Below are 142,074 nucleotides of genomic sequence, written 5' to 3' on the forward strand. Positions count from 1 at the left end.
GATTGGTTGATTGATATTATCACGTGGTGTTTTCAAAGTATTTAATAAACGTTAAAATATATATCGGTTATTGTTTGAGTGCCCGTGGCCGAGTGGTGGAGGCTTCTGTTTTAGAATATTTTTCTTGACTGTGTCGGCGTAGGCTCGGTCCCTAATATATCCAGAATATATTTTTATACTTTACATGTAATTGTATTTTTTTGCAGTTTCGGTATCAAAAAGTAAAAAAGTTCACATTTTTAGATGCATTCCGGTAAAAGTACGTTTTGGTCCCAAAACATGGGCGAATCCCTTTAAAGCCGTTAACTTAAATTAATGCCAAAAGTCAAGTATTCATTTTTTACCAAAATTTATATATTTGTATGATATTCGATCGCAAAAGCTATCAATTTTGCATAACTTTGTCTATTAAAATATACAGAATAGAACAAAACAGAACATTTCTTATTGACTTGAACATGTAAATTTCGTCGTTATTATAATGAAATAGAGACATGAAAGGGCAATATTAATCAAATTGCATGACAATATCAGTTATATGTGAGCGTTCAATAAATATGTCAAACACATGGCATGGCAATAACTGGTATATGTGATAGAGCAATAAATATGTTATACTTACACAAGTTTTTCATTAAAAAACAGTTTAAAGCTTAACTTTATTTATTTTAAGAAATGAGGTAATGACAATGATAAGGCAATGCTTATTGCATAGTTGGATTACGTACAGTTCCACCATTATATCTTTCATGTTGTTACATGTAATGAATTGTCATATAACTGCTTTTGCCATGCCATGTGTTTGATATGATAAGATAAGATAAGATAAATTTTATTCCAATCATGGTTCATGTTATATGACATATAAATCACAGATTACATAATGTAGAAAATAAATTGAAACAGTAAGGCAACATATTTAGTAAATGCAAATAAGGCTTCATTTTGATTTTTTTAAACACAAATAACATAAGCTTATTTGGAAAATTAATAAGCATGTTTCCCATTTCCTTTTTATGCCTTAAAATCATGTAAATGCATTATTTAAATCCAGAGTTGATGTTTATATGTGATTATAACTTACAAATGGGAATCATGTTTACAATCAACGTGTATTGCCCTCTCGCATATAACTGCTTTTGCCATGCCATATGTTTGATATGTGTATTGCCCTCTCGCATATAACTGCTTTAACCATGCCATGTGTGTATTGCCCTCTCGCATACAACTGCTTTAACCATGCCATGTGTGTATTGCCCTCTCGCATTTAACTGCTTTTGCCATGCCATGTGTGTATTGCCCTCTCGCATATAACTGCTTTAACCATGCCATGTGTGTATTGCCCTCTCGCATATAACTGCTTTAACCATGCCATGTGTGTATTGCCCTCTCGCATATAACTGCTTTAACCATGCCATGTGTGTATTGCCCTCCCGCATATAACTGCTTTTGCCATGCCATGTGTGTATTGCCCTCTCGCATATAACTGCTTTTGCCATGCCATATGTTTGATATGTGTATTGCCCTCCCGCATATAACTGCTTTAACCATGCCATGTGTGTATTGCCCTCTCGCATATAACTGCTTTAACCATGCCATGTGTGTATTGCCCTCTCGCATTTAACTGCTTTTGCCATGCCATGTGTGTATTGCCCTCTCGCATATAACTGCTTTAACCATGCCATGTGTGTATTGCCCTCTCACATATAACTGCTTTTGCCATGGCATGTATGTATTGCCCTCTCGCATATAACTGCTTTTGCCATGCCATGTTTTTGATATGTGTATTGCCCTCCCGCATATAACTGCTTTAACCATGCCATGTGTGTATTGCCCTCTCGCATATAACTGCTTTAACCATGTCATGTGTGTATTGCCCCCTCACATATAACTGCTTTTGCCATGGCATGTGTGTATTGCCCTCTCGCATATAACTGCTTTTGCCATGCCATGTTTTTGATATGTGTATTGCCCTCCCGCATATAACTGCTTTAACCATGCCATGTGTGTATTGCCCTCTCGCATATAACTGCTTTTGCCATGCCATGTGTGTATTGCCCTCTCGCATATAACTGCTTTTGCCATGCAATGTTTTTGATATGTGTATTGCCCTCCCGCATATAACTGCTTTTGCCATGCCATGTGATTGATATGTGTATTGCCCTCCCGCATATAACTGCTTTAACCATGCCATGTGTGTATTGCCCTCTCGCATATAACTGCTTTTGCCATGCCATGTGTGTATTGCCCTCTCGCATATTACTGCTTTTGCCATGCCATGTTTTTGATATGTGTATTGCCCTCCCGCATATAACTGCTTTAACCATGCCATGTGTGTATTGCCCTCTCGCATATAACTACTTTTGCCATGCCATGTGTGTATTGCCCTCCCGCATATAACTGCTTTTGCCATGCCATGTTTTTGATATGTGTATTGCCCTCTCGCATATAACTGTTTTTGCCATGCCATGTGTTTGCCATGTCATGTGTTTGATATATTTATTGCCCTCCCGCATATAACTGTTTTTGCCATGCCATGTGTTTGCCATGCCATGTGTTTGATATCTTTATTGCCCTCCCGCATATAACTGCTTTTGCCATGCCATGTGTTTGCCATGCCATGTGTTTGATATATTTATTGCCCTCCCGCATATAACTGCTTTTGCCATGCCATGTGTTTGCCATGCCATGTGTTTGATATATTTATTGCCCTCCCGCATATAACTGCTTCTGCCATGCAATGTGTTTGATATGTGTATTGCCCTCCCGCATATAACTGCTTTTGCCATGCCATGTGATTGATATGTGTATTGCCATATCGCATATAACTGCTTTTGCCTAGCCATGTGATTGATTTGTGCATTTCCCTCGCATATAACTGCTTTTGCCATGCCATGTGTTTGCCATGCCATGTGTTTGATATATTTATTGCCCTCCCGCATATAACTGCTTTTGCCATGCAATGTGTTTGATATGTGTATTGCCCTCCCTCATATAACTGCTTTTGCCATGCCATGTTTTTGATATGTGTATTGCCCTCCCGCATATAACTGCTTTTGCCATGCCATGTGATTGATATGTGTATTGCCCTCTCGCATATAACTGCTTTTGCCATGCCATGTGATTGATATGTGTATTGCCATCTCGCATATAACTGCTTTTGCCATGCCATGTGATTGATATGTGTATTGCCCTCTCGCATATAACTGCTTTTACCATGCCATGTGTTTACCATGTCATGTGTTTGATATATTTATTGCCCTCCCGCATATAACTGCTTCTGCCATGCCATGTGTTTGATATTTGTATTTCCCTCTCACATATAACTGCTTCTGCCATGCCATGTGTTTGATATGTGTGTTACCCTCTCGCATATTATTGCTATTGCCATGCTATGTGTTTGATATGTGTATTGCCCTCTCTCATATTACTACTTCAACCATGCCATGTGTTTGATATGTGTATTGCCCTCTCGCACATGTCTGCGATTGCCATGTTATGTGATTGCCATGTAATGTGATTTACATGGTATGGTACTATGTAAAGGCTATAAGGACCACAAACTTTGTAAGCAAGTTGGTCATGATCAGCAGATGAAGCCTGTTCTTTTTTACGTCAGTGGGCAAAAAGTCAGGGTCATTTGACCTTATGCTGAAATTACGCAGTTTTCTACCAATGATTGAAAAACGCTCAGCCCTTGGGACTTCGAACTTGGACGGGGTTCTTCAAACATGAATAGCTCCCTAACTATTTTCAAGTCATTTGGTCAAAAGTCAAGGTCGTGGTGACAATGAGCTGAAAATCCGATGTAGTCGAATAACTGAATAATATCAATTATTAACATCAACTGTTTTTAGTTCCCTCTTCCCGAAGTATTCAGCTTCAGTGGTAACTGAACAACATTACAGAGCCATGAGCAAATAATAAATAAATAAATAATGAAATGGAAAGTTGGTCTAGCGCCACATCGCTGCATCAATATTATTACTTAATTACAAGTCTGTATGATTAACAAGCATAATAAAACAAGATCGATGACATCTGTTCCCTTTGTAGTAAACCTTCAATATCAATGAAAGAACTCAGTCAATGAACAAAATGTTTTACACACAAATTTCACTTTTGACTAATCGTTTTAATTACGTTACACAAGCATCCATTTAATCCAGACTTCATAAACCATTCTATATATAGAATCGGAAGAATTAAGTCGGTCAACGTAACAACAATATAGCTAGTTTTCATCTAGCCCGTCAAGAAAATACTTTTTCTTAAATATTGCATCCATATAGTATGTTTCTGTTGAAGAATATTCGTACAATACTGTTCATAGAATGAGACAAGCTTTTATATTTTAAAGGAATAAAGTTAACCCTATTTTAAGAATTCAAACATGCATTATGATAATCTTATTTGAAAAAAATATTTGATGCCATCTAAAAATTATTTTTCTGACAGAATAATACATGTTCAGTTACTTCAATTACCTATTGTTACTTTTGATTTAGGCCGAATTGGGCGTCCATGAGTATGTATTATATTATGATAACGATAATATGATGAAGGTATGAGATTGAAAGAAATATAAAACCATCAATAAATAACAGCAAGTTTAAAAGAAACAGTAAGGAAACAGACAGAATGATAGATAAAACTATATATATATATTACCTCATATTGAGAGATAATATATACATATATACATAACTATCGCATTGGGTGCCGAGGATGATATGTAATTAACATACTTTGATAAAACACTTAATTAACAATGTTTTTAAAGATCGGTAATACTTTCACTTGCCAACAAGTACTATACATCATAATGTCCCCTAGATGTATCCAATATGTGAAATCCTTTCTTGGAAGTATTCATATAAATATCATCAACAGAAAAGGGCTTCATTTGTCCCTACTAATTTGACTGCTTTTCTTGTTTTGTGTGTTGTTAGTGGTGTGCCGGGTTCTTCAAAGGTAGAATTTTCTCAGACCCTGAAGCAAAAGTCTCAATAAAACCTTGAATTAATTCATTTTTCTACATTAACTGTCTGACTTTGTTCATTTTTTAATGCACCAAAACAGTTTTCAATATCATCGATCTTTGGTGTCCTGCAAAACATTTTACAAAATTATTCTGGCTTTTGAATTCTCATGTTATTTTTTTCTGTGACCGATGATACCATTGTTTGCCTAATTTTTAGATGCTTTTTATAATCTTTTTTTTTGGCGTGTATTTTTTCTACTTCTATATTTCCCTTTTATATGCATTCACGCATTGAGATGTATTATTTTTGTGACAACACATGTGCCAATAAACCATTTTCCCATAGTATTATAGTTTTGTGTAAAACATGCATTTTCGCTACCTTAATGAGTTTCAAAAATAAATATTTCTGTTCGAACTTAAATCCCTAAAAATGTTTGTATCATTGCATCATGGTTACAATATATGTCTTTCATTGTTACCAATGTGGCTTCAAATATGTTGTTTACTTCCTTTGTTTATAGGCCGTTCGATTAGTCACCTGATAAAACTTGTTTTTAATGCTTTCAGATAATAGGAGGGTGATGAGAGAATGCCAAGTATGTCTGTGAATAGGATTTTTTTTAAAATATCTTCCAAGTCCAATTAGTTAATAAATAATTCACCATAGTATCTCCTTTGTGTATTTGGAACATGTTGATATTCCAACGTCGGTGTCATTACCAGACCGTAGCAGATGCGTGTATCCTAGAATTTACGCATATCCAATAACAGTTCACGAAACGATTCGACGTTTCATATGTAGATTTTCTAGCTGAATACATATCAAGGCCAAGTTGCGATCATTTCTGACAAAATCTAATTCTTGTCCAAATCTGAAGTTTAGCTCCCCAAACAACGCATAAACTGAACCCTATGAGTGAAAATGGTTTACTTTCTCTTCTATCTTTTGTAATATATCAGCATATACGTCATACCTATCATCCTTCCCTTTCTCCCTCTTTTGTATCTCTATCGCTCCACCCCCTTTCATTCCCCATATCCGTTTTACCCCAACCTTGTTCTTGTAATTACAAGCAACGCAACATTTAATATATGTATATATTGTATACTAGATAATACTCTATGACTAGCACTTCCTGTATTATTTACCACAGGAAACTAATCTTCATTTCACATAATGCAGTGATTAGTAAACATTCATGTTGACAATCGACATATTCTATTATAATTTCCCCCCAAAAATAATTTATGTCTATATAAACTCGCTACAACTGTACGGTAAGCGCAATAAAATTGTAGTATATATGCTATCAAAACTCCGTAAAAAGTAATAAAATAATGTTTTACTCATGGACACTTTGTATTTAAACTTGGTTTGTGCTTTAGTTCGACCACTAAAGGTGTGTCTATATGGCTTTTAACGGCAATGCCGTAGTTCTGTTCTCCATACTGTGTTCCTTGATTGGGTCTATACACAGTAGGATTTCTTTCGTTGTCTATATGCGGATATATGCGCTGTATTTTCTTGTACAGGCATTCTCTGTTGATCTCGTCGTGCGACTTTTCTGGTTTATTGATTGGGTTATTATCTTCGTTAAGTTCCCCTGTAAGTTTCCACAGCGTTGTAGACATTCCAGATGAAATGTGCAGCATTGCAAGCTTATTCTCCATGTCTCTTCCTTTTTTAAGCTTGTCTTCGGCTTCATGAAGTTTTATGTAAGTTTCTACGAGTTCTCTGTCAAGAGCAGCAGATTCAGCCTTACTTTTGTTAAGCTCTTGTTTGAGATCGTTTATTCGTTTTGAGACAATTTGTTTGACACTGTTTCCCGCATCCATATTTTTGGTGCAAATGTCAACACATTCTGAAACAAATCAATAACATGTGTAGATCGCAGAGCTATTTTCTACAAATAAAACATGGCAAAATAAATCTAAAATACAAATAAAGTCTGGAGAGTAAAATCTAATGAATTTAAAGTTATAATAGTGTTATTTAAGTAATTGAACATTAAATCAGCTTTTTTCTTTACACTTGTTTTTAAATTTGTAACAACTTCGAGCATCATATACTATTAAAAAGAATTGTTTGATATCTACATTGTAAAAAAGCAACAACTACCGTACCATAACCATTTTCCCCCTTTATTTCCACTCTGCAGATTCCAAGGGATGACATGCCCGATAAACAACTTTTGTCCGAAAACGCCTTTATTATGCAATCCTGGTACAGTTCTGGCAGTAAATAAACGACGCTTAAAGGTCTCAAACGGATTGGTCCGACAAGAATAGCACTGCACGGGACCAGAACTATGTTGGAAAGTCTTGACCGTACGTCCTCCACTGTTTGTCTGTCTATTGAATTCGGATCAAAAACGGCCTTCAAACTGAACAATCCTGAAACACACCGTATCGAAAACAGTTTACGTACCTCTCATATTAGTGTCAGTGGAGAACGTGTTGTGTTTCATATCACTTATTAAATGGTATTGCTACACCAGGGAAAACGGTGCAATGAAGAAAAGGAAACAAAAACAAAAGAAGACATTGTTCTGAAATAGCTTTACGTTTTCATACCAATTTCTATTCACGTAAGTACCTTCAAAATTGTCGTTGGTACAGTAAAGAAATTTGTTGCTTTCGCAAACGTTTATTTTTGGAAAATCATCCGAGAAGAATTTGACAGCTTCTGTCAATAAATCTGTAAAAAAGGAAATATCAATAATGATTCAAACACTTATATCGATGAAGAAATGGTGAGAAAGAAATTAGAAATGACTTCGTTTAACTTACGTATTAAAGTACGCTTGTTTTATCATTCACACGAAACACATAATTTTCCAAATAAACACAAAATGATGAAATATGAAATTAACAGACAAGGAAACGTTACTTGCAAAGGAACGGTCTTATATTTTTTTTATAAAACTTTATTTAAACGCTTACTTACATATTTGTATTCAATGTAATACACTGACCTTTTCTGTTAAGTTCCTGTAAGATAACTTTTAGAATGTCGATATTGTCCCTCGACAGTACACCACGGTCTCTCAAAGTCTTAAGAAACATTAGTGCACTGTCGCATTCTTCTTGTTTCGGAAATAGATCTGTAATTTAGAAATAGAAAACATTAAATATTAAGATAAAATGAACAGCAAGAACCACGAATCATTTATAAAGACAAACTGATGATAGAAAAGCAACAGTTACCACACTAGCTGTTACATGTATACCTAAATACTTAGTCATAGAATATAGTCATTTAAGCAACGAATATAATGGTCACATCTATTTACAATGCACGGAATTATTTCCTATACATTCCTATAATATAGGACTCAATCTTAAAAGTTACAACTATTTGTTTCTTATAGATTTAGATTTTTATAGGTTACAATTAAAATATCTCCTCTATGAAAGCCCTTGAAGTTAAACAATTGCGATAAAGTTCGTACTTCAAACAATCTGAAGATACGAACTAGTTGACATGATTTGACTTTATAAAGAGCATCAGCCAAATGCTTTCGAATTGTATGTATGTTAGTTTTATATAATTGCTTTCAATTCAACGAAATTACCTTGATCCATCTTACTTTTCATTAGAAAAACATACGATCTTAAAAATAACTACATGATAAGAGCCATGTTTTATAATAGCCAGTTAAAAATATAAATCTCCACTATAATTCCATATTTAGTTATTTAAACATAAAAATATTTTAACTTTAACAATAACATACACGCTCTTCGCTCTTTCAACATCCTCAGTTCATCCTCCGATATCTCAGCAGCGATCCGCAGTAGCAACTTGTTGAAGGCAAAGTCAACGGGCGGAGATGCGAGTGATAAGGCCATAACATGTGAGTTGTCCCGTGTATATCGATTTACTTTCTGCTGAAATAATTTATTTGTTTGAGTCCTGGCCGCATTCATACATGACAATTCGAAAATGATTGTTTGTTTCAGTGTAAGATCGTTATATATTTCATCGAGTGAGCAACAAAAGGAAAACTTTACGAGTGGCGTGAAATAAATACTTTTGGTGTTCACGAGGTGAAATATATTGTTATCTTACACTTAAAAGATTTGTTTTCTTCTTTTTATCAGATGCCTAAAAAGGATATTAAATAACAGTTTACTGTTGATTTTCAGAAAAGCGCGCCGAATTATGCGCGAACGTAACTTAATTTCAGAAATGATGTCGATGAATTTGTGTCCCAGCCCCATGCGCGTTGAAGTTAGATTTGAAAGTAGAGCATGCTATAATTTCGAAACAGTGAACATATAAAAATGTTATTTTACTATTTAAACTATTGAAATACCATTTTAATTTCACTGATCAGTCTCTTTGAATCGCCGGAAAGCATATGATAGATAAGCATACATACACAGAATCAAACATAATATCTATAGGGTGGTATTCAATATGCTAATGGTCATAAATAATTGACTTCATTCAATGTATATGTCCGTTATTGATACCACGCAGTTCGATCAGCCTTACCGACCGTAGATCCAATAAAGGCCAATATTGAGTTTAACCCCTGTATGAACACCGTCCAAGTGTCAAACATGAGCGCTCTGTTAAAATTTGTATACAAAGGACATCATTTGTATTATTTATCAACGCGTTGGTAAATATACTCATATATATGATATTACATAAGCATAACGTTACACCATTATAGCCATTAATTGACTTAACACATACTAATTTATGCAGCAATTTATACGTACTTTTATTTGAACTCTAATAAGTGTATGTTTCCATTCATTATAGCACGCTTTTCGATTACTAGCACCGTTCATAGATATGTTGAAACTTTATATACAAATCATTTGAGCTGTATTATTCATCAAACATGTATTACATAAGCATAGGACCATTACAAACAGTATTTCACTTGTGACACATGAATAATTTACGCAGCAAATTACACTCTTCAATTAGAACTACATACTATGTTTAACTTAATTATTAACGCTTTTACAAAGAACACATTCAGAAATTAATACAGAGAAGAGAACAACCTTAATAGCGTATTGGTACCGAAAAGAAAGAAAATACATACGTACATTTGATTTCTTTGCTTTCCTATCGTTTCTGCGCTTAAAGCGAAAGTAGATGTTTATGGTGATTTCCCATTGAATGAGATAACATGAGTGATATCTTGTGACTAAATTATGTTATGTACAAATATAGCCATGTGCGTGACTTGTCAAGCTCAACTGCTTATTTAATACGGTTACAAGTAAACTCGCATATATATTTTTGTATTGCAATTAAACTGCCATGTACATCGCTATTTAAAGTATAAAAGTACCCTGATAAACTGTATATGTGTTAAAATTTGAAATATCAAAGGATGACTAATGATGATGTTTGAAATATGTATCGAGTACATGAATAATTCTTCGTGTTCTTCTTCGTGTTCTTCTTCTTCTTCTTCTTCTTCTTCTTCTTCTTCTTCTTCTTCTTGTTATAATAATTATTATTATTATTATTATTATTATTATTATTATTATTATTATTATTATTATTATTATTATTACCATAATTATTATTTTTATTATTATAATTATTATTCTTATTTATTTTTTGTATCAGTATTATTTTCATCATTATTATTATTACTATTATTATTATTATTATTATTAAAATTATCAATACCTTATAATTATCATTATTTATTATTATTATTATTATTATTATTATTATTATTATTATTATTATTATTATTATTATTATTATTATTATTATACGTTTTGATGATGCTTCATCTTATTATTTTTATACATTCGTTTATGCCCATGATTAAATTCAGGCAATACTTTAATTGATTCTGTTTTGTACTTTAGGTATTGGATGTTTTTCGTCGCGTTTTAGTAAGAATACTGGAATGTAAAATAAATGATGGCAAACAAGAATTTTTGTAATATTATTTTCGGTATGATATGTAATTAATTTTTCATTACCTACATGTCGCATCTTTTCACATAATACCAAACCAGTCTAAAGTTTTCAGGCATTAACAGTGTTGGAATGAAGTACAGCGTACAGGTAGTGTTTGGTGACCTCTTGGTAATGGCGATACACGTACTTGGTAGTGCATTTATGAACACAAAAATATACGGGGACGTTTCATGGAAACATAATTAGTTGGCAAGCAGATTGACCATTGTTATCCAATATCTTATCAGAACAGATTGCAATGCTCGATGAGTTCGGAAATTAGCTCGATTTATATAGAAATTCATGGCAAATGGCTCTTTCAACTTGACCAAATTAACTTTACCTGTTGTCTGACCATTATCTTTTTTATAAAACCTTTACGTTATCAAACGTGATTGCTACTATCTTATGCAAGTTTTAAAACAAGTCTGATAGCTCCAATAACACCTAAATGGTGGCTTTGAATGAATTGCGAATTGACCATTCCGCTTTATTACCCGATAATTTCTCATCCAATGTTTACGCAGTTAACCCAACATTTTCCAATTACGACTTTGGCATACAATTATCGTACATGTTGTTGTCTTGTAGGTTATGTCTCTTGATTTGTGTTTCTTTCCGCCTTTGCATAGACTTACATGGTAAGCTACTTGGCATGTGCCTATACTAACTTCTGTTTTAACGTGAGAAGGACCGGCATACTGTACCGATGACCAGCCTGAACGCGCACGTGTTCCCTCGGTATTGGCCCTTATCTTGTAAAATCATGGACTTAGATTTAGCTTGTGACTCTTGTTTGGTGTTTCGTTTGTGTCCTTTGCACAGGCTAACATTCAAAGGTACTTGGCATGCCCCTATAGTTTTATTTTTATTGCTAGAAGAATATATACAATGTCGGTTCAGTTCAACGCAAATGACTGGACAGCCTTGACTTGAAATTGATTATAATGTGGATAGACATGATATCTCACATTCCACTGATATCAAATTGGAAACTGTGGAGCCAAATCAGCACTCAAAGCCTGTTTAAAAGACACTTAACGTATTATATAGAAGAAGAAGATAATTTTATTAAATATAAGCTTAACGCCCATGAGTTACATATAATATAAACATGAACATTATATAAACATTTCCGATATAACAACTTTCAAAATCAATCATTATGTATAAACAAAATAAAGTTATAACATATTTGTTTATAATGCGGAAGAGAAGAGTTAGTGGAGAAAAGTGTCTTGTATCTATACTGATGCATTTCAAAGCCCTTATAGACACACACAACATAGTTTTCTAATACTAGTTTCATTTACTTTAAAATCTTAATTGCCTGATTGATTTCCACTGCCTTCTTTTGTATATCAGTTAACATCGAGTTATATGTAAGTTTGATACATTTTCTTTCATCCGTCATTGTTATTTTTAACCAAAAGCGGATGATTGATGTCAAGCTATGGACAAATAATGGAATTCTACCTAATTCAACATATATAAAGTTGTTTTACGTTGAAAGTTTAACGCCTAGTAGTGTTTTCAAAAAATGAAGGTGAATTTGTTCAAGTCCATCTACTTTCGATAACCCCCATACTTCTGAACCATAATCTAGTATTGGAGTAATCAATCCATCGAATAATTAAAGGTCGTGGCTTACTTTCAAATTTGTAAATTTTGATAAACATTTTTTAAGTTTAAGTATAGCTTTAGCTTTAAGCGCTTTACCTCCAGGGGCTTCAAAATCTTTTAAATCTAATCTAAAACTAATTTCCAATTCTGACAATAATGTTATAAACTACTCAAGCCATTTGTAGGTCTTTCTCTGAATTAAAAAAAATATTACAATATCATCGGCATACAATAATAGCAATAATTTGAGTGTGATAATATTAATTCCCTGGAACCTTTAATAAGAATTCTTCTTCTAATGTATTTATATACATATAACAAATAAATGAAGACAAACAGTCCCCCTGACGTGTCCCTATTGAGCACCTCAATTTATCACTGAACTCATTTTGAAATTTTATGCTTGATTTAACATTGCAATATACAGACTGTATAGTATTCTCAATGTTGCATGCCGTATTGAATTAGTTTGTAAAATATACTACTTAATAAATCAAATGCTTTGGTAAAGTAAACAATTTGTTGTTTTGTTTTAGAATGCTTTCAACAATATTGCTAACTTTATTATATATATATATAAATAACAAACTTAAACAACTTTGAAATAACAAACACATGTAAGACTTGATGTCAAATAAGCAAATACAGTAACTACAAAACCAGAGGGGGCGTTACGTTTTGACAAACGCACCGTCCTCAGGGCCGAAACTGATATGTTTTAAAATGTTGGTAGGGGTGTTTGGGGATACTCTTGAAAGAAATGCTTAACAATTCCGAAATGGTGCATTAAGTGCGTATTTTATAACGTGTTTTCTTCGGTATTGACATAAAAAATTAACTCGCACAATTTTAGGTGGGGGAGGGGGGTCGCCGGGTGTATAGTTTTCCATTTGTTTAGGAGACTTTACTTTTGCTAGAATATTCAGAATCAAGTACAAATTGTCCTTCGTTTCCAAGAAAACATAGTATAAAATAAAACTTCGGTAATCAATACTGTTTGTATCAGTTATGTGTTGTGAACATTTTGCTGGCGTTTCCTGATGATGTTGAGAAATGTTAAATCTAAATAAATAACTCAAAAAACCAAAAGGCACATCGAGCGTAAAATTGTTTGAATAGAAATCTCTCTCTTTATACAAACGTATGGTGAATGAACACTTAATTCAAACTATAAATATGGAATAGTAGTATATGAATATAAGTTATATGATCAAACAAGGTTATCAACACACTGATCATTGACTGCCTTAAACACAAATATTCTGTTACAAAAAATGTATTTTTTTTATAATTTCTTGTCTAATTGATTTTATTTCACCAACTATTTTAACGTCTGAGGTTTTCACTGTTCCGCGCTTACACCGGGAAATGCTCAAGCTTCCCAACAGTTTAAAGATGAATAACAATATTGGTCTACATATTACTTGAGAACTGAACATGTAATTATCGTATATGTATGAATATCTTAAATGAAGACCATTTGAACTAATTTCAGTATCCCACACAAATACACTATTCACAAAATGTCTATTTTGCAAACTTGCGCTCACCTGTTCGAACATTCATTTGCAAGTAACTTCTCAAAAACAATATTTTATTTCAATAAGTAGAGCAAATACAACGTATTATAATGAAATGAATCTCAAAAATAATAAGTTCCAGTTTCAAATTAGATTACTGAACGGTGTTAATGGTTTATTGACATGCAATTAAAACATACAACTATGATCCCCAAATAAAACTGAGTTATACGTATCGAACTTTTGTTAACATTCAGCTGCTTCTTCGAAAGTTCGCATCAATCTTCAATTGCTTAAGGTGTCCAAACAACTTTTTTTTATGCCATTAACAATGGAAGACACTTTTAATAAAGGATTCATGCGGAGTTATTTCTTTTTTTATCCCTGTTTGATAATGCTTAGAGATTGTAGTGTCTTCTTTATAATATGTTTACAGCTTTTAAATTATGAAACAAAACTAGGTGGTGACACCAACGCAGTTCGTCTGCAATGTTTAGTATTGTAACAATTTATATATGCATATTAATATCGTTAGCGGAATTTGAATTTTGGAAGTGCACCAAATAAAGCACCCCCTACGAAGGATGCCACAGAAGCTGCATTAGCGGTAACCCATGCAGTTGCGCCTGCCGCGGCCCCTGCTACAGCGCCTGTTGCAATCAAATACCCAGCAGCTCCGCTGGCGGCAACTAAACAGACCGATTTCCAGCCAGGTACCCACCTTCCGATGCTTTTGTTGAGTGCCTCAAGCTGAGATGCGATGTCAAGAGACCCTTTATAATTGGAGAGGTGATCTCTCAACTCTTTTTCGTGACAATTTTTGTATGCATAAGAATAACGGTGAGAACCATTCTTACATAATAATTCAATAGTTTTGAATATTTTCTCCGGCGCAGGTTTTGTATGAGTTGCATCATTTTCAATTCTAACAAGTCTGTTTCCGCACTTCTCGACAATTTCAGAAAGGGCTGTGTGTTCACGTACTAGTGTCAGTAATTCTTCATCTGAATCGAAATTGTCCCCATGCGTTATCACAACTATACTATGCTCCCATATCTTGTCGCCAAAAATGACTCGCAACATATCCACAGTATGGTTGTCTTCGAGGGTAAATCGGTCGTCTGTGAAAACGAGAAGAAAGGCATGCGGGTTTGGGCAATATGTCGTAGTTGAAGACTGAATCGTTAGCGCCGTCTCAGCAAGCTGCGTTTCTGTGTCAAACAGCCCCGGTGTGTCAACAACAGTGTATTCATAATTTAAATGTCCGAATTCCACATTCCCTGTCTCAACAAAACATTGGTTTGTTCCAGCTTTGAAACCTCTTTTTGCTGAAAAATTCTTCGTCCTCAAAAGTGTATTTCCGGTAGAACTTTTACCACTTCCGGTTTTCCCAATTAAAATAACTCGCCTTTCAAGAACTGTATCACTCATGTTTAAATTTCAAAATCAGATTGACTTTACTGTGCCGTCAACATCAAATACATATAACGATGACGAAATGGTTATACAATCCACAGAAACTTGAAAGTTTGATGCAGATTCCAATAGATCTCTGGCTTACTTTAATTAGTTGAATGTGGCCTCAGTTGGATAAAATCATTCTTTACCCTGAAAATACAAACCAAAGCACTGAGAGTGCTGAATGCGACAATGCCTTGATTCGATGAAACTTTTTTTCTTCAAACTAAGAAACTCGAAACACCTCAGATGGCAACATCAGAATTTCTAATTTGCAATAACATGTAAACATTGACTATGTAAGACACTAACATGGATTAACTAGCCAACCTGGTTGGTAATCATATTTTTATAAATTATTTCAGCAGGCACAACACCTTTGGCTAGCCATTCTTCAACGTTGAAACGTCTGTGAATAATGATTGGTCTTAAAATGTTGCAGACGTTGAGCTTTTAACGTTAAAAATCTGTGAAGAGTGTTGTTACTTAAATTTTAGTCTTAGGCTTACATTTGAGGATGAATATACACGTATCTTACTCATTTTTGTCAAACAGAAATTCTTGCAACTAAAATTGATAATCTCTCTCGAATGTAGTTAAGTTCAACGATCAACAAAATTTCATACTAAACAAACTCTCATCTTCAAGTCCCCATTATGAACAGTGTTATGTATAGATTTATGTAAACGTTTTATAATAAAATGCTAAAAAAAACAACAACAAAATATTGCAAATTATTTCAAATGAAAATGTCAAAATATAAAATATATTTGTGAAGGAAATTTGTCATATATTAATCATGTATATAAAGCGACAGAATACAAAAAACAATACAACAAAATGATTTCAATGTTGAAACCATGTTGCCTTTAATACATTGACTGTATTTAAACTTCGTAGTTTTGACGTTTATACAACTTTCGATTTTGATGGTGAAAAGTTGTTTGTCGCGCCTGTTTAACTTTTATTTTACAAAAACAATAGGGACACAATAGCTCTATATCGCTCACTTGATTGAATGACCAACAAGTCAATGGTTATCAAGGATATTGCTGCTTAACTGGGAAGTAAGTTATTGCCGAGTAGTTTGATGGTTGATATTGCTATTTGTAGGGAATTCAATACATTGTCAGCTGGTTGTTCCAAGGGAGGCAATGGAATTCGACTAACATGGAAGTCAATGGTTACTAGGAGATCATTGGGTGATGTGAATATAATTAGCTACGAAGAAATAAATTAGTTGCTAAAGAAGGAAAGAAAGAAAGTCAGTAGTTGCTATGGATGAAGAAAGTTGATAAAGTATTCATTTGTTGCTATGAAGAGGGTAGTTGGTCAGAAGGGCATTGGTTCCTACGAAAAAGGCCATGGTTGCTCAGGAAGTAAATTTATGCTAAGGAAGTCATCGGTTTATAGATAGATCTTTTATTTCATCCATATATGGAGATCATAACATATATACAGCAGATTTAATTGGTACCGAAATACATTACAAATGTCAAATAATGCATGTTTCTATATAGACAACAATGGAAAGATATATACATACAAAGTTAATGACAGGGTGGTTTTAAAGTCGTGGGATAAAGACATATATACTCGCAAAGTAAGTGAAAATAACAACTCAATTATAAAATTGAAACCATTTCTATTATAATAGGTTTATGTGTATACAAAAGACTAGGAACCTGCACACTACATAAAAGAGCCGCCTCGCCTATTTCTTATTATTATTGCTCGTATATATTTTCAAGATTTTTGTATGTTGTATCAATAGTGTGGCAGACTAATACTGAATGTTAAGATAAGTAGTCAATAAAAATAGCAGTTATTGAGCATTAATTAAATAAATAACAACAACGAAATACGAACAAAAACAACCACAACAATGACACGATTTCAGAACTATATAACAAAATACAATATGATAATGAGGTCATATGTTGCTAAGGAATAAAATGGTTGCTATGGATTTAGGTTTTTGCTAAGAAGTTATAGGTAGCGAAGGAAGTCATTTATTCCTATGAATGTCATTTATTCATAGAATGTCGTTGATTGCTATGGAAGTCATTGGTTACTAAGGAAGTAAGTGGATGCTAGGGAATTACCTGTTTGCTTAAGAAATCTTAGGTAGCTATGGTTGTTTGTGGTTGCTAAGGATGCTAGATAAACAATCTGCTAAGGAAGTCATTGGTTGCTATGGATGAAGGTAATTGCTAAAGTTATTATTGGATTCTATGGACGTCATTGGCTCCTTAGAAAGTCATTGGCTGTTATATAGATGAAAAAAAAGTTGGTTCGGATGTCATCGGTTTGTAAAGAAAGTCCTTACGTGCAAAGAAAGTAACAGGTTGCTAAGGCAGTCATTGGATCATATTGATGTACGTAGTTACTAAGGAAAACATTGGCTGCTAAGACAGTCACTGATTTCTAAAGGGTGTCATTGTTTGCTATGAATGAAGGGTAGTCATTGATTGCTATGTAAGGCTAAGAAAGTCATTACTTTAAAAAAAGATCCTGATTACTAAGAAGATATGTGGATGTTCGGGAATTATCTGATGACTGAGGAAATCATTGGTTGCTAAAGAAGTATTTGTTGCTATAAATATAGGTAGTTGCGAATGCTATCATTTGTTACTAAAGCAGATTGCTTGCTATGCCTATAGAAAGCTGCTAATAGATTTAGTGGTCGCTAAGGAAGTCACTTGTTGGTAAGAAAGTAAGTTGTTGCTTAGTGAGTTTATGTGAGCCAAGGATGTCATTGGTTGCTAAAGAAGTAAGTGGTTGCTTAGAAAGTCATTGATTGCTAAGGTGGTAAATGGTTACTCAGGAAGAAAGTGGTTGCTATGGAAAGCATTTGTTGCTTATGAAATTATTGGTTGCTTAGTAAGTAGTTGGTTCACAAGGAAGTGATTGGTTGCCTAGGAAGTTATTGGTTGCTTGTTGCTGTAGAAGAAAGTGATTGCTAAGGAAGTAATTGGATGCTTACGTGGTTGCTAGTTGCTGAACAAGAAAGTGGTTGCTAAGAAAATCATCCGTTGCTAAGATAGTTATTGCTTGCTATGGATTAAGGTGGTAACTAAGCACTATTTAAGGCTAAATACGAAATATTTTGGGTCTTTGCCTTGTGGTTTTTAAAGAAGATTTTCAAAGATTTTACTATTCAAGTATATAGAAAACCTTGGAATCCCGGGGCTTGGCCGGCTTTATACCCAGGGTCATAATCTTAACAATCGGGGTTCTACATGAGGCTGCATATCTTATTTCAAGGGTCTGGGCCTTGCAGTTTCAGAAAAGAATATTTTCACATAATTAAAAACAGGGACCCCTGAAAAGGGGCAAGCATCGACCCTAGATATATAATTGAAGTTTGAACAAGATTGCTAAAAGGCCACTGCATGAGACTGCATACCAAATATCAAGGGTCTGGGTCTTGCAGATTTAGGAAGGAAAATTTACAAAGTTTTCACTGTATAAATTATAATAAACACATGGACCCAGTGCACTTTTGACTACAGGGCCATAATTTGATGGTAACTGACAGCTACATGAGACTGCATTATTTGGTGGTCACAAAGCTGGCCAATTGAATTTTCTACGGTTTCACCCCAAAACAAGACCATACTCCCGTGCAACATAGTGCCAATGCGAGAGATTAATTATTTATTTCAAAACATAACTAACATAACGCGCAGTCGTTGGAAAATATATATAATTTATTCTTGCATACCGGACGAGTGTTTCCGGTCATGTGACCAGTGCTGGAAAACCCCGTCTTACACCCCATGTAAGATGAGTCACGCGCAACAACGCGCCACTTCTTATTTCTTTTATTGTATGGTTTATGAAAAGTATATTATGCCATTTCAATAAAGCGCAATTAAATATATATTATGCAAGACTTATTATTAAAATTAAAAATAAATTTATGGTAAACACGCGATATTTAGAGGAACTATATGACGTCAATAGTGATTTTAAATTACTGCGCTTTATGACATCAGTAAACAACGTCGCACGCGCTTTTTGGTGAATTGTACAAAAGTGCGTATTCTACGTCAATTTCCCACAAATTGATAATTTTAGATATGCATTTTTTTTTTATTTTGTGTTTCCGGGCACGCTGCGTGGCCGGTAACTCGGCAAGCCTCGTTACAGGCTTACGCCCTTGCCCTCGGGTCGGATTTTTCTATCCGTACCGGAACACATGATAGATACTTAAAATCTCAACAAATCAGTGAACGAGTATCAAGGTTGTTATATAATATCTCTTGCATAAGTATTTCTTATCAACATTTTGGAGAAGCAGCATCAATATTTGGAGCCTTATATTGTGCTTTTGATTCGCATGATGACACTATTTCGGCGAAACTTTGACATACCGATTCAGAACACTACCGAACGACATTTACTAGTTGATTGATACTCGGGTCTTTGTTGAATGCAGACGCTATCTAGAACGGACAATCCATTGACTATTGAGTGTGGTTCGGTTGGGTGTTCATGTCAAGCCCTGCTTCTTATTTGGGAGTGATACAGATTTCTAGGTGCTAGTGCTGACAACACCTTACACGAGAGCGACACAGGTAGCTCAAGCTCTTTTGAGAGTTGTATAGTAAAAAGAGCCAATGTCACTTTCGAGCTAGAGACAAAGAGCGGAGGGAAAGTATTTATATGAAAAAACTACAGAAACATTATTATTTTACCTAATAGCATGATTATGACGGCTTATATGATTACTTTGGTATGATGCATTGCCATATAAATATGTTTAATCTTCACATATATTTCAGTTACTTTGTAAACATACTGTTCTTATGGATTAATAAGAACGATGAAACACATGCATGTTTGCAAGCGAAATTAGAAATTTTTCATTTAAGAATATTTCTTTTAACATTTACATTGTAGGGTGCCTTTTATTTTGTCAAGAATGAAGAAGCCCTATTTACCGAAATAAGCATGTTTATTCTTTTCTGGATTTAATAGGAGCCAAACGCCAGAGAGCTTGAACCAAAGCTTAGAGGCAGAGACAAAATGCTGTTTACCGGTAATAATGCACTCAACTTGTTATTTGAAATTTAAGTATTTAATTGCAATTCCGCTGATAATGGTCGCAGAAATAGCACAACTATCGATTGGGCTGAATAATCCTTTCACACTATCTATATTTGTATATGGTTACTGTTTCATGATAAGTTTCAATTAATAAATTGTAGTTGGACCAAAAAAGGTGTGTCATTTAAGAAAGATTGAACAGGTGAAAAACTGATGACCTATGTGCTGAATTCCATCCATTTGAAATCAACTGACCGCTAGTAGTCCGATCAGATTGATTATATGTACTGAAAATGTTATGTTTATGTACATTTGATTATTATTTGCTCCATATAATTTTTGTTGAGGAACACTAATTACCAACATTAAGCTTAAGCTTTACTTAGTTTTAGTTGAAACTGTTTTGTATTATTACACTCATTCATTGAATCCTGGGCTATTCTTACACTTATGCATTGATTCCTGGGCTATCAAGGAGCAAACTAGCATTTTCTTTCTTATTAGCGCTCTGATTGATACTTCAACGCAGGCGTACTACAGCAATAACGTTGTCAATAACAGTAACTTTACTCTCGTTTTTGCATAAAAGAATGGTTATAAAATATAACGAATAGTAATTAAAAGGTTAATTGAAAGGGATAGATATAGCCTCTCCATGGTTCGACAAACCTGAGGATGACTAATAATACGAGGTTGTTATCTTTTCTTCTTCTTTTTTTTGGGGGGGGGGGGGGGGGTGGGGGCAGGGGAGAACAACGTATGACTAAAAAAAGAAGATTTCTCTCGAAATATTGCTTGTTTGTCTTGATGTTGAGCTTCTTTTTATATAAAACAGTAGGACGAGCCCAACCAAGATAATCTAAATATGTTATAGTGTGAAATCGCAAAACCTGTTCAAACACGAGGCTTGAAATCAATTTGAAACATTCCGACAGGTAAACAATTGTCAATAGCATAAGATAAGATAACATTTTACTGTTTAACTGTGTCAATGTCCTGTGAGGAAAAAAACGTTTTTGCGTTGTCTGCATTAATCATAATTTATAGACGATATTTTAACATATATTATTAATTCACTAGGATTACACATAAAGAACTTACACAACAATCTTACCTGTTATTCCAAAAAGTAGCAGGAGTCCGATTAAATACCACACTATCGGCTAAATATCGCCGAGTTCGCCATTACGTTTGTTTTTCTTGTAACTTCTTCTGCGTCACTGTAAATATATCGATGAAAGTCAGACAAAACGGTGTCAGTGGAAACGGTACATTTAATTTCAATTTCGGTTTTAGTTCTTAATCAACAATTTGGTAAATACCAAGGAAGGAAAGCATGTCGTTGTGGCCAATCCAGACGACGTGTTCAAGTTAGGGATTGACGCAGACCTTGAATTTGCGGGCTATGCATAGAAAGTTGTTCCATTGACATCACAAAACAATAATACTTAAATATCTAGTCATGACCATGATTATTATTCTATTTGTGTGTTAAACTCAGTTGTTCTTTGTTAAAAACTTTAAATGTGTTTGGTTTAATTGATTTTTTTCCCAGTTTTTCATAACTTTATAAGAAGATATAATGTATTTGGTTTATCCGAGACCAAATTGGATGATTTTGATAAAGTAAATATTAAATATCGCTTTTTGGCTTTAAACGTACAAAACAAGCGTAATTCTTGCGGCGTTGGTCATTATATCAAAAGCAATTTATTTCCAAATGTCAAAATTCTGAACACCGATATGAAAATTGTTCATGGTTAACAGTTAATAAAGCTGTTTGAGTGCAAAAGGTTGTATTCAGTATAGTTAATATTCCTTCTAAAGCTTCACCTATATTTCTTTTGATTGTTTTGATTCTAGAGAACATGATATCTTATCTTATTATTCTGACAACTGTCATGTATGTTTAATGGTTGATTTGACGGCAAGAAGTAAAACTCTGTTGGACTTTATACAAATTGATAAAAAATATTGCACAAAATGATTTTGATTTTGTATTTGTGCAAACATGTGTTCAAGGTTTGCTGCTACTAGTGAGTTTATAATACTTAATCATGCAAATGTATGTTTATGCATTGTGTTGTTTGTTTGTCCCATATGCTTTATCCCCCATACACTAGACATTCACTCATCTTCTTCAACTCCAACAGCAGATGGTGTGGCGGGTTGGTAGTCTTCTGCTCTTGGAGCTAAAGTAGTGGTGGAGGGGAAACTGTTACTTATACACTAGAGATCCACTTATTGACAATCATATAACCCTAGTGGGTTTTTCCCTTTTATAATATGTTTGAATATCGTCGATAAATCATGATTGATAGATGTATTGCGTCCCATGGCGTGATAAGCAGCCCATAAAATGTTATATTCTTATTTTCAGGGTCAAAACTGACTAATGAAAAACAAATCAAGACTTATTTTACCCAATTGAGGCCACAGGCAAGTATTTAAAGTAAACCAAGGGCAGTTGTTGGGAATCCGCATAGAACTTTCAAGTGTCTGTGATACATTCAGGCTATAGATAAACCTTACGGCCAACTATTGACTACCTGTCAGTTAAGGTTATCTATTTGTTAAGTATTCTCACGCATCAATCATCATCAGCATCATCATCAGCAGCATCATCAGGTTCCGATTATGTCATGAATATTGCTTTGCTGGATATTTGCTTAGAACGGGTAAAAAGCTCAGGGTAATATGATGGAACACACTGGTAAAGTTAAACAAACACTTTTTAGACGATTTCATTTCATTTCGTATGATCTCGAGCGGCGGATCGTACTAAGTAACCTCTTGGTGTTTGTTTACAAGATAAAATACATATACACAAATCTAATTTTGACTCATATATTAAACAGTCGGACGTTTAAAAAAGAGCGACAAAAACATATTACGGTAATGGAAGTCCATTCCCCATAAGCAAGCAAAATATTCAACTAACACGAGGAAAACATATGCATATATATACACAAAGGCACTAGCATTTCAGATAAGTCAAATTTTACCAACTGTTGGGTGTTCTTCGGTTGGTGATTTTCGTTATGGAGTACGGAATCTACGTACAAATCAGTGGAAGTGAATTCACGATTTAAGTATTTTTGCTATTGAAAATGATCTCAAAATCGAAATGTACGCGTTTGGCAAAACAAATTACTATTATTCATAACCAATTCGTCGGTACATACGAACCAAAAGCTTACAATAACACTATGGAAAATATAGAGAAGAGCTAAGATGACTAAAGTTTAACTAAGATCCAATTTAATGGCCGGATAAACACAAAACAGAAGATACAAAGCTTCAACACAACAACTATTAAACGCATAAAAACATCGGCATAGGTTACATTGGAAGGTCACCGCCTTGCGACGGTCAGTGAAAACTATATTGGAACCTAAATGACCTACTCAAGTGAGTGGTTTAGACCAGTTGATGAGTTACCAACCTCACACTTGTCCCAACATTTGTCAAGAAAGTTTTAAGATCATGCAAGCACATGTATATCAAGACATTACAAAAACACAAAACAATGAAACACCATTGAAAACACTTGGTTTTAAACGTTCTTTGGGAACCGCTTTACAACACTCTATAAAAAAGCTTAAAGCGAATAACCTGTACGTTTTAAAATTAAGCATTCAAACTAATGCAGGCATTCATGTATTTACCGCAACATGGTATTAATCTTGTGGATGCTTGAGAGACGGTTTGGACGGGATACATGAACTTATTGCTAGTGTTGATGTTCCTACAAATTTTAGATTTACGACTAAGAATACTTAATGAAACAAAACCCAGCTACGAACGCACATCTGCACCTAGGTTCAATTTATTTAGAGAAAATAAAACAATTATAACGTTGAATAAGCAAGATATCGGAGCCATTCGATAAGTTTTGAGACATAACCATAAGTGGACAGCAGCTGTTATTGTTTACCCTACGTTGGTATGTAATGAATGATTTACAGTACAGTACTGTCTGCATACTGATTTGTTTTAAGAAAACTTTTTTTAAATGTTTTTTAACATATAACGATTGCTTAACAAATCAGTTCGTTATGACTATTAATCGCGAACAATATAATAATCATCTCAACTAAACTCAATTTTATTGTAAATAAAGCCCAGAACACAGCATTAAACAATGTTTACAATAATAATGTAATAGTGCCACCCTACTTTCTTGACTGTTTTAATACACTGCTAGAAAGCACTAGACAAGACAAGACGAGGACAAGACAAGACATTTATTTTGTGATTAAGGCCTTTAGCCCCTGACAAAGTTATGCACAATATTACAAATATAAACACAGTACAGTGTTTTAAGTGAACATTTACACAAACATATATATATATATACATGAATGTACATGAACATGCATGACACACCTTTTTATATCGTAGACAATTTGATTATACACAAATCAAATGGAATAAATCAACACAAGTAAAAACAAAAACTAAACAACACATGACTATCAGTCCGTGCGTGCGAAGTCGTCATTTCAATAGGTTCGACTCGTGACAGATTCCGGAATATATATTTTGGACAGAAATGTTTAAATTCGTTTGTTATGATAACGCACGGACGTGTTTCATTCGGGCAAATATTCCAAGTGGATGGGTTTGATTGACGATAATAAGAACATTTTGTAATCAGTACATGACTGTTCAGCACTAGCAGTTATTCAGCGTTAGACATATGCCGATATTTTGTTTTATTGAGATGTTTAATATACAATTTTTTGGTATCAAAAGTTTACTTGGCGAAACAATAATCCAATTAATTGACTTCTGCATTTAGATATCCGTACTTTGGAAAGGTCATGTCTTGTGATTAAAATCATTGTTGGGGCGCCATGGTTGTAGCTGTGTTCACTCCCCTTTTATCACTTATTGACACGTGGCTCTTTATCCCGTTCCATTGTGTAAAAAACAAACAATATGTACGATTTAGTTTTATTATAATTTAATAACCATATTTACAATAGGTATATTTAAACATGAGATTAATTAAATTTTATACGACTTGAGTATTCAAGTTTACATACTTTATTGTATATTGCTCTTTTGATGCATATGGACAGACCTAACAGATGCTAAGAGTTCTAACAAAACAACCCAGAAAATGCCAACTTAGATGATCACTAAAACATGGATACATGGATACCAACCACCTCAGCCTATCGCTGCTAATCTGTGCTGAATTATTTGTCCCGTAAATGACTTGTGTTCTACTTTTCAAATGTTGTTTGTAACATCAGTATAGCAATCTGAGTTGGATAAGACTTTTATTTTTGCTAAGCTTTTCAATATAGCTATATTTTCAAAATTGGACGATACGATGAATATAATTTAGGTTTGATAAGTACAATATGAAGAGTTATCTAAATGCCGAAATCATATGATATCAAAATAGTTTGGAGAAACCAGGCAGTAGCAGTATCGGAATTCAGTCAGCGTAAAAGTAGTGTTTCGAAACTACTTTAATAAAAGCAATACACGCTTGTGGTCTAGTAGTTATGGACGAATGATTGTATACGGGTACTTATCGTGGGAAGATACATGGTTTGCAGGCGGACGGATGATAAGTTTTATTTTTTCTCAATGAACCACCTTTCAACCGTTTTTTAAACTTGTTACAATGTGTATGGGATTTATATTAAATCTTAGAGTTTGATAACCAGTAAAATAACCAAGGCACATTCTCGATACTGTCCTTTCATTGCCAACATGCAACACTCTCTCACTTGTGCCAACCGTCTTAGTTGACAATCACTTTCTTTGTTTAATATCAGGTCTGATAGCTCTAATAACACATCGATTATGGCTTATAATCATTGAAATTGACCGAATTAATCACGCCCGCTTTTTTACCCGATAACTTCTCATCAATGAATCGGTACTCCAAATTCTTATGACAATCTTGTAATATTTGTTTAATTGTTGTTGTCTTGAAGGTCGTGTCTCCTGTGTGGTGTTTCGTTCCGCCTTTGCATAGACTTACATTGTAAACTACTTGTCATGTCCCTATACTTTCTATTGTTTTAATGAGAGAAGGACAGGCATAACGTACGGAGTCCTGCCAGAACACCCAAGTGTTTCCTCGGTTTTGTAAAATCATTGACTTAACAGACATTTTCTGCTCTCATGCTTGACAATCGGTTATCTATTCTTTATTTTACCTATCGTGTATTTTTACTGATAAGCTTGTTAGTTTAACGCAAGTGACGGGCCTGTCTTGACTAGAAGTTAGAAATTGATCATTAAGCGTATAACACGATATCTCTAATGTCTGTGTTGTTACAATAAAAACTGTCGAACCAATATCAGCAAACCCTGTTTAAAACACACTCGAAATATTATGATACATATTCCTTGAGTTGTCTGCAATCGATTCCCGTTAACTGTTTTAAGATTTATTTGCAAAACATCCAGCTGTCTCTATGACACATGGTTGCAAATAAATACACAATATAGTGTTTGCATGTATAACAATTATCAAAAAACATCAGACTTAATTTTGAATAAGCAAATACAGTAACTATATAACCACTTTCATTGGCAGCCCCAAGAATTGACGTTTAAGGGGTTGTAACTTTATTACATACGGGGCCCCCGTCTTCAGAACCGAAAATTATAAGGTTTAATTAAAATGTTGGTAAGGGTGTTCGTGGTTACTCCCGATGAAAATGTTTAACAATTAAAATCCTAAATGGTGCATTTTTGTGCGTAGTTTATGACATTTTTTCTCTTAGATATTGCCATAAAAGGGAAACTCGCACATTCTTTTTTGAGGGTGGGGGATGGGGGTGGGTGCGCTTAGTGTATGTTTTTGCATGTTTTAGAATACTTTTATTTTTGCTAAGATATTAACAATACATGCATACTAGTATAATTATGTTATCCATCGTTTTCAAGAAAACAAAGTATAAAATAAAACTTCGGTATTCAATCCTGTTTGTATCATGAATGTGTTGTGAACATATTTCTGGCGTTTCTTGATGATGTTGATAAATGTTATAATTAGAATAATAACTAAAAAAACAAAAGTCTTGTCGAGTGTGAAAGTGTTAGAATAATACTAATATATATATATATATATAAACAGACATGTAAATGAACGGTTATTCAAAATATGAAATAGCAGTGTACGATTATAACTTATATGATCAAACAAGGTAATCACCACACTGATCATTGATTGCCTTAAACACAAATATTCTGTAACAAAAAAGGGTATTTTTTATAATTTCTTGTCTAATTGATTTCATTTCACCAACTATAGTTTAACTTCTTAGAGTTTGAGTTTGCGCTTACAACGGGAAATGCTCAAGCTTCCCAACAGTTTAAAGATGAATAACAATATTGGTCTACTGATTACTTGAGAAGTGTACATGTAATTATCTTATTTGTATGAGTATCTTAAGTATCACACCAGGCTCATGGTGATAGCCTCACTTGTTATCTACATATTGATATAATTTGAACTAATTTTAGTACACCATCCAAATGCACTAATCTCAAAATGTCTATTTTGCAATTTTGCGCGCTTGTTGGAACGTTAATTTGTAAGAAAATTCTCAAAAACAACCCGTAAGTTGAATTAGAAGAGCAAATACAACGTATTATAATGAAATGAATATCAAAAATACTAAGTTACATTTTCAAATTAGATATATATACTGCACGATGTTAAAGGTTAAATGGCATGCAATAAAAACATATAACTATGAGTTATACGTATCAAACTGTTATTAACATCCAACTGTTTCTTCGAAAGTTCGCATCAATCTTCAATTGCTTAAGGTGTCCAAACAGCTTTTTTTCTGTCACCAACGATCGTTTTTAAAGGAAGACACTTTTAATAAATGATTCATGCGAGTTGTCAATTATTATATATCCCTGTTTTGATAACGCGTAGAGGTTGTAGAGTCTTCTTTACACTATAGTTAAAGCTTTTAAATTATGGAAACAAACTAGGTGGTGACACCAACGCAGTTCTTCTGTTATGTTTAGTATCATTACAGCAACTTAAATACGCATAATCATATCGTTAGCGGGATTTGAAATTTTTAAGTGCACCAGATAAAGCACCCCCTACGGAAGTGGCCACAGTCGCCGCGTTTGTGGTAACCCATGCTGTTGCGCCTGCCGCGGCCCCTGCTACAGCCCTTGTTGAAATCAAAAACCTAGCTCTGCCGGCGGCAACTCCTAAACAAACTGATTTCCAGCCAGGTATCCACCTTCCGATATTTTTCTTGAGTGCCTCAAGCTGAGATGCAATGTCCTTAGACCCTTTGTAATTAGAGATATGATCTCTTAACTCTTTTTCGTGACAATGCTTGTATGCATAAGAATAACGGTGAGTCCCATTTTTACATAACAATTCAATGGCTTTGAATATTTTCTCCGGCGCAGGTTTGGTTTGAGTTGCAAAATTCTCAATTCTAAAAAGTCTGTTTCCGCACTTCTTGACAATTTCAGAAAGGGTTGTGTGTTCACGTACTTGTGTCCTCAAATCTTCATCTGATATGAAATCGTCCCCATGCGTTACCACAACTATAATATGCTCCCATATCTTGTCGCCAAAAATGACTCGCAACATATCCACTGTATAGTTGTCTTCGTGGGTAAATCGTCCGGCTGTGAATACGAGAAGAAAGGCATGTGGGTTTGGGCAATATGTCGTAGCTGAAGACTGAATCATGAGCGCCGTCTTTGCAAGTGGCGTTTCGGTGTCAAAAAACCCCGGTGTGTCAACAACAGTGTATTCATAATTCAAATGTCCGAATTCCACATTCCCTATATCAACTAAACATTCGTTTGTTCTAGCTTTGAAACCCCTTTTTGATGAAAAATTCTTCGTCCTCAACAGTGTATTTCCGGTAGAACTTTTACCACATCCGGTTTTCCCAATCAGAATAACTCGCCTTTCAAGAATTGTATCACTCATGTTTAAATTTCAAAATTAAATTGACTTTACTGTGCCATCAACTTCAAACACATATAGCGATGAGTTTATGGTTATACAATCAGGCTTTTGATAAACCTAGAGGTCAAATGTAGACTACCTGCCAGGTACGGTTATCTTTAAGTAATCTATTTGTAAAGTCGAGTTTTCAGACGCATTTTCAGTTGATTGCTTTGCCCGATATTCACATTGAAAATGATCTCAAAATCGAAATGTACACGGTTGGCTATACATATTACTATTATACGTAACTCATTTGTCGGTACATTAGTACCAATAACTTACAAAAAACAATGGAAACGAAAGCGGAAATCTCAGATGACTAAAATTGTACCAAGATCTTGTTAAAAACCCGAACAAACACAAAAAGACCCAAAGCTTCAACACAGCAACTTTTAAACACATCGTCAGTTGCTAAATTGGAGGGTAACTGCCTTGTGAATGCAATATAAGAACTTATATGGTGCTTCAACAAGTTGATGGGTGGCAAAGCCCACACTTTTGTCAACATTTATCAACAAAGTGCTAAGATCATGCTGGCACAAATTATGGCGTCGCGAACAAACAAACCAAGGAAACACCACTGAAAAGCCCTGTATTAAACGTTAATTGGAAACCGCTTTGAAACGCTAAATTAAAGCACTTTGCAATGCATATGGAGCTAACGTGATGATTTTACTTTTTAGATAATTAATTCACAATAATCAGAGAATATTAAGTTTTTGCTGACTATATTAGTTTATTTTTTGTATATATATAGTTTCGCTAGAATAGATGTTTTATGGTGATATCTATATTAACAAATACCTAATTCCTTATATCAGAAAACCGATACAAAATTCAACTTAAGGGGACATTCAGAAAATTACCATTTTTAATGAAATTGACAGAAAAAAGGAATCGCAGAACATTGTTGTTTTCTTTTTTCCGATTAGAGCGCGTTTTTTATAGTCAAGATTAACGCTGATGGGAAACAACTAGAGTAAGATTTGTTGTGTATTTCTAAAGACCTATATTGGTTAACAATTACAAACGAAATAAAACGTAATTATGAGGAACATGACAAACCGAACCTCTGTGTAATAATAATCTGCCTTCGTGCTCGTATAGACTATGTCTCGGGCTGTTATGATACACATGTGCAATATTCGCCGACTATACATTTAAGTTTTCAACCTATAGGGAGTCAGATGCCCAGTTTGTAAAGTGAACGCGCAAGCGGTTCGAAAAGAAGATATGAAGTTTTATAACGCTTATAAATGCAAACTGGTAATTTTCCCCAGTATTCTCATTCCTGTCATACAAAATAAGAGCACAGGTGGAGTATTTATAATGTATGGTCGTTTTTGGTCAGAAGGCTAGGTGCGTGCGCGAAAGGGGAAATATATGTACAAATGTTTTTATGTCAATAGCTGTCAATTAAAAACCTCCAAATAATTGGTGAAACCGTCATAGCAGGTTTTAGTTTTTGTCAGCATACATACAAATGGTCATTCACTTGGGAACACCAGACAACTTAATCGAAGGTAGGAAGGAAAGCGTAGTTTCCATAGTTGCCAGTTTGTACCTGAGGTTACTCTGACCGCAAATATGTGATAAGTACTTGAAAAAGTTTTTTGTTGTGTGTCAGAATCTGGACGCTTTATAGATACCAAACAAAGGATATGAAGCAGTTTAAAGTCCAAAGACACTAAATGAGCGCAAATGAGGGGTAAATTACAGATTACGGATTGAACAAATGCCATGCAAGCAAATGAAAATCCTTTCCATACTTTGGTAACATTCCACAAACTGAATGATATTGCTATTTGATTGATTTTGTAAAAACTACATGCTTTTATTTTAACAAAAAGTAATAAATGTTTGAACACACGTCATTCTTATATTTTTTTAATGAATTAATGGATTACAACACAGCATTTTATCTGCCTTATCAAAATACTGCAGTATCCGCTCGTAGTTTAAAAACTAATAGTCATGTGTAACCTTAACCGGAGAAATGCATTTGGATATTCTCGGCTACATTCGTTGACAAAAACAATGGTGTTTTGTGAATTTAGATGGTGTTTGGGAATGCATGTTGTTTTATCAATTCGGAACGTGATTATTTTATGATTTATAGTGAAATTGATGTAAAAAAGGATTACTTTTAACACGTATAGTGTTCTTTTTGTGTTATAAATGCCTAAATTGGAATAACCTTAATAAATGTGCGTTCTGTTAGGCATTTTGAACGTGTTTACGAATTTTGTTAAGAATGTCCAGGCTAACCATCATTTAAAAAAGCTTGGACGACATTTTGGAATGAATAGTAGTTGGACAGATGAATGACTCAATGAATTGCTTGGATTTTATATAAATCGTGTATATAACGGAAATACTTTGAAGAGTACTTTCCCTGTAGTTTTTGAAGATGAATTCCTCAAACAAAATATAAGGGTAAATTAAGGCTCCTTACATAACTAAACTTTCAGTGTGTTTTTTGAAAATATTGCTGTTTCAAGTTATCTTTAAACCGTCTATATCTGGCGTGGTCATGCTCCGGCATGTGATGTATCTTTCTTCAAATAATTTACATAGTTGGTAATCACTTAGAAGCTAAGTTTAGCTTATATATGTCGTTTTCATATTTAATAATATTGTCTTTATTTGTTCCCAGTTTTAGTACAATAATGTTTTTTATTATGAAACGCTATAATCACAAAGTCTTAGACATTTTATTTGCTTAGGCTGATTGTGTGTGATGATCATTGTTTTAAGTAATAACTGCAACATATCTTTGGAAAGCTATTGCATTAGGTACTCTGAATTGCATTCAGATAGAGTTTTGATCCCTAATCATTGAAATACTTGGGGTTAACCTATTAGTTTATCATTATTTTTTTTTTTTTAGTTTCTTCAGTTAATGCATACTTTGATAAGATTTTCCTTTTACGTTTTTACTTAATTCATTATTGTTGAGATAAGACTGAGGATTGTGCACTTAAACTGCTTTAAACCCCCAGTAAATTTACATTTTACTGACCGTTCCAAGGTGACACCTAGATCAAGATAACTAGTTAGTTATATAGTATATATACCCTGTGTTGTTTGTGGAGTTTTTGTGTTGTTGTTCCATGTTTCTTGTTAGTGTCTTCTTTGTTTTTTGTGTTCTATGTCTTTGGCGTTTACCCTGTACCATTAAACGAAGTTAATGGTACAACCCTTGGCTACTGAGCTTGTTTCTGTGTTTTTTTTTACATAAGTATTAATTTGATTAACCTGTACTTTTCAAAGTTAAACATTCAAACAAATGTAGACATATTTAACGATACATGGTATTCATCTTGTGGATGCTTGAGAGTATTTTCGGAAGGGAAATATGAACGTATTGCAAGTGGTGATGTTCCTACAATTGAAGGATTTTACAGTTACGACTATGAATCTTTAATGACACAAAACCCAGGAACGGACGCACACGTGCACCTAGGTTCAATTTACTATAAATGCCTTAAAAGGTTCAACTTACTTTAGAGGAAAATAAAATAATTTATATATCTTATATAGTGTTGTATAAGTAAGATACTGGAGTCTTGATTATTATTGATACATAACCACAAATGGACAGTAGCTGTTATGGTTGAACTACGTTTTATTAGTAATAATTATAATTAGTCAAATATTTTTTCCATTAAAACCTTTTTCAAATATATGTTACAATAGAATTATTGCGTAACAAATCAATTCGTTATTATTATTAATCGCATTATATATAATACACTGCAGGAAAAAAAACAACTAGATGGTAGACAATCTGATCGTTACACAAATCAAATGGAATAAATCAACGTGATTACACAAAAAAACATATGATAACTTGTCTGTGTGCGAAAAGTCGTTATTTCGATGGGTTCGACTCAAGATTCCGGAATAGTGCTTCGACAAACATATTTACAGCCGATTGTTACGGTAATGTTCGGAAGTGTTTTTTCGCGCAAATATTCCAAGTGGATGGTATGTATGATCGACGATGGAAAAACAACATCTTGTAAAACCGGCATAGGACTGCTTCTGCGTTAAGCCCTAGAAAGTATCATCGTCTCACACGCGCCAATAAAATGTTATGTTTTATAAAGTTCAAAATACACATTTTAGGCATCGAAAAGATTTTATTTCATTTTCACTGCGGCGAAGGTGGGGTCTCCATGGCAGTAGCTGTGTTTATTCCCCTCTTTGCACACACTTGCACGTTGGCAGGTGGAACAGGCTATTTTATCTCCCGTTCAATTGTGTGAAAAAAACACAATATGTATGTTTAGAAATACCACAGCTTGAAACTTTGGTGAAGAGATAGATATATAGTATTGTAAATTTAATTGCATATCCTTTTTGTGTAAAATGCACGCTCATTCGCAAACATCGACACTTGTGAACACGCTAAATGTTCAGTTACCATTGTTGTCCTATTATATGTGATATTTTTATAATAGTAGTATCATTAAATGAGCATATCTTTAATTTTTTTCTCTCACTTAAATTTCTTATTATTTGTTCATTGGATTTGACTTTTTTGTTTACAAAGTTTATTGTAAAATCTGTTTTGAGGCATAGGAATAGACGTGACTGTAGTTGTTTCAAAACAATCCAGAAAATGAACAACGTAACAATAGATGATCGTTCAAAACATTGGAACAACGAATCCGCTCATACTAACACGACTGTTGTCTGCGGGCGTACTTGTCCCGTGAAAAACTTGTGGTTCTATCATGAAACCTCGAAATCTTTGTCGTCTGTCTTCTGTTTTTTTTTAATATCAGTTTAGCAGACTAGGAAGAAGTAAGATAATGGGATGGGCTTGCACTACGGACTATTTGTTACGCGGGCGCTTCAGGTTGTCTTTCTTGGTTGGAAAGGTGGATTGATCTTTGTACAATAATGTTTTGGTGGTCCAGCCTTGAAGCGCCCTTATTGAATCTAGATGACCAACAAAGAAGAACTAAGAATTAACTCTTTCAGGTCGCATAGAGGAATACTAATCACGAGTAAAACCTGTCCTCATTGTATTGTCGTAAATGCAGAAGTATTAACCTAAAGGTGATAGATTATCTGGTTGATAACAGTGCGTAAAGATAAAGAGCAACATGTAGGTGGCTTTATATAGTAAATTGACATCATATAATGTGTATTTTCAGTGGAGATATTATATCAATATCTGGTCAAGTAATCCAATATAACCTAGTTTGACTTTTTAATATTCTATTCATATTCATATGGTTTCCTAAACTTACCGATTTGTTGATCTTTTTTTATTTAATTATACAATTTTAATATTTTTTTTATATTTTAAAACGTGGCTTGAGATAACTGAAATACTGCGTTAAGATAAACTAATAAATGTTCAAGTAACTTTTATTTTTTGATGTCGCATAGGCAGCTACAGTTTATGTATGACTATATTTTCATGTTTTGGTTTGTTTGCCTTTTGAGTAAGGTTCGGGTATCGTGTCATTTATTTGATACTTCCAAAGGGGGTTTCAAAATTATGTCTTGGTACTGATGATAAGGAAAATTGGAATCCATGATTTTTTGACGACTTTGATGAAGGTGTTCATGCAAGAAATTTGTAACGGAACTATAGAAACGAATAACAGCCGCATAATCAGGGAAGGTAACGGGACACTATACTTTAGGATGTTATAACTGGGACCGGTTGTTTCACCAAACAACGGTATGATATAACCCACTTTAAATTCTTCTATATAGCTTTCCTGTATTTATTCACTGCAGGTTACTATCTTAAGTAACCAAATTGGTTCCATATGTTGACATATTTTGGCACTTTTTATTGAAATAGCCAAACGCCATAAACATATGATTAACTGAATATGACTATTACCAAAATGTTAAAGTCGAATTATCGGTTCAAACTTTAAAGATGATATATTTGTACAATGCATGTTGTTTGCCCATCATTTCCCTATTATTGTTCTCTTTCCATGAAAACAGATACATGAATACGCAAAATCCAGCAGATGTTTCCAGACACTCACACAGGGTTTTAGATGCTTGTTTCAATTATACAGGAACAAGCTGAACTAGTTTTAGAGTCCGGCTGTCGGAGCCACTGCTCGTAGTTGTTATCGTGCATACTGATCTTCATCTTTGCATTTGATCTCAATACCACCAACATGTTTTCGTGCATGGTACGAAATCTGTATCATTTTCATCATATCGTATCCATTTCACTTGTATCTACATATTTTAGCGCTTCTCTAATGCCATTTAACATAATAAATTGAATATGACTATTTTGAAAATTTTGATGATGTATGATTACAGGATAAAACTTGAAGGATAAAATAATATATCATCTCTATCTTTGTTCTTGGTCATCTTATTGTTGGAAATGATTGTTGTTTTTATTTGTTTATTTTTTATTTATTTTAAAGATATGGCAGTATCAATGTCTCAAATGATATACATGAATGTAAGACAAAAAGTATGGCGTGTCATTGGTGATTCACATGCGATTCTTTATCGAATTTATACCTCATATCCCGTATTTACATTCAGAAATATTTATACAGTTGCCTTTAATCAGTTAATATTCCTTATAACTACATTATGTACAAGACAGTACACCATACTTTCAAAACTTGACCACATTTAAGGACATGTATAAATAAATTACTTTTGAGGGATTTCAAAAAAAAAATATAATGAGGGATTAATTCAATGATAGTGAGTGTTTTATTCAACTCCTAATTTTTTATTGAAATAACTTACGGCTAAAACATCCCGTGGCACTGGACGACATTTATATATAAATTTTCATTCATGACTTTGCATATATATTAATGCAATAGTTTCTTGAGAATTTTGAATCTCAAATTAATAAAAACAAATTCTTAGACATAATTCATAAATACTAATTTCAATGCATGTTGCATTTATCTTCACTGTTGATCATTGATTAATTATATAAGACAATCCATCACAAAATCAAGTTCAATGTGTACAATATCTGTTTCAAGCAATCCACTGCTTTTATAGGAAACAATATGACGGCCATTGTGAAATATCCTTAAGAACAAGAGTTGTGAAAGTAGTAGAGTAGAATAATTTCGTAGTGAATGTAAATTTTAATTTCTGACAAATATTTGATACAGAATTGCATTTGATCCACATAGCACTTTTTATTCCTGAACAGATGGTTTTAGTAGAGTAAAACTTTGATTATTCCCAGTGCGAAGAATACGAAGGCGATTTCGTAAAATTAAAGAGAAAAAAGATGAAATGAGAACTAATTTATAAAAAAAATGACCAGCGAAGAAGCAGTGCCACATATTGGACAAATATAGCTCAAACATATATGCAATTTAGTTAATGTTCATTGAAACCTTGATTTGTCAGCGGAAGTTAGATTACTGGATTGCAAGCTGGATAACCTAATATAAAGAGAACATTAACATGTGAGTAAACACTTCGAGATCACACTTGATAGAATCGGAGAAGAGATGACTTTTGTAGCTTTGCTAACGGAGACGGTATATTATGTCTAAACTTGTTCAAGCAGAGCAGAAGCACGATGAATCTGCTGTAGGGCGATAAATGCGGTCGGTGAAGATTTCATTCCAGGTTTGTCAGGAGAAAAACTGACAGTACCGCTGCTGTTTGTCCACGTGTTGCTTATAAAAATGGCTCATCCACGAGTAATAGGATGCCGATCATATTTTTAATATATCGGCTAAACCAATTCTTACAAATCGAATGTGTTTAGATAACACCATAAGAACATTTTGAAATCGAAGGGATGCAGCTCAAAGACAAAGTAAATTTGACTCATTTAGATCCTGGGGAGAATGGTGAAACCGTTAAAGAAACGGCAGGAATTTTTCCAGGGATTCCCTGACATCGGTTATACTGATCTATTTAGATACGTAAATATGCTAAACAACGTTTAAAGGGCCAAACAAAAATTCCCACCGAAAGATCGGTTAAGTTCGGAAGCGCTTTCAAGAGATTCTCTTTATGCGCTCATTAGACTCCCTAACAGTCTATTCATCTCCAATGTCGTTATCAAAGGAACGGGACGGAATGGGACGATTCGCTTATGTATTGACCTCCGGAAGTTTAAATCTTGAACACACATAATTGTGTATCCATTCCCACGTACCGACGAACTATTCATTCTTTTCGGATTGACCAAATTTTCACCAAATTGAAATTCATGCAGGTTTTCGACAAGTGGAAATTACAGATGCTGACAATGAGAAAACAAGTTGGTCTGAGGCGAATCGGATGCCTTTCGGTCTTTGCAACGCCCAAGAAACCTCCCATATATTGACGGAGCGTTAAATTGTCATAATGATTAACATAACGCTATCTTTATATTCCCCTCTCTGATTTATTACCACCTCGAGTAATTTTAAGCATTCTTTCAACAGTAGAAGTCCAACAAAATCAAGCTGAATGCATCCAAGCTTGAAGTGTTTACAGGTTTGTGGCATTTGCAAACTGAAGGAGGCTGATACCCGCCGAACGGAAATACCATTCAAGAAAGCTTTAAACCTTGGCTTTTAAATATGCTGAATGCATATGACCTACATAAATGGGCCTTCACGTACAAGTTTCATAATTCCGTTTGAAGTGTTAACATATAACAATCCGTTCACCTATATCTAGAGTATGTTAGTGATGGGTAGCCAATCTCGCGAACCAAAAACCGCTCAGTGAAGTTGAACATTGAAGCTTATGTCCTTTCGAGACAACTGCTTGTAATGACGACTTATTCTGAGAGTGTATCCACAGTTTACCAAAATGAGGTGCAGGCCTTCTTGAACACGTTAACAGCTTTTTCTCTTGATGCGTTTTATTAATAAATTGGTGGTCGGATCCCCCGCCAAATTATTTTGAAAATTAAAAAAAGAATGAAGAAAAAGAATAAAAAATGTAAAATAGAAATCGAAAAAATATATTGAAATTGATGTATGCTCATATACAAACCTGCTGTTTGTTCCTTTGCTACAGTAGATTGCAGTTTTTGAAATAATTGATTTCTAAATGGCGGCCTCAAAGAAGCGGAGGTCGTTCTCATTTTCAACATATCATCTGCAGTAAAACGATTTTAATTGTGGAAACTAAGAACAGACAACTCAACTCTAAGCGATCTAATCACCTCTGCATCGGGTGAAGCAAAATAACACACTATTTTTGCGTCAACCGATAAAAAGGACTGGACGGAGACCAGAAATGACCTGCAAGGAGGTCTTCGATTTCACAAACTGGCTCATTAAGGCTGATGTCTGTATTATTGGTAAGAAAATGCATATCAACATGTGTTAATGTTAAAGAATTTTGGGTTGTATTATTTAAATATGCCATATATGCACAATTATGGTTTAAATACGTGTTTTCTTGTACCAAACATTATTCATAATTTAAATGTATAAAATTATATTTTAGAATTGACCTGATTAAGGGTATAGTATACATTTACCACACACTACTTCAAATGACATACCTGTAAAAAATGTGTTTTAGTCTGACAGCACCTGTAAATGACCTGAAATGTTTTTATCGTGTGTTTACCCCACTTAAACTTTTATGGCTGCACTCTCACAGATATATCATTTTTACAACTTTTTATTTTTTGTCTTGGAAAGGGCAAATATTTGCGTGAATATCTGCAAACCAATGATATAAGATTGCTGACAAAAATCATATCGTAGTTATTCATATTTCTGCTCGAAAAGTAATGTTTTATGGTGTAAACCGTTACTAACGGTTTAAGAAAAATGAATAAAATATCAATTTTTAAACTGCAATATAAAAATCTGCGATCTATTTTTTGTCAGCAGTCTTATATAACTGGTGTCCATGGATTTTCGCTTAAATTGGCTCGTTCCAATGCAAGAATTAAAAAAAAAATGTCAATACGTTCAAATTGTGAGAGTGCAGCTTTAAAGTCTTGTGGCTATTAAGTGGCATTTTATAGTTACTCTCTGTGTATAAATCATTTTTAGCCTAGGTTCAAAGCTTCACTCTCTGTTCTAAATATGGGAGAAGGCATGTTGTTTATTGTCAGGCTCACCTCCACATGAACCACTCAGGTTGGTGTTGAAGAAAAAATAAACTAATCCTGAGGAGCTATCCTATTCCCAGACGAAAGTCCATGCTATGACACCGTGTTTGTCCAAGAGGCCATTAATTGTTGAACATAATGGAGATCACCTACTATTCAAGACTATTCAAGTAAACAAAATCTTGGTTTAGATAAATTTTGCTAAAACGTCTGGAGAGAGCATGTTTATTACATTGAAGATCAACCAGATTCCATTATTCCTGTAGTTTATGTAAAACGGGAAGATGAGAAAGGTGAAATGAAAACACTTCAGATGCAACAACTTATTTCCGAAGCGACCTCCCTTTGCCTGTTTTGACGACATCTTAGAGCATTAAAGATGAATCTGAAAAATTGCAACATTTTCTGCATGTGAATTATACGATCCATTTCAGATACGGATATATCTTATTGAACGAGGTTAAACAGAGTTCCGCAAAGAAGAAAACCGGGAGAGCCATGTGTTCTACCCCGTGGCTTGGAACGACAGCGACTGGCACGTATGACAAATAAAATGTGATTTTGTGCTAGTTAAGTTTGTAGATCACATGTGTTGTACAACATTCTTAAGATGATAGTATGTGTTTGATATGAAATTTTAAAGATATGCACATACTTGTTTTTTTTTTGTTTTTTTTTATGGAACTTTTGTATTGTGTGTGATTTATTTTATGTTTTTGTTTAGCATTTAGCATGTTAGGCCTTTCGTTCTGTATTCGAAAGTTATTGATCTAAGAATTAGTTTTGATGGATAGTACTTTTCGGACAATATTTTCTTGCTGGTTGTGTAGTAGATTGTATTTATACGGAATATTTTGTAAGAGTTGATATTTTCTCAGTTGTCTAAGTAGACAATTATATTATCATGTTTAAGCATTGCCCAGGACGACAATTTTAGACGGAGGGATATATATTGCAGTACAATGTTATATGCCCTTTTTAAGATAACTTTATTTTAATAATGGAAATAAACGATTAATCGATTTCTAAAATATATATTATCGTTTCTCCCATTCAATCATTTATGCGTTAAATCATTACAGCCAGAGCGTAGTCTACTAGTTAAGATATATTATATATCTTACAATAAGTTTTCATTATTAAAATCGGCTGTAATGTTGTAGAATTAGAAAAAGAATTCGGTCCTGCATTGTCCACTTTATGTTTTTTGAAATAAACTTCAAAACGCGAATTTTATTGTTGAACGTTTTGTTCGTTAAAATGCAATGAAATGAAATACAAGAGCATCCTGTTTGGAATAGACACGGTAACAACTCAGTTACTTTAGTAAAATAAGCCTAAAATCATAAATTGTGCTATAGAAAATGCATGCCATCTTCGTTGATAGATGCGAGGTGACTTTCTGTAAATATCTAAATAGAGGGTGCAATGATTCAACACACATTTATTAAAAGAATTCCATCACATACGTGCTCGATATTCGATGATATAAATTGTTAAACAGTATAAACATTAACACAACGATACTATGCTAGATATGAAATTAAAAAGAAATATACTATAATCAAAACTAATTGTAAATCTAATGGAAACATGAGAATGGACTGAAAACAGAAAAACAAAATGAAGGATAATTATGCACAAAGTCAGGCTGACAGATACATATACAGTTGAACTTTATATTTCGTGTTATGCATAAGGTCAATCAATTTCATCACACTAAGTCTAACTACATTTTTCCTCTTTAACAATTTTACGTAGCTCGACATATTCATTACAGACACAATAAAGTTAAATTCATATTTTATTTCACCATAGGTACAAATGGTGCTTAACCGTTCATTATGGGTGTTTCTATTGTAACCATTATGCCTAGTTCATTTTCAACTCTCTATTTAGTTATAGGAATTCAATACGAAATTTTATCGACATACAAAGAGTTTTCGAAAGAGGATATATACGTACTTTAACATGGGCTTTTATACAATGAGTTATACAAAGATCGTATTACCAATCAATATGACGTTCCTTTAAATAGACAGACCGAGTAGACTGAATAGATCAAACAGATTTGAATTCAAAAACAGACTAATTCTTAATATGTAAGTGCAAAGCTAACTACCTTTACTGTATGAATTAATGTATTAAACTATAAGGCTCATGAGAGATACTACCATTGTAATCAACAAACATAAATACCAATTGCATTAATTGCAGTAACACACATAAATACCCAATACTTAAAATGTTATATTTTGGGCGCACAATTGGAAACATTCATTTTCACGAAACAAATAACAACTTAAAAGTGGGAGCAATAACGATAATAACACGTAGTCATCGTAGTATTTCACTATGAAATGAACTCCAAGAGTGGGAAGTGCTACTTTAAAGATAGAGATATATTATTTAAGGAATTAATTGTGGGATTGATGTCATTATCGGGGTATGAACGCAATTGGGCTATTTAAAGTGTGTGGAGTCATGACCCCACGCGTACTTTAACTTGCCCTATTGCGTTCAAATCCCCGATAATGACATCAATTACGCATTTCATTACTTACATTTACACAATAGTGTATAATTACATTACTAAATTGTTAAAAAATACTTCATTTCATTTAAAAAATAACTTATTGTAAGCATTTCCCACCCGTTATGTAAATAGTACGACCCAACCCAACGGAAAAAAGTTTTGAAATGACGTCACAATAACGCGCGAAAGATTCATCACTTCAAATCACTTTTAAATGTAAAATTGAAACATTTTTGACAACAATACATTTAGCATATCATACATATTCACGTTCTTACATGCTAATTGAAGTGACACAATACAAACAATAACAAAATAAATAATTTTCAATGTACATCTACATTTTTATGCGATGACCCACAATCCGAACATATCCAAGATGTTGCATTCATCGGATGATAATCACAATTGCCGGAAGGCAGTTCATTTAAGGAATGGAAGTTAATGAGTAAATATTCACAAACGGCACGCAATACAACAAACAACTATGTTCACAGTATAAAACGATAGTAGACACAAAGGCTGCTTATTGTTTATTGTTTGTGACATCGGATGTTGACCTCAATGGTGTTTAAGTCTAGCATACACAGCTGCCCCGCTGACGACCTATCCCAAACAGACTGGTATCCAAGCAGGTATACTCTTTGCAAGAGCTTTCACCAGTGCGTCAATCTGATCTGGGATTTCACTGGGCCAGTTGGCGAGATGATACCTCAACGCTTGTCCGTAACGGTGTATGTTCGCATAAGAATATGTTTGCGACCCATTCTTGCTTAACAATTCTTTTGCTTTAAATATTTTTTCCGGCGCACAATCTGTATCAGTTGCATTATTTTCAATACTTACAAGTCTGTTTCCACACTTTTCAACAATTTTAGAAAGGGCTGTGTGTTCACGTACTTGTTCCTTCAAATCTACATCTGACTCGAAACGGCTTCCATGGGTTACGACAACAATAATGTTGTTGTATATCTTTTTCAAAAATGACCCGCAGCAAATCTTTTATAAAGTTGTCTTCGTTGGTAATTCTTCTGGCTTCAAATACGAGATGAAAGGCATGCGGCTTTTGGCAATATGTCGTATATGAAGACTAAATCACTAACGCCGTCACTGAAAGAGAGGTTTCTGTATCAAAGAACCCCGGCGTATCAACAACTGTGTAATCATAGTGCGAATGTCCGAATTCCACAAGCCCCCTTTTTACAAAGCAATGGTTTGTTCCAGCTTTAAAACCCCCTTTTGCTGAAAAAGAATTCGTCCTCAAAAGTGTATTTCCGGTAGAACTTTTACCACTTCCAGTACTTCCAATCAAAATAACTCGCCTTACAAGAACTTTATCACTCATGTTGAAAATTCAAAATTTTACTTGTTCATTCAACATAAAATATCTATAAATTAAATGTTTTAGAATCTGGCTATTTATAAACTTCAAGGCAAACTTCTGATATTCTGCCAGGTACGTGTATGTATTCGCAGTTTATCTGATAGATTTTACCTATCAAAATTAACAGTAAGCTTTTAAGATCAATACTTCTATTTGCTATTTTGCACTGCCATAGAGCAAACAAAATCGCGTGATCATAAATGCGATAAAGGTAAAGTACCTATGACATTGTATACGCCACTTGATTCTGGCTTTTATGTGGCATATTACCTGTCATTCTTGATGTTGAATTATTGAGAACATTCAGAACGAACTTTGGAATCGGCCTTGTAGACGGCCACTCATTTTGTAGATTTTTCCGAATACAATTATAAAACGGATATTTGCAACTGGTTCTTTATGACAACATATCTAAAAGCTAGTATATATATATACTTTATATGATATATATATATATATATATATATATATATATATATATATATATATATATATATATATATATATACATATAAAGTATTTCTGCATGGCGAAATTATCAAAAATCTTTTTTTTATTCATCATCGTATGGCAAAACAGTTCTTTACGACAAAACATATAAACTATTATACCATTAAGTGTATGAGTCATGCATAAATAATAATAAAAAAGCTATATATTTCATCACTGCATCGCATTCGTACCTTGCATAGGTATTATAACACCATACTTGACATAAAACGATTACTTAGCATAAACAGCAGTGTAGACTGAAAGTCCGGGAATATCCCGGGAACAATGAGAACCCTTTTCAAAGCATACACGGGGCCGGGCGGACAGAACGTGCACCTTGAATTCAAGGACAGACGAATACTTCGCCGGAATTGACGTGGATCTCTAAAAATCCTTCACGGCGTCCCGTAATTCTGGTATGGTGAATAATAAGAGTGTTGTTATTAAAACGGTTTTGGGGGAACTATACAGTGTAGGATCAGTTTTGTATTGTCTGACTTATTGATCGTCATAGTTGAATTTCATTATCGCTTGGCGCTTTACATTAATATAATACATGAAAACTACAGGGACAAGCCCAGAAGTCAGATTTCATGTCACAATCATCCAATATTGGTCCACAAAGAGTGTCGGCTCAAAACGAAATTAACTTCGTTGTTATTTGTAGAGACAGTAAAGTTTGCACATTTATTCTAAACTCCCATAACATATTTTAGCATTAACGCTGAACACTTTCATCGTTGATTAGGCACAAGAAAACCGCAAGATGGTATTTATATTTTCGACCATTAATTTCGTACAGTCACTGTTTATAACGTCCAAGTGAAATCGATATTACCGCATCACTGAGGAAACCTCTTAATCCATATACTCATGATATATTCTGCAAAAATCATTGAAAATGACATGAATGTAGAGACACAAAGAAACTTGGTAATCGCTTGTCTGTGTAAAATCGCAAAGTTTAATCATGCGACTTTCGGTCACGATAATTTAAATGTAAATAAATATAAGTAGGTTAATAGTAGCGGCCCGCAGTTGAGTAGGTTCAAACTAACAATCATGCATACAGTGCTTCTACTTATACTTACTGTAAACATATAGTCCATGAACTCCATTTTTAACGATTTTTCTCAAACTTGTTACACTATGAAAGCGCATAACATCGTACATAAGACTTTCATTTCCTGCATCCCTGGTCATTTGATTGCGAAGTTGACAAACTTGACCTTATTTTGTCTTCAAATTGACGAAGGTATCCGATATCTTTACCAAATGTTATAATGTTTATAGGACGAGCTTGATGACAAGCCCAATCTCTATTCCTCTCCTGAATTATGACGTTTTGTGAAAATATAACATTAATGTAATTGTCCGCTTTCTTAATTGAACATTTTCACCTAATAATTTCTTAAGATAAATTCATAAATAATGTTCAGAGCATACTTTGATGAGGTCGAAGCCAGGCCCTATTGAAAGTAATGACAAATGCCTCTTTAAACTTGACCAAAATTACTCTGTCCGCTGTCTAAGCTGACTGTTTCGTATAAAAAAGATTACAACTTGAGTAATCTTGAAGGTTTTATTCGTAGGCAACATTAAAAACAAGCATGAAAGCTCAAATACTAACTTTAGTTTGGATTTTGATAAAGTAATGAGACAGAGTTAACCCGAATATTTCTCATCCAAACTTTACCCGGTTACCCTAACATTCATCAATGACGACCTTAGGATATTTGTTAGAATGTTGTCGTGAGTAGCTAGTTTCTCTTGTTTAGTCGTTCTTTTTGTCTTTGCATAGGTTTCAATTTTAAGCTACTAGACACGCCCTCATGCTTTCCATTGTAAAATTGTAAAGGCTGACTGTTAGAAGTTCAAAATTGGAAAGGGGAAATCATTATTATTCGCCTTCTATTTGAAAGGGCAATAACTGCTGTATAACGCGACACATACAACCGTGAACATTTAATTTTCACAAAGGTTGCGTGTTACGTGACGTCAAAGACTTTGGATCAAGTCTAAACATTATCGGATGGTATTTCATGATTGTGTAGTGTGTTATAAGGGTTATTCTCCATGGAGAGGAAATAAACGCTACATTTCATACGCTAAGTATTGGCTCAGTTTGTTTGGTTCCCAGTCAGTTTTTGTAGAATAGTGCGTATAAACAGTTGAAGTTTTGACCTTGAAGTGTTTAGAAGACGAGTCTCGTTTTGACAAGAAAACCCCTTGGGTTTAATTTGCCCACCTAGTGATTTAGTAATTAAGTAACAAATACAATGATTTCAACCATCAAAACACTTTAGATGCCCGATAAACTTACGTTATTGTTTGATGTCAAATGTATATTTAAACAACTATTATTAACGGTCCATTTTGGTTTTTGAAAAACTGTAAGTGTAATTTCTTCAAATGTGCATTACCTTTGTCATTAATGTAAGATATATCTTTTAAAACATAATTAGTGATAATAACCAAACCATATCTATTTAAACGATGCGGAATTGGAGGTTGCAGTCACACAAATTTAACTTTAAAATGTGCTTAAGGTCATCACGTGCAATAGTCTGGTCCACAGCATGGCTTAAGTAGTACAGTGAGGGTGCAGATAACAATATATTTTAGGCCAGCATCAAGTGAGCTTCATATTCTCACGAAATCCCGAGTGTTTCATTTACCTACCTAATTATCATTTGAATATTTATTAACGGTTTAGTTTAAACATATGTATTTGGATTAATTCACGTATGAACATCAAGTTAAATAATAAATTAGGGATAAATATCTTTTCGCAATATCGCGCTTTCAAATCACTTAACAGTGGAATCTTATGTTTTCACATCAATAAATCGTTTATAATTGTTTTAATACGCTCGTCCACATTTATTTTATACCGACAATCAGTCAATCTAGTTGAACATAACAGAACGTAATGAAACACAACATAACTAAATTGTACGTAAAGGAACGATTATCTGATAAACCCAAACACAATGATCAACACACAAACACCATAAAAAATACACTAACAATCAAATAATAAAATAATAAATGAGGTTCATAAAATCTTTGCATGACGTTACAAACAGATTTAAAGTAACAAAAATGCTCGAAAATTGCCTTATCTAACACTTCATTATTTAATGTAAATTAATTTAATTTATAAAAAGCAAAAATGTAACAAATATAGCTTACTGGTACATTGGAACGTCTTACTGAGCAGAAACTAAACATTCATTCAAGTCTTTTTTCTCGCACCTTACTTACTGACCAAATATACCTTCGCCCGGGAATCTAACAGCTGCCAGCAAATCAAAACCAAAAACAGGCTCAAGAAACCATGCAAAATATATGTTTTGTTTACATATCTTGCATATTCCGGCCAAATTATCAAAACAATGAATCCGATTAATCTCTGCTATACTTCTTACATAAATCATCATCGCTAGCATCCTCGCCTACAGAGCTTATGGGTTTACTAAACATATTCCTAGCTGCGGCACAAGCAAATTTATGTTATTTCCCCTCCCTGAGATGAAAAGTCAAAAGTAACAGTTGTCATGACAAAATTGTGAATAATATAAGAAAAAAAGTGATGGGACACTTTATGAAGCAAGTAAAGAAAAAAATTTAAAAGATAAAATATAACATAGGAAATGATTTGTGAATTATGGACACGTTATTGTAATAATTTAATTTGTGATGTGTAGTACTAAAAAAGTAATAAGGACGGAAATAATGTTTGTGGCAGAAGCGAGCTGTTGTCGCAATAAAGTGATGGTTTTGAAATGACATCATTTGTTTTATGGGTTAGGTGATGATATTCTTATAGAAAATTATTAAGGATCAAAGGCATTGAATGTTCGAACACACGACAAGACTCAATTGCTAAACATTTCTGCAAAACACTACGAAAATGGCTGCGGTTTCAGATTGGCAACACGAACATAGGGATGAGTCGATGAGAGAATGTAGATGGAGGTGGTGTTTAAATGAGGTGCAGGAGATACGAAGCCGGCCGTGAAGGATTTCATTGTTTCTTAGGCCAATGCTGAAAATCGGGTTAGATGTTTAGATGTGGAACAGGATTTAAAGCTGTCTCGAAGGCAACAAGGGACGGTTGGAAAGAGATGCATAAGAGCTAACCCTGTTACTTAAATATAACGTTAAGGAATTAATCAAGCAAGGGTGAGGAAACGAGTGTAGGTTTTCTATAAATATATGTTCATTTGTTTGTCGTAATTGGATCATTATCATAAGTTATCCATACGGGAGACCCTGAAAATAAACAAACACGTGACCTATGATATGCACATCATTAGGATAGTGACCGTAGTCATGACACAAACAAGTACACATCATGGTTATAATATTACTAGAGGTTATTCTATCCTATCAATGTTGCTGTATCAAGTGTATCAGGGACTATCAAAAACTAACAAGAACATGTCTCTGCTTTGCGTGCCCATTTTTAAAATTGTCGAATCATCCTGAATATAACTTAAATTTGGTAGTGGTTCACTGTCCGCATGTTCAATGGGTAATATCTCAGAAAGTTCATGAAGTGGTGGTTTGCTTAATAAATCTTTATGAAATCTTCAGAAATAATTCTACAACTTATACCAATATCTAACAATGCTATTGTTTTCAGTCATTCTAATAAAATATTTGCTTCAATTGCTTTGGTTATGTCCGGTCCATCAACCTGAGCACCTACGCTTTTAAATAATTTTTATTTAGATGATATTTAAATCTTTCTAATTGACCGGGCAATCCTTTGCAATGAGTCCTTGCTGTTTTCATCTGTTACATATTCTACTGCACGCTGATTTGTTATTGGATTGGTAATTACCATCTATCGAGATTGTACTCTCTTTGGTTCATATCAATATCCTAGCCTGTCAAAATTTAGAAGAGGTAGATTTGGACAAGCACGTATTAAAGGCAGACATTAATCTACCTCTTCTAAATGTCCTATTCCCATACTGACATTGATGTTGTTGCTGGTAATGCAGGTCTGATCAATCACCACAACGTTATCATCTTCAACATAGAAAATTTGAGAGACTAGGATATTGATATGAACCAAATTCAAATATAACTTGATTGTGTTGGCTACCATGATGGCTTTGGCCATTTTAAATGGTAAGAATTCAGTCTTAGGTATCATAATTCCAATATTTCTGTTCCTCTCTAACATTGTATGTTTTTCAAAAATTGAAGTAAATCATTTGTAACATCAAATTGTTGATGGAGTTTCAACTTCTAAATTGCCTTTTACAATTTTCCATCTTCTAGCTACATTCTCCCAACTTTTTTACCTCACCCTGCGATTCTTTACCAAGATGTGACATTAGGACTTAATTTCAATCACTTAAAACTTATCACTGAGTGTTTAAACACTTGCGGCGGAACCTAACAAGTCTTAATTAATACCCCAAGTATTTGATATTATATAGTAATGTGCTGTGTGTGGATTTTTTGTGTTTTTGTTTCATGTTTTTGGTTTGTGATTTTTGTGTGTGTTCTTTGTCATTGGCGTTGACCCTGTGCCTTTTTATGTTTAAACTTTTGTCTTCTGGACTTTTTTCTTGATTTTTTCATATAAATATTGATCAGAATTAATGACAAAAACGGCCGGTAGGCCGGACTATTGGTCACAAAATGGGCTGTACTTCATATTTACGTAATTAAATGTCACAGTAGTTCTCTAACCATAATCAAGGAAAGTCATTTTAGAAAAATGACAAATACATGGCCCCAAAGATGCTAATTACTAACAAAAAATGACCATAATCATGAAACGAACTAGTATACACTATAGTTATTACAATAATATGGCAACTTGCCTACATGTATCACATGCGGTATCCAGTGACATTATGATAACATGACCGATATGCAAATAATCATATAAAACATATACAGCCAACAAACATGTTCATTGTCACATATCAGTCCTTAGGCCAGTTCTCAGACTTTCAGACATTCCATAACCGTTGGAAACAGATTAAAATGAAAGTGATTTATCACTATGAAATAGGCTAGAATTGTCCTTACCAGTTCGCCATTAGTCTTAAACAAGATTTAAATGCCGCTATTGTGAATTTGTACCAAACATAAAATGAAGAAAGTAAAAAAGCACAGCTCAATTGCTAGCCAAAAGATATTCATAACAAACAAATAGCCAACACATTCTTGATTGTATGGATCAACAAAACTGACCAGTTTAACACCGGAACTCAAACGTGTTACATGAACATATTCACACAATCATCTGCTACAGAGGTTTGACTAGAGCTGCTGGATCTCGCTGATCAGAGTCACGGACATTTAAGTCCCCCAAAAGGCGCTAAATAAATACATTCCTGACTAAACAGTCAAAATAAATAAAACTTGTTCTAGTCAGCCGAGTTCAACGCATACGGTTAAACATCCCTAATATCATAGAAAATTGGTAATTCACCAAAATTCAAAGCTGTGAAAGAGATTCTATTGACGAACGGCAAAGGAAGATAAAATATTAGGTATAATTGTGATTTGCTAGTTGTGATAGGTGAGAAAGAATTCTGATCAATATTTATATGAAAAAATCAAGAAAAAAGTCCAGAAGACAAAAGTTTAAACATAAAAAAGAAACAGGGTCAACGCCAATGACAAAGAACACACACAAAAATCACAAACCAAAAACATGAAACAAAGATCAGAATACTAGTACGTTTTTCTCTTTAGGAAAAGATGCCTGCGCACTATCGGGATTGATTTATGTTTCAGTGAATGGAGGATATTCAGACTGGACGGAATGGACAGGTTGTTCATCCACCTGTTCCAACGGAATCAAAACCCGATATCGACTTTGCGACAACCCCATTAAACGCATTGTGTACCGGGGATTATTTCAACTTCGAAAAGTGTTACTCTGAGCATGAATGCGACCCAAGTATGTACCTTTGTGATAAAAAGGTTATTTGTAAATAATGTCTATTTATATCCTATTTCAGTCAAATATAGTCAATCTGAAAATTCAGCTAGGTTAACTGAAAAATTCTTAATCAACTTGAACTTATCGCTGTTGTCTTTTTAAAGAAAATATTATGAGAGAGCTCACTTATAGTGCGGTTTGGTGTAAGCATATAAAATCACATACTTAATTATCACCGCGTGTCTTCTTCTTCTTCTTCTTCTTCTTCTTCGTCTTCACAAAATCACAAATCACAAAACAATAAAGACAGACTGCAGATTTCTTTATTGATAAATATTGCATGACTTGTGGATTGCCGCCTTGAAACGGTCAGCGAATTAGAATATTCACTTGCAAAGGACAACTTGGAAGGAAAATACTACTGCAATAAAATTGTTCACCCATTATTAAATAAGCGAAAATTGAACTGGTAGTTCACAACAATACCCATGATAGGTAAATAAAGATCATATGGTTGTTTAATATGTGTTTTATTGCTTTGTTGCATTTTCGTCTTTATTAGTTTTCCACCTTTGTTCAATTTTACAACCCAATAGCAGTTATTGGTCGGTATACATAAAATGCTTTATGTCTTCGAGACTGTACCATTTAGACAGTGACACAGATTAGGCAATCCCTGTTCTTTGTTCCAAATGAATAGTTTTGAAAACAATTAAAAACTCAGTGCGAATGATATTCAAATTGTTCTCATTTAACCCCAATTAAACACACCCCAAAGTAAAATTGGCAATCTTCCAACTTTCATTTAAGAAATAACAGACAATGCCATTACTAAACTCATGTTGGTAATTGAATATTAGCAAATATTGTCGTAAACAATATATGTACATTCATTTCCGCACGTATTGCAGTTGTAACGTTTGCCAAAACATATTAAATACATTTATTTAGACTCAAAATGTGCATTAAAGTATAACCTTAAACCGATAAGATAATTGGCGTATTAAAACTGTTATAACAGGAAACGATAAAAGGCTAAAGCAGACCTTTTTGGAACTTCTATGCGGTCGCTTTGATGAGCTATCAAACGGGTCTGTGGTGTGCAAATCCTATTATCATGTTCGATTGTGGTTGATGTTTATAGTGTTGATAGTGATGTTGTTGATATTTCAATATTGTTGTTGTTAATACATTTTTTTTGTTAGTGATACCGGCCAATATTAATGAACGGTCCCAGAAAAAACAGTCGATCCTTTTATGTACGTTATTTTGTTAGTTATAGTTTATAGGCGTTATGTTAAATCAATTTTTTACCCGTTGATGATATTCAAGAACAAATATACAAAACAATATTTGTTTTAGTATTTGTTTTACTTCTTTTGTCAAACGGATGTAAATGCTCAGTTACTATATGGAGCTTTGTATGAAAATATATATTTATATAAAGCTGGATTACAACTCGGTTATTTGTGTGATTCGGTTTGCAGGCGGAGGACACAATCACACATGACCGTTTTCAATATTCTATGATATGCTCATGATAAGCACATGTCACTTACTTTCAATTCCAATGGCCTTTCCAAGCATTTACAATAGTAGGTTATAGTGTTGCTCCTAGGTCAGTGCCTCCGTGGTATATTCCAGTTCCAGTAATTCATGCACAGTGATTATATTGCATAGTGTTTGGATTATAGGTCGTGCAGTTTCATTCTACAGCAACAGATACATGCCATTCTGCATTTATGATTTATAATTCAGTCAATGGAGGATTTTCGGCTTGGACTCCATGGATAAAATGTTCGGATACGTGCGGAGATGGGACCAGAAGCCGGTATCGGCTTTGCAACAATCCCCCACCACAGTACGGTGGGACTGAGTGTAATGGGGACTTGTCTAGCTTCGATGCATGTTCTATACAGAAGATATGCCCAAGTACGTACCCTTTGTTTTTCAAAAACATTATAATACATGATTTGTTTTATGCCACCAAAATTCTTTTCCGAATACTATTTTCTTAAACTCAAATTACAAAACCGTATTAAATTCAACGCGATTGCTTCAGGAATGGTTAATCCGAGAAAAAACTTGTTGAAGGGTTATGCAATTGCTTTGGTTGGTACCACAAACAGGGCATTACATTATTGAATATATTTAAGTAGGACCATATACAAAAACATTATAACGTTGTGATAAGCCGCTTTTCTGACGACCCGCATCACGTCTACTCGGTCTCAACGGTTGCTTCTCCACGTGATTTAGGCAAAAAAAGCATCCTTTAATAATACAATACAATACAATAAAAATACGACACGTTTATTATAGTTTTATGACACTGGTGAGGTTGTCAGAAAATACGGTTATATTGCTCGATGCCGGATTTCGTATAATGTTGGTCCTTTACCTCAAGTATTCCCGAAAGCTGAAGTTTGCATTGGGTTGTTTAATTTAAATAGACCTCCTTTAAAGGCATCTTACTGGGATATGCAAACAAATGTAGACGAGGCTTTCATCTCTTACATAATAAATTACACGGTTTACGTTTCGCCTTCTGTTTCAGATATTTGGTGTTACCAGTGCAATAGCAGTGATAACAATCACTGTCACAAAAAAACTTCGATGACTCCCAGTACGATTACAACAAAATATACATTGCTCCTGACAGACAAGCATGTGAGAGATGCACACAGGGAATCAAGGATGGCGGTGTGTTAAATTGACTCGTTCTTTTCACATGAAGTAAAAAACACAGCACATGTAGAATATTTTTTATTTACTTTTACTCATTGTTTAGTATCATATTTCTGTTCAGTGTGCACATTTGTTTTAGAAAAAAGTGATATCCCACTCAAATATTAAAAGCAAAGATACTTTTCTAGTCCATATTGTTTTACCAATGATGTTGAGTGCATTTTTACATACTTCTATCCAACGATAACAGGGTATTTGCTAGGTCCTGCGGCCAGTTTGAAAAAAACATTTTTAATCAAAACATCTTTATCACGATTATGATAACGGCATTTCCCTCTGATAATTTCGTTTGAAAATTAAGTCCACGTTCGGTTTGTTTTGTTTTCGTTCAAGACATTTGAGACAATAATAGAGTTAGTGGTACTGTTTTTTAATCCGAGAATTTATATTCGACTCAAGTGCTTTGCTTATAGACATTATAATACACAATAAAACCCATTCTGTGATTTTCAGTCTACCACAGAGGGTGTACATCGTCCGCAGATGAATATGGATGTTCCTTTGATTTTTGCAACCAAGCCTCCTGTATAAACACGGCAGCGTTCCTTCTGTTTATGAAACTGTATTTAGTATATATCTTGCTTTGAAATATACTTCTTCAAGAGGTAGATACAATAATAACATGGAAACTACAGAGACAGCCCCAGCAGCTAACAATTTTATAGAAAATCATCACAACTTTAAGGACTTTCACACACTAAAATAAAAACGATATAGAAAAAGAAAACACAGCAAAAAGAAAGCTGAATACCTTTTGCAAGACATTTGCATGCATCTCTAATTAATAGATGACTACTCATTTTCCAATGAATTATTGAATTGTTATGCTTTTTGTTTTGTTTTGTTTTCATCGTTTTTCATTTCGTTTAACTTCCTGGTTTATACGACGATACAATCAAGAGGAGACTGTATAGAAACATGATTTTAAATCGGCGAGCCTGATCGCATAGATGTGTTATGTAGGATACCTTTGAGGAGTTGGCACTGTTTATCCGCCTTGATTTTTTGGTGATGGAGGTGATTTCTGTATCTGCAGCAAATTGTATAAATGTTTATATTAAGATATAAGTTAACACAACTATTTAAAGACTGGTCAATATTAATCAAATATATCCTAATATACCAAATTGTCGTTTAAATGTTCTTACCTTACTAAAGATAACCTGTAGACGACTTATCCTTTACACTTGTTTCTGTAGTTTTACATTTTGTAATAGCAAAATGAAACAAAATGACGCAACCCGAAACCATTATGTGTACAAAATACGTAAAAAATTAATCAAACGTGTGGAAGTTTTATTTATTTCACTGTGCATGTATGGTCTTTTCTACTTTCTGGTTTGTTTGCTTTAACATGCATATATTATATAGACAAATGTATTTATGAAGCTTTTAGTTGTTCGGGTAATTTTTACAAAGTATTTTAAGAAAGTATTTCAAGAAAGTCAGTGTATCTATCTCAAGGACTTTAATCAATGCACTTTTTTTGATAGGATTAGTAAATTCCAGAGTATAAATAAACTATGTAGGACAAAAGTGTTGTCAAAGATATGTTATAGATGTGTGTCATTCTTCAGAAATTATAAACATTTTACAGTATTGTGTACATGTGTGTCATTTAGGAGAAACCATGATCGGACAAGATACATGCAGGTTATGTTTATGAATTATATTAATGAACGATGCATTCCAGAGTACGACAATTATATGTATATATAAATGCATATACATATATTTCAACGAATTAAAAATGCCTCTAAATAAAATAATCATTCGTGTCTTGCATAAAAAACGGATTTCATCAAAGAAATAAATTTACGTACATGGACAGACAAAATAAAGGTAAGTTTATCTTCCATATCTTTGTTATTACAAATGGTCCAAATATTTTGATAATGGGTAATTTTTTTGTTGCCATAAGTTTCAATACGTAATTGATGAGACGAACGTTAAAATTCAGTTGAAGGAATTCGTTACTTAAATTTATCAAGAAACGAAGATTATTCGAAGAAGGTTTGGAAAGAGTATTGCTGCAATTGCCGAGCCATACAAAGATTATTTGATCTGATCAATAAGACGTTGCTTTGAATATATATATATTAACTAGTTCAAATATGTATTCGAATTTGAAAATAGACTTCTCAAGTGCATGCAATTTACTACACTTGATATCAACGTTTATGGATATCGATTGAAGTTATTGCAGCAACGCACATAAATACAAAATTCTCTTTTTCTTATTGACGCACTTATGGAAACATTTATTAGCAAAACATTTCTAAAAAACAACAACTCAAAACTTGAATCAGATAATAATACATCGTGGTAATTGTTAGTATTTCACTACGAAGTGAACCAAAAAGAGACATGTAATAAAGCATACAAGATGTTCTCCAAATGAAATTTAGCTTTACGTATCAACGGATTGTGAACGAAGAGGCTACTCGTAGTTTGTGAAATAGTTAGTTTGCAATGATCCTCAATTGCTAATGTTGTCTAAATGTTTCGTTGTCTCCAAATGTCGTTTTTCAAATGCAAGACACCTTTATATACATGATTACTGTGGTTTCATCGGTTATAAATTGACTGGAGTCTATCCCACAGAAAAAGTTTTTTTTTTAATATTGATAAGTGTTACAGTGATGTAAATACGCATGTTTATACCGTTATCATAATTTTATTTTCTGAAGTACACCATATAGAACACCCCCTACCGAGGAGACCACAGAAGGCTCATATAGCAGCCCAAGCTACAGCGCCTCCTAAAGTCCCGGTTGCGACCCCATACCCAGCTGCCCCGCCGGCGAGAACTCCAAGAAAAACTGTTTTCCAGCCAGGTATCCACCTTCCGAAATTTGTAAACAGTGCCATAAGCTGAAATTCGATATCTCTACTATCATTGTAATTGGCGAGATGATCGTTCAACGCTTTTGAGTGAACATGTGCATAATTATTATTACATGTGCGAGACCCATTTTTACTTAGATTTCAACGGTTTTGAAAATTTTCTCCGGCGCAGAGGCAGTTTCAGCTGTGACATTTTCAATTCGTATCAATCTATTTCCACACTTTTTGACAATTTTTGAAAGTGTTGTTTTTTTTACATCTGTTTTCTCACTTTCTTCATCTGACTTGTAATCTCTCCCATGCGTTACGACAACTATTATATGATCGTTTATCTTTTCGCAGAAACTGGTTTGCATCATTTTCACCGTAAAGCCGTCTTCTTCGGTAAATGTTCCACGTTTAAAGACGTGAAGAAAGGCATGCGGATTTGGGCAATATGTCGTAGTTGATGATTGAATCATTAGCGTCGTCTTCGCAAGAGAGGTTCCAGTGTCAAAGAGCCCCGGTGTGCCAACTACAGTGTAATCATAGTGCCAATGTCCGAATTCAACAATCACTGTCTCGGCAGAACAAGAGACGCGTGTAACAGCGTTAAAACTCTCTTTTGCTGCAAATACTTTTTCCTTAAAAGTGTATTTCGGTAATACTTTTACCCTTTCCAGTTTTCCCAATCAAAATCACTCGTCTTTCCTGAACATTATCACCCATTATGAAATAATAAAATTAAACATAAACCCGGTTTAATCACACTGGGTAAACGCCAAAGATATGGAACATAAAAACAAAAAATCACAAACAAGAAACATGGAAGAACAGCACAAAACTCCACAAGCAGCACAACGCACACTTAAAATATGATTTCACAATTGACAATCCACCTATTAAGGAATTGAAAATGAGTATTTTCTAAACATCTCCCAATAGACTAACATCGACAAGACACCACATTCGGACCACACCAAGTTTAGATTAAGATCATTTTCAAAACATATGACAATAGACAACATTTTTGCAATGCCTTCAAATGTCAATATGTAATTCAACAAATTATTAAGTTAAATCATAAAATCTATTAATTTACAAACCAACCTAACAAACCCTAGAATGAATGAGAACACTCTTATCATTTTACACCTGATACACATATCGATTAATTAAGTAAACAAAATTCAGTTTGTCAGTTTATAAGATCGTTTGTTTTGATGAACTAAGAGGTTAAACTATCACATTCACACTTTATATATGAGTTCAAATATTGTTTTCACTGACTGTAGCAAGTCGGTTGCTCTCAAATTGAACTAACGACGGTGTTTTTATGTGCGTTTAATAGTTGTTGTGTTGTAGCTTTGTTCCCCTTTAATCGTTTTTGGCCTTTAATATTTATGCAAAAAGCTACAGAAACAAGCTCAGTAGTAAAGAGTTTAAACATAAACCCGGTTTAATGGCACTGGGCAAACGCCAAAGACATAGAACACAACATCACAAACAAGAAACATAGAAGAACAGCACAAAACTCCAAAAGCAGCACAGTGCATACATACTATATATAAAAAACTAGGTATGTTCATCAAGGATTGTTAGGTACCGCCTTGGAACGGTCAGTGAAATGTAAATTTACTGGGGGTTTAAACCAGTTTGTGTGCACAGCCTCACTCATATCCCAACAATCCTGAATAAAGTAAAAACGTAAAAGGTAAATCTGATTAAAATTTGCATAAGCGTGGGGAAACATAAAATCCGTATAATCGCTCATGGTAAACACCAAAAACAAAAAAACAACAACACTTAAACAAGCAATCATAAAGCAGAAACATGGACCAACAGTACACATCTCAACAAACAACTCGGTACATATATACTAGGGGTGTTATCAAGGATTGTTAGGTACCGCCTTGGAACGTTCAAAATTTACTTGGGGCTTAAACCAGTTTAAGTGCACAAACCTCACTCTTATCCCAACAATCCTAAATTAAGATAAAACGCAAAATCTTATCAAAGTATGAATTAACTTGAGGAAACTTAACAATAAATCAAATAATAATAAACTTATAGGTAAACCACAAGTACTTCTATGATTAGAGATCAGAACTATATCTGCAGAAGGAGAAACACAGTTCAGTATGTCACATTATTATTATTGCCTAACGAATCTATTACTTATGACTATTAATCGCAACAAATATAATACACTGCAGGAAAAACACTACGTGCTAGGCAATTTGATAGTTACCCAAATCAAATGGAATAAATCAACGTAAGTAATTACACTCACAAAAAAAATGATAATTTGTATGTTACGGCAAATATAATTAAAGCTGATTGTAATGTGTTGTAAAGTAAAGTATTGTCTGCATAATTATGTTTTCCAATAACACCGTTTTAAAAAAAATAAAAAAATAAAAAATATATATATATATATACGTTTGTATGACCAATGGAATAAAAATTCATCATATACTGCTAATCATTGGTAATGTGTAACTATATAATTACCATATACTGCTTCGTGCGTTGCTATTTGTCCTAGCAAACATAGGGCATGTATAAGATTGTAAGACGAAATGTAAATGAGTATATAGTGTTCAAAACATTACCGATGTATTTCATTCCGGTAGGCATTAAAACCTTTATGCAGGCTGACATTTTGTAACATTTATAGCATTCGATTTCGTTGGGCTCATGTAAAAATTAAATTTAATTAGCATCCGATGAAAACTGCTATAAGACCTTCATAAGACGAATATCAACAGTAATCGAAGTGAGACACATCATTTTTAATACTTTTCGTTAGTTACATTGCATACTGGCAAACTGTGTGGTTTGGTGTGGTAGCCTATGTCGATTCACTCGAAAAAAAACTCGAACTTTCCTTCAAGAACTTTAATTAAAATGAGCACTCCTTAAAATGAGCACTCCAATAACTCATTTCAGTGTCTCCATGGTTATAATACTTCTTATAATAGTTCTCAATAACTAGTTCTTATAGTTCCTAATCAGATTGAACATCATTTGAACGTATAGTCTATTTTCTGCGTTTGTAGAAAATACATGTGGAACATCGTTATTGATGCAGTAAATGGAATTTTTTCCAATTGGTCGACGTGGACGACCTGCTCAGTTTCGTGTGGAAACGGAACTAGGGTACGGGAACGACTTTGCGACAACCCGCAGCCACAACATAACGGCAGCACCTGCACGGGTGATTATAAGGAGTCCGAAGATTGTTTCACGGGAATATTATGCCCAAGTATGTACCATTGCGTTTGAAACACATTTGGACACATGCCTTATTGTATATCTGTCAATTTTCTTTACCATATCAATTTAACTGAACTTGAAAATAAAGCGATTCATATTGTAAAATCTATATCTCTCTATTGTCGATCAGAATACGATGTTAAACTCTACTTTATATTACAAAATATTTCAAAAGATTTGAGCTACAATGTGCTTATTAAGAATCAATAACGCGACTGCTCATCGAATGGAATAAGAGTTTCTTTTGTTAATACCACGAACAGTGCATCAAAACAGGGAGTTGTTTAAAAAAAAACAATGTCGTGAATGGTCGTTTTTCTGATGGCTCGCATCCTGTCTGCACGGCCTAAATAGAAACGTCTCCGCGTGATTCAGGTCATCAGAAAAACGTCCAAGTATCATAAACTCTTTTTCTCGATACCTTTTAAATTCGATACTCATACTAGTATGATAATACTAATGAGGCTGTTAGAAATACGCTTATGTTGCGTAATGAGGCTGTTAGAAATACGCTTATGTTGCGTAATGAGGCTGTTAGAAATACGCTTATGTTGCGTAATGAGGCTGTTAGAAATACGCTTATGTTGCGTAATGAGGCTGTTAGAAATACGCTTATGTTGCGTGATGAGGCTGTTAGAAATACGCTTATGTTGCGTAATGAAGCTGTTAGAAATACGCTTATGTTGCGTGATGCTGAATCTCCTTAAGTATTTAAAAAATGATAGTGTGTATTGTGTCACTTTATGTTGAAAGGATCCTGAAAAATAAGAAAAATAATAACCGAACATATTCAGTGATTTTTTTCTAAATGTTGCTATTATCTCCCTCGAGGTAAATACCTGGTACTACATGTTGCCTTTCGTTTCAGAAATACTATGTTACCATTGTAACAGCACATCACACAAGTTCTGTGATCAGGGCAATTTTGATAGTGACAAGTACAGTTACGACAAAATATACATTTCCGACGGGGAGCTTTGTGTAAAATGCACAAAAGGATACAAGGGTGGAGGTGTGTTATAGTTATTAATGGTTAATCTAAATAATCAATCTTACATATGTAATGATGCTGTGCGCATTTATATTAAACTTACCTCCCCATGATAACAACTTAACCTGCGGCCGACTTTAAGAAACATTCTTTATGAAGACACCTTCTTTCATGGTTAAGATAATCACCTTATATAAATGATTTTCAGTCTACCACAGAGGGTGCACATCGTCCAAAGATGAAGAAGGATGCATCACGGACTTCTGTAACGCCAACCAAGGGACATGTTTGGACACATCCGCATTCTTTTTATTAATAAAACTATATATATAGTATATTCCTGCTTTAAAATACACAGCTTTTATGGATAAGGAAAAGCAAATAAAATGGAAACTACAGGGACAAACTTAGTAGTTAAGTATATTACGGAGAAACACAAAATGGGCTAATACACTCTAAAGAGAGTGCAAACGGTATAGAAAAAACTAATACCTACCTGTCAATGACTCATTCACTTGTTTCATTGTGTTTTTTTTATCTATTTTTATTATCGTTTGACCTCCTCTAGTATACATTGATAAAACCATTAAATGACTGTATGAACACATTGTTTTATATCGGCGCACTATATTGGTTAGCTGTCTTTGGGTTATTGATTAATAAGTTTGAGGAGTTGGCACTGTTTCTCCCCTTTGATTCTTTCGTTATGGAGATGATGTTTGTATCTGCAGATAGGTTATAGTTAGATGACACGAAGCAAACTTTTAATGATTGATAATGGGCGGAGTGAGCGTAGCGAACGAGTCCTTTTTAATCATGAAATTTTCACTTCAGGTCATCTTACTGTCTTAAAATACGACCTCATTGGCTGACACATTTAACATTTGACGCAAAATCTGATGCAGGGAGTGTGTATCGGATGAGTGGTAGTATGAGGACCTTTAAACACCCGCGAAAGATGGAATTATTAATGATTAAGCCTAGTACTTAATGATTGCTTATCTCTAATGTCATTGGCTGAACACTTAGGTTGTATCCTTATTGTATCTAACATAATTTTACAGAAATATAACTTCACCAAACTATGTCATGGCTTTTCAGTATTTTTTTTTAAAAAACCCACTACTAATCAAAAATGGTAAAATATTTAACTATACGTTTCTAAATGTTTGTTGTTTTAATTGATAGCTTCATGGTCACATATTTCTAATTAAAAAAGTCTTAAAATGATCGCTTGAATCTTTTATCAGTAATCAAACAAGAGATGTATGTTAAACATTATGCCCCACTGAGCGCCATGTTGTCAGGATTATATGGACAATTGAATGAAATATGCATGGACCGAAATGACAGCTGGTTTGTCACTGACATTGGATGCCGTTGAGGCAGTTTTAAGATTATGACCATTCAAAGTGTGACGAAAGAGTGTGTTATGACCATGACCTTTGACCTCAAAATCCATAGGAGTCATCAGCTGGCCACAAAAAATCTAAATATCAAGTTTAGGACCATGGTTGCAGGCATTGACAAGTTATCACACAGACAAGATTTTTTCGTTCAAGGTCACTGTGGGGTCATCATAAGGGGTCATCTACAGATCAGACGCAACATCAAATCAAGTTTGAGAGCCATGGGTGCAGGCATTGTCGAGTTATCACTCGAAACATTTTCGCATTCAAGGTCACTGTAAACTTGACCTTTGACTCGATGACTCATAAAATCAATAATGGTCATCTTCTGGTCAGGCCCAACTTCCATGTCAAGTTTGAAGACCATAGGTTCAGGCATTGTTGAGGTATCACAGAAGATATGTTAACTTTTTTGCGTCAAATGTGACTGTGACCTTGACCTTGGCCCAATGACCCCCAAAATCAAGAGGGGTCATCTACTGGTCAGGCCAACCCATCATGTCAAGTTTGATGACCATAGGTCCAGGAGTTGTCGAGTTTGCTTTCAAGGTCACTGTGACCTTGACCTTTGACCCCTAAAATCAATAGGAGTCTTCTACTGGTCGGGTTCAACTTCCAAGTCAAGTTTGAGGGCCATGGGTGCATGCATTGTTGAGTTATCATTTGGACAACCTTTTATCATTCAAGGTCACTGTGACCTTGACCTTTTCCCCGATGACCCCCAAAAACAAAAGGGGTCCTCTACTGGTCAGGCCCAATGTCCATGTCAAGTATGAGGGCCATGGGTGCAGGCATTGTCGAGTTATCACTCGGACAACCTTTTACCATTCAAGGTCACTGTGAACTTGACATTTAGCCCGATGACACCCAAAAACAAAAGGGGTCGTCTACTGGTCAGCCCAATCTCCATGTCAAGTATGAGGGCCATGGGTGCAGGCATTGTCGTTTTATCACACTGACAACCTTTTACCACTGTGACCTTGACCTTTGGCCCGATGACCCCACCAAAAATAGGGGTTATCTTATGGTCAGGCCCAACATCCATGTCAAGTATGAGGGTCATGGGTGCAGGCTATGTCGAGTTATCACAAGAACAACTTTTTACCATTCAAGGTCACTTTGACTTTGACCTTTGGCCCCGATGACCCCCAAAATCAATACGGGTCATCTACTGGTCAGGCCCAACCTCCCTGACAAGTATGAGGGCCATGGGTGCAGACATTGTCAAGTTATCACTCGGAAATCCTTTTACCATTCAAGGTCACTGTGATGTTGACCTTTGGCTCGATGATCCCCAGAAACAATAGGGGTCATCTACTGGTCAGGCCCAATTTCCATATCAAGTTTGATGACAATAGGTTTAGGCATTGTTGAGTTATCACTCGGACAAGCTTTAAAATTATTTACCATTAAAGGTCACTGTGACCTTGACCTTTGACCCCTTTAATCAATAAGGATCATCTACTGGTCTGGCACAACCTTCATGTCAAGTTTGTTGACCATACGTCCAGGAATTGTTGAGGTATCACTCGGACAAGCTTTGGTCTACCGACGGACCGACCGACCGACCGACATACCGACATGCCTGTGCAAAGCAGTATACCCCTCTTCTTCGAAGGTGGGCATAATAAGCTTTTTTGATTGGATCATCACAGTCAAATGAGTTAAACATGACAATTCATTAAAATAAAAACCAAAACCTATACAGGGTCTATCAAACTTACATATGGTGCCGTTAGGTGTAATCAAAGGAATATTTTTGTGCATGCATAGTATATTTTGGCATGAATTGTAAAGTCAAATATCGTAGAAACGCATGTACTTCCTGTTTTGTTGAGCCTAAATATGTGTATTTATACTGGTAAGCTGTTGAATCTTTATATTCTTGTGATTCTTTAGTATAATAGATAACAAACAACACTTGATGTTATGTAAAGTGGTAACATAAATGGTATGCAAAATAGGGTTATTAGTACTGAGTTTTGATCTGGAAGTCGACTCGAGTGGATTTTTGCAGATTCGGATTTCACGAGGCGGAGGCGAGTGAAATCAAAATCTGCAAAAATCCACGTCAAACTCTTAATTGGGCACTCGTTAATCGGGCGCTGTACAGAATTTCCTTTAACAGCAACCTCTTATTTTGTTAAACCACTATTGGCTAAGCGATATCAAATTGTCAAATTCTGGAAACGATAATTTATGTGTTCTTTGTTTAACACTTCGGACATCTTTAGACCATACGTGTTAATGATAATTAAGCTTTAAAAACATCACAAAGTAAACAGAACTACGGAGGACATATGTTTAAAGATCGATACTAAATTATTGCTGAAAGTATTGGGATATGTTTAATCTAAGGGAAATTTGAAGGTCAAAGAATCATGATATTGAAACGCATGCGAGTCTCATAGGAGTCATCAGCTGGGCACAAAAATCTAAATGTCAAGTTTGAGCGTCATGGTTGCAGGCATTGACAAGTTATCACACAGACAAGATTTTTTCGTTCAAGGTCACTATGAACTTGACCTTTGACCACATGACCCCTAAAATCATAAGGGGTCATCTACAGATCAGACGCAACATCGAATGTAGTTTGAGAGCCATGGGTGCAGGCATTGTCGAGTTATCACTCGAAACATTTTCGCATTCAAGGTCACTGTAAACTTGACCTTTGACTCGATGACTCATAAAATCAATAATGGTCATCTTCTGGTCAGGCCCAATTCAATGTCAAGTTTGAAGACCATAGGTTCAGGCATTGTTGAGATATCACAGAAGATTTGTTAATTTTTTTGCGCTAAATGTTACTGTGACCTTGACCTTGGCCCAATGACCACCAAAACCAAGAGGGGTCATCTACTGGTCAGGCCAACCCATCATGTCAAGTTTGATGACCATAGGTCCAGGAGTTGTCGAGTTTGCTTTCAAGGTCACTGTGACCTTGACCTTTGACCCCTAAAATCAGTAGGGGTCTTCTACTGGTCAGGCTCAACTTCCAAGTCAAGTTTGAGGGCCATGGGTGCAGGCATGGTTGAGTTATCATTTGGACAACCTTTTATCATTCAAGGTCACTGTGACCTTGACCTTTGGAACAATGACCCTTAAAGCCAATAGGGGCCATCTACTTGTCAGGCCCAACTTCCATGTCAAGTATGAGGGCCATGGGTGCAGGCATTGTCGAGTTATCACTCTGACAACCTTTTATCATTAAAGGTCACTGTGACCTTGACCTTTTGCCCGATGACCCCCAAAAACAATAGGGGTCCTCTACTGGTCAGGCCCAATGTCCATGTCAAGTATGAGGGCCATGTGTGCAGGCATTGTCGAGTTATCACTCGGACAACCTTTTACCATTCAAGGTCACTGTGAACTTGACATTTAGCCCGATGACACCCAAAAACAAAAGGGGTCGTCTACTGGTCAGCCCAATCTCCATGTCAAGTATGAGGGCCATGGATGCAGGCATTGTCATTTTATCACACTGACAACCTTTTACCATTCAAGGTCACTGTGAACTTGACCTTTGGCCCGATGACCCCACCAAAAATAGGGGTTATCTAATGGTCAGGCCCAACATCCATGTCAAGTATGAGGGCCATGGGTGCAGGCTATGTCGAGTTATCACAAGAACAACTTTTTACCATTCAAGGTCACTGTGATGTTGACCTTTGGCCCCGATGACCCCCAAAATCAATACGGGTCATCTACTGGTCAGGCCCAACCTCCCGGTCAAGTATGAGGGCCATAAGTGCAGGCATTGTCAAGTTATCACTCGGACAACCTTTTACCATTCAAGGTCACTGTTATGTTGACCTTTGGCTCGATGATCCCCAAAAACAATAGGGGTCATCTACTGGTCAGGCTCAACTTCCATATCAAGTTTGATGACAATAGGTTTAGGCATTGTTGAGTTATCACTCGGACAAGCTTTAAAATTATTTACCATTAAAGGTCACTGTGACCTTGACCTTTGACCCCTTTAATCAATAGGGGTCATCTACTGGTCTGGCACAACCTTCATGTCAAGTTTGATGACCATACGTCCAGGAATTGTTGAGGTATCACTCGGACAAGCTTTGGTCTACCGACGGACCGACCGACCGACCGACATACCGACATGCCTGTGCAAAGCAGTATACCCCTCTTCTTCGACGGGGGGCATAATAAGCTTTTTTGATTGGATCATCACAGTCAAATGAATTAAACATGACAATTCATTAAAATAAAAACCAAAACCTATACAGGGTCTATGAAAAACCTACATATGGCGCCGTTAGGTGTAATCAAAGGAATATTTTTGTGCATGCATAGTATATTTTGGCATGAATTGTAAAGTCAAATATCGTAGAAACGCATGTACTTCCTGTTTTGTTGAGCCTAAATATGTGTATTTATACTGGTTAGCTGTTGAATCTTTATATTCTTGTGATTCTATAGTATAATAGATAACAAACAACACTAGATGTTATGTAAAGTGGTAACATAAATGGTATGCAAAATAGGGTTATTAGTACTGAGTTTTGATCTGGAAGGTTGTATTCGACTCGAGTGGATTTTTGCAGATTCGGATTTCACGAGGCGGAAGCCGAGTGAAATCAAAATCTGCAAAAATCCACGTCAAACTCTTAATTGGGCACTCGTTAATCGGGCGCTGTACAGAATTCCCTTTAACAGTAACTTCTTATTTTGTTTAACCAGTATTGCTAAGCGATATCAAATTGTCAAATTCTGGAAACGATAATTTATGTGTTCTTTGTCTTCGGACATCTTTAGACCATACGTGTTAATGATTATTAAGCTTTAAAAAACATCACAAAGTAAACAGAACTACGGAGGACATATGTTTAAAAATCGATACTAAACTATTGCTGAAAGTATTGCGATATGTTTAATCTAAGGGAAATTTGAAGGTCAAAGAATCATGACATTGAAACGCATGCGAGTCTCATAGAAAGATCGAACAGCCTAACTTAAGATATTGAAATTCGACACAGTATAGACACATTTCAGTACTTTTCTAACAAAATTGCCTTTCAAAATAAAGTTTGATAGTATGAATAGTTTTTTATTTATTATCTTCTGTCAAGATTCACCTGGAAAATGATCAGTTAATGTGTTTATATGATATTAATATATACGAATTCCCAAGCTACAGAAATCGGGCTACTGAATGCCCCCAAGTTTATAATTTATCTATAATGAACTGTATTCCAGGCTTTGGAGAATAAAGATCATCGTTATGAACACAAAACACGACTAGTACATGCGTAAATGAAAAGAGGAAAAAAATGCAATATATATTTACAAAATACTATGAAAAACATAGAAACAAACGACATTTTTAACAATAATGTATTTGATAATGACTTCGAACACACAAGAATCTTATCTTCAAAGCCCCGACACAAAATAAGCTACTCTTATTATAACTTATCTTATTAATCAGATTTATCATCAGAATTAACGAATGACACAGATTTCACTCTTATTTTCTAGCATACTTCGGAATGTAAGCCTTTCGTATGTCAATATACTGTGGACTATATTTCTTCTTGGAAGTCGACCCTCATACATTCCATTTTTCTTATCTGCCGTAATCTAGCCAAGCTTTTAAATACTTTAACAGTCGATTGATATGACTGTACTGTATGCCAATCAACGATACCCGATAATCTACAACGTTGACAATGATTCCGTGGATTATTTTAAATCAAATGAGTGCAAATCGTTCACAAATTGACGGCGCGCGAAATGCTAATTCATTTGATTCTTTTCACGGTATTCAACACATACAGCACAATAAATTTTAATCACAATTGAACTAGCATTGATAAACTATTTACATGGTATCCATGGAATAACTACTGCCCACGGTTCTGCAAGAATGAATGATTAAGTATAAAGTGGCTAATTACTTGTTTACTAGTTTTGCATGAACTTAATATTGTCACCAAAAAGCAAACTTCAGTCACGTAGCGTAGGCAAATTGATCCTTACTCGAATTTCTCATTTTGCCAACGGTGGGTACCGGGGACCTCACTGGATTACAATTTGTAAAAGGACACAAAAGAGTGACTTCATTGTCAATATTAGAAATGAAAACAAAAATTCTTTCAAACGCGGTATAAAATAACTTCAACTAGCGACAAATATTGCATCAGAAAACATATATATAACATATGCTATAAATGAGTAAGTTCCATACAAATAGGTCTTGCGAGAAAATGACAACTGTATACCAGGCTTTCCAAAGATATTTATATGCAAAAAAAGCTGATGATAGGACAGGAGGGAAGTTTCCACTTCTATGTTGTAAACGTTTTACACAAACACTAGCACGAAAAGTCTGAAGATATTTGAGGGAAACTTGTTTGTTATAACTAAATACAAAGAAATTACAGTAAGTTTTATTGTAAGCTGATTTGTTTAGTTTGTTGCTATAGTTTTGAAGTTAAGGACTTTGGACAGGTCTTTAGAATTAAATACGCTACAAACTTAAATTAGATCTATGTCCACATTCTATTATTAGGCATGATTTTCGTAAACATAACCTGAGAAAAGATGCATTTTGATATCAACAACATCCTCCTCCTCCTCCTCCTCCTTCTCATCATCATCATCATCATCATCATCATCTTCATCATCATCATCATCATCATCATCAGCAGCAGCAGCAGCAGCAGCAGCAGCAGCAGCAGCAATAGCAGCAGCAGCAGCACCACCACCACCACCATCATCATCATCATCATCATCTTCTTCTTCATTTTCTTTTCTTTCTCTCTCTTCCCCTTCTTCTTCTTCTTCTTCTTCTTCTTCTTCTTTATCAATTGCTTTCTTCTTAATTTTCTTTTCCTCTCCCTATTTCTTTTTTATTCTTCTTTTTCCTGATTATTACTTCTTATTCACCAGACTCATTATCTTCATCTTCTTTCTTGTTCGTCCTGCTTCTCTATCTCTCCCCGACTTAAATGAATCTACAAGGCAAGCCCAGCGCCGTAGCCAACAACATAACGAAGACCTACACGTTCACATGTGAAAAGGCACTAAAGGTTATGATGAATAAGATCATAAACATAATAGACAGACAACACAAGTACACGCGTTCCTCTTTATTTTATGTTGCATGGTATGTGGTTGCCGACTTGGAACGATCAGCAGAATATAATTTTCACTCGATAGACCCAAACCACAAGGAAAAACACATAAGCTGGTCTTTCTTCGAAACAAATGCAAAAGGAGATGTTATTTTGTAATAAATTATATTTATCATGGATATATAAGATGTCGTGGTATTTGAATGGTCTTATATTGTTATTGCTGTTTCGTATATTGTTGCATATTAAGCATATGTTAATTTTTCAACCCAAGAGAACCCCATGCTGTTATAAAGAAAATGCTCTATAATAATAATTTATTATATGACTGAATTTGATTTTGCATTTGAAACCATTTATGTTATTGTTTTTAAAATAATAACAATGATTAAGTTGGCAGTTTTCAGAATTTCGTTTTTAATAGTAACAGGTAATGCTAATACTTGATCTCATGTTTGTAATCTTACCGAGCCAACATTGTCGTAAACAGTTTATAAACATTCACTTCCGCGCGTATTACAGTTGTAAACTCATGTATTAAGACTGAAACTACTTTTAAAAGCAAAATAAAGCAAACGTTGACGTTTAAGGCAATGAGAAATGCTTTAGACTTTGATAACTGTATTTAAGGAGGTTCAAGACAATGCCGGCCATTATCTAAATATATTGTTAATATTTATTTGAAGTGTGTGTAGATCATGTCAATTTAGGCCAACACTGACACCTTTTCCCCGCACGAGCCACTTTTGACAAATCGGTCAAGGTAAGTCGTACGTCATCGACATATAGAGAGTCAAGATCGAACCCTCTTTTTTTCTACGCGAGCCATTTCATTGGTTTCAAATCAAACCTTAATTCATTACCATTCAATCATTTATCTCATTGAAAGTTTTGTAAGCAGCGCATCTAGTTTAAGCCAGTTTGGGCGGATTGTATTGTATAAAAGCAGTTTTCAATGAATTCAATGAATGCGTATTCTTATGTGTAGTAAAGCGAATGATTGATCAATATAAGATCTATTATACCACTTATTGTGTCCTTGATGACGTTCGTTTAGTAGTACATAACCCTACAGTGTTTGTATAAGCTGCTTGATATTCCCACTTTCATGTTGGTATATTGAAAATAAAACTGATGATGTCATTTAGATGTTTGCATATTTTGATGTTCATTATATGGTTGTGTATTGACTTTCCTTATTTAAGAGACAACATATTTCATGAGCCGATCATTTTTGTTTTTGTATTGACTTTTAACAACAACATTTCGTTGATTCATGTTGTTTTGTAGTGTTTGTACGCTCTATTTTTATTGTTTAGAGGTTGGGTTATGATATTGTGTCTCTAAACAAAGTTATACCTTTGAACCATTGACATCAGATTGTGTTCCGGTATCATCAATTTTAATTGCAGGAGATAAACGCGGGTCTGTTATACAGTAATATAGGATATAATGTATTAGCCATTAATGGTATTTTAATAATCAAATCGCTAGAGTTGTTACTCTTCTGATTCTGTGTAAAAAAATAAGTTGCTCTTTTGTAACTTTGCTGAGAATATCGAAGAAGTACGTAGCAATATATTTATAATACAAGTGTGTTAATTAACTTTTTTATCAAAACTAAAAAGTGTTTACAACAGCTCTTTATGCAAAACATATATTCATATTATAATAATAAATTATATACGTTTAATATCATACACACTTATTTTAAACAATTCAATGTATCATTGATTAGACAAAGTTTGCATACAATCATCAAAAAACACAGGCAGAGGTTTAATCCTCATTCCTTAACACAGTCCACTGTTTTATTGATACACATGAAAAGCGGAATGTTGTGGACCGATATCATCAATATAACATGATCTTAAAATGCGTTTGCAAAAGTTTTGCGATAAGTGTGTTTCATTGTTTTGTATAATCGGTCTCGTGTCTATTCTTCTGAGATTTGTTCTCTGTACATTACTTCTTTGTAGCTCTGCTGGTACTGATAAAATACTTCATCCACAGGACTGTCATGTGGTCGTTCATTTCTTCATAGTGCGACACAGTGCTACTTTTGTCTATGTCTTCAAAATGAAAACATTCTTCCTGATGTATTGCTTGTTTATGCTCAGGTTATATATTTGCTGTCGAATGTTTTATCACATTTGGTGCATGAATACAAACAGTCTGTGATTGACGATGCACTATTCAAAAACATCGTCAAAATCTGGTAGATTTCTTGCTTTTGTTTTTTTTTTCTTTGTCTGCTTGCGTTTGTCATGCCTGTTTTCTTGTTGTGCTGATAAAACGGGCTTTTTTTTGCATTTTACTTCCAAATACGTTTCACTTTTAATCTTCTGTTCTGAGAATCTGCTGCAGTTCTGACAGGGTGTGCAGTTATGAGCCTACGTTCCACCTCTTATTTCAACTTGCAGATAGTTAATGAATGGACTTAACTTTGACTTGGGACTTTCAACTCATCTAAAATTGAGTCACTTCTAATGTGACACAAACGCAATATTCCCCTATCTTAGTAATACTGCAAATATCAAGAACATCTCACACAGGGGAGACTATCCACTGTGCAAGCCATATTTCCAAACTCTTGAAAACACAGTTATTTCTCTAGACTAAATCAACCTCTAACGCCAGTGTTCTAAATTTCAAATCAGTTTTCCAAATCCCCTGTCTATTTTTTTCATTTTACTAAAAAATGCTTCTCGGTCGGTATATTAAATCGATAACTTCATCGTTAAACGCACCATTGTTACACAAAAATGCACATAACGATGACGATTTGCTCTATCGTTAGCCAATTTCGTAATAACCCATAAAAGATTGCAATTGGCGGCATAAACAATCCTTATTGACCACTCAAGTTTCCTGCGAATGCATATGTACCTGAACAATTCGGATTCCCAAACCTTTATTATATTTTGGTAATTTTGCATTATAAAATGATGCAATCAAATAAACTTGTAAATGGCCGAACCTCCAAACAACCATTTGTAAAATACCATAGAATATTCCCCAATCTGAAAACCTTGACAAATAATCAGCCTTGTCATTTTCAGACCTAGGTATCAACTCCATTTCAAGTGAAATAGAGTTTGCCATGCAATCCTGGAAAATACAGTACGCAACATCCTGCAATCCTCTTTTCATGGAACTTTAAAGAGCAATTGATCGGACACCTTGATTATCAGTATACCATTTAACCATTTGGTGCCTCACAATATTTAACAACGACAACAATGCTCTGACACTGCAACTAACTCACGCTTTGTTTACCGTTTTATACTTTATTTGACCAGGCGATACCCCATTTACAGTACTAACCTCATACCCTGCAAATTCAATCTTACTTTATCTGAATACACTACTTTAATACATATTTACGACTGCTTCAACTTTTTGTTATTTATTAATGTGAACTTTTGATTCCAACAGATTCTACAAAGAAGAAAACAATTGTTCTTAGCTCTCATCGTCCAAACAAATGTACGAATCCCAATGGCGAACATTCAAAACGTCTGCACTCAAATATATAGTCATTATTTCAGAAATATTCCCATTGACAACGGCCATCGAAATAAACTGTTTTGCTATACTGGCAACTTTTCTAACAGAAACACGAACCTTTTAATAAGCCAAAACAATCAACTCCCTAATAGTTGAATATGGTTTACTCAATCTTCGGTTTGGTATAGAAATGGTACCTTGCAAAGTATCAAGATCACAGGCCCGAAAATTCCATAGTTTGCACAGGGTTCCATATGAATTTTGTCGGATTTGGAATGAAGTCGGATTTCAATAAATCATTCTTACTGTGAGTACTCAATCCTATTTCACTGTCATAGGTGCTCGAACAACCAAGGTAATCGTTGAGAAACATTGCAGCCATTTAACCTTCTCCGCGCCATTTTTTAATCAATGGTTGGCATAACTAGCTAAATTAATAACATGTGGAAGATAATCCGAATTGCAAAACCTCAAATCTATACTCAGGATTATCTCCCTTGTCATACCATGAACATCCTAATTTCTTTGTATGAGGATCGTAGATCTGCACAAAATGATAAGCACTTGTAAGATCGCGCTTTATCATGTAAGATCCTTTCTAAATGAATGCCAATGAAGTTTTCATATCTGACAGACTGCTTCCACAAATGTTTATTAACCTCTCTTAAATCTAATATCAAACTTTTTACCAGAATTTCGCACTAAAACTGTAAAACGATAACCGCATATGAAGGTTCACTACATTTTTCTATTTAACATCTAGTATCTAGTAAATTTTGTACTGTCTCAGTAAGAATTTCCGGCTCTGAAATAGTGGACTTGTAACTTTTATAGAAAGATTCTTCTGGCTCCGAGTATAAAGGAATCGTGCAACCATTGTTTATGATTTCCCTCATAAAATCATAAGTGGCAATGCTTTGCCAAAAATATTAACGATCCTTGAACCTACTCTGAACAATGTTATATAAGCGGACGTGAAGCCTTGACCGTAACCAGAAACGTTGCTAATGGCGTCCGTAGGGAAGAAAACGACCCCGCCCGCTCCCTCAGGAAACATATTGTAAAAATAATGCTTGCCTAAGTCCTTGATCACACAGTCACTATAAATACATGCCGTCTTGCCCGCATACGAAAACTGGAATTAACGTACCAGGTTTTCAATCAGTGTCACAATATATTACAAAACAAAAACCATTTAGGAAACATTATTGACAATACTAATTGTAATAGTCATCCACCTTATCAAACATTAGAACTTCGACCAAAACCACAGCGCTTCTTGTTTGCATATATATATATCTATATTTACCAACGACAGCGCCATGCGTTCAATGGTTCTTTCTGAGGTTAATATGGCAATTGTCTAGTTATTCATCAATTAACAGAACGTTTATGTCCTTAGCTTTAGGTTGAGTTGGACTCGGGAGCGTGGCTAAATTGCAATATGTGTGATACAAAACAATTATGGCCAATTGCTTCCTTTGAACTTTTACTTTTTCAAAAGAGTCTAACATCTCACAAATTACTTGGTCTTTGTTGAAGTTTGAATTTAAAAGGTATATATTTATCATTACCAATAAAAGATTATAACTTTACATGTACGAAGTAATACAACATGTTAATCTAAACATGAACAGATTTGAATGAAAATCGATGCATTCATTTGTCTACAGATCCTGTATCTGTGTGCCATACATGTGTTGTACTTTTGGTTTGGCATTGTGGACGAGTTGCATTGTTGGAAAGAGGAAATAAGAAGCGTAGACTTATGACTTTAATTAGAACAAGAAATGTGTGCAGTGTAACAATACAGTTTATATGGTATAAAAACTAATTAGTTGGTACGAAATATGCAGAAATGGACCTTATATCTAGGATGTGCAAAACACATGCAACCATTGGATATGAGCATTATCAAAGTACTCAAACCATGAGTTTTGGTTTGAAAATGGACAGACCGTATGTGTTGGTATCATTCATAAGAGTGGCGGACATGTTATAGAAACTGAATACATAAAAAACAGTATAAACATCACATCACTTATAAGCCTTAACACATAATTGTTAAACTCTAGGTTGAAACATACGAGTAGAAGACAAAATTAAATTGTGCTTACTTGAAGAGATATAGCCCATACAATTTTGGGTTTTTATAGGTAAACCGAAATTGTGGGTAATACAGTCATTAAGAACACCGCATTGACACAGGCACGGTTTAAGGTGAAGAATATGTGGTATTGAGGAGTAAGATGAAGGAATTGAAAGGTCCAGATTAGCCCATGCTATTCAACGTTCCTCTGAAGTTTCATGCGTGTAAATGTAATACTTTTTGTACTAGATTTTGTATTCATATCGACTTCTAAATGAAATAAAGGCGCAACCCATATTTATTTATGTAATAAAGTCCACATTAATGTTTTTAAAGCAAAACTGCGATCGCTCGAGTACTTATTATGGCAGATTTAAGTTTCGCAAACTCAATTGGCGCATCTTGTCTGTCTCGCGAAACTGTTCAAACTTTAAATTATCTTCTCATTTGTCTTTATCAACTATCGTCGGTAAAATGAAATCTAAATTGATGCTAATAATATGGTTCTCATTAATCTGAATTTTATTTTAATGTTTAACTCTAGTTTGAATTTATTCTAGTGTAAACAGTTAATATTCTGTTTAAAATGTCTTTGTGAGATTACATTTTACCCATCACGGTTGACAGGATGAAAAATCGCAAGACGCATATTACTAAACCAGGTTATTTGAGTGTTTTAATGACGCTCTTAGTAGGTTTAATCATACGGAAAAGATGATAGAATCTTAACGGAGAAATAAACTTCCTTGTTCTTTGTTGTTGAGCTGGTGAAGGAATATGCCCTCTTGTGGTTAGTACATTTGTTTTGTCATCTCTTATTACAATTTTAAATTGATTATGATAATACTAATGAATAAAAGTGAACGTCACATACCTCCTTGCTATAATTATAGGGCATCTGTTTTGCATTTAAATATAACGTGTTTTATGAAACTCAAGAAAAATATTATGCATTCTGTCGATTAAATATTTTGACTTTTGTATGTCAGTAAGAAAGCTTAATAGATATCAAGATATCATTTTTAATAAAAAGACGCAGAACACCAGTAAAAGGACACAAAGACCAATGTGAAAAACCAAAAACATCGTGTCAAAGCATTACGAGACGACGTTGGTGTAACGCATACATATAACGAATATATGGCTAATTAGTAAAAATGATTAAGCATGTGTATCGGCGCTTTTACAAAGGGCATGTATATGTGTGGAGAGCCAAGGTATCGCAACCGGATATTTTTGTTTGTATTTCACTCTGTGAATTCTGTGATGTCTGGATGTATGCATTCACGTCTCAATATTCCCAATCCCCTGTCTCTGTCGGTATAGAAAAAAATCGTTATGCCGCTTAGGGTAAAAAATACAGTGGAAAAAACAACAACAAGGACATGCCCTGTAGTCGAAACTCTAAATATAATCCCAGTTCAGGGACACAATGCAAGGACCAATACGACAATGATCTATAGACACACACAAACCAACATCACATACACAAATACAAACACCAAAAACAAACTTACACCACAGACACAAATATAACACCACTAACAAACCATACACTCAAGCTATAATGCAACAAATGGGCGTTGGAATACTATACTATTTAGCTAATTATTAAATTATCAATAAATCTATATTGACATGGTCATTCTGTATTGATATTTTTATTGTGAGCTTTTAAAGTTTATTTGGTGACCTTTTAACATTGTTTTTAACTTTCAGGACCAAATAGAACCAATCTGTTTCTTTTTGTCCAGCATACAAAATGTGTGAGAAATATAGGATCTAATTGAACATTTATATGAAACACCAAAAAAAGTCACAGAGTACAGCCAAATAATTAAATACATTTCAATAACAACTCTAAGACAAAATAGAAACTTCAGTAATGAAGAAAAAATACATACCCAGCACATGATGTGTAAAGTTTAATATTTACTTTAAGTAATATTACAATCATATCTGCATCAAATCAGTATTTTTCAAAACCATGACATGTCAACTAATCATGTGACACAAACAACAATGCTATTTAATAACTTAAAATTATAACAGGTTACATACCACATATTTTAATAGCCAAATATGATCTAGATTTTAATGAACTTTTCATTAATATTAAAAAAGAATTCATCATTTTCTGTCATTTTTTACTATTAAACATTAAAAGAAAATGATGACAGTTTACAATCTACTTTTACATGTGACTTATCACATGTATACATAATACAATGCTTGAAATCAACATTATTGATACAAGGTGTAAATAAAATTTAACTATGTAATTTAAAAGCAAAAAGAACATGAAGCGTGCGGAAACGCCCGTCCTTAAAGGGTAAAATTGACGACGTTTTATTATAACAATTAAACACTATAAATGGACCCTTAAGTACGGCAGTTTGATGTTGATAAGTTATATCTATTACTTCGTCATTGGTATTCCAACAGTAAGATTTTTCCCAATAGTTCTTCACTTTATCACGTTTGAAATTGTGTTAATAATAGATGACATAATAATCCATATTACATGCACATTTAAATAAGAGGATATTTATTTCACATTTTTAATGTGGTTCATCTTAAAGCGTCTTGTTCCCGTCCCTGTGGACCCTGGTCTGCGTGTAGTGTTACCTGCGGAATTGGGAACCGGGGAAGAACAAACGATCGTGGATGCATGGACGTGGATATATGCACCCAGCCGATATGCCCAGGTAGGACGTAACATAAAACTTAAAGAGACACTATATTAAAAGTACAGTAAAAACAGTAAAAGGTTATATATCAAAGGAATGTTTGTTGTGATCTTTGATCAATTATTTGATATTTGCCATTGTCTCAAATATATAATAAAAAAACTCCTCACTTTATTTAAATTATGTTTAACATACATTAAATAATCATCTGATTTAATTAAAGAACCATAGGCCCTTACTTATACAGATTAAATTGTTCTGAAAAAGTCTTAATCATTTATAAAGGATATATATATTACTTTATAATAAAGGAACTATTTTCATTATCGTTCCTTTCATTCAAAAGTTTCAAATGAAATTCAATATCATACACAGTCTGAGGAGGTGTATTTTCAAATGATCCATTTATTCGCGTCATACTCCAGCGCTCCGCTTAACGATAGGTACTTATGTAATGTATACGATCGTTTTAGCGATATAACCTTTTTATATACATTACTTATGAAAACAGTTATCATCCAATGCTATTAACAAAAAAGGTTTGGGGTGCAATCTTGCTGGATCGGTCAGTGAAAGGAATATGCCCTCCGTGCAGTTTTTCATAACACACATACTACCCACATCAATATTCTTGCTCATACTTAAATATGTATAATATACAGTTTTGGGCCACACTCTTGAAAAGCCTTCAAAACATATGTACTTTTGTGACACACACACCATCTGGTAGAGCAAAGCCTCTAGTTTGAAAATAAAAACAGTTTTTGGACTAAAAGTCATTATGAACATTTTATCCATGGATAGCCTGTGGGTCAAAATTTTACTATAAACTCTGGAAAAAGGATCAGATATGAGTATATTCTAATTTTGAGGGATATACATTATTTTGTCAAAAAGTTTACAATTAATGCTAATTGTATGTATGCCACTTAAGCATCACTATATTTTAGTTCAGTATGTATTACTTTCAGTTAAAACCTTATATACAAACTTATATACAAACTGATGAAATAAAATGAACAAAAATCATTTCCCTCCGTCTTTCGTTTTTAACTCACTTGAACAATTTCGATCGAGCGAGCGTTGTTCAAACATAGTTTGATTGTTTTCAAAATTGACGTTAGTATTTATAGAAAAACGTGAAATCAGTAATGAACCAGGTAGAAAAGTAGGTCACTCGGTGAAATATTGGAAATATAACTTTGTAACTTTTAGACGCGACAATTTCAAACTACTTTTAATAAAAAAGGTCAGACCAATCATGCCGAAGTTTATTATCTACACACAAAATCAAAATAATAAATTAAATTTTCCTTTCTATATCATGTTCAATTCCATGTAGAGTCAAGAAGCCACTGTCTTAAAAGATCGTATAACATCGGTAGCACTAGATGAAATAAATGTTTCAACCAAACGATCGTGAAACTTGATTGATTAAATTGTTTGGCTCTTTGTCATCTTGGTTAAAGTTAATTAATTAAGACGTGCTCTGACAACCCAAGGAAACTCGGGACTACTTCAAAACAGCCCAAGCTGTGCCTTAGCTACATTTAAACATACAATTACAATATAATGGCTTTGTAGAACTACCTAAGGTCACTTCAGAACTACCAAGAGCACCTTAAATCTAACAAAAACACATTAGAATTACATAAGGACACACTATCCATTACGTCCTAAGTACACTCTAGGACTATCCATGGTCAGTTCATGACCACCAAACGAAACCCATGACCTACCATTGACATTCCAGGACTACAAAAGGACACCCAATGACTACCTCAGGACATCAAATGACTACACCTACCAAAGGACATCCCAGCAATACTTAAGGACATCCCAAGACTTGCCAAGGAAATTAAAGACAACCTTGAAATTCCCAGGAATCTTGACAATTAATTTGTATATGCATATGCGTCTCAAAGAAATACCAAAAAGTCAAAACAGTTTAGGAATCCGACATAAATATGATAATTACACATTTCAGTTCGTTTATTGACAACAGTTTCTTACCTATCTGTAAAACACTGCAATAATCTAAATTTAGTAAAACAATTTCTTTTTAAATGACCTTTACATTTTAATACAGTAGACGTTTTCAACAGGTATCAACTGTGCCTATTGTGTTTTGTTTTATTTATCTTCAAAGAATCAGATAAACTTTCAACTAAAATACGTTGTCTTATTTCCTGTGGTTACGTTAAGTCTATCCCTAATATACCTGAGGTCATGAGGTTGGAAATGATTTTCGGAGTTCAATTATGTGTTCGTTTCTTTTTATAGTTTTAAAACCATACCCATTGAAATATATATATATTGTATTTTGCATTATGTAATGAATTTCTGCGAGGAATTTTTTTTTTTTTTATTCATATTTGGCGATACAAGATTACAATCAAACGATGTGTTTGCAGTACTAGACACTCAGGAAGTTAAACGAAGTATCGTGCAAAGAATATCTGCCAGAACATTTATTTTTTTATTTTTGTCATCTTGGGTCTCTTAATAACAAGTATAAAAGTGTGTGTAAACAAGGTACTGTGTTTTGTATAAACATGAAACTCTTTTGCATATGCAAATTAACATATTGCCATAAATTGTTGGTTTTCCATCGTAGAAACAACATCATTGACGACCCAAGGAATATACAAAGGATCAGACGGAATAACTAGCACTGTAGCTTCAACGTCTGTCTACAATTCAAGTGCAAAAGCGAGTTCGAAAGTCGCAGGTTGTAAGCCCATTTTTGCAACATTTGATCATACTAAAAGCATCGGATAAACTTTCAACTAAAACGTATTGTGTTATAATTTGTAATTAAATCCCTAAAACACCTAACGTCATTTGTTGAAAATGACTTTAAGTGTTCAATCATGTGTTTATGTGTCATTGAAGTATATAGATACAGTAAATCTGCGGTCGTTCTAACAGGCGGTCGTTCGTGAACCGCTGGTCCTTCCTGGTCGAAGCTTAGTACTGAACATTTTTCCTTCTATTTTCATATAAAATATACCAACACTGCATCGAAATCTAAATAAGTCGAGGTGCCGAGCACAATAGCCGGTCCCAAATACACAAATCATGAACAACACCTTATGACTCCCTCGAGGTCATAATTTCACACTTTTTCCCGAACGCGTGTCCGAAATAAAAAAAGCATTTGTTAAGAGTAATTTTGATAAGGTGTGACAAAAACTGTTAATACTGTTTACGCATGGCCGCTATAAGTTTATAAAGTAATTTGAGAAGTTATGTAAGTATGATTTTATTACGCACTGTCAAAGTTGCTTGTTTAGAAAATATGCTTTTGATAAAAATAAACTTTACTAATTAAAGGTATTGGGTTTTCTTTTACATTAAGTATAAGACAGCCTTTTAACATATGAGCGATATCCACAACGCAATACATAATCGGTGTCGAAGTAAACATTCAGTTTGACGACTTCAAACTTAAAAAACAACAGTGAAAGACAATTCATAGCAGACTGGGAAATGGAAACTTTGGTCGTTCGAAACATCGGTTCCTTCAAGGTCTTAGCTCGGACCCTGGCGCCCTCGAGCGATCGCAGCTTTACTGTTTTGGGGATATCTTTTTTAAGCACTGGTTTAAAAACTACAACTTGTTTATTATGGATTTTTTTATGAATACCTTTGGTGATCTAAGGATTTTTTTTCATATTTTGCAAGACCAGATCACAATCAAACAAAGTATGTGCGGTACTAGACACTCAAGAAGTTTAAAGAAATATTGTGCAAATAATATCTGCCAGAACACCTTTTTTTATTATTTTTGCCATTTTAAACAAGATACTCTGTTCTGTATGGACATTCATCACTTATGCAAATTCCGATTTATATATTTATATTGAATTTGATTTTCCATCGTAGAAACAACAACATTAACGACCCAAGAAATATACCGAGGAACAGACATAACAAAAAGCACTGTAGCTTCAACACTTTTTGACACATCAAGTGCAACAGAGCGCCTAAAGATCGCAGATGGTTAGCCCATTTTTGAAACATTTGATATCACTAATAACAACTTAAGATGTGATATTTAGAGAAGAATAATACCATAGCAATAAAGGACTCGGCTAATTACTTATGTGAATCTATGATTCAACTAGAATGAGAACAGTAGTTTAAATGCAAAGTAATCCAAAATACGATGATTTGATTGATTATATTTTAAGAACAATACCACAAAACCTGGTTAAAGGAAAACCACAAGACAAACAAATATGATTTCATTTCACACAGACACACACACTCGCACGCATGCACGCACACATGCACGCACTCACGGACGCACGCAATATCCCATCTTAACATTTTCATCTTGACAGCCCGAGACACGGGAGATGGCCTGTTACCAGTGAAGGTTGCTGTACCGGTCGGCGTGTGTCTATTTGTTGCAGTTATATTGACAGTGTTTCTTCTAAAGCGGTAAAAAAGTCATTTTCAGTCCCTACACATATTGTTTTTATTAACAATACTTATAAGAAATAATTAAAGTTTTTGAATATCAAAGTATATTGTGTCTATTTAAGCATATCTTATTAATTAGTTGTATAAGATCTCATTATGATTACATAAATTTCCATATTCAGAATAAATAAGGTAAAAATAAAGTAATATAGTTTCACTTCTAAATGTCAAAACTTTGTAATAGAAGCAATATAACCTGTAATAGTATGCATTCACAGTTAGCATATAACTAAATACATTTGACAGACGAAGCCATCGGAAGACGACAAAGGATGGTGAAAACATCGATGCCCCGACCGAACTTAAAAATATTTCGGGTTGCGTCACTATAACAAGGGAGGCTGAAGTCAATGCTTCTGACGTCATCGATCCTGACATCGATAGATCTTCAACATATGATATCAACCCTTTATACGACTCTTCAAATACTGAGAATTACTATAATCATGTGAGGAGAAATGAAACAGACATATATCCGGAATATACTTGCGTTGTTAAACGCAAGCATGAATCGAGCAATCAAAACGAATACACAATTTTTAACGGTGGAGTGGGAAATGAAAAAAACTAACCAAATTTACAATAAAGATCACCTTCGACAAAAGGGCATTCCCTGAAATGTTCGAACATTATGTTTGATGATTCACTTCTGATTAAGGAGTAACTAAAATGCAATGTGAAATTCATTTGACACGTTTGTTATTGACAACCAGCTGAAATATCTTATTGTACATGTTTATATTTAAATTTTGTTTCTTTTGAAACAACCGGACGAAACATATTTTATATGACATAATCTCTATTTCACAGTTTGATAAGTGTATCCAATGTTTAAAACCGTGGTATTTGTATGCCATATAATCCATTCAATTCAATATACTCGATCCCGTAGCACGTAAACCCACACCATATCGTTCCCAATTCAAAACTCAACCCTAGTTAAGATATCTAGCCAAAGAAAAGCTCCGACACCAATGTCATCTTTAAATACAGTTCCATGTTTCATACTTTAATAACTATATACATCTAGTGTTAGTAAACACAACTCTCCCTGTACAAAAACCTGCTAACTAAAAACTAAGGATAACATTAGTCAGAGGTCGGAGCTCATTAGCAGCTCTGAGTATACATTGAGTAACACGTTTTATGAATAATACCAAAGATTCTTAATATTACGAAACGGATGAACACAAACATTCATAGCGATTAAAGTTATTTCACTGTGGTCAATGCAATTTGTTGGCTTTTACTTTGTGTAATGCGTCATGCCCATTAACACATTTGTACGTTTTCCTACGTTTTGAGCTATATATGTAACTATTTTGCACATATTCTTGCTGACATATAATCATATGCATCTGCAAATTAACAAAAAGGTGATGGAAATATTTCCTAAACAAAATACGTCTTAAGTCAAACAGTGTTAAATGATGTATCCATGATTGTCAAACTATTTATCGTATTCACGAATAAACAAATATTTAACAATTCAAACTGTATATGTTATCCTTTGGGCGACAGCATGTTCGCCAACCTGTTGAAAGCTGTAAACAATTAACATTCACATTTTGCCAGCTTCGATTTTATGGTGAATAATGAAAACTCCCGTTTTCATATATGTATACATACACAAAGACACGCTAACATTTAATTCCAAACATATTTACAAATGCTCGCTGTTGAAACGGTTTAGAAATAAGCGGAGTTGTTTTGGGAATCTTTGGATGTCCTAATGTGGCCATAAAGAGAATACCTTTAATTTTAAAAATCAAAATAATTTCATTTTGAGATTATCATTCTTAATGGTATATATACACACATGTCACAATTTATCGTTCATAATGAAATATACAATCACATCTGAAAGAATGTATCTTATAGGTAAAGACACATTGATGCGGGCTACTTCTCAGGCATAATGATGCCCCATGAGATCAAAATTACATCCAAAGATTACAAAAACATGACAACAAGCTGTTTAAAATACAGAACGATATAGGTTTAATTTACCAAAAAAGTCTATATGCGATGATATAATAAGCCATGTACTTATGATAGCGATTGACCTTTTTCTCCGCTGGCGCGCACAGAGGTCGCATTGCCAACGCAATGGTTATCGGGGCCTCTTGCCCGGCGATCGTTCGCCGTTCTCTGAGATGACATTACGTCATTATCGTGCTTATACGGCGCATCTACGGCACGTCTTATGCGTCTTCGTCTCATTGTAATTAAGTTAAAAGACAAGTACAGGGAATGCAGTTTCTTCAAATATTTATTTTAAGAGTATTGCAAGGTGTGGAATTGATTATAGAATATAATATGACTGAATTATATATTTCCGACTAAATAGATGTTAAAATAACAAAACAAAACATGACGAATGATACATACAACTAAGATATATACTTTATGTATACCGACAATATATTTGACATTATTATGAATGAAAAAAAGAGTATGGAGTAATTTAACAAAATAAGCATATTAGAGTGTGATTCTGAAATGCTTGGGTTTATTTTGAAAAAAACACAACAACACGCTACGGTGTTAAAAGAAATTGTTAGACAAGAACGTATTCGCTTGTGATAGTTCAAGGATACGTGGTACGTTGATAATGAAGTTAAAAAAATCCAACAGTTTAATTAGTATGAAATGGCCATTCGAACACATAATTCATTCGCAGATTTGGAGCATATATAGATACGTTTTTTAACATCTGAAATAAATAACAACGTCTTAAGAACAAGGGCGTCAGGGCTGTTATAATAGGTCGTGTTTAACGTATGACTGTGTAAATGGCGAAAGGCCGAACGAAACTTTACCATAAAAATACTTATTTCAATCATAAACAAACGACAATGATACTAGAAGTCATGGTCTTTATTAAATAAAAAATATTCGAAGTAAATATGATTGCTTTCAAAATATTATCCTAAATAAATAATTATAGTTTGAAACACATAAAATAGTGTTAAATAGCACTTATAAAGGTTATTACGTGAAATGAAGCAATTCGTTTAACACATTGTACATTTAATGTCGTCTGCTGTACTAAGCATGTTCATCAAAATATAATGATGTGGTATCTATAATCGCATTCGGATGAAAAGAAAACATAAAAACCGACAACTAACAAAGGAGCTTCTATAACAGTAGTATCATGTGTTATAAAGCATCAAACCCCAGTCACACAAGGGCCGCATTCCCTAAGCGTTCAAGAAACATCAAGAACGCCGTTAAGGAAATTCCGTTTGTTGTGTATTTAACTTCAGCCAATAGCGAAACCTCTTGCTGGCTGATAAGCCACGCCTCTGTACTACTACATGCTGCATGCTATCACAGTAGTTCAGTTCTCAATGACTGTTCTCAAGTACTAGTAATAAACCGTAAAACTGTTATTATTTCTTGTTGTAAACACAACACCGTTAAGTTGATAACCGGAACTGGCATACTAGGTTGACTATTATTATGTTGTTTTCGCAGTAGCATGGTTATGCCGTCTATATGATAAAATCATGTCTGTATTCCAGTGCACATAATGACTAAATTTAACAATGTTAAATAAATATAGGATATTACACGGATTATTCAGTAGGAGAATCGAAACGTAATATTGATAAAATGACACAAAGACCAACTGACCAAAGAAACAAGTTAGAGATAATCATTTTATCATTTTGATCAATTATTTTTATCTAAACAGCATGCAGCTATTAATAAAAGGAAAGTATTCTCACTTCCTTCATATTTTCCAACTTCAAGCATCGTGGACAAGACATGTGATTCCTGGTCGGCTTGTAAGTGTAAGCTGTGATGTTGGGATACGGCAAAGAAATACAGTCAGATATGCAAGGAACTTCACGGTTGCATGTGCTAACGTCCTTGCATATCTGACTGTATTTTCATATACAGGTAATATTATATAGGTTATATATTTTAGATAATATACAAGCAAACAGTGAGTGAATTGAGTTGAAATTTAAACCCATGCAGATAAGTCAATTATTGGATACATTTTTTGCTTTGAGTCTGACATTGCTGATTATTTTCATAATTTATTATGACTAGACACTCTTATAATGTTAGTATCGTTGGTGTCAAACAAAACTAAACATATCAGTATAGAACAAGTGCCACGTTCCGGGCCTAGCTTATACTATACATAAATACATATAAAAAGTGTCCTCTTGTATTATGATGAACTGATATGAAAATAATAATAGTTATTGCTCGATCAATGCTGATCCAACAAAGTTTTATTTCTTCTTTCTTCACTTTTATATCGTTTTCATTGTCTATTATTATACGTGCTTTCCAGCTTTACTTTATAAAGGAAGGCAATAAACTTTGAAACAGTTTTCATAGACTCCAATGATACCGATTTAACACTGAATTACATATTACTAGAGGATATATAGGCCTGTAAGAAACCCCTAGTGTTGCCGCTTAGACAGGTGTTGAAACAATCATGAAATATATACTAACTTAAAAGCCGTCTTTTAGGGGTTTCTCCTGCAACAACCAGCACAAGAAGACAAGTTGCCGTATTAATAAGTAAACGAATCAGCAGAGTCAATGTGGTTGATCTGGTCGATATTAATGTATGTATTTTTACCGTAGGAGAGTTACCTTTGTATTTTCTATAATGACTACGACTTAGTAAATGCTTTTTTTGCGCATTTAGTATTTATGATTAAACTTTTCAGTCCATGCACAAGCGTTACATTTTTTACAATTCTTTTCTAATTAATTAAATCTAACAATTTGTTTCCAGAAATGGCAGAGTTTTCCGCATTATATTTTTTCAATCATGCATATATAATAATAAATAATCATATATTTTTTTTTATCATGCATTTTAAATTAATTAAAACTAACAAATTGTTTTAAAAATAGCGGTGCTTTCCACTTTATAATATAAAAAATCTGAAAACCAATGTCTAGCTATAAGTTCAGCATACACCCGTTTTCGAACAACACACCGTCTACTTTGCTTAACAAAGATATTATTCTTTGGTCATTTAACCGCTTCATATAAATATCAATATATTTTTAACGCCTTGTCAGTTAGGTCGATGGAATAATAAGCTTTTCGGACGGTTAGACAGTTCGTAAGGTTGTGGCTTACCACTAGCTGATATTTAGTACAATCACTATTATATATGTATATCTAAGAACTGTATTCTCAAATTTATCTTATTGTTATTATGATTAATTAAGTGTGAACTTGTTTTCAAACAGAAACAATGATGACCTCATCAGCAAGAACAGGAGAACAATTAGAACATTTTTTTTAAAGAATTCACAGCCATTGTTACAAACAAGCTACTAAAGCTAGTGTTAAATTTAAGAATATTCTAGAAAATTAAAGATGATAAAAGTTTTCAAATGTATTCAAACAGAAGCAATGATAGCTTCATCTGCCATAACAATTTGAACATTTTAGTTAGGAATTATTAGGTATTGCTACATACAAACTTTTAAAGCTCGTGCCATCTTTTAACGGTTATTTTAGTATATTTCCGAAATCATTCCAATATTAAAAAAAATTCCCAAATGTATGCAATACGTGCAACACCGCTCATGACTGTTTCATAAATTCATTGTGGATTGTGGGCGACGTTATGCTTTCATTTGGTTACAAAAAGTTACTTGCCAGACTTGTTGAAAGAAAACTTAGAGAATAAGCAATATCGAAAGAAAAGCAGTGTTGTCGAATTTTTGAACCATCTTGAATAATGATATTGTCTAACATAGCTTTAACTGTAATCAAGTTAAACCCGAATGTATTTTATACGAATCAATAACACCATTTCTTAACTTGTCTTGAATGTCAAAATTACAATTAGTCGATATGTACTCGTTGGCACACAGAGCAAGGTTGTTATGTTCTTAAATAACGTATGTCCAAGTTCAATTGCAGTGTACAAAACATATAAAAACGCATTTTTGCTTTGTTTGATAAATTTGGACATTGGAAACCCAGCGCCATATGAGTAAGCGTTGTTAAATAAAATAATATATAAAATTAACTATTTTCACGTTTGCCGTTCTTAAATATAAAAGTAAACGGATATATGACGTCACGTATTCCACATTCCGAATTGCTTCATGGGTATCTTTATTTCATTTCAGAGCAAAAAAAACAAAACTCCAGAATTATACAATTTACGAATATATGGCCAAATTTTATACAGAAATACTTTTTTTGTAATTTTGCCTCACAAATTATAATTATGATGGAGTTAGCTTTGAATTCGTACCTTTAATCCCTTTACGATAATTCTACGCGTGGTAACTTATGTTTGGAGCTTAAAACTTCGCGTTCGATGAATTCTTCATCGTTAGACGATCAGCTTTTGTTGTTGAAACAGAATGACATTTAAAAAAGGGATTTCAAACTGTTGAGTCCCAGACAGAGACCTGTTCCACAGGCCATTGAAGTTCTCGTGGAGGAAAGGTAAACCCTCAAGCGTTTGTTTACGGAGCGTCGGAAATCTATTGAGACCCGTCGATTTAGGTTTGAACGTTCATCCAAAACCTTGTTGTGATTCAGGGTAACTGAGTATGTTCAGCTGTTGCGTTCTTCAAAACCAATCATCCGCAAGGTGAACTCAAAAATACCGTTTGAAGTATAAAACACTGTTGACGGTAATGTCAAACAAACTTAATCAAGGAAATCTTCGAAATATACTGTTTAATGACTCTAATTGTGGCCATACGCATTTGTACCTAGCCAGTTATGTAAACAGCCGAGAGAGAGAGAGAGAGAGTACGTTGACTTATCTACGCATTTTTGCAGGGTTTTGTTCAAATTTGAGCCATTTATTTCATGAAGTCTCGAGGATTTATTTAGATGAAATGTACACTAGGATGACACATCTATGCTCTATGATGTGCTTTACACATGTGTATCAATGGAAGTGTATTTTATATATTCATCAATAAATATTGTTTTTCAATGAAAGAGACAATCGCTCATGGCTTGATATGTTTACAGATATGGAAGCCTGAAGCTGCGACTTGACAAAAGACTCTCTGTTTCCCGGTACGCGCACTTCCGAACAGTCTGGTACGTCAATTAAATCGTCAGAAAAGCGAACATGGTTCTGCTTTTAATACCACACAGATGAGTGTAAGAAGACGCCCATATTGGTTTTGATTTCCGCTCGATGAAACATGTGTGTGCCATTTGCTACATGAAGGATCGTGAGCTGCGGGAACATTTGGAGTGTTTCAGTTCCTGTCCACACAAGCAGGACTGATTTGATCATACGTGCGATACGTCTGAGATTTCGAGTGCATTATTGTCTCCTACGTCTTACAAAAGTTTGGTATTTACTTTTCCATGGTCTCTACATGGTCGCCTGACTTCTTGATTGTTCTCAGAAGTCGGTTGTCGTAAATATCATACAGACTCTGCGTTGTCTTACGTAATAATGTTCACACTTGACACGTGTGAAAATCTGATGTGCCAAATGTTGAAGGTGCACGGTTTTCTTTAAAGACTGGTTTGAATATTTCTTGTTAACGTGAAACATTATCGGACTATGACGATTATGGAAATGTGTTTGGTTAAAATATGTATCCTCTATCTTGAGACGCTAATTAGGCAATTTTATTGTTTTGTAAATTTTATGAGCTTAGATCTTAAAATCTGTCTTGTAAATATAGTAACATTATGTTGCAATCGAACTTGGGAATCAATTTTAATTGCACAAATAACATTATGATGTTTGTGTTCTAAATGATGAGCTGACCTTAACCAGTTGGTTTGCAATAGAATAACGAGTTACGCTTACATGCGTGTGTCTGATGGTAAGAATTACCGTTTCGGTGTTCCATGAAAAGCTGTTGGGGTAAAGTCGCCTAAAAACAGTTTTAAATTCGTGAGCAAATAAAGCGACCTGTCTGGAATATGGATATAATATTGCAAATGAAGTGTATGACGCGCATACAATAGTTTGTTTAAACATTTTTATTGAGAAAAACACACCACATGTCGACACAAATGCATATACTTAAACTTGGATTGGAATCATATGATTGTATTATTCTCTAGCAATATTTTAATATTTCTTTCAGTAACCCAATGCAATTATTCATTTAAGCAATATAAGCATTGGGTAAAATTGTAGTCTAAATCCACTTTCTGTCTTTTCTTAATAACTCTGACAGACGAATGCAAAAGCATTTAACTTTAACTAAAGCTGGTGAAGAAGACACCAAACGAGCTCAATAGCGTTCCGTTTTATGCCAGTACTGTCAGCGAATCTAATAGCGTCTGACAAAATCGAATCGGACGTAGAAATATGTTCAATATATGATAACAAACCTTTGTATAACTAAACAAAATCTGGAGATTACTACAGTCACATACAGCGACATGGAACAGACATATTTCCGAAATAAACTTGTGCAATTGTGTAAAAAAGGCAAACAAGGAAATCCCGACATTATCTCGATTAAAGTTTTCTGGCCTCATTTTTACAGCTCAGTCACGATTAACAATTTAATACACTACACGTATTGTAGACCAGAACTAAACGATAAAACCCCCTAAGTTTACACTTTCAACCGTTCATTTGTGGTATCCAACTTCGCAGTTCAGTTTTTCAAATGCAGCCTTCAATACTGTTATGGTTCAAACACGTTTACATAATTAACGAAGATTCACATTGGTCAATGCCAATTAAAGTGTATAATGTCGATTGTCCTATAGTATCAATATATACCTTTTGTAAATAAATACAACTAGTCCACACTTATGCGTGCTATTATATAACCACTAGCATCTGAAAACCAGAACAAGACAAAGACTTTTATTACATATTTGTTTACACCCTTATTTTGTGGAAACGTTAATGGATACAATATTTTAATTTAACACTGCATCGTAAGTCTACAAATATTTCGTATAAACAACGGCAATAATAAGTATCATTAAATATGTACTAGTTGATTACCGTTGTAAGTTGTTAAATCCTCACGAGACCGAGAAGTCGTGGGTTGTGGTGTGGACCTGACATACAACATTATTATACAGTTTCATTCATTGTATGGTGGAGGTAATTTGTGAAAATTTAAAATTGCTTTTACGGAATTACACTGACGACAATATCTAATGGATTCATGAACTGAAATACTTTGCAACAGAGATATATAAGTCGCAAGGCTAAAAGAGGTTTTAATTTAGCTCACCAGTTTTCTAACAAAAGTAAATTAGTATATATAATACATCAATATTACCTTGATTACTTAAAACGCCTTTTATCAGAACATTATAGAATTAAACAAATCATCACAATAAGTAATATCATTTACTCTAAATATGTATTTGCACTTCATCAACGTAATACTCAGAATAACGCTTAGTATTTGTCCTCAGTATTTTACGTCGTAGTGATATAATCTCAATATAGTCTCAATAATTAGAACTAAGCATATGCATGCATTTCTTCTATACAATAAGTAGGATAACGATCGGCTTTTTTCCTATTATTTGTTTCGCCGTAGTGTATTTCATACTGACAGAGACCATCACGGTCATTAGACTTAAGTATATGCATTTTGTTAACACCATACCTAGGATAGCGGTTGTCCTTTTTCCTGTTCATTTTGCGTCTTAGTGTTACTATGGTTACATAGGAAATCACGACAATCATTAAGAACGCAGTTCCTCCAAATACAGATCCCATGATTATTGCCCGATCTGAAATATGTAATCAAGGTATCTGATATACAATTATGGGAATATTGTTTTCTGGTAAGCATATCATTTGAAAGGGCTTAATTGTAAAAACATAATATGTAAATTGTTTACTGTTACAATTATTCCAAGCTGTTTTGGCCTTCAAAGATGATTAATACAATTCGTTTTACATTCAAATGCAATTGAACTAAAGAACATAAACAAGAAATACAAAAACATACATCTGTGTATTAAGACATGTTTTTCATATTAGTAATTAGCAACCAATATATTATCAAGTGATACCAAAATTATGTAACATCACCAGGCATTCTAAGTTAAGCACTATTGCAAAAACATAAGTTTGATATGACAAATCATACTTTAACTGTAATAAGCTATATTCAAACAGTTAAAATTAACTATGCATTTTAAACATTTAATGAAAACAACAATGATGTGATTATGCAAGTTTCTAACTTACACAATGGTTTTATGTTATACTTTTAGTGTTGATAATGTTTCCCATTGGTTGAAAACAAAGTTTTTTGAAACCCAATGTCCTCAAGTTTATACCAATGTCCAACATTGTAATGCAATAAAAGAAGGAAACAATTACACACTCAGATACAATGGTAAATAAGTCTAAGAGATGCTTGTCTCAGACATCAGAAAAGCATCGTGGAGTCCATTTAACCTGTGTCTTGGGTCATAGACTGAAATAGCAACTTTTCGATGCGAACTTAGCAACGTTTATGATGATTTCATAACCAATGGCTGCCACATAAATTGCCACTAACTACTTCACTGTGTAATGATGCGTCACTTTTTCAACCGTTTGAAATACCTTTTAAAGCTCTAAAAATTTAAGTATTACCATTTCGATTATCCTCGCTGAAATGTATAAAGAAAAACATCAAAATAAAAGCACAACAAACTGCAATTATCAAGGCTTTAAAAATGTTCGTGTTGTGATAAACGTATCAGTTTTGAAATCAAAATGGGTTTTTTCATTCTCTCTTTAACAGTTTTTACCAGCATTTGACGCGATCCTCCTCAACGCAACATTTGTAGCCCATGTCACAATTCCCGAACATATTTTGGTAAAACTGGCATTTATCGTCTGTATAGACCGATGACTCTGAAAATATATGGAATTGTAGTTATAAGCTAATAACAGAAAAGTTATTCATGCCTTATAAGACAATAGGTAGGCTATATCAACTCGTTTATTTGTGTTTTCTGTGCATAAAAAAACAAATATAACAATAATAGTATAAATTCCAAGTCTGACCAAACAAACGTTACGCATTTAAACAATTATAGGGATTGGGTCGCGCGTTTTGCCAACAACAGAACAGGTTCGTTCAAAAACGTAAATTTAAATACCAAGCAAAGCGTGAAGCTTTATCTGTAAAAAATATTTTTCTTCAAGCGACAGAACAATTTAATATTTGGTATCAGTATGCTCAAATCATTTTCTATAACAAAAACCAGCTTAAATACTTAATTAAACAACCTAACTCATTGCTTTAAAACCCCTTACTTAAAAGTGCGTGTTATACAAATAAAACATTCACACGGAACATTTAATATGCGTCCTTGGACGCTAATCGGAATTTTGAACTTTTTATTGAACTACCATAGTGAAACCAAGCCTTAAATTTAATTTAAATAAGAGTCACAATTCTCAGCGGTTTTCTGAAGATCATGTTCATTTATCTATTTAAATACACATTTATAAACGCACTGTAAAATTGGCAAAATAAATCAAAATTTGACATTAGGGCGTACTACCTGCAGATACATGCACCATATCGCCATCAAATTCTAAAGTATCTCCCCGTGCCAGTTGCAAAAATGCATTTGCAGCTTCACTTTGTAATTTATCCTCTTCTTCAAATGTTGCGTTCATGCAAACGGTATAATTCACATAAAGACGTCCTCTTTTCCTGAAAGATATTACCAGAGATATGGCAGTTCACTATATATATATTGGCTTACTAAGTGATATCTTCACATATTATCGTGAACAGGTGGATTTATTAAAAAAAATGATTTTTACTCTCCAATCAAATATTTATGCGAAAAGCTACAGAAACAAGCTCAGTAGCAAAAAGTTTAAACATAAGCCCGGTTTAAAAATAACCCAACCTTATTACCTAACCCAATAAATAATTTAACTTGATGTACGATGTATAAATATATGGAAACAGTTTTATTAAAGCCTACACAATTATGGTTACCAACCTGATATCACAAATCTTTATTTCGACAGGAAAGTTGGTATATCTCTTCATGTATGAAAGAAGCTGAAAATAATATATATTGCTGTCACATGTAGCATGCCCTTCGCCATTTGGCAATATATTTACAGTGATAGGTTTATGTATTATTTCGTAGATTTTTCACATTTTCAATATATCAGAGAAAATTAAACACTGGTATTAAAACGAGGCATTGCGTTTAAAAAAACCTATTACTACCAATCGCCAAACAATGTTTAATCTTAATCACCAATCATTAAACTCACAGAATCTGTTAGTTTTCTTGCAGTTTGTCTGTATGTAGAACCGATATCCAGATTAACAGTCTCGTCAAAAGTAATATTGAGCAATGATGTTAATGTGACAGCAACCGTGCAATCTGAAAAGGAAAATGCGCATGTATGATGGATAAGTTCTTGGAAAGTACAAAATATATGGTAAGTATAAAAACAGGCTCGGTTTGATTGAAACTGTTTCATTGGCATAAATGGTAAGTGCTATTTTGTCAACGCTCTCTTGCACACAGTTGAGTAGTAGTGCTCGAATTTCTAAAGCAATATATACATAAAGCATTTGTTGAGGAGTATATTATGAACACACGAACCGCGAGTTAACACTATATCTTTAGTAGGAAAAGTGTGTTTAAATGTTTAAATGTAATTAAAAATAATTTCTAGTTAAAGGAAATCATTATTAAACGTACCTGTGACATTTTGATTACAATCTACATCAAAGCTAGTATCTGAAAAAATATTAAGCTGAAATTTAGAATGTATTTAAAAACGATCTGCTGTGGTATTAAACATTCTCATTTATATATGTACATTCTTCTTTAGTCATTATAAGGACAAACGTATTATCATGTGCATACGGTACTACAGTTAATCATATAATACACGTGTATCTGCATCTATGATAGTACAATGTTGAATAACCTTTGACGCAATTGTTGAATAAGTCTAACTTATAGCCTCGTTTGCAGCCGCATGAGAAGTTACCCTCTGTATTGTGGCAACCTTTCAGTTGATCGTCTCCACATATTGTTTGAACTTTACATTCGTTGACATCAACGTTGCATGAAATTCCACCCCAGAACTTGTTACAAAAGCAAGTTCCATCCTTTTCGTCACATGACTGATTGCTATCAGCACTGTTTGTTGTGTTGCATTCACATATATTTGCACAATCGAGGCCGTATGTATTATTGATGCACCCTGCACATAATTGTATAAGAGTATTCGTAAAGACAAATGAAATTTATCGACTTTTTATAGCTATAAAACTTATTCAAGTTCCATATATATATATATATATATATATATATATATCTATCTATATATATCTATATATATATATATATATATATATATATAGATATATATATATATATAGATATATATATATTTAGAAATAAATGTGAAAAGTTTCAGAGTGAAATCAGTGTACAAAAATATGATAAACAAGTTAAATAGATTTGCGCAAATAGTTTAGTAAGTTCAGAGTAAGTGGAGAAATATTTTGCTGAATAATTCGACAGAGGATTACGTCATTAGCAAGTTAAATATTACATAAACATCCGTTAATCTAAACCAGATATCATGCATTACACAGTGTTTACATTGAAGGAATACATATTAATACAGGTAAAAAGTTATTATATGAGCTAATAAAACAATGAAAGAGTATAAGCATGAACATATAACCTGAAAAAGTAATATATGCTTACGGTCGCATGTTGCCGACTCAGTTTTACGATGAAATCCCTATAATATGGATAAAATGGCCGTTTACACCGATATCAGAAATGTTCTAGTATACAGGTTTTAAAGCATGCATCTAGAAAAGTACATTTTCTTTCCATATTGTGTTACAAAGAATTAAATAGAACAAAATCAGCAGTTGTTATGCTAAATGCAATGGCCATGGTTAAAATTAATGGTAACTTGTAGTCTATGTCTTATATAAGGAAACATGAAGAATCAATTTGTCAACTATTTATGTACAGCTATTAATTTTAATCCATTATATAATAAAATTCATGGTACCATTTTGCAATTACATTGCCCATCAATATGATCACACGAAAACTGCTTCTCGTCTTCAAAGCATTCACAACGTCGACGGCATGCCTCACCGAAATAATTTCGATCACATTCTAATTCGAATTAACACCCATATATTTTAAAATTCATTTTTAAACATTTAAAAAAATCATTTAGTCTGTTTATAATGAATATAATTATAATTTTCATTATAAATACCTTTTGTTAGAATGCATTTATCAGGAAATTATAAAGCATGCGTAGTCTAGTTTTATTGTTTTGTTACGCAATGATCGTTCTTTAAGAGATTACTGGGCCTTTCATTCATATATGGGTGACTAGCGGGCTTGTCCCTTGAGTTTGTTGAATTGAAAGGACGAAGAAATACACAATAAATGGTACCAGAAATAAAGTCTGCTTAAACGGAAACTCAAGTACAAAGGTGTTGAACATAAACATAAAATTGTACTTACTTGCGCATAGTCCGCCACCGGTTTTCTGGTACCCCGTGTGACAATCGCATAAAAAACCTCCATCTTTATTTCTACATGAAGAATTTTCTGAACATGTGTGCGTACCGAGATTACATTCGTCAACGTCTTTCGAACAATCGTCACCGGTCCATCCTTGTTTGCACGTACAAGTTCCAGCAGCGTTCTCACAAGTGAATGTGTTTTCGGCTTTACAGTTGCAAGTTGAATTGCAGTTTACACCAAAAGTGCCTTTTTCACACGCTTTTGGATAACATAATAACATTATTATTTAGTTCAAAGTATGCTCAATCATTGTATTTGAATTAATAATAAATCGTGTTAAGGTGTTATGAATCACTGTTCATTATGTTTTCTCGAGAACGTGAGTAAGCATGGTGCTGGTGAGGCGAACTCTTTTATATTAAACTTTATGAATGTCGACAAGATCTTAAAATACGTTAGTTTTTACAAAATATTTTTTTTAACAACAAACATGAACAAATAACAAAAAACAACATAATAATATTAATAATTTATTCATACACAGACAATTGTAATAACTTATCGTTAATAATTGATATAATTGAAATACTTGTACCATAACCAAAATAATGTCATTACAATTACATACCTTCACATGATCTCCCATCGTTTGAAAGGTGGAATCCATCTTCACACAGACATTCATATCCTCCTGGGTTATCTTGGCATGTGTGAGCACAGTAACCATTTTCGTCATTGCATTCGTTCACATCTGTAAATAATAATGGTTATTTAAATGTAGCAATGTGTTTTTAACATGCTTCCAACAAAGGATATCCGGTATTATTTTGTTTTAATATGTATCCCATTAAGCTGAAAACATATTCAGAAAAAAGACATATTTAAAGAATTTTGTGAATTTCATTTTCATAACAAACCCGCGTTAATTACATTAAAATATTGCCAACTTTTCAAAGATACATACATTACGACATGTTTCAGCCTATATAAGTCAAATATGGCAGACCTACAGCTTGTTAAGGCTTACACTAGTATTTATATTACCATGACTACTATAAATATTGACATGCATATTTTACTTCGAAAATGTATTCATACTTATGCAGGCATTAGTTGCTATCTGTACATATCCTCTCTTACAAATACATTTAGTTATGTCGGCATTTCGTGTACAGATTGAATTTTCCGGACAGTTTTTAGCTTCAGCAGAATCACATTCTATCTCGGCTGAAATAAAATAGGGATATGATTGTTAATGGTCCTCAAATTGTATTTCCAACAAAAAAAATCTAAAATAATATAGTTTGAATCAAGTCTAACATATAATTTAAAAATTGCAAACACGAACATACTCACATGTATCATGTTAACCAAACAGTACCTGCTAAATATTATTTACCTAGACAAGAATGCCGGTCAGTTAGATCAAGCACTAGCCCTTCTTTACACGTGCATATATATCCTCCCTGAGTGTTTTGGCAATTTTGGTCACATTGGTGAAATCCTGATTGGCATTCATCGACATCTGAAGAGAATACAATTTACAAAATCATCTACGAGCATAAAATATTAACACTAACATAAATGTCTAGCCTAATCATTATAATGATTACTGTGTATTCTAGTTCATATGAATGTTCTCTGAAAATAAAATGTGATGAAATCAATCGTTGGTTGAGACAAAACACAAACAGAAATGACGCACTACAGTAAAAAGTTTGGCAAAATACCGTTTTGGGCAAACCTATTGACAATAAATACTGGTTCGTAGGATATGCTGAAATATTTTTCAGCAGCATAACACATATTCAAGGTGTAAACATAAGAATAACAGTTGGCAGAAATTCCATTGAAACACAAACATGGAAATTATCAAATTAACCCTCCTTACTTAAATGATGTTTTAAAAGCTATATTTACATTTTCTCCTATGTGAACGTACCTGAACACCCTCCAGTTGTAACATTTGACATATATCCTTTGTAACAAGTGCATTCGTATTCACCGCCGGTATTGTGACATGCTTGTTCGCACGTATTCAGTGAAGCGTCCAGACATTCATTGATATCTGCCAAACATAACATAAAACATGTTACGAATAAAGATGCGTTTCCCGCTCTTTAGTATCATTTCAATTTGTACGGGCCAAGTGTCTTAAATTTAAAAATGCTGAAGTGTTTGATATTAATGTGAATGACCTCCAAATAGAAGATTTGGTTTCGAACAAAAACCACGGATATCGAAAACAATTAAACACGGTACACAATGGAAACAACTTTCATTCGTATTTCAATAAATGAATTTTAGTACAACTCCTCGACTGACCATCGCATCTGTCCTCTGTCCTAACAAACCCAGAGTGACAATGACAAAGAAAGCTGCCAAGCGTGTTTACACACTCAAAGTTTGTGGGACACAAGTCTTCATTGTCACATTCGTCGAGGTCAATGTCACACTGATCACCAGCCCAACCTTCACTGCAGTTACAACCTACAATTTACGACAAAAACATGTATGGCATTGATATTGTAAAACCGAAATAAAAACTAACAAACTTAACAATCCAAATAAGAAGTGTTAATTACAGAAGTACATGTTTGCTGCTAGCATATATGTGCCATGAATGATTTTATAAAAATACTCATTTGTTTTTAGTAGGAAACAAAAAGGTAAAGCCAGGAAAGCTCGGTTAAAAAGCGGTCATTATATGTTCAACATGATTACAAAGCTTCCTACTATGTGTCATTGTTTGAATCTAAAAGTAATGGATTTATAGGTATTGAACGAGCGGAAGAGTTTTCAATTTTGAATAAATTCGATTGCTAAACCAGCCTTGTGTTTTATCACATGTTCCATGTAAACAGCTGCAAGTTTGCTCACAATTATTTCCAAAGTGGTATTGATCACATTCTGTAAAATATAACCATGATACAAGTAAACGTAAATGAGGAGTACACATACATCTTAACAGTCTAATAAAGTGAGTATGATGCTCATGTAACGCAGAAAACAGGCACATGTACAAAATTTAAAATTTGAAGTGGACAGTGCTGCAGTTATATATAGCATTATCTGAAATCATACGATAACGGTCTCGCATTTAGCGTTCAAAATACATCTTGTTTACGCACGTCTCAAATGTGAAATATCACGAAAAAATTATATAAAATCTAAAATCTTACAACAAGCACTCTTACCGTCACACTGCCGACCATCATGGGAGAGTTTGAATCCTGGTGTACACTTACAATTATACGAACCCGGAACGTTAATGCAATTCTCTTTTGGCTGACATTCGTTTAAAGTCTCGTTATCGCATTCGTTTATATCTGAAAGTTTTCATAAAACTTGCATTTTAAGTAGGTTAACAGTTTGATGCTGAATAATATATCCAGGAGACCTGAAACATAATCCTTTTGGTAAGAACTTAGCACTGTTTAATTAAGCTTTTTCATACTAACATTGAGTGAAGCAAGGCCGCTAACAACGGATAAAATGACGTTGTCTTCCATAAGCTGTATTCACCATGATCTCGATAAACAAGGAATTAGTAAACGAAACTAAAAAACCAAAAAAAACGCACATGTTTTGCATTAAATAGGCTTTTTAACAACACGTTTTAAATAATTGTATTATGGTAAGTTTAAATTTACCTTTACATGTTTGTAAGTCTTCATCAATGTAAAAGCCAAAGTTACATTTACATTCGGCTTTTCTTTCCTCAACGACACAATAGTGAGAGCAGTTTAGATAACTTAATTGTAAGCATGGGTTCTGAACTGAAATGGAAATTATTGACACAACAATAAAATGCATTGGTTATAAATGAATCGTTTTCGCATTATCAGATCAAGAGTATATGCATGTTTTTGATAATGTTGGAAAACAAGATATCAATGAAACATTTGGTTAAATTCAATGCACAGACATCAAGAAGCCAGTAAAAAGTAAAAGACGTCCCAAAGCAGACGAAAACAACACACGAAAAATCGTGTTTTTGTACTATCGATAAGAAGCCTTATTAAAACCATTGTGTATAAGTCCCTTACCTTCCAGGCATGATTTTCGGTCTTCGGCTAGGGTATAACCATAATAACAATAGCAGTTGAAACGCCCAGGAAAATTTTCACACATCTGTTGGCATCCGCTAATTCCGAGATTACATTCATCGACGTCTAAAGAAGAAAAACATAAATCATAAATCCATATTGAACAGCATATTGATACTAGGTTTTAATTATTAAATTTATCACTTGCATAAGAATATTCGATTCTACACAGATATCAAACTATGTCGCATATTTAATACTACATAAATCTTATTGTTTTTTTTTCATTTCAAACACTTATATTCGACTCTCTTCGCTGAACAGATGTCGGAGGGCATTTCGGTTCAAATATCTTCAGCAAACACTACCAATACAACATCAAAAACATATTTTTTAAACGAATGTGTAATATTTTTAGCATTTTTCCCGTGCCCAAAATGAAACATACCTTTACAGTCTTTTTCCGACCGAACAAAGCCTTCCATGCAAGCACATATATAGCCCCCTGCAGTATTGCTGCATAGCATATTTTGTCCGCATCCGTTAAGTAAAGGATTTGTGCACTCATCTACGTCTGAAATATTTCATTTACACAAATGTATGTGGCGAGTTGACATAATTACAGTTATAACTACGCAGCTAACGTCTTATTACGTAAATATTCTTAACGATTGCCTATACTATCTTCTGGAATAAACAATAAAAGGCAACCCCGCTTCGCATAGCGTGAACTTATATCTGATAAAATAACAGTCAAATGATCAAATAACTTCTCAGTGGACATTTTGAAAATCACGTTCTACTTTTACACGATGAAATTAATTAAAAAAGACATAATGTCAACAGTAACGATTGATTATAGATGTGTCAGACATATTTTTTTATATATTCAATGATACCTTCACAATGGCTACTCCCACTATCTTTGTATCCAATTAAACATTCGCATAGAAACGATCCTGGAATATTGACACATGTCTGGTAGGCATCAGAACATGGAGAAATGTGACTTTCGCACTCATTGACATCAAAATCACACCTTTCTCCTTGCCAGCCGTTTTCACAGACGCAACCCTTCACTTGATGACATTCTTTCGTGCCGAGAGATGAACAGTTGCATATGTCTTCACAATTTGTTCCAAAGTATGGAGGAGCACATTCTGCAATATAATTCTCGTGTTCTCAGGGTTCGTAATATATACCAAGTTCATTTGAATGACTTGTAGGTGTAATACTGTCAACGTCTCCTTGAACCAGCTTAAAGGAGGTTTTCTGTTTTCCTTATTGGGTAAGTTACGTTAAAAGATCCCGAAGGATCCGAAAACTAATGACTACTCTGTGGACAAGATTCCTCATTTACAACAATAAACAAGACATGTATTGCTGTTTTATTAAACAAGCCATAAATAATTAATCTCAAAATTTTCGCAATACCTTTACATTCTTTCAGTCCTTGTAATCTGTATCCAGCAAAACATCTGCATGAATACGACCCGATAGAGTTTGTGCAATCTTGGGGACAAACATTCCTTTTGCACTCATCAATATCTGAAATAAGATTTGACAAAACTAAGATTTTAAGTTCACTTATTCAATAAGTTTATATTAAACAAATACTTTAACTAATACACTAACAAAGATACATATACAGATCTTAAAAACTTAAGTTGTTGAGCAATTTCGTTAACATTGAAAGAAATCATGTCAACATTTTAGTTGTTCGTTGCCATTGTGTAGGGTAGATCTTATCATACTTGAGAAGAAAGCTGGAATTGTTTTTGACCGGTTTTAATATCAGATAGTTTTGAAATAAGAAACGTTCAAACCTTCTTCAACCTGCTATTTATTTTATTATTTGTAAATATAATTAAATATACTGGCAAGCACACAACGTGCTGCTTAAATAAAGTGTTTCGTTAATGTGAGCATCCCCATTAATTACCTGTACAAGTCTTCGAATCTTTGTCTAGCTCAAAACCATTTTCACAAAAACATATCGATTCATTGTTCTTATTCGTTGTACATCCTGATGTCGCTGAGCAATCAGTACTACAATCTTTAATAAAAATACACAATTAAAATCAAGTATATTGAATAGTTATGCTTTGACTGTATTTGAGATTGGAATAAGAGGTGATATAAAAACAAAATTTCAAACATTTCCTCAAATTATTATTGATTTTCCTCTCATGAATATTAAGGTTATCTTAAGATTTTTTATTCTTGATGGAAATGTTGAAAGAAAGGGAACTATTTTAAAATTCTTGAATTCGTATCCATAAATTTAAAGGAAAGCTACCTGTAAATAATTGTAAACAAATATTTTCAATGGTAAAATTTGGTTGTTTAGGTATAAATATTTTGTTAATTGAAGTGGATACTTTGGGAAATTAAAGGTTAATAATTACTTCATGAATGCATATAAGTTCAGTATAATACGATTATTCCTTTAATATTAGGTAAGGCAATACTAACAAAACAAGAACTGAGCACAAAAAGCTATTCTGTTTAATAGAAAATTTAGTTTATCAATTACATCAATGCTTATCTGTAAAGATAGTCGGATTCTTATGAGTATTAATAAAGTATTTTTAATTTGTTAATGAAGACTTATTATCTTTGTAAAACGAAAGTAGCTCATTTACATCCATACCATCATGGTTGAAACTGTTAAGCGTGCGTATCGCTTAGAAGCGCTCGGCGTCTGAGAACGTTTTAAGCTAAGACGGTCAGTGCCTCTGAACAAAACACCAGTACTGGGTTTTTACACAGTAAATGAAGTCGAAAGTAAAGTGAATTAGTATAAGCTTTCAGCTTACTTAACACTAGAGCTAAAAAAGTAAAAATAAACAAGAAAGTAGCCACTTGCCATTGTTGCTTATCTTTTCACATTCAGTCCTCGTATAGTCTAATTTATATCCGGTATGGCATTTGCATTGAAACTCTCCGATTGTGTTTTCGCAAATGTGGGAGCAGTTGTGGGTAGCTTCATCGCATTCATTGTTGTCTTGAAAACATTTCTTATCGTTTATAAAAAATACTGACAATACTTATACATAAGATTTATAAACGGAATTCCGTACCTTCCGATAATTTGCAATACATACACATTGTGCTTTTATTGACGATGAGTTTGAGGACGCTTAACACATACATACATAAATACTATGTTTCGTTAAAGTAAGAAACAATACTCATGACTGAAGATGTATATATTTTCGTTAAAACAACGTGACGACTAATGTAGAAAAGTGCTGAACATACCGACACATTTTGTCAAGTCAGACGATTCAGGTCTATATCCACTTTTGCATGAACATATGAAGGATCCTTCTGCATTGGTACAAATTTGTTCACATGAGTTTGTGTCCGCACACTCATCGATATCTGAAAAGAACAAGAGGCCTACATGAATTTGTGTACGCGCAATCATTGACATATGAAATAACAAGATGAAACACATCATCGTCCGGTCCTTTTGCAGCCTAACCCTTTTAATTGTGACATTTATACGTATTAAATTATCTAAAACCTAATTATTCTGCAGACAAAAAACGAGGTCTGCAAGTTAACATAGTACCATACTCATGTCGTCCGTTTGTAAACGAAGACAAATTTAACAGCTAACAAACAGTAATTGATTTCATTGACAGACAAGCTATCACTATATATTTCTTTGCTGTATTTATTCTAATTGAAAATGTGTGATATACATATACACTAGACTTTTACCTTGACACCTCGCACCATCATCGATAAACCCATCCGGACATCTTGAGCAGGTAAATCCCGGTTCGTCTTCAAGGTGAAATTCTGCAGGTACATCAGAACAGCTTCGTCCAATTGAACATGGTTGTCCAACGCATCCGTCAATATCTAACTCACAGTCAAGTCCTGTTAAAAATATGAGACCTTTGTTCAATGTTGAAATGGTATTTAATCTAATTCTTTAAGTTGAGGTCATGTCTCCTATGTGAATTGTCTGTAAAGCCTTTAACAGGGTCTTGGTTTTTCGATTTGGCTACTGGTTTTGGTACGACAGTCACAAAGGAACCTTCACTACAACATATATCGGACATAGATGTGGAGGGTGTTATGAACAAAATATTATTGTCTTTATAAACGAGATCATCGTTACTAAACATATCATCTTATTATTCATTTCTTTCACCTGTATATTGTTCATTACAAAGGCACTTATTGTATTGAAACAACAGCGTCTGACTGCCCTGCATCTCCGTTTCGTTAATACAAAGACCATGTCCACTACAACCGGTACATACTGTTATAGGGATGTTTGCAACGGGAGATATACCACCGTCTTCGGCCTTTACAATAAGACTGAAATGAAATAAATAAATTGTGCAAATGAAATGTTTAATAGCTTATTTTTAAATGATAAAAATCATGTAAATCTTCAATCAATCGATTTATTCAATTTTTCTATTAACCGATAACACAAGTATAAATGTTATTTACAAAAGTATGACAACACACGACTGTGTGACAAGAAAATATCACTAAATTGATATTCCATGTAAATTAAGTTCCATCAATTTGACACATGGAAAAAAGTGTTCTTACCGTAGAATTTCATCAGGCAGCCCGGGTATATGCTTATATCTAAGAATTCCTGTTGTTTGATTTACAAATACCGAGTTTTTCATGGATCCTAACACTTCGATATCTGTAACATCACTGCCAAATTGCAATTGACACTCCGCTTCCTCTCCAATCCAAACGTCCAGTCGACCGCATGTCACCAGTTTTGGAACGCTCCTGTCTGTTATTATATGAAACTCTACAGAAACAAGCTTAGCAGCCGCAAATTTTGTATTGGAAAGGTATGACACAGTTTTAGTTTGTTCATTGTTGATTTTATTGAAGCCCTACTATTTCGGTCCTTCATTTTGTCTCTTTACTTATTGAGATACCAGACGTATTCATGAAGTTTTGATTGTAATATTAATACACCTGAGACGAAACACTTGCAAGAGGCCGTCAATAACTGAAATTGATCTTCCTCTTATGAACAGAAAGCAGGGAACTGATTTATTACACTTACATTATTCATTAGTTCTAATCTTCTATACGCAATTTTTCTTAAAATTAGTATATAACTGGATATTGGGAAAGACCGATAAATCGTACTCCTTACTTATTTCAGTGATCGCTTCTTTTGCATCGATAGTTGTCTCATGTGTTTGCTTTGAAATGTCTTCATTTTCTGTAAACACTTGATCAAATATACAGGCGAGGTCCTGATCTCCGCCACATGTCTCGCTTGCTGCCTTTATAATTTCCACTGGAACTGAGTCAAGGAAGCGAGGGATAAAGGAGCTGTTGTGGTAATTACTGTGGTTCTTCTTGTCACTATACCGGAATGCGGAGTTCAAACCATCAATTTCCCCTGGGAATTTAGAATTGATATTGTTAACGATTTCGCATTCATCAAATAGGTCACTAAGAATATCTTTCAGTTTGCCTGAGCGCTATTTCATCTATTTAAAGACAGTTACTTAGTAATACATCGTAAAATAAATTGACATCCATTTACTTTTTTATGAATACTGTGTACAACAATGGCTCGCAATGCGTCTACGCAAAGACGTTTTAATATTTCTATAGCAGAAAACGTGGGCTCTGCTTTAAGTACTGTCACAAAAACTTAAATGTATTCTCTTACACATTTGGCCATAATGAAATATTTCAGATTCGCTGATATTGCTGTTAAAAATCTGCTCGCCAGGAGTTATAAAGTCGTTGTCCGGATCTTCATCAAAATTTCCCAACAATCCTCGCACTTTCCCTTTTAACGATGCGTTGACGGTTGTTTTAAGTGTCAGCATCCCATTGCCAGTAAATATACTCAGAGATACTCCTGAGAATTTAAAGCATTATGAATATGAATTGAACAATTTAACTCTTTCCACAAATAAAAACATATAGGATTTCATATTTAATAAATACAGACTACGTTCGAGGACTTCATATTTTATAAAATACAGACTATGTTTGATATTTTATATTGATTTATTAAGTACATCAACTGAGCTTAAATACAGTTTTCACATTTTTTAAATTTTCGACTGCGATTTAATACAGTGCGTCATGAAACATGCTGCATTATTTACTACCAATATTTAAATCATTAGCTTATACTTTGACATCCTTTAGTAAGATTTAATAAGAGAATCCTATAAGCGCTCTCACTGCTTGTTTGTGTTTCCTTCGAAACTCTTCTTGGGATGTATATACAGTCAGACCCCGTTGGCTCGAACTTCCAGGGACCGGCGAAAATTCCTCGAGCCTTTATAGAAATCGGTCCTTAACATCCAGTCATCGAGGAATTCGAACCAAGCGAGTTCGAGCCAACGGGGTAAGACTGTATTCTAACATGAAATCAACTCTTAAAGAACCATGTTTTGTTTGATATTCAAAAACAATAAATTTTCACCAAACGGCTACCTGACTTAACAAAATCAACTTCCAGATTCGTTTTGTTTTTGCTGTCACGATGTTTGACAACGGTTAACGTATTATTTTTCGTTTGTAACGCGAAGGAATCGTTCGCTTGATCAGCAGTCCGATCAATATTGTTGACATACAATATGATGCCTGTAATAAATTAAACATACTAAAATCATATCAAATAAAGGATTCCACGATGCTGATAAAGACAGTGTGCTTCAGTTTTGAAACAAAAGTGCCACAAAGATATTAGATATATTATATATCTTTTTAGAAAGCAATTCCATAAAATGGGTTAAAACGTTAAAGCAACTGTGCACCAGATTATCAATTTACAAGAAAAAAGAAAATTGTCGGAAACTGACATAAACTTGGTATTATTGTGCACAATGCATTGGAACTTACTAATTGAAGTACATAGTTTACAATTTATTTAAGTTTAGCAGTTGGTTCGTATTTTTCCATTAAAAATTCATTCCTTATGCGTGATTTGCTAGTCGATGTTATCACGAGATATTACCAATTTAGGTATATAGCTTTAATATACCACTCGTTTAGACTTAGCCTTCGTAGCACAGTGGATACAACACTGGATTGCAATTTTGGCGAATAATTGTTCTGAGATTTGTTACAGAAAAAAATAATTTTTGGTGCCAATCTGGTCTACAGTCCCTTTAATGTATTCGCTTCAATATTTAATTTAGATTTTGTTAAATTATTTTGTATCAAGTATAAAGAAGGTACTGGAAGGAGACTGATATTTTGCAAGTTCCTAATTACCGTTCCTTTCAGTGTTGAGCTCAACGTGTACAGAAGATCCAGAACTGTCCTTGGCAGCAAATGCTGTGTATATTGTGGCATCCGTTAAAGTGTTATTCACTGTAACAGCCCGCTCTGTTCTTGCTTGTAAATCAAAGGCGTTGCCTTCAAAGTTGTGTTTCAAGAGGGTGTATTCTCCGAGTCCATTAAAGATAAACTTCTTTCCATCCAGAGTAAGTATGTGGGGATCACCCCATGATACCGCTAAAAGTAATAAACATTTTTAAAAAGGAAAATTACACAAACGCTCACAAACGTATTCAAGAGTCGATTTAAGGTTCCAGAGGCATATTAGCAGTGTACATATTAAGAGGTCATAAAGCAATTTTTAGTATAGCAGCGTTCAGCTTACCAAAGTCAAACCAAGTGTTTCTGTAACATTCTCCAATGGGTCGTAATTCGTAGTATAACTGACAAAAACTTGATTTTGAACAGCAAACGTTCTTAGGAAGCAGGTCATGTAGTTTGTGCTGCTGTGGAGAAAGGTCGGGATGAAAAGCATACAATCCCCCGGCAAACGGAATTTCATCTGTCCATTGTCCTGAACTTCGTTCATAGCAACATACCTATAAAGTATTAAATATGTATCACATATTAAAATCTTATTCCAATCACATATCAGGTTCTGACCAGCTTAAATCGTCAATTTGTGTCCGGATACACATGTTTTTCTTTCAGTCGAGTAAGGTGCTTTAACCGACAGTTATTAAAATTATTAACACCAGTGCATTGTCTTTGGTTTACTTGCATACCATCTTGAACGATTAGGTAAGCGTCGACACAGCTGCTACCGATGCCTTCTACGTTATTTATGCCTTCACGATATCTCAATCGTTTTCTTCAAAAATATAAACCATGACGAACTCAATACTACAAAAAACGAAGTTAACCTTGCCATAAAATCCTGCCCTGAAGGATGGTAGAAGTTCTATACAAATGGTTTTGTCATTAGTTGTACTTTCGCCTCTGGCTAACGGATCTTGTTCTGCTTTCTCTAGGCTACAGGGACACTTAGGGAGTATACTCATTATTCTGTGATATTCTTCTTTCTTATGTTTGTTCCTTATAAACCAGTCTACGCAATCCATTGCAAAGTTCTGGAGTTGTCTATTTGCTGTAATCCTTTTAACGATTAATCCATTAATGCCTAAAACAAAGAAACAATATTTCGTGTTTTTGAAAGTATCATGACCATGCAAACGTTTCGGGGTTTTTATTTGTGTTTGCCAAATAACTGTAAGATGTTAACGCTATATATTAGATTTTTGCCGTGAAACCTCAAAGACAGGCTACATCTGCATCAACATATCTCTATTAATTTACCAACTTGGAACGGTTATGAGCTGCTTTGAATGCGTTAACATGCGGTTGGCATTGAAATATAAAGTCTGAATATATTTATCTATCAATATACAAACCTTTAATATTCGCATAACGATCCATTCGCAGAATTGGTGTTTCAAACGAAAACACATCTTTATAAATATACTGATTGTTTCTGATTATTCCAGTGAAAACATCGGGTTTGATTTTGGGTTGAACATTCCATAGCATTTGCCTCTGACCGTAAATGAAGATGGAATATGTCATTCGGCCGTCGGTTACAATAGCCAACTGAAAAGTGCTTGTCTAAAACAAATGGTGAGAAACATACCATATAAAGCGAAAATCTATGAGTTACATCTTTATATCGACGGACACAAACATGACGATTATAAGTATAACGCAAACTACAGTTGTATTTTTCAATGATAATTTTTAAAATACATCTCTTTCATTCGACGAGTCTCTTATTTAACGAACAACTGCATGTTTTCTGTTTTTGTGGTTACATAACACTAACTAATTTTAAAACGAGTTGGAACTGTTTATTTTGTTGATCCTGGTTTTGAATCCTACTTGCTGTTTTTTACATGGATCAATGATTTAAACCGAATGTAAGCTTTACATAATTATAGTTAAATAAATGCAAACACTACCTGTTCGTCTTCATATATCTTCTGATATGGAATCATATTCGACCAGGTTGCAATCAATGCAAACTTGATATCAAATGCATTGTTGTCACTTACAAGGGATACGCTTCTCCGCAATGTATTTACGTTTTCATTTCGACGTAAGTCACTGTTTTGTAAAATATCAATGACTCTGTATGAAACGGTTCCATTCGAAGTGTCAACATAAAATGGAGCTATAATAACCATTTCATCAAATGTATCTGGCGTTCTGGGCGGATTTGGATTATCATACGTAGTGCCAATGCTTGCATAACCGTTTGCACATATCTATGAATATAAAACACAATTGGTTAGTGCATGATTATGATTCATTTAAAGTATTACATTAAGCAACATTTGGTGTTGTTTATTTTTAGATATAAACATATTATTATGTATGGTATATGACCGTAATAATATAACGCTATTGCAAACATTCTCATTAGTTAGATTGTTTCAGTTTTATTTGCATTTTTAATTAAATAAAAAAGAAACGTACAGTTATACATACATCTGTGCATGATAGTTACATTCAATCATAATCAATAAATAAGAAAAGTGCCCTGCAGCAGGTCTGACTCTTACACTAATATATCCATAATAAATATATTATGAATGGTATTAATATGAGTTACGCTGAACAAATGCCTATGTATTTAGGAAATCACTATTTTCTTTAAAACACCATGTTTGCATTATTTTTCTCACGCCTTCAATGTTAAAGTGAAGTATTTTATCAGTAGCATATCGATTATTGAGATATGACGAAAGTTCAAAACATTTTTGACCAAGCTATCATAGTCAATCGTGGTTAATTGTTTGAGGATTGTACAGATATGTTCAATTTAATTGTCTAATTGCCTTTAAACCTAAAATAAGTATTATGGCAATAACTGTATCGATAATAACAAGATGACTACGAACAATATTCACATGTAAAACAGACTTATTTTTATGTTCATAACGAGCAATAATTTATATTAAGGATCACTTTCGGGTAATGAACATTTTTGTCGGATGGCTATGAACACCTACGTGAAATATTGTCAGTTACACTGACCAAGTTTGAGATATGTCGAAAAACATAAATCATTTTTTAATTAACTTTTAAAACATTTTTGTATCAAGAGTCATGTATAGTTACTCTCCGTAGTTTTCTGATGGCCTAAATTCAAATAAAATATTGCTAAAGCACTTGAAACGAACGGCGACGAGGACGCCGACGCCAACGACAGGATTATTTGAATAGCCATCATTGGTCAATGATATATACAATATAAATGCTAATGGTCAACTACTGGTGCTTTAAAATGTAAAACATGACAATGACATAAGTGTATATCATGGCATTGCAAATTGTACTTTGCTTTAAAAAGATATATGCATCCAAATTGTACTCACATACAGAGTGTCATATAATTTATCTCCAACAGGTAAACCCGGTTCAAAGCGTATTTCCTTGCTACAGCGTTGGTCATGTTCAAGAATAGTGTCGTTCGAGTCGAGACCAGAGGGCAAAAGAGGCACTTAAATAAACATATGCTTTAAACATGGTTAGTATACACTTATCCGTACATCATTGTGACATAGAATATGTTTGTTTGTTTAGTTTCAGATTGTTATATATTTCACAGTGTGTGCATCAAAAGCTGTTTTACAAGAGTGGAGTAGCCACGAGAGAAATATTGACACTTTGTGTTGACGAGGCATATGAAAAAATGATTATTACGAAATAAAAGCAACTTAAGAATACATAAAGTTACATACTTGAATTACATGTATGTGATTCATGGTCGTAGAATCCAGTCTTGCAAGAACAGTAATTGTTTATACATTGCGACCCACTTGTGAAACAATCACGGCTAGATGTACAGTTCTTCACGTCACCTGCTGTAAGATTTAATCAGGATCAAACTCAGACCCGTTTTGGATTAGGTTTTGAAAACCAATAACCATATAGCAGTTGAAACCCAATGATATAAAAATTAAAAATTGAAAAGGATAGTGTTTAAATGAAAAAGGACCAAGACAAATCAAACATAAAACGAGAAGCCAAACACGAAACACATGACGCATCAAACATTCCACAAATATCAACCTATCGACATCGCTAATATTTTGGGAACTTGCCATTAAACTCAGTTAAACTTGACCAATGATTTCAACCGGTTTTAGATATACATAAATTAACTCAACATCTCTTAAATCATTACGCAACAGATAACTATCAAATGCAAACAGAATTACAAAATACGGAATATTTAAAGCATGTATGCTTGTAAATTTTGCGTCAAATATAATAATAATTCAATACAAATTTTAAAAATCATTAGCCTGTTTCTTTACCTGCACAACCTATAAGATCAAACCGCATTGATATGTGATTGTTCCAATCAATCGGATGTATACGGACACATAAGGCCAAGAACTCATGATCCAGATAGTTTGTTACTATTGTCTCAGTATCCGTATTTCCTTGGAAAATCTGTAAAGCAATACATATACAAAAACGTTATACCTGTTATAGGATATATAGTCTCTGTTAATTCATGTTAAAATACATTGCTCTCGAATCCATTTCCTGAATAACAACCAGATATTGAGTCATTTTCGACTCAAATATTGATCTTTTGTGCGAGGGGTGTATGTCTATAAAACCATTAGACCTCCTGATGTACCTTTTTGATACTTTATACATGCCTATAAATTTCAACTTTTGATAATTGTAAAGCCTGGCTGTACCTTTTCCGATCCATTTGGTGAGACAACTTCAGCAAAGTGTGTACAGTCGCTGCTGAAGTACACTTTGTATGACTTTACGTATTGGTTAAATCCATCGGTTGTATCCCTTCCTTGAGTCAGTACAGCACGAATGAGACTCGATTCGTCTAACTCAACCTGTCAAGTAGTTTCAATGGTAAAATGTTTATAAAAACAATTATAAAAAGCATGAAGAGTCAAGAAACAATCGACTTAAATAATAAGTCACATATACCTTTATATGTACCTGTAAACAGTTATAATAAAAAACTAAATACGCCCGAGTAAATGTGACTATACCGATTCTGATAATCCGTAATATTTCTATAAAATACCTGTATATATTGGGAAATGTCAGAAACAAGAGCAGACCAGGCGCCACTAAGATAAGATACATCCGGTAATATGACAAACGGTGTATTAAGTCTTCCTCTATTAGCCCCATGGTTATACGCATAAATTGAAGAAGCCGATAGCTGGCTATCAGACACATCTGATACTAAGTAATTAGTACATGATTCTGAAAGCAATATAAGCGAATAATTTATTAAATCAATTAAAAAATAATATTAAACCCTTCATTCACAACAAACTATAGAACATTCATTACACCAGAAGAAAATAGACCAATATTGTGAACCTAGCAACGTAGAAATAAGTACAAGATCTAATTGTTATATGGATAAATTAAAAAGAAATTGGATTATCAAACGCATTTTACCTAATTTTGTACATGCTGATTGTTCCCATAAGCCAGAAGCTAAACATCTTATTTTGGACTGGCTGGTTGTGAAACCGATGTCACACTGCACCTCTGCACTCGAGCCGTGAGTCGTATTTTCGGGGACAGGCAGTAAATATTGGCCGTGAGAGATTAAAGGCACAGATCCACAATCTGATTGTTTTTCAAATAAAGTATACAATATATATTGTATAGTATACACGTTTCGCATATTATGTTTATCAAATAACACTAGGCTGCATAAGCCGGAAGCAATGCTAACCCGAGCGATGCTTTCCCGAGTAAGGTATACACTCAATTTTATTATTTGATGCAATAAAAATAAACATATTGACTGGTAATAATGTGACTATTAAGGGAATATTTCGATATAGGACTACTCTGTTGCCATCAGGTCAGTAAACCACGTCCGTCTAGGGTACTTTTTTTAAATTTCGGTCCATCTTGATAAATAGAATTAAGATAATGGTTCAGAAAATAGACAAAACTGCTTAAAGTAGTAAAATGGGACGTCAGAAGCTGCACCTGAGTCGAACGTGCTATTCTTAAACTTTAAAGTTTTTATTTTGGTTCGATGGGATCTATATTTATTTTTAAATCTACTTACTACTAGCGTAGGTGTACCTTTTACAGTGCATGTGTCGGCGTTTGTGTCTTTATCAAAACCAACAGCGCAGTCGCAAACCCCTCCAGAACATATAGAGTTGTTTGTATAGCATTCTGAATTACTGACGCAAATATCGTGTAAACCTGTTTCTGAAACAAAATATCAACTAATCAGGTTAATAATTATCAACGCATATTAATTCGAACATACCGTAGGTTCATTTCCAAACACGGTGTACTGTACAAATAAAGCGCATTATAAAATTCCTTTGACATTTTAATAGATATTTAAAGAGGTAAACATTGCTAGTTGAAATGATGAAAAAGCAATAATTTGCATCATTGCTTTTTATTTTCAAATAGTGAGGGACACATAGCGTTAGACAATATCAAGAGTTTCATAGTACCATTGCCTTTTTGTTTCCAAAATCTTACAATTTTAAAAACGCACGATTTTTTAAAAGTTTCATGAGATAAAAACCCAAGTATCGAAAATGTAATTAATGTACACAAATACTTACTGTTTTGACACTGCCGTCCAATATAACCCGCTATACACGTGCACGTGTACCCGTCAATTTGATCTGTACACATGCCAGAGTTCTGGCAGGGTGTCGACGCGCACTCGTTTATATCTGTATATATATCTCTGTTTGACTAGATATATTTTAAGAAGGGATAAATAAAAACTACAAAATTTAATATTGGTTCAAGTTTGGCATTTGTTTTCTTATCTTCGTTGTTGTTTGTTTTAAATAACATCGTCGACAACAAAGGCAGTTACTTCCGATACAAGGCGTACACAACGAAGCATAGTGTACCGACGTTATGCGACGAATGTTGAATATGTACTTATACATTATTTTTTGTTAAATAGGCACATACGCATCTGCGTTTTATGTTTAAAAGAATTTTATGAATATAGCACTTTGATCATTCCAAAGTCAAAATGCTTTGGCTATGAACTAATTATAAGTGTTTTTTTTTATAAGTATCGCATAAATTGAAATCAGTATCGTAACAATTCAAATAAAGCATTAAAACGTTTTGAATTATTCAAGAATCAGTCCCTTAAAATATCAGTGCAATCTATATCAGTAACTTTCAGAATAAAAACAAACATATGACCTATAGTCAATCAATATTAATGAAAATATTACAATTGGTTTCCTAACATGATTTGCGTGTGACTGATTGCTGAACAGGAATGGATGTGCACTATTAATTACTAAACTTGACAAGCAGTGTGGTTTATGTATTTGTAAAAATAGGCATTTTATTTTGAAATTGATTTAGGAGCAAAAAAACAGTAAAGTTTGAAATTTGACTTTGGCAAATGAGCGATTTTTCTTCGCGTTTTCTTTTCAGCCTCTTTAATATGAAACGAAATAAAAATTTGTTCTGTTATAAGCAAATATAACATATTTTAAAGGTTTATTGCTTCATCTTACCAGTTTGACACGTAAAACCTGTGTACCCAGCAAAACAATTGCACGTGTAAAAGTTGACACCGTCCACACACTTGCCGCTGTTCTGACACGTGTTCGTCGCACAATCGTCGATGTCTGAATGTTTAATGACAAATGTGAACGTGTTTTTACATGTACAAAAAACAGGCTTAAGTGAATGTGTTGTTTTGTTATGTTAATAAGATAATGCGTTCTCGTGGCATCTCTCATTACGGTAGCCAATGTTAAAGTATGTATATTGTGGATTCCTAGGGACTCCCTATTACTTTGGAATCATTTAGAATAATTATATACGAATCAAAGAATACGACAATATTGTTTGGCCGTAAGAGATACCGAAATATGTAAATTCACGCCCGACTTCACTTGAAATAAAGAAAAACGAATAAACTGCAACAATTTCATTTATTATTGTAATGATTTTATCAGTATTTCAGTAGTTAGCAAATAATAACCAAATTATTGATACCAACCTGATAAGGGGTTAACAAGCTCATTTTATAGCACGAGACAAAGACATGCCTAATTATACAACGGGTATCTAAATAGTACTTTTTGTTTGTTATTTGACATTCTGTTGCAAAGGTTCTACTATTTTGAAAATACACAATTACATTTAAAAACACTCATTGGGATCAAATACCGTGAGTGTCGAAATTTATTTCATGTACACATATACGCACTGTTTTGACACTGCGGTCCATTAAAGCCCGCCATACACGTGCACGTGTATCCGTTAATCCCATCTCTACACGTGCCAAAGTTCTGGCAGGGTGTCGACGCGCACTCGTTTATATCTGTTAATAGAAGCATAGCCCAGTATTGAAATTGGTTAAAAAACGATTGTTAGATACATACTTATAAACCTGCGTTTTTTAAAAAGTATCTTGGTATCTCTTATTGCTTGTTTTGATAGATGCTGTGTAATGTTCGTTCTTTTGTTAAATGGATTTTTATTACCCACTTTTACATTGGAATCATTTATAAGAACTATATACGAACCAAATATTACGACAATATTGTTTGGCCGTTAAACTTGAAACTTGTTTATTTGATTAAACGCCTAATTTTATAAATATACTCAATGGCGTTGTGCACAGTAATGTAAACAAATATAAAATCGACATCAATATCAGTGCATAATTTTAGAAAATTGAACATATGAACTGCAGTCAAACAATTTGTTTAAAAACAATACAATTGATGATCCTCACTTGATTTGCTTGTAGCTAATAACTGAACATAAAAGGGTTCGCGTTCTTGAATACTAAACTTGACAAGCATTGTATTTTATTTCTTTTGAAAATAAACATTAATTTTGAAATTTACATAGAAACAAAATACGTGTTAAAATTCTAAAATGAGCTTCATTGCCAACATATTATCATTATAACCATGTTATCAACAGTTTTCAATACAAGTACCAAAATACACTTTCAGCAGCCAATTGTATAATTCCAGTATTTTTTTGGATTGGTTGAATATATTATATTAAATGATTATTGATTGGACAATATTAACCATTTAAAAATGTTTGTGACGTCATCCATTGTTCTTTTTATATTCGTTACAGGTAATTAATTTGTCGTCTTTTAAGGTAGAAATACCGTAATGTCTGCACCTTTATTTCAAATTAAACTCGGTATCCGTCATAAAAACCACTGTTTTCGACATTTACTCATTCTTTTTGGTATAACAAAACAATTATATAAATTGTGGTAAATCTTATTTGGGAGTAAGAGTGCATTTTAATAGTTAAATTACTTCAAGGGATACCTTTTACCTCACGTAATACTAAGGAGAATATTTTCCTGAATTTATTTTCATAAAAAGGAGATTGTCAATCAATAGTTTCAGTGACGTAAAAAAAACCTTTTGACAGAGTTTTAGTAGCCTACGTAATTAAACTATTTCCTGGACAGTTCTTGCAATAGCAATTAGCGGTTGACCTAGGTCTAAAGAGATTGATCTATGATGGTACCAAGTTAGATATGAGTTTAGGGAAATGCAGATTCCATGATAATCACTATTCAAGTCTTTGGACAATCTTAAACATATGCTAAATCGATTGGCTGTTTCATCTATTATCAGAATATTAAATCGACAACTGCCGGTAAAGGCACTGAAGCTCAAATGAAAATAAACGCTGTGTCATGTTGACCGCTTGGTAGCTAAAGATAGGAATGATGACTTAAACAGAGATGAACTAATATTGAAGAGGGTCATTGCGTTTCTTACAAATGTTTAACGTTTTGAGCCTAGGTTCAAGTGTCTGACTTTGAGACTCAAAATAGAAAAGAACAGTATTGTATGTAAAATATATTCTTTATACGGTGTAGTTTGACATAAATGTAAATGCGTACATAATAGTAATCTTGTCTTATTATATATTTGGCGATATCTTTGCTCATCAATGCTTTTCTCATAACAATTTCACAACGACGCAGAGAAAGTTTTGAGAATTAAGTCTCAAACTCCGACTCAAAACGTTAGTAAATATCAAGTATTGATGTGATTTGTAAAACTTTTATTTTCTTTTACGTTCAATAATATGTTGAGTTATCTTTGCATATGATAAATATACATACTGTGCTCACAGAGGAACCCGTCAAAGCCGCTCACGCGTTATCATCATAACTATGTTATCAAATACTTTCAATAGTAATTCCTTGTTTTATCGGTTTATATAGTGCGAATGTATAAAGTTGTAATCGAACTTGCTTGTATTAAATGAATGGCCGAAATAAAAATTAATAGGCTGCATTATCAAGCTTTCCATAACTTGTTGGTCCCAGCTACCCAAATGCGCTTTAAAAATAATTATGTCGTTTATCTGGTAACAATATCGCTTCTGTTGAAATAGAATATTATCTAGATTAGAGAATAACATTGTAGTCCCTGTCAACTTTTTTCACGTAATTTAATTAGTCGTTTCAACGTGTAACTAGCTTACCTGTCACACAAGTTGTCCCCTCATATCCGGCTGCGCATTCGCATGTGTATGTTCCTTGGCCGTCAATACACGTACCGCCATTTTGACACGGTTGTGGATTGCAATCATCCAAGTCTGAAAATAGTAAAGAAGAGTTAAAATCCAAGTTGCAAATTATATATCCCCCATTGCCATCAGCAGTTGAATCACTTCAATTTTGACTGAAATGATTTCGTGTGCACGGTACAATTATTATTCCTTTAAGGATTCCATGTCTCTTAAGAAAACACCATCAATTCAAAAATTGATTTATTGAATGAAGTACCTAGTATCACTTTATATATACATGTGGATTTACAATTCTGTATATCATATTAAACGTTTAAACAATCAATATGTAAGTTGATATTTGTTTTTCCAGAAATATTATTCTTTGATATGTTTAATTCAAGAAACGATGATATTTGCTAACACAAAACAATTAAAACCCAATCGATAATCTTAAATGATATTTTTTACTGATCCAAACAGATAACTTATTATCCAAAATACATTAATATGATTCATAAAATTATTTTATAAACAAAACTCCGTTCAGTCAGTCAAACCCTCCGAAGCTTAATGACTATTTAGCGCCTAAAACAACCCGTACATAACTAACAACATGCCACCTACATCAACTTAAGGATTTTTTTCTACTTATTCATTATTTCAAACGTAGGAAATTATATATATTGGCAATTCGACATCCCTCACAGTTAGCAGTTAGATTTTTCGTAGTTGTACAGATATATAAAGATATTGCGATGGAATTATCAATATCAAAATCGGCCTACAGCACTAAAGAGAAGTCGTGTGTACATTCAACTTAAGTGTGAGTGAGTGAGTGAGTGAGTGAGTGAGTGAGTGAGTGAGTGAGTGAGTGAGTGAGTGAGTGAGTGAGTGAGTGAGTGAGTGAGTGAGTGAGTGAGTGAGTGAGTGAGTGAGTGAGTGAGTGAGTGAGTGAGTGAGTGAGTGAGTGAGTGAGTGAGTGAGTGAGTGAGTGAGTGAGTGAGTGAGTGAGTGAGTGAGTGAGTGAGTGAGTGAGTGAGTGAGTGAGTGAGTGAGTGAGTGAGTGAGTGAGTGAGTGAGTGAGTGAGTGAGTGAGTGAGTGAGTGAGTGAGTGAGTGAGTGAGTGAGTGAGTGAGTGAGTGAGTGAGTGAGTGAGTGAGTGAGTAAAGGGAGGATGGAACGAAAGAACGAACTAACAACGGAACGAACGAATGCATGAATGATTAGAAAACAAGATCAATCTTGAATCAAGGTTTTAAATATGTTAAACTACAATCAAAACGCAAAGAGTGTTCGAGATATCATTCACTGATGCACTACTCAGGCCACACCAAATTAATATTTAGTTCCACGGATTTTTGCCAAAAAAAATTGGAGCGAGCGAGCGAAAAAAATAAAAACAAATTTTTGTCAGTTTTTATAAAAACCGGAGCGAGCGAAGAGCGAAAAATATATTTTTCCTTATATTCAATATAAATAAGAAAGATTGTTCAAAATAATTGCCCTTAAACCCATTTTAATGCCATCTTGAACTGAACCTCTAATGGACATTGGAAAATGTCGGAATACATACTACTTATTTATCCGTGTTTAGAACAAACATATGGATAAATCTAATTTCTTATATAATTAAAACGTACTTTAATATGACGATCATTCATAATAATAAATAACCCTGCTTTTAGTAAACAGTTTGAAACGACTTATATAACTCTACCTGAATCAGTTTAACATCATATGCAACTGTATTTAGACATAACTTAGAAATGATTTTGGATTTGTAAAAAAACGATCACTTACACAGGCATCATCAAACATCATACTCCATATAACATCGACTGAATTTTGTTTTTATTATCACAGGAAATGCAATGACATGTGCTTATTAAAACAAAAAGAACAAGGGTATTTTTCAGAGTACTTTTTTTGTTATTTAGATGTTTTTATGCACCAGCCAGTTGTATATGCCCCTCCCCCCTTAAGTCCGGAATAGACTTTGACTAAATTACCCGACCTGCAGGGACACACTGCTGGTAAAATCCCTGCCAAATGGCCCCGCAACCCCGAATAACTATGCCAGGCCCATTCCCGACTATTTTCATTATGAAGACAAAACAACATTCACTAGGCACTGCGGGGCCACCTGAAAGGTAAAAAACACAGTCCATTGCCTATGCTGTCCCCGGTATACCCCTGGAACAAGGGCGAGGGGTGGGCGGGGCAGTGGTTACAATGCACAAGTGAATTACAATCCCGGATTATGCTGCAAATAAAAACAAAATATAAGGTGATAAACTTAGGCTTACTTGTATTGAGGTATATCCAGACCAGATATACCTCAACATAAGTAAGCCTAAGTTTATCACCTTATATTTTGTTTTTATTTGCAGCATAATCCGGGATTGTAATGCACCAGACTTTGTGAAAAGATATTTGTTCAAAACTGTTGTTTTGTCAGAATTTGATAAAAAAAAATGAGCTTGATATATCAGTTTGGACCAAACAATGACTCATGTTCCAGTTAAGTTGACCTGTCATCTTCAGCATCGTCGTAACGAGGTAAAATTTTGGTCCCTTCTATTATGACTTGAATAAAATAGTACGTTTCCATTCAAAACGAGTCACTTAATTACGCAATATAATCGCTACCAGTCTCAGATACACATGCTTTAAATTGCATAATGATTGCTTTAAATAATGATCCTTTAGTGCATGAGACCATCAACAATGACTTCAAGCATGCTCAAAACATATTTATTGTCAAAAATAAGATTTAATTTCCAAACTTTGAGCCACATTGTTTATACCGGAAGCCGCCATTTTGATTGAATTTATTGAAAACCATGCTAAACCGATCGATATACAGTATAAAAACACTACGTATCGGTAACTTCCCTTTATAAAAACACGAAAACTTGCGTAAAAAATTATACTTGATTATTTTTTAGCCTTTTAATAAATTATTACCTAGAAAAAATCTGCTTGGCGATTAAAATGGAGGTGCGGGCGCAAAAAAAAATATTTTTTTTTACATTTTCAAAAAAATAGGAGCGGTAAATCCGCGGAACGAAATATCAATTTGGTGTGTCCTCAGGGGATATAAACGAAGGTTTGTATTGTTTTATAAGATCAAGAAGAAGGAAGTGTTCGTTAAGTGTATAACAGATCAGAACAGAACAGAACCGAACGGAAATTTATTCGACTTTAGCATAAAAAGCTAATCGTAACAAAAACATGTATAGAAACAAAACACATTGACATTGACATTAAAAGCAAAATTCATTTCAATTTAAATCACATGTTTTTGAGAACCATAATGATAGGAAATAATTAAACGGCGGAAAATGACCTACCACAGTAAATTACGTCAATCATGCGTCGCTAAAGAAAGATTTGACAATACGTACGACTTCCGAGGCAATAAATGCGATTTATAATATACTAACCACTTATACACCGAGTACCATCTGCCGAAGAGATCAATCCCCCAGTACATTCACATATGCCGGCAACCACATTCGTGCAAGCTAGAACGAAATTTATATTAAATGAAAAATTCATTCAATAACATTTGATCTTACAAATGCACGAAAGAAAAAGTGTCATCTTTATTATGAGAGCTAAACAAATCTTACGTATCGAAATGCTTGTTGTTCTTTGAATCAGCAAAGCCAGGACGTAGATGAAGAATTCCGTATAATTAACAGTTCTCATATTTGCAGCAAGTATTTTTCTACCGCTGTCTTTTCTTCTGTTATATCCTGTATAATTTCGTGTTTGCGGACATCTTTTTGCATATTATTCTACTTAAATGGTCCAAATTCAAGCGTGAAGTTTCTTTATTTTAAGTGTATTTAACCGTGTGATGCACCCTGTTTAGTATTCCTTTGTTGCAAGAGTAAAACGTCTGTAAGATATACACACTCCTATCTATTTAACCGCATTCAAACATTGAATTTTACATTTGCGCATTATTTGGAATATGGAAAACCGTACTAAGACAATTATTTGTAATAAATGAATATGCGCATAATTCATTCGATCTACATTAAACGTTTAACAAATCAACCACTTCCTGATTACAAAACAAAAGATGTTTCAGACTTGGCTGATACCTAATTAAATCATTGCAATTTAGATCAATATCAAAACATACCTTTTAATGATGTATGATCAAGTTTGTCGTTTAAATCAGTGGTCTTATAAACTAGCAATTTAATGCAGGATGGAAGCCGTTGATTAATATTATCGAGTCTTTGAAATACTATTGTTTTAAGTACACTAATTTTAGAGCATGACAGTGCGAACAGTTAAGGATAACTATCTGCTCAATTTGTATGCACATTTAATATTTGAACTTATAAAACCTATGTTTGCACAAATGCAATTAAACCTTGCAACACCATCGATGCCTACGCACAATATATATATATAATATATATATATATATATATATATATATATATATATATATATATATATATATGTGTGTGTGTGTGTGTGTGTTGTAATAAAATAATTATATGCGAACTTCCAAATGCGAAAGGACTTTGAGAGCTTACAGCTTTAAGGCTGACCGAAATAACCCTAAGAAGTAAAACATTGTAACAATGTACTTCCATGAACAGGTAATGCCATATGAAGCTGAGTGAAGTAGGCTTAAATACGGCATACTACAATCATCATTCAAATATAGGGTTAAACGACATTCGATATGTGTATGCTATGAGCAAAATTATTTGACTTTCGTGAATTTAATTTGCCTCGCCTGCAACATTTGAGACACATTTACGAGGTTCGCAACATTCACGACCTTCGCGACGTTAGGAAATTTACAACGTGTATGCCATTCAAAACGTGTATAACATTTTCGATATTCGTAATTTTGACGGCAATTGCCAAATATACAACATTTCCAACATTAATGAGATTCAAGCATTCACGACATTTCCTACAATTACAACATTTGCGACATTAATATTATTTGCGTGAAATACAATATTCGCGACATTAGAATTATAAACGACAATAGCGGCTTTTAAAACATTAACAATACCCGCGACATTTGAAACATTTACAAGATTCAAATCATGCACAAACTTAAAAAAACACACAACATAAGCGGCATTCGATATGAGCACATCATACACAACATTCACAACGTTCGAGATATTCATGATATTCGCGACACAAACAGAATTCACAATATTTGCAAAATTCACATCATCAACGAAATGCGCGATATTTGTAATTTTCACGACATTTGCAACAACAAACGTGACATTCATGACATTCTCGGCATTCCTAATATTCACAACATTTGCCCTATCCACAACATTAACAACGTTAACGCCATTCGCACCATTAGAATGGCGCGGTCCTTTGTCAATCATATTTCAGGGTATTGTGCGAACCGTTTTCATTTTATTTCTGGCCATGACTTTGACTTTATACCTACTAATAGCAATAACAATGTAAACAAAATGATTTCATGTGGTAAAGTCAAGTGATAAACCATTTTAAAGGTTACATTTACTCAATAATTTTCATTCCTTTTTAGCGAAGTTATAGCAAAGATTTTTTAAGAAAACAGATTTGAAACATATTTTACATATGTATTCTTTAAAATTTACTACTTTTTATCAACTATTATCACTTACCAGTCACGCCAATTTGCCCGTATGCTGAACCCCATAAGGCTGCACAATTAATCACCGTCAAGTGTAAAAATGACGTCACCCTTATTATACATTTATTCATAAGCCTGCAAATTATCACTTTTTATTTAAAGTATGTTATACCTTTTAAGTAAATCTTAATATTTATCGAATGAATTTTGAAACGAAACATAATTCAAAATGGCTTTATAAGACACTTAACGAGGCAAGCACAATTGTTCCAAGTTTAGGACAAAGGGTTAAATCATTGGTATTAATGTAGTCGTTATACAATGCTAAATATTAATCATTTATCTACAAATTGATTATGTCTTATAATGAAATGAAGCAGCTAATTAAAAATACACGATGCATTCGATAACAAAGAATTTAACATTTAAAGTTGCACTCTCACAGATTAAACGTTTTGACAACTTTTTTATTGCTTGTCTTTGAACCAGCCAAGTTTGCAAAAATCCAAGAAAACCAGTGTTTATATTTAAGTTCAAAAAGTGATGTTGTTTTTTTTAAAACCGTTAGTAACAATTTAAGCTATAAAACATTAATTTTCGAACTGAAATATGAAAATCTACGATCTGATTTTTATCAGCAATCTTATATCATTGATTTGCAGATATTTACGCAAACCTTTCTCATTCCAAGAAAAAAAAAATAGAAAAAAAGTTATAAAAAACGGTTTATCTGTGAGAGTGCAGCTTTAACTGTACGGGATAGTCTTTTCTGTGTTATTGGAATATAATATAAGGTGCCCGATTTCAGTTCGCTTTGCAGGTATTGGACCAATAACTTCTCCACCTCTACTTCTTCTTCTTCTGCTGCTGCTGCTGCTGCTGCTGCTGCTGCTACTACTACTACTACTACTACTACTACTACTACTACTACTACTGCTACTGCTACTGCTACTGCTACTACTACTACTACTACTACTACTACTTCTTCTACTTCTACTACTACTACTACTTATACTACTACTACTACTGCTACTGCTACTGCTACTGCCACTGCCACTGCCACTGCCGCCGCCGCCGCCGCCGCCACCACTACTACTACTACTACTACTACTACTACATCTACTACAGCTACTACTACTACTACTACTACTACTACTACTACTACTACTACTACTACTACTACTACTACTGCTACTTCTATTACTACCACTACTACTACTTCTACTATTATCACTACTACTGCTGTACTAATTATCTCTTAAATTCTATCAGAATCTTGATCATTTTAAAACATTTTACATCGAATAGATAGAAAATGCTAGAAAATTTTGAACAAATATTGATTAATACATTTTAATAATATCATAGAGGTAAATTTAGCTTTCTTATACTTACTTAAAAATAAGCTGACCTTTCAATCAAAATTAGATAAATGAACATTGTAATACTGAATCGAATATATTTATAAACATGTTTTTATACATGAACAAATGTGTGAAGGCATCGATGGTATGGCAAAGTTTAATGGATTAGTACAAATGGCTATAACATAAGTTTAAGAAGTTCAGATTTTTAAATGTGCATAACTGCTGGCATTGACACACTATAAAACACTAGCACACTTTAAAACAATGGTAAATCAAATACTGGATAACATTAATCAACGTCTTCCTCCCTGCATTCAATCGCTAGAGTATAAGATTTGAACGACACTCTTGATCTGAAATCGTTAAAAGGTATATTTTGATATTGATCTGAATGGCAATGATTGAATTATGTTTCAGCCAAGTCTGAAACATCTATTAAAGTGGTTAATTTGTTATACGCTTAATGTAGATAAAATAAATAAGTTATAATACAGTGTATGTACATTAAAGTTAATCGTCCTTAAATACAATAAAGTTTAAATAAACATTGCAGAACACTGATAAATACATTGGACAGGTCCAATAGCAAACTATTCAATATCAGCCTGTTCATGGTATGAGGTTTAAAGCATGACATGCACTCAATAAAGGACAAACAGAACGTTCAGCGTGTCTTTATTTGTATACATATAGCTAAATGTTTATATCGGTAAACAAACAATATAGTCAAATAACTTAATTAAAAGATACCAGCGGAATTGTAACAGGCTCCAGTGTAATGCATCGATTTTATCTATGGCATGATAACAATTCTGGAAAATGATGTTTCCAAATTTCAAATAGCTCACAAACATTAGTAAATCTCTATTCAATTGGGAAAGCATTTCATAAACGTCTTTATTTTCAATTGAAACAGCAATCGACGAATGTCTATCAGGGCCTTGCAAAAACAGTGCATCTTGCCTTCACACCCCTTTCGTTTAAATGCGATTGGTCCCCTGGTTTTGAGGGAGAGCTCTGTGACCTTGGTAAGTCATGCTTGCGTTGTTCTTAGACATGCATAGTAATCAAACTAAAGATCAACTTCGAAATAAATGGCGAATACACACTTCTAGGGGCAATTTTTTTTAATGTGCAAGGCGGGATTATTCCTTTGTAATGTCTTAACTATTTTCCGCGTTCCCTTAATGTTTGGCAGGAACACATATTACACATTTCAGATATAAACGAGTGTGCAACAATGTTCTGACGAAATGATGCCACTTGTATTGATGTGAAAGTAGAAGTTTTTTATTTAATATATTTTTTTTGGTTACAGTGTAGATGGTACTTTATTTTTTTTAGTTTACGTTAAAAAAATAACCCCTTTTTTGAAAAGGGTTTAATACGTTGATAACCGTAAATTTTGATCGCTGATGACGTTGCTTTCTTTTTAATGCCGGTTCGTGGAGAAACTGTTTAACAATATGTTTTATAGTTTATTTTTTACTCATGCTTTAGAGCAAACATGTTATGAGCATTCCTCAAATTAAATCAACGGTTATCTATGTATGTATGTTCATAACAATAACAATTTATGCACGATAGTAACTTTAATTCAACAGGTCATGGATGCATTACAAAAAAATATTATGGTGTCAATTTACTGAATACACATTTGAAAGGTCAAACGTGTACGCATACTAGAAGTAGAATTTATTGGATTTAAACTATTCTTCCAGGTTTTAAAGCTTGTTTAAAGATGCATAGGTATTCAATCAACCCTAACTGTCAGAACTCGCTCTGAATTATTCTAAATTGGGTGGTTTACCAGATAAAGAGTGACAACTACGGTAGGTTGTTGAGTCGTAACGGGTTAAAAAGAGATAACAATAAATATAAATTGAAACAAATATAATATTCTATGAAATGTTTACTGTGCACTGCATTTCTCCTAAATAACATCTATCCTGTATTTAAAATTTGATTTTGATACTTTCCTAGATATGCTCCAGCAAAAAGTAATTATGAAAAAAGGTCAATCAATCCAAACCAAAACCTGCTTAGGAGTTATAATGCCTATGCAGTGCACTTTCCGACAATAAGTTATATCTGTATTTGTAGTTTAAAGTCAATACCGACAGTTAGGTTCCGGGCGAAAAATTAGTATGAAATTTGCAGGCAATTACTCAAAATATGCAGTACCATGAATTATGCGATACATCAATTATATGGCAAAATATGCAAAAACCAATGCTTACGAAAACAACTTAACGTTTGACCGCTGTACCGATGTAAAAAACGTGCTTTATATACAATTATGATAACTTTACAATATACAAGCGTATTGTTTTCTTTTCAACTTGATGCATTTTTTCATTGTAGATCATTTCAAAATGTGCTTTTACCTTCAAAACACATGTCCATTTTCGCCCAATTAGTTCATTCAAGGACTTAAATTGCAACAAGGCCAAACCAACTTTGTTGGATAATTGCCAAACAATATTGGAGCGAGCAAGCGAGTTCCTTTTATATTTTGGCATTTTGTATTATAAACGAAGCGAGCAATGTGTGATGATTTTTATTCCTATAATATCTCTGCTTTTAGGAAAAGGTTTGAAACGACTATCTTCCTGAAAAACTTGAACATAGTTTGCAAATGTTTTTAGACATTCATTCCGATTGATTTTGAATATTTTCACAGACTGAGTAACAGCCAGTTTAGGTGTCTACATTTATTTCAATTTCTTGATTAATTTTTGTCTTGAATATCAGTCTTAATCCAAGGCAAATTAGGTTTATCAATGTTTTGCTCTGTTCGAACCATTGCCCCTTTTTGTATACCGATCGCTTTTTGTGACCCAATATTAATGCGAAATTGTTGTTGTTGTCAGTTTATGGTAAAAAAACAAACTTTTAGACATTGAACTTAAACAGGAGTTGACAAAGCTGTATATATCTGTAATATTGCAGAATATTATTTAAAGTTACCCCAATTTTAGAATATTTGAAAAAAATGATATCAACCAAGAGACAAAGAAAATCCTTTATATCATTCATTTTCTAATATTTTGGAATCAATTTAGTATCAGAATAACGAGAAATAAATTTTCTTCCAGAAAAAAATACATAATTGATGAAATGATCAATAAATATAATCAAACTGGCATAGCTGTATTATGTAGTGTAATCTCTAGAAATATCATGACCTGCTTTTTATTTATCATTAAATTCAAACTTTATCGTAACATTATTACAGCTTACAACTCAAAATATTAACCATCTCGTTATAAGAAAAAAAGTTCAAAAAGTCCCAACAACCTATTTCAGCGAGTACTAAAAATTGTATATAAATACATTTACTTTCTGTGAAAAATGTTAGTTAATAAAAACAAAGATTTTATTTTAAAAAAGATGTGCTTCTGGATAGATTTCAAACCTTAAAACCATCAAAATATTTGAAGTCCTTTGAAGTTAAGTGGAATTCAAGAGAAAGTATTCGTGAGAAGTGTGGTGCCTTAACAATTCACGGATTATTATGGTTTGATATATAGAAGAACAAACAACAAAAGTGCAGTTTTATATATCAATGAATGTAATAGTTGTATTTGTATTCTTCAAATTGACGAATAATGTATTGTAGTAAACGGATGACCGAATCGACCATTGTGATAAGAAAACTTTCACATCCAATTTCCACCTTTTCAGACATAAAGGAGTATGTAGGGATTAAATGTCAAAACGAAGCCAGTTGTTTTATATATTTGCGGGCTTTTACTGCGCATGTGCAGACGGGGTGCGATGGAACATAACCCTGCCCATGCATATGCATTTTATATTTGTGATATAAAATTGTATATCTATGAGAGTGCCGCTTTAATACTTTCGAATTGTCAAATTTTGTTTCCTGTTTAGTGATATGTTATCACTAAGTCCATCTCCCTACTACCCACAGAAATGAATCCATGGCCAATAACATTCCGAATCAAATATTTTTAACACGGCGTCTTTTAATTCAGATTATCTTAACTTTGATACATTATTTCATGTAAAACAGATGTAAAAAGTAAAGCTTACTATCCAAATAAAATATTTTTATGTATAATGTGTGAATGCATAAGGCCACATGTTTCAAAGGTGTAACAAGGTACGAATATATTTGTGAAGATGGTTGCCCTGGAGATTGTTGCGAAACAGGGATGTGTTTTAATGGTAATATTAGTTTGACAAGTTGTAGAAGAGTTGTACCTGCCAGGATAATCAGTTACAACGCAAAAATACTATAAAGTAATTTATAGAGTAAAGCTTTATAACACGGTTATGACCTTTGACCTTTTCAATAAATACACATACTGCTATAATTAAAGAATTTGTTTTACACGTTTCAGACTATGATAACTGTGTTGGTAATATGTGTATGAATAATGCCTCATGCGTCGATGGTGTGGCAAGGTACGATTGTATTTGTACAGATGGTTTCACTGGAGATTTTTGCGAAACAGGTATGTGTTGGAATGGTAAATGTAATTTAAGCATCTCTTGGAGTGATGTACACACATTGATATTTAATCAAAAAACAAAAATAATTCAGAGTAAAGCTACCTATAAAGTTTTACGCCAGGATATTTTATAAAAAAAATCAACAGTACGGTATAATAGTGTAAAAAGTATTGAAATGGTAATTTAAGTGTTACTCGAGGTTCGAGTCTTGAACACAATATTTTGTTATAACACCAAAATACTGCTACTGAGTCTTTTTAGTAAATATACCTACCAAAACAATGCGGTTTGCCTTTTTCAATTATTTATACATTCTGTTCAACTCGATTTTAGAATTTGTTCTACATATTTTAAGCAGCTGTGGGTAATATCTGTATAAATTGTGCGTCATGCGTTGCGCTATAGAAGGAAACCATTACATAAACATTGTGTACATGGTATTCCTTAATGATTGTAATATGATACTGCGCCTATCTAATATTTTTCGTACTACCTTTTTGTCAATGAATCTTCCTTTTTTAAAAGGTTACACCGACTTTATAATATTATAAGCACTTACTTACAAATAAAATACTTACCGTTATATGTAAACATATCTGTATAATTTTACAACAAAGTATAATTGGCGATCAATGCAATGACACTTTCGGTTGTGAAGTTAAAGACACGGAATGTATCGGTAACAAGTGTCAATGTCGACCAGACTATACTGCGAATTATGACCTTGATATCAGCTCATCAGGTTTGCATACCATTTTATGCAAATTATTTATTAATACACATGTGCTTCAAATAAGGCAGAAAGAAATATGCAATCAAACTATAGAAATTTTGTCACTTCCTACAATCCAATTAAATCTCAGTTAATTATGCATATATAGATGTCGAAAGGCAACACACAAGCAAACGGTCACAGGCAGGCAGAGAAAGAGTGGTAGCATTGTCATTAAAATATAAGGAGTGTTCAATTTTAGCGATACATACATAACAAAAACAAAGAAAAAAAGACAAATATTTCAACATTGCACATTTTTACCTTGTATTTGTTCATCGTCATTGTTGCCGGATGTATTGCCCTAGTCACATGAAATATAAACTCATCGCTGTTTTCTATCAACCGTCAGTTAGTAATCAGATAGTGTCAACGTTGTTAACTGTTTTCACAAATCGATCCAGGGCGGTAATCTTATTATTTATCCGTTAACATATTAAGATGCGTGTGTGGTATGTTTGTGGTGTTTTGTACGTTTTATATGGTATTTTTAGGTTTGTATCTCTTGTTCAGTTTCCCTTGCGCATATGATATGTATTTATATTTGAATTAGTCACTTCAGAGCTTTCATAGTATTGTTTAATTGTTTGTGTTCGACAAATGTTTGGTTGTAGTCACATTAGCGGTTAACTGATCGCCCAATTCCGTCTCTAGCTGGTAAAACATGGTGTAAATGCATGTTGGCATTCCGAACAAAGTGTTTGACAAATGGTTGTTCGAAGTCTTTGGTTGGCTTGGGATATACGAATCTATATATATATACATATATTATATTTATTTCCTAATACTGAATTTATCAATATTCGACCGTTGCTAAGTGTCGTTCATCCTTGGAAAACTTTTGAATTTTCTTGACATTCATAATTTATCAAACAAAATATGTTGTCGTTAAACAATCGTGGAAGTCTTCGTTTAGATAACAACCGTGTTTCAGTCGTTCGAAAACTATTTTCGTTCTGTTTTGATATTGTTTATTTTTTAGTAAGAAAATTTCAGCGTCTGGACCTTTGCATTAGAAAATATTAATAGTGGTTTTGTCCCTTCAACACTAATTCCGATGGATACTTCTTTCCTCATCGTGTTTAGTCCATTCCTAGGTAGGACATTTAAAGATTTCTCAAAGTCGCACGTTAAACCTTACCTATGTGTTTGGTATTTAGATAGTTGCAAACCTTCCGAAGTGTATGATTGGTAGCTTTCGGGGCCTCATGTCTAACCCTCATATTGATTGGTATATTGTTCAAATCTCTCCTGTATACAACTCCCTCGTTGTGTTATTGTAATAATTCTGAGTTTAATATATAAACCTCTTTAGATTTGAGTTGGTAGGGTAGCCTTACGTCTAACGCTTCTAATGTGAAAAGTGTGTAAAATGTCACGCCTTATGTTTGCCTTTGTTATTCGTTGATTATTCGTTGGTAGAGTTCAAATCCTCATATAAAACTCCCTCTAGGCATGTGGTTTGTCGAGTTCCGATCCTATTCTTTCTCATCCCTGTTTGTGTAGGGTCCAAATCCCTTCCAAGGCATGTGGTTTTCCAGTTCCGAGCCTTATGTTTACTCCCTTCTCCTAGGTAGTTTGTTGTTAGAATTCCAAGCCTAATGATAAATTTGTCCTTTATGGGTCGTTGGTCGAGTTGTCTGCCTCATGTTTTACACATTCTCGATATGTGGTTCATAGAATTCCCTTCCTCATGATAAGTCTTTTGATATGTGACTCGTAGAACTGCGATAGAATACCGAGCCTTATATTTGTCCATCACTATATTTGTTGATGTTACAGTTAAGAGCCTCAGATTTAATTTTCCTTTATATGTGGTTGGTGGACTTCTTTTGTCAAACCTTCCCTAAGTATGTGACTGGTAGAGTACCGAGCCTCATCTTTAGCCGTACCTAGGTTTGCTGTAAGTAGAGTTCAGAGCCTCATGTTTAACATTTCCTTCGTATTTGTTTGGTAGAGCTTCATGGTTTATCTACCCCACATATGCGGTTTGTAGAGTACTAAACCTCTAATTTTGTCCGTCACTGCCTATTTGGTTAGTAGAATATCAAGCCTCAGGATTAACCTTCTCTAGATGTGTGTTGAGTTCTGAGCCTCATCTCAAATATTGCCTATGTTTGTGGTTCTTGATGTTCGAGCCTCATCGTGAACCTTCCCTTTATACGTGGTTGGGAAAGTTCTTAGCCTCATCTTAAATATTCTCTATGTATGTGGTTCCTGATGTTCGAGCCTCATTTTGACTTTCCCTTTATATGTGGTTGGGAGAGTTCTTAGCCTCATCTTAAATATTCTCTATGTATGTGGTTCGTGATGTTCGAGCCTTAGCTTGACATTCCCTTTATATGTGTTTGGAATAGTTCAGAACCTCGTATTGAACCTATCCTATGATTTTGATTGAAAGTGTTCCTATCGTCGTCTTGAATATTACCTATAATTGTGGTCGGTAGAGTTCATAGCCTCATATTGAACCTTCCCTAAGTATGCGGCTGGTAGAGTGCCTAGCTTCGTCTTAAACATTTGCTATGTATGTGGTTTATAGAGTTATTAGCCTCATGTTTATGCTTCCCTCAGTATATGGTTGGTACAGTTCTGAGTCTCATCTTGACCCGTCCCTATGTAAATTGCTGTAGAGTTCATAGCCTTGTCTTGAAAATTGCCTAGGTATGTGGTTGGTAGAGTTATGAGCCTCATCTTGAACCTTCCCTAGGAATGTTGTTGGAAGTGTTTCGAACCGCATCTTTTAGTGTTCCTTGGCATATGGTCGGTAGAGTTTCATTATAAATCTTCCTTGTGAATGTGGATGGTAAAGCTCTGAGTCCCATATTGAACCTTTCTTATGTATGTGCCTTGTTTGTATGATTCGGAGCACCATGTTTTACTGCCATTCGTATGTGGTTGGAAGAGCCCCATGTTTTATCGTTTCTAGGTATGTTGTTGGTAGAATACCAAGCCTCATGTTTTACCTTTCCTATATACGTGGTTATAGACTTCCGAACTTCGTCCGTGATTCGTATGTACATGGTTTATATTGTTCTGAGCGTAATGAATAACCTTTCGTAGGTATGTTGTCTGAGTATGGTTTGTAGAATCTCATGTTTAACCGTTACTCGGTATGTTATTGAAAGAATTCCGAGCATAAAGTAATCCTTTCCTAGGTATGTGGTTGGTAGAATACCGAGCCTTATTAATACTTTCCTAGGTATATGGTTGTGAGGTTCAATTTAGATTTTTCCTAATTATGTGGTTCATAGAGTTCCGATAATCATGTTGAAAATTTTCCTTGGTTTGTGGTTGGTAGAGTTTTGAGCACTCGGCAACAGGGGATCACAGACTGATATATAATGCAGTTTTGTTTTGGTCTAAATGGGTAGTCCTTTATCGTACGTTCATTTTATTGACCTAAATCTATGGTATTTCGTTTTTATCTATAATGCGCTAAAGCCCTTAAACATTTCTATATTGAATCTCATTATTTTGCGATAACACTGCTTGCCTTTCTGTGTCCTTATCACCCCGGTTTAAAATTCAACTGTGGCACATTTTCGATAATCAATTTTTAGGTTAAAACTGTAGACGTTTATGAGAGTACAGTCTTCCTGGTTTAAATTATTTATTCTTTTAACCATGAGTTTCACAAGTAAAACATGTTTCCTCATTGTCTTTAATGTTGGAATTTTCATTATTGATTGTAGGCAAATGGTGACATGTAAGTTCATAATACGTTTGTTTGTTAAATATGCGGGAGAAATTAAATCATCATTTACGAAGAATTTGAAAAGTACGACGTATTGATTCGTTGATATGGTCTGTTTCAATTATCGAAATTTGATTTTACTTAAATATTTTGATTGCATTATTTTGATATTATGTTTTTCAGTCTAAGTTTTCAGGTATCATAACGAACTTATGTATTATTTAGTACAAATAGTGCGCGTTTCAATGAAAGTGGATCAAGTCAATACCTATCTAATAAGAACATAATAATAGTTCGTAAGCATATAACATTAAAAAAGGTGTTCCAATTATTTGTTGGTGTTATCTTATTTAATTTGAGTTATTGCTTACATTTATTCTGAAATATGGAGTGTTTAGGAAAACTAATTGTCAATCTTAAATTAAAAAAAATAATATGTAAATACACTCTTAAAAACTGACCATCAATTTATACAATATTTCAACTAAATAAATATACAGTTATCGAACTGAAGTTTAACTCTGGCAGTATGCAATACGAAGTATGCCACAGTGAGACAGGAAGAACAACGCGGGACAGGAAGCAGTAGGGAACGGAATATACTTTTAGTTTGAATATACCTTAATCGTACAGTCAGTAGTAAGAAATATCGTCTCGTTCGTAAACGATAACTGGACGTGAGACTCTAGTTTTATAAACAGTTTAACAGTATTTAGGGTCATGATCCTTGTGCCTTTATAAAGAGCTTGGTTTTTTCCTTTATATCAATATACATAATGATATAATTCAGTGACATGCTCGAATGGATATCAAGTGGGATCCGGTGGTAGATGTTATCGAGCGTTTACATCCTGTAAGACGTGGGAGGATGCAAGACAAACTTGCAAATTAAACAAAGGACGATTATTTAAAATCGCAGACATTGATGATTATTACCTAGCACGTAACATATCGGAGAAAATTTTCTCGGACAAAGGTAATTTGAAATTGATAGAGTTCATGTAGGTGAATGTCTTGTTTTCGTTTGGGTCTCGCGATAGGTTTAACCGTGCAAAATTAATGATTAATCTGATCTAACGTAGGATCATTTTTGGCCTTTTAAGAAGATATTCATCGGTATTTATGAGAAAAATATTCTAAAATAATTAAAGATGTGTGTACGGTATTGATGTGAAACATTAAAAACGGTTTCAGTTCACAGTAAAAAGATAACAAATATTCATATATGCTCATTATATTAGGAGGAGCATGTGCAACAGGGATTTGGTTAGGCGCTAATCTTTTCAATGGTGTTTTCACATGGGAGGATGGCGGATCGGCTCAGGGAGAAATGTATGCCTCATTTTACGGGGCCGGTCAGCCTGACACAATCTCTACAAAAGAAGACTGTATTGAAATGTACAAACATACTTCTCAAGGTTACCAGATGAACGACAGAAACTGTGCCCAAGTACAGGAATTCATTTGCCAAAGTAAGTTTTTTCATGTTTTGCTAGATTTGCTTAAGAAGTTAAAATTACTAATAGTATTTGACAAACATTAATGCAAATTCTTTCTCCATCTATATCACATACGTCTAAGGTATCCAATGTACAACTTAGTTAGTCATTTAAAAGAGCCATTGGAGGTATTGGTAAATTTTGATGTCTGGTGACACAATCTTGTTTGATGTATTTTATGAAGGCATTGAATGCTGGTTATATTTGTGTGTGTTTTTTTCAACTGAACTTTGACGTGAACTGGCTTATCTTAAAATAGGGAAATTAGTTGTTTGTAATAATCTCGACTCATAACCTTCCATCTAATGATATGAAAACAAAATAGAGTAGCCAAGCATCAAACCACCAATTCCTTGTACATCGTATACCTTAAACGTGTTTTTATCAGGAGGTCTGTGATAATTTGTTTCAGATCAACAGCTGGGAGAGGTTTGTGTCAACCGCTCAGAATGTAATGCTAATAATTCAGTTTGTTCTGGAGGAGTTTGCGACTGCCCAGTTGGTTTTGATAGAACTACAAACATAGATGCTTGTACTGCAAAAGGTAAACGTATATTAGTAGTAAGATGAAAGAGTGTGGAATTTTAATTTATTAAGACGGTTGGGATTCAGTTGGATTTTTCATATTTTTTGTAAAAACGTACTGAAAGAGTGAAGCTTCGGAAACACAACATACATACAAATAATAAATCTTCGTTCGATTGCTGTTAAAATATTATAGGTGAAACACAGTCGACGTACTCTCCTATCACATGTGAACGCGGTTTTGAAAAGAACACTAACTCATTTTCAGTTATTCCTAAGAACAAAAAAATGAACAAACAAAAAAGAATATGATATACTTGGTACTTGGTACGCCCCGGCTTTTGAGTGCAACATTTCAATGTGTATAGCAACTGAACGTGTTTTTTTGTGGGGTGAAAGTGGGAATTAATGTTTTCGGACTTGTTTTTCTGCCGGGCTATAAAGGCATTGCTTTTGTTTGGTAATGGTTAGAATGCTATAGTGTTTTACAACAAATAGTTAGTTAATCACATGTTCTATATATTGCAGATTGTGGACCTGTGGCTTTAATCTCAAACGGCCAATATTTACTACATGCTTTCGGAAATACGACATACGGTTCCAGTGCTGAGGTGCAGTGTGACATCGGCTTTACAACCAGCCAGTCCCAAATAAGTTGTTTATCTTCTGGTTTATGGGAGCAATCCGCATGTGTTCAATTAGGTAAACTTTCTCCACTGTCTTCCGTAAACAATAACCATTTTTATATGTTAGTTAGTTATTTTGCCACATTGATATGTATATATATTATTATAAATATATATATATTATTCTTCATTATGACTTTCAGAATCATGCAACAATTATTTAGTAAAGGCTGTGTCGGACAGCCAGCTTTCAGCGTCTACAATTTGGGCAGATAACCACGGAGCAAACAGAAGCCGACTTAATACACCGTATGTCCTGTTTCCAAATGGTTCATCTCTAATGGGAGCCTGGTCTGCAAGCGTGAACGACAAAAATCAATATTTACAGGTATTATCATATAATTATAAAGTGAAAAATGTGCTGCTCGAACCTGGGATGCTTATATGTTGTGCTAACCAATCTACAAGGTTGGCGACAATATGTCAATACATCTGGATGTATATATTTCGTCGGATGTGTTTGCTCCTCGTTTGCCTGATTTGTTATTATTACAATAATATTGATACGTTAAATTGTTACTTTCCTTTTTCCATATTTCACAGGTGCACCTAGACAATTTGAGTATCATTCGTGCAATATTGACCCAAGGAAGGGATCATACGCATAGCCCCAACCAATATATTAAAGCATACAAAGTGTCCTACAGTAGCGATTGTTCACATTTTGTGAAAATCGTGAATTTCGATGGATCTGAACAGGTATGAGAATATTGTAGATACCAAAACAAATCCATATATCTCATTAAAATAATCTACGTAAGAGTGATCTGGTTGTTTAAATGTTATAATCTAGCCCAAATGGTAGTAGATTCAATCCTAACAAAGGGTACATTATTTTCCCTGATCGAAACCATCAGAATGGCTTCTTACACAAGAACCAGATTCGAAAGTAATTTTGCTAAATGATTATTTCATTATCAGGCTCAATTGATGTTTTCATATACTGGGAAATAATTAATGTTCGTGGGGCATTAATGTTCTTGGTTTTCGTAGGTTGGTTGATCCACGAATTCAAGATCCCACGAAAAATACATCCTTTATTCTCTTTTTTAATTGCCATGTTATTTACATACTCTAGTTTATTCGTTAGAGAGGCCGCAGTGTATATCGTACATATCTGTCTCACTGTATCCGTCTTACTATCATTGTTTTGTTCATATATTATATCTCTCTTTAACAAATAATCAACCAAATCATTTTAATATGTCTTTATGAACCAAATGACAGAAGCACGTGTCTAAACTTGTCCTATTTATGAAAATTTCCAGGTTTACAAGATGTTAGGGATGAATATGAAGAGAAATATTGAAATAAGTTGATATTCAAAAGTGATTATCTTTAGGGATTGTTTACACACATATACGAACCTTTTCGGTCTTTTCACAGTTTGCAAAATTCTTAATTGGCATTCAATGGCTTCGCCTATCTGTATTTAGGATCAGGATACATCCTCTTTTATTACCTTAATATCCAATTAAATCGACTATTGACATGGCTATATGCACTAATTGGCACCACTTTAGCTAGTGTCATAAAGCGAGTGACCTACAAGACAGAAACCACGGGCCAGCGCATCGAGATAATGCAGTCGATTAAGAATGATCGGAGTTTCGAATTCAAGTACCCACGAAATTGTTATTTTTCGGCAAACCACGAAATTTCATGCCAACGAATATAAATGATTTCACAGTAGATATGTTTGACTTGACAGGTTTTCCAAGGAAATATCGATACGGAGACGATTGTTACTAATTATCTGGATCATGAGATGGTAGCCTTATGTGTGCGTGTACATCCGATTGATTGGAACACTCACATATCAATGCGGTTCGACCTCTTAGGGTGTGCAGGTAATGGAACTATTTCCAGGGATTCGCAATCGGGATATTTCTATACGTGCTCTCAAATTGACTAATAACACACGGCTGATACGAAGCAAACAAGGCTTTTATTTTTGTCGTACAAGTTGGATAATAACAATTCCATCCGTTTATCTTGGAATCGCCTATTATTTGTTTCCCTTTCTACAAAATATAATATATTTTTGTAGATAATCTAGAGAAACTACTTAGAAAACGCTAACCGTCTAAAAAGTAATAATATGATCCTTTTTAAACTTTGCAGCCGGTGCCAGTACTAAATGTACAACTAGCGACGATTGTGTCACGAATGGAGCTTTATGTATAAACAACTACTGCACTTGCAAGACTGGATTTTACGACCACGATCACAAATATGTGACGCAAGTATGTAATGATATTTAATTGTTTATGTCATAACAATTTTCAGAGTACTTCAGGGTAAACACACACGATTTAATGAAGTATGATGACTTTCTTTTACATAAGCTGTCATTAAATATACAACACTTTAGGACGAATGTGATTAATTGGTATATATCATCGCCTTTTATCCAGAAGATTGTGCGTTAAATCACCACAAGGATTTCTTTCTTTTGGTGTCTCAAACAAGAACATAGTACTTGTAGCAGAATAGAGAGTTATCCCTATCAGCTTGTATCTGTCTTCACACCTGAACATTATTCCAAACTAATCTTAACTAAACATAGTTATCGTTGATTTAAGTGCCTCTATTGCCGTCTGGTCTCGACTCGAACGATACTATTCTTGAACATGAACAACTGTGTAGCAGTGAAATACGCTTTGGACCGGTTTACCTGTTGGAGATAAAATTTATCACACTTTGTTTGTGAGTACATTAAGCATGCATAACTCTTTTTAAACCTTAAAAAGTAAAATCCAAATGCCACGGTTAACAAACTTTATATGTCTTTCTCACATAAACTTTAAAATGTAGCATCAATTAATTACCATCAGCAGACACAATTAGACTGAAAGGACTTTTTTGACTTGTACATAGATCATTATTTATATACAATATCCATTTCCATTAAACATCATAAAAGCTCACTATGTTTTTACTGTGAAATCATTTATATTCGTTGGCATGAAATTTCGTGGTTTGCCGAAAAAAATACATTTTGGTGGGTACTTGAATTCGTGGTTTTTCATCTTTTAAACAAAAATCGTCCTAGTAGATCGTTTGCAAATTCTCCACGCGCTGGCCCGTGATTTTTGTCTTTACGTCATTCGGTTTATGACACTCGCTGAAGTGGTACCAGATGCCAATAAGTGCATATACCCATAACAATTATCGATTTAATATGGAATTAACGTCATAAAAGAAGATGTACCCTGATCATAAATACAGATAGGGAAAGCCCATTGGAGTACCAATTAAGACTTTTGCAAACAGTGAAAACACCGAAAAGGTGCGTATATTTGTGTAAACAAGATCATTTCAATATTTATTCACACGTTTTTGTTTAATAAATAAATTGAACGTGTCGTTTTGTATGTTGTCGCGTTGGGTGCTCAGTAACCTCCAATGTAATCGATTAATTATTTCATTTAATAAAATATCGAGTACCGACACACTCATCCAGCACATCTTGTAAACCTTGAGATTTTCATTAACAGCACACGTTTAAACACGTGCTTCTGTCTTTTGGTTAATAAAATACATTTAATTGATTTGGTTTATTATTTGTTGAAGGTAGATATAATCTATTAACAAAACAATGATATTAAGATATACAGTGGGACAGGTATTAACGCTGTATACTGCGACTTTTGTAACGAACAAACTAGTATGTACATAACATGGCAATTGAAAAAGTGAATAAAGCGTCTATATTACGAAAATTAATACCCACACAAACAAGAATGATTTCTCAGAAATATAGAAATAGAAACGTGCCACGTAAAATACTGTTTCACTTGATCGAGTGGGTGGTTATAAACATCAGCATTTTAACAGTAGCATTACCTTATACTTAGATATCTGCTATTATTGTTTTGATATGGGGAAAATTTACAAAGGTTAATTGATTAGTCAGTACTGCCCAATTATAGAAACGTTCACGTGCCACGTAAAATACTGTTTCACTTGATCGAGTGGGCGGTGATATACATCAGCATTTTAATAGTAGCATTCACCTTATATTTTGATTTCTGCCATTGAAACGTTTTTTGTTTTGATGTGCTGAAAGAACGAATATGTTCATTGATTAGTCAGAACTGCTCAGTTATAACTGCTTATCAATCATAACATTAAAATGCTCAAAATAATCATATACTCACCCATCGAATGTTATCCAGTTTGCTGTAAAGTTGCGGTAAATTGGTATAATTTCTACGAGTAAGTTTCTTGATAAACCAATATACATTGTTTAAGTAAAGATGGGTTTTTTATTGAATCGTAAAATATAGAAATAAATATATTTAACGGTTGAAAAGGCCAATAGTATGGTGTGGTTTGAATCTGGTCATATTAATGTTCTTAAATACATTTATATATTTTCACAGAAACACTTTAAAATAATATTAATATTGTATGTGTTTACCAGGCATCTCGATTATTAAAAGTACACTTTGAAGGATTCATTTTAATTGAACAGTTACAAAATGAATGTATTTAATAATATTTATAGATTTGCACAAACGGATACGCAAGCATTGGCATCAAATATACGAATCCAAATCCGCCCAGAACGACAGACAAATTCGATGAAACAGTAATTGTAGCACCATTCTATGTTGACACCTCGAATGGAACTGTTTCATACAGAATTGTTGATATATTGCAAAACAGTGACCGACGTCATAATGAAGATCTAAATACATTACAGAGGATTGTCTCCCTTGTTAGTGACGACAATCCTTTTGATATTAAGTTTGCAGTGATTGCAAGTTGGTCTGATATGATTCCATATCAAAAGATATATGAAGACAAACAGGTATTGTTTGCATGTATTAATATATGGTTATGCAAATCATCCAATCTTAGATGTTTGAAACTTTGTTCTAAATTTAAGTCTACATCCAGCAGGTAAAAACTTGCGCAAAGTACAATAAGTATACAAAGTTCAAATACGCCT

The 142,074-nt window shown here is 33.9% G+C and overlaps 7 protein-coding genes across 13 annotated transcripts; 3 read left to right on the plus strand and 4 right to left on the minus strand.

Annotated features, from left to right (window-relative positions):
* Nucleotides 1–6,071: 6,071 nt before the first annotated feature.
* On the minus strand, nt 6,072–10,132 carry LOC128238626 (uncharacterized). The gene is made up of 6 exons (XM_052954738.1): nt 10,061–10,132; nt 8,725–8,878; nt 7,963–8,091; nt 7,584–7,685; nt 7,112–7,381; nt 6,072–6,849 (listed from the first exon to the last, which is right to left on the minus strand). Exons 2-6 carry the CDS (start codon nt 8,837–8,839, stop codon nt 6,335–6,337), a joined length of 1,131 nt encoding a protein of 376 aa, XP_052810698.1. The 5' UTR covers nt 8,840–8,878; nt 10,061–10,132; the 3' UTR covers nt 6,072–6,334.
* Nucleotides 10,133–14,193: 4,061 nt separating this feature from the next.
* On the minus strand, nt 14,194–21,799 carry LOC128239391 (GTPase IMAP family member 9-like). Its single transcript, XM_052956012.1, has 2 exons — nt 21,708–21,799; nt 14,194–15,688 (listed from the first exon to the last, which is right to left on the minus strand). Exon 2 carries the CDS (start codon nt 15,509–15,511, stop codon nt 14,612–14,614), a length of 900 nt encoding a protein of 299 aa, XP_052811972.1. The 5' UTR covers nt 15,512–15,688; nt 21,708–21,799; the 3' UTR covers nt 14,194–14,611.
* A 6,395-nt stretch (nt 21,800–28,194) lies between these two features.
* Nucleotides 28,195–29,565, minus strand: LOC128239384 (GTPase IMAP family member 7-like). Its single transcript, XM_052956005.1, has one exon. The coding sequence runs from the start codon at nt 29,547–29,549 to the stop codon at nt 28,650–28,652; it is 900 nt and encodes a 299-aa protein (XP_052811965.1). The 5' UTR covers nt 29,550–29,565; the 3' UTR covers nt 28,195–28,649.
* Nucleotides 29,566–52,524: 22,959 nt separating this feature from the next.
* Nucleotides 52,525–54,275, plus strand: LOC128237249 (A disintegrin and metalloproteinase with thrombospondin motifs 14-like). The gene is made up of 3 exons (XM_052952598.1): nt 52,525–52,896; nt 53,522–53,667; nt 54,166–54,275. The coding sequence occupies exons 1-3, from the start codon at nt 52,707–52,709 to the stop codon at nt 54,241–54,243; spliced, it is 414 nt and encodes a 137-aa protein (XP_052808558.1). The 5' UTR covers nt 52,525–52,706; the 3' UTR covers nt 54,244–54,275.
* A 4,420-nt stretch (nt 54,276–58,695) lies between these two features.
* Nucleotides 58,696–60,840, plus strand: LOC128237620 (thrombospondin-2-like). The gene is made up of 3 exons (XM_052953208.1): nt 58,696–58,813; nt 59,601–59,806; nt 60,686–60,840. Exons 1-3 carry the CDS (start codon nt 58,719–58,721, stop codon nt 60,838–60,840), a joined length of 456 nt encoding a protein of 151 aa, XP_052809168.1. The 5' UTR covers nt 58,696–58,718.
* A 14,776-nt stretch (nt 60,841–75,616) lies between these two features.
* LOC128236723 (uncharacterized) lies at nt 75,617–83,020 on the plus strand. 2 transcript variants are annotated; one of them, XM_052951792.1, is made up of 6 exons: nt 75,617–75,700; nt 77,493–77,618; nt 80,218–80,331; nt 81,489–81,605; nt 81,950–82,049; nt 82,338–83,020. In XM_052951792.1, exons 1-6 carry the CDS (start codon nt 75,688–75,690, stop codon nt 82,660–82,662), a joined length of 795 nt encoding a protein of 264 aa, XP_052807752.1. In that variant the 5' UTR covers nt 75,617–75,687; the 3' UTR covers nt 82,663–83,020. The 2 variants fall into 2 exon arrangements, with proteins under 2 accessions (XP_052807752.1, XP_052807753.1); XM_052951793.1 differs by lacking the exon at nt 81,489–81,605.
* Nucleotides 83,021–90,076: 7,056 nt separating this feature from the next.
* Nucleotides 90,077–124,282, minus strand: LOC128236745 (uncharacterized). Of its 6 annotated transcripts, none has more exons than XM_052951829.1 (53): nt 124,124–124,282; nt 121,910–121,990; nt 120,478–120,606; nt 118,434–118,547; nt 116,164–116,277; nt 115,463–115,576; nt 114,533–114,646; nt 114,030–114,161; nt 113,385–113,558; nt 112,999–113,183; nt 112,646–112,801; nt 112,250–112,388; nt 111,671–111,793; nt 111,305–111,429; nt 109,886–110,191; nt 109,325–109,535; nt 108,797–109,053; nt 108,259–108,472; nt 107,868–108,110; nt 107,085–107,234; nt 106,303–106,497; nt 105,775–106,026; nt 105,201–105,399; nt 104,788–104,957; nt 104,349–104,510; nt 103,881–104,003; nt 103,486–103,623; nt 102,559–102,672; nt 102,051–102,164; nt 101,516–101,776; nt 101,065–101,190; nt 100,617–100,742; nt 100,221–100,346; nt 99,765–99,896; nt 99,400–99,477; nt 98,893–99,057; nt 98,510–98,635; nt 97,967–98,092; nt 97,666–97,794; nt 97,196–97,318; nt 96,565–96,825; nt 96,095–96,204; nt 95,776–95,812; nt 94,985–95,263; nt 94,753–94,791; nt 94,316–94,428; nt 94,033–94,094; nt 93,580–93,734; nt 92,818–92,923; nt 92,660–92,676; nt 91,677–91,803; nt 91,058–91,113; nt 90,077–90,886 (listed from the first exon to the last, which is right to left on the minus strand). In XM_052951829.1, exons 1-53 carry the CDS (start codon nt 124,221–124,223, stop codon nt 90,846–90,848), a joined length of 7,569 nt encoding a protein of 2,522 aa, XP_052807789.1. In that variant the 5' UTR covers nt 124,224–124,282; the 3' UTR covers nt 90,077–90,845. The 6 variants fall into 6 exon arrangements, with proteins under 6 accessions (XP_052807789.1, XP_052807790.1, XP_052807794.1 ...); XM_052951830.1 differs by lacking the exon at nt 124,124–124,282 and adding an exon at nt 122,099–122,407; XM_052951834.1 differs by lacking the exon at nt 120,478–120,606.
* Between the last annotated feature and the right edge of the window lie 17,792 nt (nt 124,283–142,074).

The sequence above is a fragment of the Mya arenaria genome, chromosome 6 (genome assembly GCF_026914265.1).
Source record: "Mya arenaria isolate MELC-2E11 chromosome 6, ASM2691426v1".
NCBI classification, from domain to species: Eukaryota; Metazoa; Mollusca; class Bivalvia; order Myida; family Myidae; genus Mya; species Mya arenaria.

What these genes read in the sequence shown, in the direction of transcription:
- LOC128238626 (XM_052954738.1), bottom strand. Translation starts at nt 8,839, where the DNA reads ATGGCCTTATCACTCGCATCTCCGCCCGTTGACTTTGCCTTCAACAAG. An exon ending in TACCAACGACAATTTTGAAG is followed by an intron (nt 7,382 to 7,583) that starts GTACTTACGTGA and finishes GGTGTGTTTCAG; the next exon opens with GATTGTTCAGTTTGAAGGCC. An exon ending in AAAGGGGGAAAATGGTTATG is followed by an intron (nt 6,850 to 7,111) that starts GTACGGTAGTTG and finishes GATTTGTTTCAG; the next exon opens with AATGTGTTGACATTTGCACC.
- LOC128239391 (XM_052956012.1), bottom strand. Translation starts at nt 15,511, where the DNA reads ATGAGTGATACAGTTCTTGAAAGGCGAGTTATTTTAATTGGGAAAACC.
- LOC128239384 (XM_052956005.1), bottom strand. Translation starts at nt 29,549, where the DNA reads ATGAGTGATACAATTCTTGAAAGGCGAGTTATTCTGATTGGGAAAACC.
- LOC128237249 (XM_052952598.1), top strand. Translation starts at nt 52,707, where the DNA reads ATGATTTATAATTCAGTCAATGGAGGATTTTCGGCTTGGACTCCATGG. An exon ending in TATACAGAAGATATGCCCAA is followed by an intron (nt 52,897 to 53,521) that starts GTACGTACCCTT and finishes CTTCTGTTTCAG; the next exon opens with ATATTTGGTGTTACCAGTGC. An exon ending in ACAGGGAATCAAGGATGGCG is followed by an intron (nt 53,668 to 54,165) that starts GTGTGTTAAATT and finishes TGTGATTTTCAG; the next exon opens with TCTACCACAGAGGGTGTACA.
- LOC128237620 (XM_052953208.1), top strand. Translation starts at nt 58,719, where the DNA reads ATGACTATTAATCGCAACAAATATAATACACTGCAGGAAAAACACTAC. An exon ending in ATCAAATGGAATAAATCAAC is followed by an intron (nt 58,814 to 59,600) that starts GTAAGTAATTAC and finishes CTGCGTTTGTAG; the next exon opens with AAAATACATGTGGAACATCG. An exon ending in CACGGGAATATTATGCCCAA is followed by an intron (nt 59,807 to 60,685) that starts GTATGTACCATT and finishes CTTTCGTTTCAG; the next exon opens with AAATACTATGTTACCATTGT.
- LOC128236723 (XM_052951792.1), top strand. An exon ending in AGCGAGTTCGAAAGTCGCAG is followed by an intron (nt 80,332 to 81,488) that starts GTTGTAAGCCCA and finishes TTTCCATCGTAG; the next exon opens with AAACAACAACATTAACGACC. An exon ending in GCGCCTAAAGATCGCAGATG is followed by an intron (nt 81,606 to 81,949) that starts GTTAGCCCATTT and finishes TCATCTTGACAG; the next exon opens with CCCGAGACACGGGAGATGGC.
- LOC128236745 (XM_052951829.1), bottom strand. Translation starts at nt 124,223, where the DNA reads ATGAATAAATGTATAATAAGGGTGACGTCATTTTTACACTTGACGGTG. An exon ending in AGACTTACAAACATGTAAAG is followed by an intron (nt 99,897 to 100,220) that starts GTAAATTTAAAC and finishes GAAAACTTTCAG; the next exon opens with ATATAAACGAATGCGATAAC. An exon ending in CGGTGGCGGACTATGCGCAA is followed by an intron (nt 96,205 to 96,564) that starts GTAAGTACAATT and finishes AATTCGAATTAG; the next exon opens with AATGTGATCGAAATTATTTC.